We start from the raw sequence: 144,179 nt of genomic DNA on the forward strand, positions 1-144,179 counted from the left end.
AGAATAGAGAACCAGGTAGCCTGGTTTACTATGGAGAGAGGAAAGCTACATAACTATTTTCCAAATCCTTTAATATCCAACAACATGAAGGTCTTTCATGTCCATCCTGTGTGGAAAAGACGATTTGGGGTTCTGTAGGAACTACCAAAAAGTGATTTCCATTCCCAAGTTTGCCATGGTACTGTATTTCCATTCTTCCTAACCTAAAGTGACTATAAATAGTGTAGTTTCTTTGGCTTCAGCCACAAATGTAGGAGTATTGTCTCCCTGTACACTATTAAAACGCACATGTGACTTATGAGGAAAGGAAAGAGTCTGGGGGTCATTTCTAATTTTTTTATTACCAAAGTCACATGAATGCAGTCGAACTCAGAAGTTCCAGCTATCCTGTGAGAGATGGCAATTGGCAGAATTCAATAGCAGATGAGACTAGAGGAAGGCTCATAGCAGCAACTCCTGAGAGGGGCAAACAACAGATTTCAGTGAGGCATGGCTTTGACAGTGGACTACAAGCCTCTCTACTGCCAAGACCCTGACTGACTCACCTTTGTATCCTCAAGCCCCTAAACTTAATAAATATGCACTGAATGTCTGAACAACTGCTAAATAGGCTGTTGTAAGAAGTCACTAATGTGGGGAGATAGACAATGGGATGAAAAACAAGAATACGGAGATGCGGTATAGTGTACATTCAGCTCACCTTAGGACTAAGTATTCAGAAGGAAACCAGGATCCAGGAATAATTGCTGGGACAGTTGTAGTTTTTCTAGGAACCAAAATGACCCCATTACTGGAGCAGCAGAGTATGAGGAAAAGATGGCCAAAAGAAAAAGTGTCCAGAGTTATTTTCTTCTGGACAAGAGAACACTGTCCTTACTTCTGTAAAGTGCTGATTTTATATATTTACTCCCTAATGATGTTATTGTAAGAGGCATAAAAAAACAATTTTTCCAATTAAGTATGAAGCATGTGTCTTCATACTTACGAAAACGCACATGACAAAAACACACATGGGTGATTATGATAGTTATTCTGACGTGTTTATTTGCAGTTTGTTGATTTTGTGTGTGCATATCTACTTGTATACATAAGGGTTATGTGTATCTATTTTGGTCTGTTACACAATGTTATAGAGAGCATTTGGATCATGAATGAAATTAGTTTTTACCTCCTTTTTAGTGTAAGGTGTAGCTGTGTGTGTTTTAGCATTTGATTTCATAGTGTGACTTTGTTTTATATATAGAGGAGAATATTTGTGCAAGTAAATTTCATGTGAATTTTGATTTTTAAGTGTATTTGTAAAACTGCTTTTGGAGCTTGTAGTGTTCCGTAAGCCTCTGAGATAATCTCTTTGTCGTGATACCCTGAGCCTTGAGGGCTTTCTTGAAAGTAAATACGCTGAGCTTGATATCACTTTTCTTTTTTAGCAGTACTTATCACAAGAGTTAGGTGGGATCTTATTTTGGTTGTAGGTAAAGAAAGAGGGAACTGACAGAAAGAGGCAAAATATGTCAAGTTTTCTCTTGGTTAGTCTGAGTTTGTTCTTCGGTAGATGGTGGGTATCCACACCCTTCAAGTGGATGAAGAGTGATTTCTTGCTACATAGTTAGCTCTCTTTTTCCATTTCCTTTTGTTCTAAAATATTCTTGAAAAATATCTGAACCAGAAGACTCCTAACTTAACATTCTCCATTTCTCTAATGTTTTCTAATTGGCAAGTCAAAATGAAGGCCAAAAATATAACCTTCTGCAAAGTCTAAGTTCTGAATCCCAAGTTCTTATTTATAGAGTAGGGGTCAGTTTCCTTGCCCTCCACTAGTGCCTGGAATGCTCCGTTTGTCCTTACAAGTCCATTCCTGAGCATATTTTTAAAAAGTGAAAAAAAAATTATTTTAATGTGAAAATTTCTACCTTACGGAAGTACAAAACAATCCAAAGATAAGAAACTGGAGGTTTAATTCCCTTTTACCTGTGTATTAAACTGGAGGTCCTCGAGTTTTAATTCCCTTTTACCTGTGTATTAAAAAAAGAAAAATCTTTCTGAAAATGAATTCCATGGCAGACAGCCTCACAGATTGGGGCCGCCCAAATTGCAAAGCTTGTGCTGTCTGGAAGAACCTAGCTATAAATTCATACTTTAGAACTCACTCCTTTTGGGGGAAAAGAAAGGAGTCACGAGCATATTCTCACTTAGCGACATGTTACATGCATACTCCTGTACGTGCTGGTGTGTGCCAAAATCAGGTGTGAAAGCTGAGGAACCCAGGTATGAAAATTCTAGCGAGCAGCTGGAGAGAGCCTCCAGCCTAGCAGCTAGCCGCCAAGCTGTGCTGCACTGCCTCGAGTTCTCTGCGTGCAGGCATTAAAGGCCGAGAAGGAGAAGGGCGACAGCTTCCCAACATCCCCTCACATTGCTTTGGAAGCCTTGGCTCCTGACAGCCAAACTTCTCCAAGCCAAACCTCTCCAAGTTGCCTGTGACAACTTGTCTCTTGCAGTAGGTCAGAGCCAAGTCCGGCCGCTGCCACTGGCGCCCCCAAGCGCCGCGCTCTGGTCCGCCTGCCACAGCCCCTCTTGGAGTGTCCTTGGACCTTCGCAGAAGCGAACTGGTCTTGGAGAGCCGCGGAGTCTGGCAGATAAGGCTTCCCATGGAATTCCCAGGGGCTGGGAGGCAGAAAGCCGAGGAAGGCAGGACTCAGTGGCTCCTCAGCCCCCGTTCATGCCTGTCTGGGATTTCCACTTCGCAAAGCGGGCAGTTGCCTGGCATGGTAAAGATGCCGGGTGGACCTGTAAGGTTCAAACCTTCGGAGCATACTCAGGAGCGCCTCATTCCTCCCAGCCCCTCAGAGACAGGGACATTGGCTGCGTGTGTGGTGGGGTGGGGGCTGGAGGGCGGAGAATATCTGAGACTAGAAAGTCCTAAACGCCTCCCAGGAGGGAGAATAGGCGCAGCTTTCCAACTCTTCTCTAGTATTCTTCTCCCCAGTTCCAAAGCCCCTATTCGGATCCGTTGGGTACCCCCAGGCTCAGTAACACAGCGCTAGCCTCACACATCCACTGGGAGGCACAGGCTAAGACTCAACTCGAGCGTACAAAGCCTGCAGTATTAATGCCCAGATGCTGACTTCCCTCGGTCTTCTGTAGGCTTTTCCAGTGCTCCTTTCGGAGTCAGGGACTGGAGATGGGTTGGGAACCGAAGGAAGGGTGCTAGCTGTCCCGAAGCGCAGTGGTGGCTTGCCCCTCTTCACTTCCACATTTGCACCCCGCCTGTTTCCACAGGTCCTTCCACCCTCTGGAGCTGTTGTTAGGAATTAGGAGCCTTTATTTTCCTCTGGGGGTGAATACCATTTTCTCAATTGTTGAGGGCTGGGAGAAGATGGGAGGGAGAGAGAAGGAGAAGCTGGAGGGGAAGTCGCAGCGGGAAGGAGAAGAGGGAGGCGGGAACGTGGTGGGGGGGGGTTGAGAGAAACGTTTTCACTCTTTGTCACTCGTGAATTGGGGGCGGAGGGAAAAAAAAAAAAACACTATGAGAAGCTATAAAAAGCAAAGGGGGCTGCGGAGAGAGCAGACTCAGAGAGGGAGACCTCGCGGAGCGAAGGGACAGCTCCAGGGCATTGCGGCGGCGTTCCTGGCACCAGTTGGCTGACGGGTGTGAATTGGAGAAGAACCCTTCGGGGCGGCTGTGCGTGCGCGCGTGAGGGAACCTCAGCTTGCCTCGGACCTCGAGGGTCTGGTCTGGGTGCGGTTCCTGATTCCCCCTTTCTAGCGTCCGCTAACGTTGAAAAGGAGGACTTGAGTCCTGCAAAGGTTGAGACATAAAGGGTAGGGAAGGAAAAGAGGAGAGGAAAGCAACTGAGGCCGAAGGAGAAGGAACTAGTGTGGACCTCCTGAGCAATTTTAAGAGGGGGATTGGACCGCGAAGATCCGGGCGGGACCACGGAGGTGCGGGGCAAGGAGCAGCGGAAACGGTGCGGGGCTGGGTCTTCTTGCACCTCGGGTCACGCCTCCTTGGCTAGAAGGCGTCTCGCCTCTGATTGCTTCCAGTTACTACAGAACTTCCTGCTCTGGTGGAGAACTGGGTCTTCCTTGGGTCGCGCTCGCTCCTGGTTTGAGGCGTGAGACTAAGTTCACACGGTCCTGGGCCCCCGAAGCCAAGTGGGGTTAGGGGTACAGAGTCTGCGAGCCTCCGCACCCCAAGTGAGGCACCCAGTGTTGGGGTCCTCCCTCCCCTTGCATCAGTACCCCTCCGGGTTTTGCGCCTCCCCGGGGACCCCTCGCCGGGAGATGGCCGCGTTGATGCGGGGCAAGGACTCGTCTCGCTGCCTGCTCCTACTGGCCGCGGTGCTGATGGTGGAGAGCTCACAGCTCGGCAGCTCGCGGGCCAAACTCAACTCCATCAAGTCCTCTCTGGGCGGGGAGACGCCTGCACAGGCCGCCAATCGATCTGCGGGCACATACCAAGGACTGGCTTTCGGCGGCGGTAAGAAGGGCAAAAACCTGGGGCAGGTAGGAAAACACTCCAAATACACTCTTCGTCCAGGAGAGGGAGGGAGCATTGCTCTTGAACGCGTTGCCTTGGCGCCCCTCGACCTTCCAGTGGGTGCCCCCAGGGCTGGCTCTCACGACAATTGGGGAGGGGATCCTCGAGAGGGTCGGGAGGGCGGAGGTGGCTGGGTGGCTGCTGGTGCTGCAAGGCGTGGAGCCCTGGGGTTAGGATTCTGCCTCACCTTTGCTTTGCGTCGTGGGCATGTACCGAGACCTAGTGCGTATCGATGTGGAAAGTGGCCAGAATGGTCCTTTTCCAAATTTAACGCTGCGGTGCAGAGGATGATGTTAATGGCTAACACGTAGCAACTCGCACTGTTCTAAGAGTTTTACATATTCTATTTAGTGTTCACAACCCTGCGAGCTAGACGCTGTTACTGTCCTCATTCTGCAGACGAAGAAGAGGCACAGAGTATTTTCCCAAGGCACACAGCTAGTTTAAATGGCAGAGCGGGATTCCAATCCCAACAGTCTGAGTAGGTGTCCAGGGCTCTCAACCATTACATTTTACAATCTGGAGGCGGCGTACCCCTTTCAGGTTCTCCTTCCCTCCCAACCGCTTTCTCCCTTCCAAGAAGATCACAGACAGAAAACTTCAATGGGCCCGCATTTCTGAGTCCCTTAGAATTGTAAATAAATCAGACGGGGCGAAGCAAAATAATGAAGTGACAATGACAGCATCTTTGGCGCGGTTGGCCAGGGTGCGGGCGACATAGCAAAGAAGTCGCCGGAGGCATTTTTTGCAAGAGGGTATTTTCCACGGGCGTCTCTATCTCCGTCACACAGATTGACAGTCGCATGCAAACAGTAGACATACACAGAGACAGGAGCGCGCACACTCTGCACCAGCGGTGGCTGGCGCGCAGCAGCCAGGAGAGGGGGCTCTGTGGGCACTGGGAACCGAGACAGCTCCCCCTTCCGCTCCTTCTGTAGGAAGCCAAACCCGAAAGCCAGTTTGCCAAACAGCACACGCACTGCGCACAACTGTCAAACCTTGAAGGCAGCTTATTACCATACAGATCCCAGGTTTCCTTGTTTCGTCAAAGAAGCCAACTGCAGCCGCTCTGTGCGCTCTAGGTGTCCTCTGCTGCCCCTGTCCCCATCGCAAGTGGCCGGGTGAAGGTTGACAGCGAGGGCCAGTCCTGGATGGACGGCGAGGGAAGACTTGGCCCGCACTTGGCCCCCCTACTGCCCTCTCACGGGACAGTGTTGCTGGTTTTGCAGTTCCAGAATGCTTCCTGGGCTTTGAAATGTCAAACATTTCAGCTATCCTTTCAAAAGGAATACAAAGTCTGAGATCATAGAGTTTTTTTAAACGTCTCAAGGGAAATGAGAAGCTATACATATGCATATACACTACACTCATACATATCCTTGGCGCATTCTCACACATGTCACATACCTCCACCCTTACATGACCACGATCTTTCCCTGTTTCCTTCCCTCAGAACCACCCTGACATTTTCAATAGGAATGGACTTAACCTTCTCTTAAAAGTCCATCATGAGACCAGGCAAAGGTTGCAAAGCAAGGATGTTCTCAATCCAAATCATTAGACATATCTTTAATGCTACTTACTGACTTCAAATTCCACCTTATCAGTTGTTGAAAAGAGTTTACTGTTTACTTCAGCCAAGGACAGAGGGATAGATCCAATGATCTTTTGAGAGTGCTTTCTATTCTAATCCATGCACATTCTTTGAGTTTCTGTAAAGAACTTTCTTTACAGACGAGTTTCTGTCACCACTGGGCCCCAGCAGCTGATGTTCCATAGTCAAATTATCACTTATGTCAGCACTGTCACTAGTCATGGGGTTACATGGACTAGACTGAGGAATGCGCCCGGGGAATCCAGCTTATCCTTATGTTTTGATATCTGCATATAAATATGTATAAAATCTCTGCTTATTTTGCTATCTCTAAATGTCTGCTCATTAAATAGGTTGCAACTCTATTTGCATGTCTTTAAATTGAAGATGTGTTTATTATTTTAGAAATAAGTCGAATTGTTTTGAGTTGAATTTCTCATATCCTCTCCATAACTTAGTGATTCTATAGAACACATTTTATTATATTTATTTAACTGTAATACCAGACCCTTAAAATTTGACATTTGGGTTTGTGAGAAAATTGGAACACATCAGAAATAATGGTAACATAAAATAAAGCATTGAGTTGAATTGCAAGAAGATAGCTGGAAAATGGGAGGATTCTCTTTTTATAGTGGGGAATCTGAAATGTGTAATGTTATAAAGAAACAAATAGAAAAATGTCTCTTCTTTGAAGCAGGAAGAGGATTATTTGAATATTTATGGGTCTCTTTATCCCACTAGTTATGTGGTTACCAAAATTCTTAGTACTTTTATTTTCAATAATGGAATGAAAATTGGAAAGACTAGAAAGGGAAGATGTCACTTCCTTTTATGGAGAAAAACTCTAGAATTGAAATGTAGCTAAGCTGAATTTTTATCTATCATAATAGAAAAATATGATTGATTGAGAAGATTGGAAATAAAGTGCTAACTGATCAGACTAGCTAATTCTATAGTGTTATCCTGAAGCCTAATAAGTTGAATTATCTTCCCTTTCGCCCATCCTGTACTGGTGATGCTGAAATAAATACATTTCAGAGATTCAGGAACAAGGAACTGTAAGATGCAATTTCAAGTAGGCATATTAGAAACAGTCTTTGGTTTTCTTTTCTGTACTGAAAATTATCTATTTTTTTTGTGTGTGTGATTTACTTTTAGGATAGAGAATTAAAATTAAAAAAATGTATTGCCATTGCAGAAGAAATTATTGAAAAAATTTAATAATTCATTAATCTATAAAAGTGAAAATGAGACTAAATGGAAACCAAGGTTTTCTTGATTCACTTTAGTCTAATTTTGTAACATTCTTTTTTATAGGGATGCTACTTGTGATAGGCAAGGCGGATTATTTGTAAATCACTCCTGGAAAATGAGCCTTTGAATTTTGGGAACAATTTATAGGGCTCTCAGAGAAAATACACTGTTCTCTAGAGGTGTTACAGTTCTTATTCTTAGAGTGCTTCCAAAGACACAGCTGTATGTTATGACGGAAACTGATATAGAGAATCAAATGTGATAGTATTCAGGGGATTTGTACAGAGGTAGCAAAAATGATTTTGCTGAATTATTCACATTAATGTTTTAATTTGACTTTCTGTTTGCATCTATCAGTTTTACAATATATACATACATATATATGTGTATATATATATATATATATATATATATATATATATATATATATGGGATAAATTAGGTTGTAGGATTGTTATTAACCTACATATGTATGTCCACATTTATATACTTCAGTTTCTTAAGAGACTACTGCATATTTTCTAAATTAAAGTTAATTTTAAACAAAATCTTCAGTAGCATATATTTCGATTAAGTACACTGTTGCTCGACATAACCTCTGGAATTTGAGGTATCAACTTTTACAGGCTATTGTATAAACAAATTTTAAAAAGAGCAATTTATAAAATAATTTTAACTTTGTAATTTATAATGATTTTATTTTAATTTTTTGTGAATGAAAAACCTTTTGGATTTGTGTTTGTAATTGTTTATTTTAGTCTTTATCCTTGCTTTGTCTTTTTGAGACAAGTAGACTATTTTGAACACAATATGTAGGATTTTGAAATATTTTTAAAAGTTATGAGTAGGACTGTGAAAATAATTATATTTTAAAAGTAGATAAGCTTCCTGGCATGTGTGTTTAAAAAGACGCTGAAACTGGTTTAACATAAAACCAGATTCCCTGATTTTCTAATATAACTTGAACTTTGAAGGACAGTGGTTTGGATGAAATTATGTTGTGAAAAAAGAATGCTTGAAATACTTTGAAACTGAAGCTTGAGGGAGTTGGTGAGAGAGTACTAATACTTATATATTGCATTTTCTTTAATAAAGTGCTGTATGGATTTATACGCACAAACATTCATGAAATTGCTCATTGAAATAAACTATACACTCTATTTTCCGTAGATGATCTCCTCACTTTCTGAAATTATCCATGACTTTTTTTTTTAACCCCAGCTCAGCTTGCCCCTGCTGGAAAGTAAATATCTGCTATCTCCTCTGGACATCAACTAACACTAAATGTAATCGAGAAAGCAAATAATTTTTAAAATTAAATTTTCCAAAATGAAACGATTTTGAAACAATCTACACTAAGATTCCTTTCCTTTCACTGTGAATAACAGAGAATTGATGATAGTTGATACAAGTGGAAGGTTACCTTGTGAACAGCAAGAAAACTATTTTAATGATAATCTGAGCGTGACCATCCATCATTTTATTTTTGCACTAGAGTAGACAGAGCAAGGGACAAGGTTATTTAAACTCACTCCAGCTGTGACTTTGACCCTACCATAGTCTTCTTTAGTACTCCCCTCCCGTACAAACTCCTTCCCAGGATGTTTCATGTCTTACAGTTTCTAAAGCACAGAAAGCGGTGTAATAGAAGGATAACTGATCTATTCTGTCCCAGGAGTGTATTGCTACTTCCTCTTCTTTTCCCTGCATGGTCATTTTAATTGTACATCATAATAATCTGTTAAATTACAAAGGCATTTTACAATACACAGTATATTTACCATTTTAGACTCGGTCTCCTCTGGCTGTTCATTCTTTGGCATTGATGGAACATCAAAATGGAATACAATCTTATTTCTGTCTGTGACTCCCTGTCGGCCCTTTAAAGTCATCTTACTTTATTATACCTCTAGCCACTATACTCATCTATAAAAAGGAGATAAAGCTGCTCCTACTTATTTATATGACCTTTGAAAAGTTTTAGGAGATTTTGTGTCTGTCTGTGTTTCTTATTGAGTCATTGAAAAAAAAAATCTGAGGCAAAACCCAAAAGGAAAAAAAAAAAAATAGTAATTAATAGACTTTTTCATTGTGTAGGATCACTTTAAGGTTACATAGAAAGATTAAATACGGAAAATTTAGTCTTACTATTTCAGGTAAGCAGAAGTTAATTTTCTCTTCCTCTTCTGTCTACTCCTGCCAGGAACTAGAGAGGAATGCCGTATTTTTCTCTAATGGTTGGATTTTTTTTTTAGGAAAAGTATAAACCAGTCTCCCAAACAAAGAGGTTAACTGATATAAAATATGGGGAATTTTTGATAGGAAAATCTGTCCACAGGAAGAAAAGTCACAATCCAAGTATTTTAAATAGTGGCTTCCCAATGAGTCTCTCGTGCTAACAACTTTGGGTCACTGCCCACCTCTTTGGGTTCAAAACAAAGAGGGAAGTATACAAATAACACCAATATGTAATTGGAAGTCCTTAAGGAGAGCTCGTCCCATCAATCCTGGACTTTGTAATGTTAAATTGAATCAGAGAAAACTTTAAGGCAAAGGGATTTCACTATCAGATCGGAATTGTTCTACTTTAACTCAAGTAATTCATTTATATTGCACTAAAAACAGATTATTCTAACACTTATTTCACAAACACTGAACCTATGTAACGGATTATATTTTTGTGATCTTAGTACTAGTTTAGATTTATCTATGTGCTCCAAATAATAAATGTGAAATAAAATCAGCAAAACACAAAAGTAGTCATTTTTGTAAAAAAATTAAAAGAATTTCTCTTCCATAGTCAAATAAAAGGGACGAATGTGCATCAGATATCCTTTTTAAATGTGTTACAGTGTCTAATTTAATTGGTGGATTCAATTTATGTATTATAATTTGGTACACACAATAGCTTAAATTTAAATATTTCCTAATCATACAACATTTTAACTGTTCCAATCTCCCTGAAGCAACCAAATAAATAAAATGAATGAATGAATAAGTACATTAAATGGCAAAACAAATCAAAGCATCACAATTAGGGGGAGTGACTTCTTCAAGTGGTGGACCTAACCAAATATTTCCTAAAAGATGTTAACTCTCCATATGATGCTTTATCACGTGGGAAAAGAATGTTTTTTTTCTTCTGGGGACTGGAAGAAAAGAGTGAGCTTAAGACATATTATTTCCTTAAACTTGCAAGTAGTTACAGCACACATTACATTTAGTAAGAGGTTCCATTTGTTGATTATTTACTCTGTGCCAGGCACTGCTCCAAATTCTTCATTTGAATTAACTCTTTTGATTTTTTTCAGCAGCCCTTTGAAGCAACTCCTAGTATCATCCTTATTTTTATCAAGGATGAACTACTTTATAAATGATAAAACAATAATTCTCCTGAGGCCCAGAGAAGTTGAACAATTTGTGCATGTCACACAGTAGTGAGTGGAGAAAGCCAAAATACAAACCTATGCAAAATAATGTCTGAGCCTGAATACTTAACTAGCAGGCTATCCTGCTACAATTTGCTAAGGTTATTAAGAGGATTTAAGAGGAACATGGACCTTTATTTTATTCTCTCCTCCTGTATTTTCTAATGATATAGGTATAGCTGTGAGTTCATAAACAGCCACAGCACAACCCAAGCCCTCTGTTGCTGCCAAATGCTACTCCGAGATGCTGAAGTATGTTAGTGCTTCATGGATACAAAGGCAGGCACCAGAGCAGTATACCGTTTTCAGCTCTGCCTTTACTTGTATCCCTGCCAGTAATTCTTCACTGTCATCAAGAAAAATACACACACATGCTTTTCTGTCTTCTACTCTTTCCCAATAAATTATAGTAGAAGGGAATGTTGTCGGATAAATCCTATTTCTTTTCTTTGCTCATGGCAGGCACCCCACACTCCTCATACCCATCTCTCTGCATCTGGGTGCCACCATGTGCCCACTGACAGCAGCAAGCTGGGGGCCTTCTCAATGGCCTCCCCACCATGGCTTTAAGTCAGTTCAGCTGGCAGCCCTCACACTCTGATCAGACAAGGAAAGTTGTCGAGGTGTAGAGCCTACTAATAATCCTTTTGCGTTTTGCTTCCTTTTGCCTCCTCCTAGCTGCCTTTCGGATACTCTAGTAGCACTACAGCACTGCAGTTTCTCAAAAGGCATTACGTTCTGGCTTGTCACTCACTCGCTTAACGTCTTTGGAAAAGTCACTTAATTCTGGTTCTTTTTATTTTTAAATCTGTAAAATAGGATAACAATAACAACAGCACCCATAATAGTAAGAATACTTATCTTACAGGGCAACAAAGAGGAAGATAAAAGTGCGTGCAGTTATTGTGCGGATGTCGTTAGCACTATTACCATTGCAGAAATAAGTAAGGTCACATGCTCATGCACAAACTAGAAAGTGGCTGCTTACTCTTCCCCAACAAGTTGCGCGGGGGTAACTAAATGAATGCACGTCGTGTACATGGACGAAACAAATGAACTAAATTACACTAAGGCCAAGAATTGTAAAACAAAACTGTACAAGACAAGACACACACACACACACACACACAAACACACACTGTCACATTTCTGGTATTGAATGTTAACACTAAGAGGGATGGTAAGTCAGTGTTGTCTTGGAAAAAATAAGCAAAATATTACATAATTGAGTAATTGGTGAAATTACACAGAAGCAAGGGAATACCAGGCATCAAAAATAGAATCATGATAAGTGGAGGTCCTAACAACCACTGCAATATTAATTATTTAAGCACAGGAACTGAAACAATTGGAGAACATGTTAGAGTCTGCTGCCAACAGCATTAATCTGATATTCTCCAAAGTAAGATGGCCTCTGTAAAGGCAAGCTTCTTGACACTTGCTGTACAGTGCCTGGGGTCCAGAGTGTTTGCTGTGAATCTGGAAGGTTTACAACCCTCTTTGTGTCAGCTGTCCTGCTAGCAGGACTCAGAAATTCAGGGTTCATTATTCCCATTTCCTTTTCTCCACTTTCTTTTTGTCTTGTTTGAGGATTTTTTTATTTTATTTTTTTTTCATGATTCAGGTAATTTGGAAATATTTCAACACTGATAAATTCAGAGTGAAAGTCATGTTGTTGAAGTATGTGATAAATTCTGTTAGCATGTTGGAAACAAGCTATTTGCAAATAGGCATTTATATCTAATAATGAGCTAAAAAAATCATCCAAATGTGAGGACAGGGGAAAAAAAAACTGTCATTTAAAACCACTTGAAATGATAGCTATATTCAAATCATAGACTTCACTTGCTCATTCTAGCTACACTTCATCTAACCTTTTGAAATTTGGCTCAGCAGGCATTTTGTTAATTTGTCTCTTGAAATCCAAAGTCTTTTTTCTAGTAACCAACCTCTGTACTTTGTAGCCTATTGTCTATCCTTTCCACCTAATATAGCCCCTTGCTTCTGTCATATTACATATTTCTCTTTTCCTCTCTGGCTCATTCCTCTTTCTTACTTTGGTTCCTCCACAGCCTTTTACTCATGAATGTGAGCATTTCCCACATTCTCTCCTCAGTCCTCTTTTCTTTCTGCTTCCTTTTCTCTTCTTTGATGATATTATTTCCTTCTTTGGAATCATTCCACATATGCAGATATCTACGTTTAGCTTGATTAAACTGCTGAGCTCTTTGCATGCATAACTTTTTTGGAACTTATTCCAGAAATAAAAAATACTCCATATCAAAAATTAAGTCTTTTACGTCTGATTTCAAATTGTGAGGCAACCAAGTCTTTAGTATTTCTCAAAACTTTCAAAAAGACTGCTAAAAAGTGCCCTAGGTTAGACTAAGGCAGGCCTAAAGAATCCAGTCTGATTGCCCGAATCTTCTCATGCTCTGGTCTGTGTCATCACTCAACTGGCAATGAAAGGAAGCTGCGCAGATTATTGTCAAGACAGGTGCTTTTGCTTCTAGATCCCTCCTTACTTGATGTTTGGGATTTTAATGGCCTTCAATTTTTTTCTCTGTGCTAGACTTGTTGTTAAAGCAACTAATGTCTGATTAGAATGTACAAGTATCTATTATTTATGCTCATAAAATGTTACACCTTATAATATGTACATACATATTTTAAGCAATATCTAATGTTTGTTTTTATAGTTTAAATATACTAAAGAGGGTGTTTCTTTTTTTGCTGCTTCCTATTTTATGAATAATTATTTGTTATTTTACTGTGAACAACCTCAACATTTACTTTCAACCTTATAGACTCTTAAAAGTGCTTGAATATTTAATAAACAAATAAGAAGATTCTTCAAATGTGCCTACTCATTGTTCAAGATGGGAACTTTGTAGAAGGGACAAAGAGAATTGTTTGTCATCTATGACTTTCAAGAACTTGTACAACAGGCTAGAGTGGGCATAGTCAGAATTGGAAGATACATTAAAAATCACCTATTTTAACTTGCTCATTTTACACATAAGGGAACCAAATTAGGAGACTTGCCATTATGTGTCCAATGTACTACAGATAGTCAGTGCCTGTGACAAAAGAACTTCTCCTGGAACTTGTATCACCTGACTTCCAACACAAGCCTTTCAAATAATCCAAAGCAGGGCTTTCTTTTAAGTACGTAACAAGAAAGCTCTGTAGAAGGATGAAATGTAGTTGACTAAGAAACTGGTAGAAGATAAATTATACGTAGAGCTCCTTTTCAGCTCTAAATTTGTGTATGTCAAAATATATTATCAAAGAACACAATGTCATGATGACCACCATGTCAGGTGTAAACAAAACTGATGAAAGAAAGTGGCTTTGACTATATTGTCTTTGCTCACTTTTTCAGTCATGACACTTCAATGACGTGATTAGCAAGAAAGCTGGCTGGAGAGAGTGTGCCCTGGAACAGCGGGAGCACACAAAAGAAGGGAAGAAAATAGTGGTGGGCTGCTGGGAACCCTAATTGCTTGACCTTTGTGCAAACATCATCTGGGATAGAGACCAATGGCTTTCAACCTTTATGACAAAGATGCATAGAAAAAATATATTTTACATTATGATCCAGTACATACACAACACTCCTGAAAAAAAGTTTCGAAAAGACTCTTACGATGGGTAATGTAGTGAGATGTGAGCTTTTTTTTTTTTTTAAAGTCCTTTTCTCTGGTTGTGACTCATTGAATTGATTGTTAAAACCCATGGTTTGAAAACCACTGATCCATTAGGTTATTGCCCTCAGCCTGCAAGGACTTTACGGCCCTGTGCGTGGAGATTAGCAGTCCTTCAGGAATCAGCCCCGGTAAGGGGAGGTAGAAAGCAGAGGCAGACAGGTCTTTGTGGAGAGGAGCATCCATCATGGCAGCCCTCTCCCACTTTCCCTTCTGCAACTGCATGTCAGCCCCTGGCTTAGATGTGGTGGGCCTCTTCCCCTGGGGATGTGCTTCACCTCGGCCTCTCTTTCCACTTCCATGAGTAAGTGACTAATAACTATGCTACATTTGGTGCTTGCTTGTATCAGATGTGTTTAATCTGAAGAATCTGTGCTCCCACAGTAGTAATGTTCTTTCTGGGTGTATGCCATGTGTGCCATCGTACTTTATTTCTAAGACTATGCAGTTGAGCGTGGTTACAATTTCCACAGTAGGTAAACCTGGAGGAGCATGGGATATAAATTCAGAAGTCCTGGATACCCCCTTTTTTTTTAATATGCTAGACCTGGAAGAAATCATCTAATACCTTTAAGCCTTAGTTTTCTCATCAGTAAAATGGTAGTCATAATAATAGTGTCTTTTTCCATCTCTGCAAAATATGAAATATTGCTTATTTACATTAACATCATCAGACATTGCTTTACAAAGATAAATAAATAAATAGGTCCTTCCCACTCTGAATTTATTTCTGAAGGAAAAATTAAATTATAATTAACACAAGAATTAGTTAATCTAGTTGGAATTTGTGATTCTGGGATCATAAATTCTGTTTTGATAGATTGCTTTTTTTTTTTTTTTTTTTTTAGTAGGTAGAGAGATTGAAAGTCGAAGGTGTTTTTTGGTTTTGTTTTCTTTCTTTTGCCTGTTTTTATTTTCTTGGATTTCTTTAAAAAATTTCAGTACCAGTAGGAATACTGTACATTTCTGATTAAAATATAGTTTTTTGTTTTTTTTAAATTCTCGCAAGCTACTAATAGCTCTCTTGCCTCCTGTTAGAATATCCTGCCTATGCCTTTTTATTCTACCAGGTCTGAGATGTGCTACTATTTATATATTCTTAAAACCTCTTGGAAAGGCATAAGGGTCTTAATGACAGAGATAAGTGTATTTTTAAAGCTCTGAAACTAAATTGACGGTCATATTTTGGGCATATTATAGGGTCGGGGTGCAGAATGGATAAAGCTCAGGGAAATAACAAATAGTGAAATCAGTTTGTATGGGTGTGACATCATATGGACTGTGACAGAGGAAATAAACTGGGTCAAAAATTCTTCAAAGGGAAAGTGCATATTTTTCAAAGCTGTTGAAAACATATAATGTATTGCTAAGAAGGCTTTTCCTAGTGAAAAATGTAATAACTCTGATCATTGATAGTGCATATGCAGGAATCTCACCCAACTAGTTGTCCAAGTAGAAACAATCTAAGCTTCCTGCTTTCTATCTCTGCTCCTAAGCAATTATTCTCTAATTTACAGGACTCAGCTTCATCAATATTGATCTCTTTTGCTCCTTTCTTGTCATCCAATTGCTATTGCCTTGATTCAGACCATTATTATTTCCCGATGGACTGTTACACTATTGTAGTAGTTTTGTACTTTTCCAAAATATGCTCCACACTACACCAAATGTGAGCTTTCTAAAGTAAAAATCTGATTAGGCTGTTTTCCATTTTATATCCATTTCTAGAGCATGAAGTCTAAGCTTCTCAACATGGCACACAATGTCATCAGTTATCTTGTTTCTCTCTACTTTGTCTCCTGGGCCACACAGCGGTGAGGGGCAGAACTGGGATGTAAAGCCAAGCAGTTTCACTTGAGTTTGTCTGCTCAATCACTGTGCTATGAGGCCACCTCACCTAAACTGGAGGCCAGAGGAACTAGCTAGAAACTTTTTGCTGATATGTTTCTGAATTCAGGTGTGATTAAATTCTTGTTATTTAAATTCTTCAAATAAGTCAGTCAACTTGTTAATTGCTTACTTACTTCTTAGGTATATTAGATGTTATGATCACAAGAAACAAATATTTATGAGACGTATCCTTGGTATAGTTAACCATAAAAACAAATACAGTTTTCTTGTGGAATACAGTTGGAATTTTATGGTTGAAGGAGTCACCTAGAAACTATCCAGTTCATGCCTCTATTTCCAATACAATATTGGAGCTGGCAACTTGATGAGTTTTTCTTTTTATAAAGATCCCTAAGGACACATACTTGTATCTCTTAGTTATCTAGTCATCTTAATTTTAATTATGGTAAAAGTAGGAACATTCTCCTTTCTGCTCTAAGTGAAGCATGAATAAAACAAAGCTGGATATTAATCTCTGTGTAAAAACTCTTCCTTAGTAACATAAAATGTAATCTAGTTATTTCTGTCTTCATGGATGATACCCTCTGTATCCCTTCATGGACAGTCAGACTGACCTGGAAGAGTACGACTATCTCCAAAAACAATCTAGAAAAGGTCTGTTCATGCTGAACATTATGGTGATAATGTGGAGATAGTGTCTGCCTTTTCTTCCCAACTACTTTATAAGAAATTAAATTTTAATTTTTTCCTTTGTAACTGTCTCACTGTTCCCTGAGGAAGTCTGCTCTGAATTTTATCATTTACAGTGCGCTAAAGAAACATTAGTGAAAAGAGGTAGGCTTACAAAGGAATTAGAAGTATGGTGAAAAATAACATTGTTGCACTAGCAGGAGGAGACTAGGAGTCTGGTGATCTCAGAATGGATGGGTAGAGGGTGTGTGTGACGTTAAGTGGACAAGCTCTTATTACAGGTAGAGCAGAGGGACGGAATGTGTGTTGACATGGATCCAAGAAAGAAGTTTGATGAAGATGTAAATTAAAATGATGTCATAATTAAAACAAACACACTCTAACATTGTTTTTCCAAATTAGTCACTGCAGAAAACTCATTCTTTTGAAACTGTCTTTTGTTTTGAAACTATCTTCAGAAGTAGTTTACATGTTTATTTATTTTAGGCCATAACTTTATGACCATAAACAACGTTATACATATTGATTAACATACCACATTCAAAATACTTGTCTCTGAGTGGCTTCATGTTGTTTCCACAAACCAAATACTGCACAGAAGAAGAGAATGTCAAAGAAATGTGGTGTAGTTTCTGGAAACGATTCCAAAAAGTTCCAAAAGACATGTTCAGTCATAAAATCAATATTATGGCTACAATTATAAACACTTCAATAATGATGGCATAGGTAGAAAGCCTCAGTTGGGTTTATGTCTTAAAATAAAAAAATAAAAAAATGTATGTAATATTATCTGGTAATGAGGTCTCCAGTAGAGAAACCTGGTCAAAACTCTTGTAATATGGTTATTATTTCTCAGAGATTTTGATGTTCAGGAAGCAATTAATGAGTGCAAGCCTGCAGTAAGTTCCCCACCCAAAACCCACGCTTCTCCTGAAAGAAGAGGTAGGAAAAAAATTATGCCCAGGGTAATTCCCTAGAGACCAAACTGGTGACATACATTTCTTCAAGTGCCACTTGTTAGCTAAAATGCATACACTGAGGCCAAAAGAGGGGGGGGGAAAGTCTGTCAAAGGTTATTGTTATTTTTTAATGCAAACATATCCAATTAGAATTTCAGAGAAAAAGCTGAACTGCTTAACTCAGTAAAAATGTTTTTGCAATTGTTCAAATTAATACAATGCTTCCAAAACGTTCTTTGGAAATCCTTGTAAATTTCCTTGTTTGCCTACTTGCCCTACTGCTATCTTTCCAACATGCTTCAGAAGGAAATGGCTTTTTAACAAGAAAAATCTTCTTGAAATTACATTTCCAATGGGGTCCTGGCCACACCAGCTGCAACACATTGTAACTGAAATTCAGCCTTTGTTGGTTCTCATTGTGAAAGCACAAGTGACCCACACTCAGGTCTTATGTCGCTGCCATCCCAGTTATTGACTACAAATTAAAGTGTGTGCTGTGACTTCTTGTTAGAAAACAAGCTTTCAACACAAAAGAGCAAATATATTTGATGGCCTGGCACTTAAAAAAATGAGACCAAAAATATAATTCTGGTTCTTAGTAAATATCAATAAGAAAGAGTGTAACACAACCTCACCAGTAATTCTGTTTTGTTTTGTTGTTTGTTTGTTTGTTTTAAAGTCCGCTTCTGGGAGAGTCAGAGACTAACTGGGAAAAATGCTCTGATGGTTGAGACTAAAATGTTTTGAATTTTCAAGGACTATTTAAAATATCTTAGGGAATCAGGCAGAGTGGCCAGAATAAACAAATCCATTCTATCATATTTAAGAATTACAAACTCAAAGAAGGGCCCATAGCAAGCATAATGAAATTTAATATAAAGATTTGAAGGAGTGACAGTCTGCAGCTATGATACATGGACGATAAGGAAGAGAATAACTGATAGCTACTTGTGACTCAAACACAAAATCAAGCAGGATAAATAGGGCAACCTCCAAATCATAGTCATTGTCCATCATCCATAGATAATGCAGTCTGATATTAAACATGGTATCATTGCCAGTATATTCCTAGCAATATCCTACAGCCAGCATTAGTGTGGCTGGATACAGAGCAATACATAGAGTCTTGCTTCTAGAAGATAGGGCAACTGACAGTTTTTGAGAACCTACTTTATGTCAAGAAGTTTGTAATATCTCAATCTTCTTAATACCCTATGAGCTTCTGTTATATGCAGAACACTCAGTTAATGTTTGAGGGAGGCAGTCAGGCAAGAAGGAAGATGCTAGAGAAGTGATCATATATATTATGACAAGCTCAGCATTTGGTATCTGTGGTCCCATGATAGCTCAGCTTCAAACTGTGAGTTGTTTAATTACAGTTTCAATGTGAATAGTTTTATCTTTCTGAGTTAAATGGGGAGACCACTTAAGCTTTTTTCTTTTCTTTTCTTTCCTTCCTTCCTTCCTTCCTTCCTTCCTTCCTTCCTTCCTTCCTTCCTTCCTTCTTTCTTCCTTTTTTTTAATTTGTGAAAGTGAATGAGATTTAGATGGCCAACAGGTACATGAAAATATGTTCAACATTAGTAATCATTAGGGAACTGCAGATCAAAATCACAATGAGACATCACCTTACATTTGTTAGAGTGGCTACTATCAAGAAGACAAGAAATAACAAGTATTAGTGAGGATGTGGAGAAAAGGGAACATTTGTGCACCATTGGTGTAGCCACTGTGGAAAACAGTATGGGGGTTCCTCAAAAAATGAAGAATAGAACTAACATATGATCCATCAATTCCACTTCTGGGCATTTATCCAAATAAAATGGAAACACTAGCTGGAAAAGATATAGACACCCCCATGTTCATTATAGCATTATTTACAATAATCAAGATATGGAAACAATTTCAGTGTCCATTGATGGATGGATTGATAAAGAAGTTCAATCCATAAAAAAGAATGATATCTTGCCATTTGCAGCACCATGTATGGACCTAAAGGGCATTATGCTAAGTGAAATAATTTGGATAGGAGGACAAATACCATATGATCTCTCTTATATGTGCAATCTAAAAACAAACAAAAATACAAACAAACACCTAGATTATAGATACAAAGAACAAATTGGTAGTTGCCGGAAGCAGTGGATGGGCAGGGTGTGGGAAAATAAAAACTTTATTTTAAATGAAAAAACAATAAAGAAAATGGAGAGACATAATCTAATCACTGAGACTAAAGACTGACAAAACTTCAAATGTAATTAGCTTAGTAAGTGCGTCTGATTATTCTTTTATGTACTTCATTCTTGGTATAACATATTTTTAATTAAACAGAGACAGATAAGCACGTTTTAGTGAAGCAGGCCTTACATGAACTGAGAAAGAAAAATGATCAGTGACACTTAATATGAATTGTGAGTTATTTCTCAAGTAGGTCTATATCCCTGGATTAATTATGATTATGAGTTCATGGTTCAAGTGAATTCAGGTGAATATTTTGATCTTCGTCAAATTGGGATCTGTTGAACGTAATTTGTGAAATTTATGTTATAGTTACTGCATTGTCAGAATGATATTGCAACTATAGGTATATTATAAAAATCTAAGTTTTCTTTCCATTTTCTTACCAATCTGGGGGGGAAAAGTGAATCAGATTGTTTCTCCCATATTGGGGTTTTATTCTGTTGTATTATAGTAGTTTAATAACTTTATAGAACTGTGAACTTTAGGAACATTATCAAAGTCCCTGTCTCCTCATGTCTAAAGAAGAAAACAAAATTATCGTGATCTTCAAGGGGAGTAACTATAAATACCCATTAAAGGAAAAATAAGCAGTTTATATATCTGATCATTACTAAAATGTAACATTGCTAAACAAGGACTTAAAGATAGTTTGTGAGACATTCAGCCCCCAAAATTGCAAAGAAATGAGTGTTAGTTTATACTCTTCCAGGTGTCAGTTTTAGTGCAGGGAGAAAAAGACAATTAGTACTAATTGTTCAATAGATTCTGGATTGTCCACTGTGTTTCCTGGGACCAGATTTTCCTTAATGACCAGGAAGTTAAGGTGTGGGCCAAGTGTCTCATTATGTTTCAGAAAGACTAGGGAAGAGAGCTATTCCCTTGTTGGTCTGACTGTTGCAAACCCAGTGACAGGAACAGAGAGCATTTTTGGAATGTGCACATGCTTAACACCTGGAATTTTCTGAGAGTTGCAGTCATACTTCATCAGTCACCAGAATGAAAAGCCAAATGCCGATCTGAAGGAGGACTTCTGAGGCAATTCTTCTGGAGCTAGCAAGATACCCTACTTGTCATCTCTCAAACATAAGCTTTTAATCCCCTCTTCCTAAAATTGTTTATTTTAAAATGTGAGAAAGGCGAAGGATGTCACAGCTGAGTTGTGAGCTTTCTCTTTAAAGTATCCCATTCTTCAAACTCATCTTCGGCAAAGAAACTGGCATTTCATGTGCTAAGCAGATGGTGTCCTGCACACTGGCCAGCCCACAGATGCAGCTGGGCCTATCTGGCACACAGGTGTCCTGATTTGGACCTTCTTGAAATTCTGACACCACACTTTCCCCCACTGGGAAGTGTGACTTGGCTATGCTGTTTTTTCCAGTGACAACGGATATACTGGCCTAACAACCGCTCGGACTAAGGTGATAACATAACCCTCTAACTCATACTTAGCTGGGACCCAGGGCTTTTTAGTTTTGATTTCCTCTTTTATATTGTGTTCGGTCATTCGTATTTCCTCCCTTCACTTTTCTGAGTTTTGGGTACTTCTCAGAAGTGTGGGAAAGTCCCTCAGAGGGGAAAAATGGTGCTGTAATAAACAAACCAACAAAAACTAACAACTAAAGATAAATTGGTTGGCTTTTCTAATCATTGGCAAATATTGGGCAACCACATTCAAATGTTAAGTAATCTTCAAGGGTTTAAAAATGAGGAAAACTAGACAAATTCATCAAGCTTTTCATAGCATTTGACAAAAACTACTGTAAAAGTAAAAGGAGATTTCAACTGTAGGCAGCAAAGAGGAAATTTAGTTGCTGTTTCTTCAGCACAATCTTTTACATAATCATTTCAGTCTTACCAAAAAATATTTCTCAGTGCAGAGCCCAGATGTTTTGAAGTTTTTATTTTTTTAAGAAAGCAATATTTAAGACTTCCCCATTCCTTTCCATCATAGTAATAGCTGTCTCTAACAACTGTTTATAATGAATATGGCTAGGTAGGAAAAACATTAGTGGACATAATGAGGGAAGTAGATTGTATCAAAATTTAGAGCTTAAAATTGTATTCTTGCGCTATTACTGATTCTCTCTCTTTCACAGCATAATTTTGAAAATTGTGTCTCATTTATTAAAAGCTAGTATCTTCACTCAAGTGTGCCCTACAAAATTTATTGGCTCTGCCTTTAGACAAGCAGGCATAATTACTCAGCTCAAGAGGGAACTAAAAATGTGTTACCCAGAACCGATTTTATCCCACTGTGTTAATTCAACCAATACCATTCATCTTAAAGGAATGATATAATATGGAAGAGGTATTCTTATTTCAAAAAGTGAAGAATTTATTCTCTAGAATGATGAGTTTGATATTGATTCTGGACTACATTACAAGAGATTATAAAATTAACTATTTAGGGAAAACGATATACTCAAGAAATAACACAGATTTACTTAGAATAAATAATGACATACTAACTTGTTATTTCTTGAACAATGAAACTGGTATTTAGTCCTTGCCATCTATAGTCATTCCCTTTGTGACTTAATGGTCTTGTGACTTTGAATACCACTATATGCCAATGACTACCATATTTATACCTTAAGGCAAAATCTATCTCTTGAACTTCAGAATAATATAATATAGTATATCCAAGTGCCAACCTAATATTTCCACAAATAGATATTTCTTAGTGATCATATCAAAATCCCATCTTTTCCTGTTTCCAAACATCCTGCACTATGGATTTCCTTATCTCATTTGATGATAAACCCATTTATCTAATTGCTCAACCAAAAGTCTTAGATTCATCTATAACTTCTCTTTCCTCACACTCACAGTCAGGTTATCAGGAAAGCCCCTTAACCTTATCTTCAAAACATATCCATAAACCAAAACAGGCATATCTACAAAGGTATGAGCTAATAATAGCTCACAGAAAAATGACTTAGGCATTTAAATCAGGCTGAACAAGATACAGACAGGGCAGAGCAGACCTTCTTAAGAAAATAACTTCATATAAGGGACGTATTTGTTTTATAGTTTAGGAGGATACCCTATAAAAACAAAAACACTTTGTAAACCTTGTTCTTTGTTAGTGGTAAGGCTGGATTCCTAAGTCACTTTCTTTACTTTAGTACCTAGACAACATTAAAACCCGTATATTAGCTTATTAGCTGTGTTCCCTAGATACCTTCCAAAATGGGTGGGTTTATTTTTCTTTTTTTCCCCTCAATGTTATGGTACATATATAGCTAACAGTGTATGCTAAGCAGATAAGGAAAATGATTTTTTAGCTTGGCATGATGCTTTCTAACAGTTATGGTAGATTAATACTATGGAGAGTTATGGAGTAATGACAATAAAGAAATGAACTATAGCTAGAAGTGAGATTGAATGAAACTTTGAAATATAATGGTTAATGACCAAAAGAGAAAATACATATAAATCATATTGAGGATACTGTTAATTTGGGAGGGGGTCAGAGGGTTGGCATATGGGAGGTATATAAAGTAGAGACAAGTTATTGATATTGTTGTAGTTCTTGGGTTGGATGGTGGGTTCACAGTTGTGTTTGATAACTTACAAATATTTAAACACATTTTGTATGTATCAAACATATTTTATGATTTTTTAAAACTAAAAAAATTGAAAGAAAGATGTGAGAATCTTTGTGTAACTTAGGGATCTTCCATTAAAGTGGGATATCTGCAGATGAGAGTCAAGAGAGACATAAGTATCTCTTAGCACATCCTCTGAAAAGTATTATCACTTTAAAAGTAATTTCTAGAGGTCATATGTTAACAGCAGTATTAAAGAAAGTTGTGTAAGTGTAGGACTCAGACCTTATAAAATATAAAGCTTTTATGAGTTTCTTCCCCAACCAATGATAAACCTCTTTCCCACACACATCCCTACCTCTGGCACGTTTCCCTGACACATGAACCTAGATATTCCTCTGCTTTCTCACCGTCTCTGAGACCATCATGTTTTTGAGTATTTTTTACCTAACCTAACATCTACAGACTTTTTTTTTTTCTTTTAGAACAGCAATCATGATTTTAATAAACAACTCCTTCTGCAAAACATGTCTCTACCTTATTACTGTAACTTACTTACAGCAATGCTGAAATTACTTATAATGAATGATGCAGAATAATGAATTTTAAGGTCTCAACACTGAAACTGGCATAAATACGGGATGAAATTTATTTTAGTCACATTTACAAAAAAAAAAAATGTTGCTGAATTGTTCTAATGGGAATGTAATTAAACCTATTTGTTCTTTGGGTACCTTGCTTGTGAAGTAGGTGATCATTCTTAAGTTGTAGTAAAACAGGTTGAAATCTCTTTAAAATCTGTGTTTAAACTTACCTCAGCAATATTATACATGGGATATGAGATCTTCCAGCAGTTTAGCTTTGCGTGCATTTTTCATTGTGGAAAGAGTATTAAAATGATTTTTTAAAAAACATTTAAATGATAGGTTATCTAGTTAGCAACTTTCTGTTCTAAAGTTGATAGGGGTGGGTGCTGTAACTCTGCTCTTTAAGAGCAAAATAGAAAATTACTTTTCCTAATTTATTGGCAAAGTAAGAAGTTGCCTTATGCCAGTAGTTCTCAAAGTTTGGTCCATCCATGGACTCATTCAGGAAGTCAAAAAGGTCAAAACTCTTTTTGCATTGTTATTTGCCTTTTTCACTGTGTTGGCATTTGTTATCGATGGTGCAAAACAATGGTGAGTAAAATTGCTGGTTCTTTAGCATGAATCAAGGCAGTGGCACCAAACTGTACTAGTCACTATTGTATTCTTCTCCAGCAGTTATAATAACATTACACACACACACACACACACACACACACACACACACACACCACTTGCCCTTAAGAATGTCCTTGATGAAGCAGTAAAAGTTAATTGATTTTATTACATCTTGACCCTTGAGTATCTTTTAAATATTCTGTGTGATGAAATAGGAGGCATGCATTTTATAAAGCACTTTTGCTGCATACAATACTATGACTGCAATACTTGTGTTGGAAGTTGAACTAGCTGCTGCTTTTTCAGGAATTTTTTTTTTTTTTTTTTTTCAACCTGGAAGAATGGCTGTAAAACAAGCTGTGGTTATTCACACTTAGCAAGTCTTTTCTCTGAAATGAACAAAGTAAACCTGTTACTTCAAGGAAAACAATTCATGATATTTATTGCCATGATAAGATTTGAACATTCAAGGTCTATAATTCTATGAACCAACATTTTCTAAATGATCAATGGATGACATTGCAAAATCATAATGCAAAATAGACTACAGGATTTTAATGTAATAGAGTATGAAAGATTCATTGATATGGTTTCAGATTCCATATTGCAACTAACCTTTAAGAAAATACCATTTGTCAAGTTTTGGTGTGATAAAGAAAAATGTTCACAATTACATGAAAAAGTTGTTAAAATATTTCTCCCCTTTCACACTACGTGGCTGTGTGAAACCAGATTTTCTTTATGTATTTCAACCAAAATAACATCACAAGAAATTAAATGCAGAAGTATATAAGACAATCCAGTTGTCTTCTATTAAGTCAGACATTAAAGAGATTTTCAAAATTGTCAAATAACACCATGCTTCTCACTACGTTTTTCTTCTGTTTAGTTGTTTTTTTTATAAACATATAATGGATTTATTACTATTTTTTAAATGAATTAATAAATATTACTATTTTTTTGAGTTTTAACTTCTAATATGGTCATTATGGATAGATACAACAAACATAAACAAAAGCTTTTTGGGACCATCTATAGTTTTTAAGACTCTAATAATTAGAGTCCTTAGAATCAAACCTCTGAGAACAACTTTCTTATGCAAATTGTTGGTCTTTCTCTCTTCCAGTATTTAGGAGTAAAGTAAATAGAAAAGTGTGGGGGAATTTCAGAACTTAACAGAAGTAGGAAGGAAACTTGATCCATTTGATTTAGTTTAATGGTCCAGTTTCTGAGACTTAATGCCTCTTACTAAAGTTGAATGCTATACTTTTCTCTTAATCTATATTTACTGAGAATATTCTATGTGATAAGTATTGTCCTAGAACTGAGAACGCAGAGAAAAGACAAACACCCCTGCCCTCTCTTAGAAAAGATGTTTAAATTAAATATTGGATTTAGCTTAAATTGGTAACAGTGAAAGATTGTGTGAAAGCACTGAAATATATTTGGTAGATTATTTCAATTTAGAAAATGGGTATTAAAGTATTATCTTTCTTTATTGCTCACCCATTCTCATGTTTAGCTCTCTTAATCAAGGGTTCACCTATAATTTTAAAGAAAATCATTGGAAATTTTATAGTTTTAAATTGATGGTCTTTAGCTAAGAATTATCACTATAGAATAACTCAAAGGACACATCTCATCTTTACCACTTTCCTAACTCTGTGGGAAAGCAGTCTGTTTGTAGGTAAACAACATCATTTAAATGGAAGGAAAAACTCAGTTCTTTCTTTTTTGTTGTTGTTGTTGTTGTTTTGTAAAAAGCAGTTCATTTATGTATATAAAGTGACGGTGAACTTCACAGATGGCAAAATGTTTTGGGATCCTTAGAGGAAAATAAAATCTTTTGAAGTACAAATATGAGGAATTGAAGAACCATCACCTGGAGCCAAATTCTTATTCCCTATAATTCCAGAATTCCCACAGAATTACAGAGATTTAGAAACTGGTTAGCAAGTACTCATTTAAAAGAAAATCTCTGTTACTCAAGGAGCCCAAAATTGCTTTTTCTGTAACAAAATGCTTTATTCCACTTTGATACGGATTCAAGACTGTCCCTTCCATTGCTGTGTCAATGTGAGGGCTTGCATATTTTATTAAAGTGACTTCCTTGAAAAATATCGCTGTCCCTTTTCCCTCCCTCAGCTACACGTTCTCCTGTTAAAGCATTATTTCATAAACTTTTTCTGAAATAAAATTTCATTTTTCCTTGCTGTACAACTTCCAGCTGCAAACTCCTACCTGGCTTTGTGCAATAATGAATACATACGTTTAAAAGAAAAACTCATCTTTTCCCCTCTCCCATCCCATCTGCAGATTTCTAGCCCTTCCATGGGGTTTTCAACTTTTTGTCTGTAGTAATAATACTTCATTAATACAGAACATGTTTGGATTCTCTGTACCGCTTTCCCAGCCCACTCCTCTGACTCTCAGTGGTTGTGATTCTTGCCAGTGCAGATTAGTCCAGGACCTTCCTCACTTTCAAACATTACTTTTAAATTCCACTATTTTTATTTTATTTTTGAATTCTGCAGTCCTCAAGACATTACTAAATGAGCATTAGCCAAAGAAGAGCATGTTATAATTTTCTAATTTTGAAATGCAGGAGAATTTTTTTTTCTATGCTTGAAGACGATAGCTGACCTTTTCAATTGATCCTTTAGTAGGTAATCTATAATTCATATTAAAAATGTATGTATATGAAAGCATTTCAGTTGCTGAGAAGACACATCTAGTTCTACTTTGATAACCATTGATGTTCATGTAGTTTTCACTTATTTATCAGATTTGCAAACAGAAATTTTTCTGTTATTTGGCAGTTTATGAAAAGTCATTACAAACCATCAGGTATTACTCCTGATCAGAGAGTAATGAATTGATGTTTCTGTTATACATTCTAGTTTTGATTATATTTATTCTTCACCTTTCTAAATACCCTTGAAAATTTCTGCTTAGTAAAGCATTAAGTCTAGGAAACCCTTCTGAGTTGTTTCATTTGACTTATGATTTTCTTAGACCATTAAATCCTAAAAACTTGAAAATAAGTATAAGCCCAATTAGACACCAGATAAACAATTGGAAGTCTAGAGAAGGTTCAATTTGCATGTGTGTGTGCGCATGGTGTGTTTCTGTGTAAGTGTGTGTAAGGTGTTGTTTTGTGTATGAAACGTTAAAGGAACTTTGGCCCTTTTCCTTTGCTCTTCCACATTGTGACTGTAGTGAGGTTTCAAAATTGCAAATCTGATAGTATCTCTCTCCTTTAAGATGACGTCTAACTGCCTTAATATGGCTTGCAGGAGCTCCTAGCACCTGGTGCTTTTTGTTTTCATGACATATTTTACTTGGATAATTCTTACTCATCCTGCATGCTTACTATACCCTATGTTTGCTCTCATTGTAACTACTGTTCTTCTGAATATTTTCGGTCAATATTACCCTTCACTCCCCATTCCCACCCAAACTGAAAGATTGTATCTTTTTCACCATTGTATACCCAGTGTCTAGAACAATAACAAACACAGAGTAGGTGTGTAGTAAATACTACTTGAATGAACAAATGGATGTTGAATTATAAATCCTTTAAAGTCCCCCTCCAGCCTAAAATATGATTCTATGTTGCTCTTTATGTAGTTTACTTAGGTTTTAATGCTGGTGATTAGAGAATGACTATTTTCTTTTGACCCCATTTTATCAGAGACTGAAACATAAGTAGGGACATAACAATTAGAGAGCGTTGGAATCTAACAAGGTGCAACCAAGGGAAGGAGTAAGGGTCAGGAAATGATATGGGGGTCTGGTTGGGGAAATTTCTCATTCTGAGTGTTGATGTGTCCCAAGGAATCAACAAACCTGTATAATGATATATAATTGCATCCTAAAATTTCTGCTTAGTAAAACATTAAGTCTAGCAAACCCTTCTGTGTTATTTCATTTGACTTATGATTTTCTTAGACCACTAAATCCTAAAAACTTTACCATGAGTCTTAATAATAACAAGTGTATTATTATATGTCTATACTTGCTGTATAGTGTGACTCCATCCATTAATATACCAGCTCCTAAACTTAGCTATACGGTAGAATAACCAGATACCAAGGCTGCACCTCAGATTGATTAAATAAATTCTCCTGCTGTGAAATCCAGACACCATTAGTTGTTGAAACTCTTTGGGCAATTTCAGTGTGCAGCCAACTTCAGATCCACTGTACTGGAAGATGACAACAGACTGTTGATTGGGAATCGCATTAAGCTCCATGACATGATCAGTGAAAAGCATCCTTGAGTTAGAAAATCACCTCCAGTTGTGAGCTATAGCACCACCATTTAAAACTATATTTATTTTAAGAGACTAATGAAGTCTCAAATAGTCACTCTGTTTTCAATAATGTTGAGATAAATGGCTACTTTGGCAAGAAGAGACAAGACATATGAAAAAAACAAATTTTTTTTTTTTTTTACTGCCACCTTCCTTAAGCTCATGCTGAAAAAGAAATTAAATTTTTCATGACCATATAAAGAGAAAATAGAGCCTTTGTTACTATTGAGTCCACTGGCACAGAAGGGCTAGAGTTCTATGCTGGAGCTTCACTTTAAGCACAAACGTAAAAATCAACACAAACCTCTTATTACATGTTTTTTCTGTAATGAATTCAGGATCATTCTACTGGGGGAAAAAATCATTAACCTCAAAAAAGCAAAGTTACTATCATAGCTGCCATTTCAAGATATAGGCACCCATTTATTTTATCCATTATCTCTGAAAATTTGAAGTTCTATTTTAAAGAATGTCTTCTCTTTGCATCTAAAACAGTCCTTTGAAAGTTTTCATAGTCTATCAATGTCTGAGATGCTTGTCATATTAACATTTGTTATTTCCCTTCACTTTCACCTCCAAAATAGATGTATTTTACAACCAAAGAAGGTTAAGATTTTATTTCAATTTGCTCTCAAAATGTACTTGTCAATGAAAATTTGAGAACAAAATTTTTTCCCAAAGGTCATTATTTAACAGTTATATGTTTCCTTAATTTTCATTTGATTTGTTTTGTACAAAAACAGAAAACAAGCCGGATATTGTCACCTGCCCTTTCACTATTTTCATTTAAGTCAAATTGAGAGATATGTAGTATAAGTGTGGGGGAAGGTTGAGCAGAAAGTTAAAAAAATGGAAACCACCTGCACTCAATTCAGCCATCAAATGAATCACATAGAATTTAACACTTGACAAATACTGTGCACTTAACTTGATCCTGGAGTCACTGAAGATTTCAATCAGATTCTAGAAATTCGACCCAGACAAACAAACTTTCTTAGTTACCAAAAGATTGTTTGCTGAAGGTGTTCTTTTTCCCACATCCAGATGCTGCTAAGCATGGGGAGAGGATGTGAGACCAGGTAGGACTCCTCCTTAGGGTTTAGTCAAGATATATAGAAAAATGCACTGCTTTGAAATTATCTTTCATATGTTGAAATTCTTCCCTCTGAATCATGCTGTAACATGTTACCCACATTATGAAAATTATATATTCAAACGATTATCATTAATAACAGAAAAAACTGCTTGTTTTTCTAAAGGTCATTTTAACGTGAACCTTCAAACCATTACCTTTCAGCCCTTTGCTTTTTATTTCTGGCATTTACCATTTAGCTCATTAGCTACATTCTAGCTTTTTGATTACCTTCTTAGTTCTTTAACTTTTATTTTCAACATTTTTTAAAAACGTTGGAATTGGTCTTTGAAGCCATGACTTGTTTCACGCAGAAGGGAAGGGTGCTATTCATTTTCAATCCCCATTGCTATGACAATTCTAGTGTTCACATTGTTATGCTCTTTTAAAACAGGAGATCATAGTCTTCCCAGAGGAGCTTCTCCAGTGATTCTGGTATGCCACCAAATTTGGGAATCCACTATTCCAGAAAAAAAAGATTGTTTAATAAATGGGATTGAAAAACTTCTTGTAACTAGTGTAGCTTTATCAGTGGAATAAGATATTTCATGGAACTCTACCGATAATTGTATAATCATAATATAGTGTGTCTAATGGAGAGTATGAGTCCATTAGAAACTAAAACCAAAATAAAATTTTATCTCCACATTTTATCTCCCCACTTAACAAAATTCAGTGAATATACCCTCTACATCGTTAATTAAAAATTTAGAATAATAATGTTAATGTGTTGCATGGGATATATAGGCAAATTAAGAAAATGGTGTACCTCAAATACCATATAAGGAAAAAATAATAGAATAATGTTAGAGAGTCATCAAAATATCTCCTTATGTTTTGGAGAGAACTGTGTTAAAGCACTGAGAAGAAAGAAATAGCTCTTCTAGATCATTCTGCTATTTCAGATTTTTAAATTTTCCATTTTTTTTTCTTCTTCTTGCTTCCATAACCAATTACCACAGACTTAGTGGCTTAAATAACACAAATTGATAATTTTACAGCTCTCTATGTCAGAAGTTTGACACTGGTCTCATTGGGCTAAAATCAAGGTGTCAATAGAACTGAGTTCTTTACCGGAGCTCTAAGGGAGAATCAGTTTCCTGGCCTTTTCTAGCTTCTAGAGACCACCCATATTCCTTAGCTTACAAGACCTCCTTCCTCCATTTTCAAAGCCAACGACAGAAAGTCCAGTACTTTCACATTGCATCTCTCTGACCCTACTTCCTTAGTAACAGCTCTAAGTCTTATAGGTCTTTGGACTACAGCCTGGAAAGATTTTCCAGTTTTAGTGACCTATCTGATTGGATTGGGTTTGTCTAAATATTCCAGAATAATATCTCCATCCCAACATTTTTAATATCTGCAAAGTCTCTTTTGTCATGTGAGGTAATAGTCACAAATTCTGGGGATTAGGATATGGTGATCATTGGGAGGCCATTATTCTGCCTGCTACAACATGTGTGGCATTTAGGCAATTATTTTGTATATGGCATCTTCTAAAATTTTATTGAATTATAGAATTATATAATGAAGCAAAGTTAAAAAAACTTTATTAGTATTTTTTGGCAATTACAGATGACTTGTGGTTAATGGTAGAATAGCTGTTAATAGATTCTTAGGCACTTTGTTCTAAATCACTCTTGAAATTTCTTAGGAAGATATCATTGTGAATTCTTGCATAGGTTTATCAATACAATCTTACTTTTCTTCATTACTGGAATAGATCACTAGGATTGTGATCTGTCTGAACATCAGATGCTGTAGTTAGAAGAGGAAAAAAATGCATATCTTTAAATACTTTAATCACAGTGAAGTTAAACTCCACAATTTCACAATACAAGAAGCACTTTGGAACTGATTAATTCAATAGTATATTCATGTACCCAACCCCTCGCTCACTGTGATTACATTGTTTGCAATGATGGACTTAATTTAAATTGCTTTTTCTCTTGTACTCTATTTTACAGATTATTGCTCTCTCTCTTTCTCCCAATCCACATAGTAGTATGAATATGTTATGTTGAACCATGTTGCTTTATCAATTCTAATTTTGACTACCCCTCATAAGAAGAGAAATAATTAAAAAAAATAGAAAATATCAATTTCATCTTATGAGTTTTTCTCCAATCTAGTAATTCAATTTGGAATGCAAGACTTATACAACTTCTTAGAACAGTGCTTCTCAAATTATAAAGTGCATCCAAATTCCCTGGGAATCTTATTGGAATGCAGATTCTGATTTGGCAGATCTGGGGAGGAGCCTAATATTCTGCATTTTAACAAGGTCCCAGGTGATACGATGATGATTCAGTCTGAGAAAGATTAGTTGTACTTTACTGATGAGGTACTGTTGTCATAGTAACTCTGTGGTAGGAAAAGAAGCTGCAGTTTCAGGCATGTGGTGCATGTGCTTGGCTGAGGAGACAAAGCAGTGAAACTATCATCTGCACGATTATGACTCAATGCATATAAGTCAGAATCTCACCAAGGCAGAACTTTAGGGCTGTGCCACTGAGTCTTGTGTGGCCCTTGGCTAAATGGCGATGAAGGCGGCTGGGATCATTCATTGAGGTAAGATTGCAAGGCCTCTCCAGTTGGCCAAGGGCACACTGGGCAGTGGTGTGTGTGTGTGTGTGTGTGTGTGTGTGTGTGTGTGTGTAGACTGCACACTCCTGTTAGAACTGGAATGGTACACTATGCCTGGGCATAGTGAAACCAGAGGAAACTGGTGGAGGTTTGTAGGAGTCCCATCCAAATCCCTTGTCTGACCTGAGTATGGGGAAGAAAGATTGAGCCATCTAGTAGCTAGTTCCCTTGGAAGTTTTCCTCAGGATTGCAGGCACACACAGAGAATGCCATGTGAAGAGGAAGGCAAAGATCTACAACCCAAGGATCGCTAAAGATTGCCAACAACCATAAGAAGCTACGGGAGAGGCAAGGGACAATTTCTCCCTCAGAACACTCAGAGTGAACTGACCCTGCCACCACCTTTTAAATAACAGGCTTTTAGTGGATTTCAGCTATGAAAGATCTCATTTTCAATCTATGCATAATCCTGTAGTAGGTGGCATGAATTATATACTATTCATAATTTATGGAATGTGATAACTTACCTGACACTCTACTAAGTATTTTATATATGTTATCTAATCCCTACGACAAGAGATGAGTGTCAAGGGATGAGTATTATCCTTGTTTTGCAGGAAAGGATGCAAAAGCTCAGAAAAGTCAAATGGTTTGTCCAAGATCACACAATTTTTAACTGACATAGCTGAATTCAAATACATCTGTATTATTCTAGGACATGATATTTTAACCACTGTACTTTGGTGATCATTTCAACAGGGAATAGACTGAGAGTCCCAGGTCCAGAAGTTAGAATATTGCAATGAGATTAATTTTCAATGTTTATACCATTTTTAAGGCACACCAAAGTTGTTTTTGACGCAATATTTGTTCAATGACCAGTGGTTTTCCCTTCCTTTTCCTTTTTTTTTCTTATTTTTCTTCTCTTTTTCTTTTTGGCAGTAGAAATCATTGACCCAGCAAAGCAGAAGCATGTGAAGCCCTCCAGCAGATAAACATTTTCCATTCACATTTTGAAGAGAATCAAACAGCCAAATAAAAGAACCCAAATGGCAAACACTGTAAAGTCATTCCTTCATAAAAATAAATTTTTGGTGAAGAGGTCTTTCATTTGGAAATTAGATCCAGCTTCTGCTTATGGAAAAAGCAAGTAAAAGGCAGGGAGAACCAGTAGGTCCGCTAACTATATAGTCACACAGTGATACTTAGAGTTCCAGAATACAAAAATATAGACTTAAAAGATTTGAGCAATTTGTTTGCATATCTATGCATTGTGAAATCAGGCATTTTGAAGAAACAGTGTCTTGTAGCTAGTTCAGCATGATATAATTCAGGACAGATTTTTTTTTTTCCTTCCACACATGGTTTTCAAATTGAGATTTCTTGTCTTTGAAGGAAGATGAAAAAGTCATTATGTACCAAGTGCAAAAAATTAAGTGTGGAGTGAGATTTTCATGGCAGGTAACATTCCACTTCCTGCTTGTCTTTGATTGGGTGCATGTATTTCTTGCCAGAGAAAAACAGTGAATTTTCCAGGGTAGAGGTCTGGAATAGTCTAGGGAAGGTAATGATGTAATGATAAGGCTTTCACATTCCTTGTCCAAAGGACAATGATTTTTTTTTCTGTTGTAAATTCAAACTGTTTATTTCCCTGATTATTCTAGAAATTTTCTTTAATACACTGTTGTATGCCTTTCCTGATGGAAAATGAGTAATCTTTCATTCCTTTAGGCTAAAAAAATAATAGTTCATTCTTTTGTACATACACCATCTTGTCCATTATGAGCAAGATAATGTACCTAATAGTGTGAGAGGTGGCTAGCTATTATCTCTGCCCTCTAGGATCTTAAACCTTTAAATAATCTGGGATAAGAGGAAATAAAAAGAATGTACCATTCTTTACTGAGCATGAGATACCTACCAAGTTTTGGGCTACAAGCTTTAAATATATTATTTAATCCTCACAAAAATCAGTACTAGTTGATTTAAACCCCAGTTCTGCTGCTTCAAAAAGCTACTTCCTTAATTTAGTCCTAAAAGTATATCATTATATAAGAGTTAAATCATTTACTTAGAAAATTCTTAGAAGGGGAAGGGCTTTAGGATTACCAAGATCTCTATTAATTTCCTAGGGCTGCTGTAATAAAGTACCCAAACTGGGTGGCTTAAAACAATAGAGATTTATTCTCTTACAGGTCTGGAGGGGAGAAGCCTGAATCAAGGTATCGGTAGAACCATGCTCCCTCGAAGGCTGTAGGGAAGGGTTTTTTCTTGCCACTTCTAACCTTCTAACAGTTGTTGGAAATCCTTGGCATTTCTTAGCTTTGAATGTTGAACAGGTTTGCGATACTAGACAGTTAGAGCACCTGGTCTCACTGGGGCTTTATGTTTCTAACGTGAGAGTAAGTTTTTTTTGTTGTTGTTGTTGTTTGGTTTTGTTTGTTTTAGCAGAGAGAAGAGCCCTGTCCATATGATATGGAAAAAAGTGAAAAGAGATCAATCCTCAGACTGGTTATACCTGGTTTTTCCCTCTAGGAAGCTTCACATCTATGATCTTAGAACCAGTTGCAGTTAGTACAGTTCAGGTAGTTGTAGAACTGAGAATAACTACTTACTTCCACTCTCTTGGATTTTGAAGTTAGTAACATATAAACTTCCTTAGCTGTAGGTCCCCGAACTAGAGACTTAATTCAAATTTCAATTTCCTTATCTGTGCAACGGCAATACGCATTGAGTAAGGATTTCATGTGAAAATACATTTAAAGGGTCTAGCATCATGTCTGGCACATAACAGACATAGATGTTTGTCCTCTTCTTTTGCCCTTTGGCTTATGAGGCTATGCTATATAACAAAGGGGTCACGATTTAGGAACCCTGGTACAGGCTCCCTTTAGCATATAGAATAGGCAAAATGGAATAAGTAAAATGGAAAAAGATCAGTGATACCAAAAGACAAACATACTGAATAGTTACCAAATAGCAAATTGAGGTTTCCAGGTTTAAATTGCCCTTTTGCTCCTTGAGTAGAAGCCTCTACTCTTAGCAATATTTCAGGTGTTAGAAGGAATGTAGTGTCCAGCATTAAAAAATTGATGGTGCAAGTTGTGCTTACATTGAAAAGCCCGTATATATTTTGTCCAAATGTAAACAGCATTCTTTATTCTAATTTAAATGAGTGCTATACTGATAAATTAAACAGAAACACTGTAATTTTCTCTAGCCATTAACATAATTTCAAAACCATTAAACTGTGGTTTTTCAGTCTATAACACTAGCAAAGAAAAATCCATAGTGAAAACAAGTTTGCCATTACTCAAGGACTAATCTTAAAAGTAAGAATGTATTAGTTCTATAGCAAATCTTAACTCCAATAAATATGTTTTAGTGGGTTTTAATCTTTTATTATTTATAAAACTATGCATTGTTTTAAATATTTTGGTCTGTTAATGTTTATATTTCTATTTTATCACTCCTTTGCACACTTTCCTTTTCTCCAATTATGTATGCTTTTATCACCTCTTTATGTATTTCTCTTCACATTACATATTTTATCACGTTTATTCATTTCCACAGAGATAAGGTTTCAAAACATTCCCCTTCCTTTCACAGGCGCAGTTCTTTCTACCAGAATTGTTTGACGAGTCTTACCAGTTTAAAATACTCCAGTTTATTCTTAAAATTTACATTATACACATGTCTATAGAATAATACTGTTAAGAAGCTAATATACAAAAATTTGACTTAATTTTTTAATTAGCTATTTGATGTTTTTAGTCATACCTGTTCTAACTAAAGAAAGACTGGATTAGAAAAAAAAAGTCCCCTTAAAAAAAGATATATGCATATATATGTATATTCACACACACACACAAACATACACACACACACACATACACACACATATATTTATTTAAACTTTTCTTTATAAATTAGGGTCACAGCTAATGCATTCTTAAAACCCTTCAGTCTACCATGACCCAGGCCTTGTCCTAAGTGATTTGCATACTTCAGTTGTGATTCTCATAGCAACTCTGTAAGGTAGGAATGGGGTTATCATCAGGAAAGTAAATTAGTAACTTGCCTAAGAACACAAACTAAGTTATGAGGTCAGGAAATTTATCCAGGTCTTTCTGATTCCAAAGTCTGCAAGCTTTCCCTGAAATCAGTTCCTGCCTTATTTTCCCTATACAAAATTAAGGTGGATGACTGTAAGGAGTGACTTTACATGCATATTGGCTATGTCAGTGACCCCATTTTTATGCTTCAGTTGTGCCTCTGAAAGCTTTTCACATTGTATTCAAGAATCTACTTTTATCAGTTGCAAAATCACGTACTTATATTATGATCAATTTATGTGACAAAAGCACTTGAGATTTTATTGCCTCAAATGTAAGCTTTTCATATTGTCCTCATTGTGAAGCGCTATTTAATGCTTTCTGTAATTAGCACAATTAAAATGACTTCTCTTTCCAAACAGGGCATAGGGTGACTTTTTTTCTGATTAGCTATAGCTATTTGGATGTGGCTCATCTTAAGAAAATTTGACACCTACAATTTTGGAAAATATTGATACTTTATAGAACTATTCCCTTTACATGAGAATCTATTAAAGATTTTCATTTAAATTTAATTCTAATTTTTAAAATCACTATTTTTTGGACTAGAACTACAGAGTTAAATGAGATTTATGGTAAACCACTTGCTGGCATCCATTTCAGAGATTACTTTTAGAAGGAACATTGGTGGTTGTCCTTACTGGACTAAAAGAAGGGAAGCAAATATATCTTTATGCTCTTGCATAGCCAAAGTGATTACAACAATCTGACAGAAAAATGTGGGTACACTTTATGTACTCTTCTTCCAGAAGACATTTAAGCAAAAATACTTTTTTTTGTGGCCAGGTGGAGGGCTACCACATTGAATTTGAAACAGAATGAACTAGAAAAAACCAGTACTTTCAGAGTAGAGTAGAAAATATGGGATTTTGTGGAAAAACAGGATGTCTTGACAACTGAGAAAAAATGAAAATGTCCCTTGGCTTGGATACTTCGAGCTTTCTATGCCAGTTGTTTAGCATTCTCCTGCCTCACCTACTTAACTGTTCAAGAAGGGTGTTTTATATGCTGAATGAGCTCTGGATCACCCTTGTTCTTGAACAGTTTTGACAGCTTTAAGACTGTAATTCTAGAAACAGGAGCCTGATATTAAGCATTGGCACATGTTCTCCATTATTTCCTCAGAAGAAAACAATAGTTGGGTAAGATTACACTCTAATGGAATCCATTTTCACTAAATAGGTACATTTAGTCAGATGTAATTTGGTAGACCATAAAAGAGAAAAGAAAGAAACTTATTAAAATGAAAGGGGCAAATGTATAATGCTTATTAAAAAGTCTCTGAGCAACTGATTACACATACATGCATTTGCAGACCTGAATATTTATTTCAATACACTGCGTCTTAGAGATCTTTGAAAAGAAAATTCAGTATTTAAGTTACCAGGAACTTTATCATGTATGTTTTTGTTTGTAGACTTAATATGTTCCTGTCCTCTAATAACTTTTTTGAATGAAATTGCAAGAAAGATTTTTAGTTGGCATGGTAAAGGAAGAATTGAACTCTAAGAAAATTAAGAAAGAAATACATCTCTTGGGTGACTGGATAGCTGATTGACACCAAATAATTTGTTGATACTCTTGGTGTGTACCAATATTTCAGGAGGAATTGCATGTATTTGCATACTATACATTACATGTATAGTATGATCTATATATTCCCACCAACACATGCAGCACTTAACTGGTAAAAAAATCTAAAAACTATTTCACAGGATGAACAAATAAAATAACCGAAACTTTTTAACCTGGCAAGAATGTCTAGCAATATTTTAAGTGTCCGTATGGAGTGATTGTTCATTCATTCATTCAACCATTTGTTTAATAAACGTTTGTTGAGAGACTACTATGTGTCAGGCCCTATGCTAGATGCTGAGGACATAGAAAGAGCTCTTATACAGCTAGTAATATGATGAGATTAGCTTTTCTTTGTAAATGGGATAAAGAAATGGTACTAACAGGTTGGCATTGCAGAGATTCAAGCTTCAATTTTCACAAGGTACAATTTTTAAAAATTCAGGTATTTTATAAAAATAAATGTTTTGTTATAGATGTGTTAATGCTATTGCATTATAGAACTCTGTAGGACGGTTCTAAATATAATTGTGTGCCAATTTGTAGGGAATATTTAATATATGATAGTTCTCAACTAAATGATTTATTTTTAAAACAATATGTCATTTATTATTAGTCAAATTAAAATTAGGTTCTCAGAATTAACCTTGGCTTACAGCGAAAGGCTAAACTAGGTGTCAGACAGACACTTTTCAGAGAAGCAGGCAAAAACCTACTGGTTGTATTCCTGTCACAACTGCCTTAGAAAAGAGAGAGCCAATCGTGTACAGCTGTTTTTCCTCATCCTGCCAGCTATTAGACGAGGAAACAGGTCACCAAGGGAACTATGAAAACCTGTCTCCATCCCCTGACCCAGTACTTTTGTCTGTGAGGTTAATCACCAGACCTTGCCTTTTTCTTTGATGTCTTGGAGTATGAGGGTAGTTGTGGCCTCCAAGATCTGTCAACTTCAATATGCACGTGATTTCATAGTTTGCCTTAGTTCTTTCAAAGACCTTATTCAAAAACCTTTCTTGATAGCATACTAAACTTACTGTGTTGCTGTCTATGAGAGGTGTTCAGTTACCTTTCCTAGAAATAGAATGGAATCCTGATCAGAACACTTGAAATAAGAAATCTCAAAGCTTCTACTTTTTTTCCCCAGAGTTGCATATTCTATGTCATCCATAAATCGAATTATATACTATTTTAAAAATCTGATGTACAAATCATTTTAGGTGAGGCCAGCTTTGTATCTGAACACATCCTTTAAGAGATTCTGTGACTCTGAAACTCCAGATTGACATATATACCTTTTTTCTATATATTCTATTTGATATTCATTACAAATGGAATATTTCCAAAGTAGACACTTTTTTGTTTTTAATTCTTCAGGACTATTTTTCCCCCTTTAATATCTCTCTCAATGTCACAGAATTAAGAATTCGGAACAGATATTCACACGGCTGATTAAGTAAAAATATGGCAGTAAAATTTATTTTGGATTTCTCCTGGAGAAAGCATGCTTAGTCCTCTTCCTCAGTGATCTTATTCCTCACGTGAGAAAGATTTGTTTTCCTCCCTACATTATATAGGATTATGAAAATTCATATTGGGAATTTTATGTCTTAAATATTGCTTCAACAAATAGTAAATAAGCAAGAGCAAAATTAATTCTTTCTGTCTATACCATTTCATGAAAATCAATAGAACGGCCACTGAGATTTTTATCTAATATGAAAAAAAAAATGACAACACATGGAGTAGTGGTGAAATTTCTGAAATAACATATAATTTTAACTCATAAACTCTTATATAAAGTACTTTAAGTAGGAAAAAGACTTTCAGAATTCTAATCAACATATTTCCAACAATGTCTACTGCTAAAAACAAAAAAGAAATGAAAGGATTAACAACAATATTATACATTTTAATTCCAGACAATTCTCAGACATTGTCTTAGAAAATGACAATTAAGGCTATTATTAAATTAAATATAACATTTAATATTATTAAGTTCTGAAAACATGAAAAAGGAAAAAATGAATTATAAAAAATTAATATTTTAGGTAATTGTTCTAGTATTATATATAATTAACACTGTTAATAGTATTAATAATATTATTTATAACCAACAAACACTAATTATTATAAAATAATATATCAGTCTTGAGAAAATTTTGGTGGTAGAATAACAGCATATTTTGCTGGAAAAATCAATGAAGCAATGAGTCCAACAGTCTCCTTGAAGATGTTTGAGAAGCGTTAACTGCTTGTGCTCATGTGTTGGTCAAACGAGAGCCCCTGTAGTCCTTGCTCTGGTGAGCAGGTGAGCAGGACAGTCCTCAGAAGGGCACCAGGACTTTAAAAAAAAGCAGCTGGGGGCCAGAGGGGGGCCACGAAAGGGTTAATTTGGTAAGTTCCTTAGCAAAGTCTTCTTATTCTTCCCGGGTTACTTTCCTATTATTTACACAAAGAAAGTCATGGTGCAGAATTATAAAAGAGAAAAAAAAGGATTGGTCTCTAACCCTCAATTTTTTTTTTTTTTCTTTAATAGCTGGTTCACTCAGTATAACTCACCCTTTGAATTATTTAATTCAGAATTACTATGAACTTTAACTGTTAACTTGTAATGAGAGTCATTTGTGTGTGTGCGTGTGTGTGTGTATGTGCGTGAGAGGGAGAGAGAGAGAGTTGTGTAAGTGGAGTCTGAAAAATTATCTTCAGTGAATGTAAGTAAACCTTCAGATGTGTTGTGGCCAGTTCAGTCTTAGGAAATAGACATCCACGCATGGGCTTTGCATTGTAAGCTCTAAAATCTTGAAATCTTGGCTTTTGTCCTTTAGCAGTCTTAGACAGGTTGGTAACAGCCCAGAGATAAGGAAGGAAAGCTAAACAGCCCCACTTGGTGAGAGGAGAGGATGGTATGTGAACTAAATGGTGGAGAGGATGCTAAATACAGCGTCTGCGGGTGGTTTCCATAAACCACAAAATGCTCTTTAAGTTCTTCAAATCAAATTACTTCAAGCACTAGATAAGGTTTCAATGCATGATATTACTATGCTGTAGGCTTTTTTCCCCCTTCCAAGTTAATATTTTTGTTTTGATTTGGCTGGGGAAGTTCCTTTGTTGGTCAGCCACAGCATTTCCATTAACTCACATAAATTCCCCATCTCACGACTCTTGCCAGTTTTCTCCCTGCCCAAACAGGATAGATAACATTAGCAGTGGTGCGTGAAACATCTAAAATTAAAATTATTTTTCCCACAGCTTCCGACCACTAGACTGTGAATAACTTAGGTATTATTCACAGTGTTCCTACTCAGAGCAATGAATTTGGGAATACTTTTTATTTTCACTGGGAACTAAATCATCATGCATTAAATTAGAAGTTGTTTATAGGTCTTAAAAAACTGAAAAAGAATACCAGAGTTGCTTCAGAGATTACGTTTGGATCTTGTAATCTTGTTGGCCTGTTTTGGCTGCCCAGAGCAGCTGTCACCCAGAGCTTGCCTGACTTCCCCCTTTAATTCCCAACAGCAAGGAGTTACCCATCGGTCTCATAGGCCTCACCCAGCAAGCCAATCAGCAGTCAAAGTGGCCAACATATTTACTACAGCAAATTGTGAAGCAGCTTAGTCCTTATGGATGCTGTGGCAATGGCTACATGGGTAAAGTTAGCTAGTATTTCACAATTTAAATAAGCTAGAGAATTGAACATAATCCTGGGATAATTAGGAACCTCCATTTATTGAACCTTTTACCATGTATCAGGCATGGGTTGATATGTACTTCATATATATAATTTCTTGAATTACTGACAACAACCCAGAAAGGTAAATATTATTTTTCAAATTTTGCAGATTTATAACATAGCTCTTTTAAACAATTTGCCCAAGGATATATGGTCACCATACAAGAACCAAGATTTAAACAAGACTCTGAAGCTGTACTCTGAACCATTTATTACTCCATGCTATTTAATTGAATCCTGGTTAGCTAGGCTTTGGGAAGAATGGAAAAGGATAAACTTTTCTGCACATTAACTGGTTTCTGATTAAAAGGAACCCAAAGAGAGCTCCTTAGTGGTTCTTATGGGATCTTCTTAGCTCCTAAAATGATCTCCATTCAATCCATGTGCAGCTGTTTTTTTTCTCAGAGGGCACAGGAACACCTAGTGAGATCTCAATTAGACATCTAGCTGACAACAATGACAGCAATAAGCCCAAAGAGTTTTCATCTTCTGTCAGGCACTGTTCTAAGTGTTTTCCATGCAATAACTCATTTAATCCACACAGCAACCCTATATTCTGGGGGTAGGGTATATTATAGTGGGGGGAGATTTTTCTATTCAAATACATGTGTGAAATGCTACCTACTCTATTCTCTTTTTAATGATTCACACTTCATATTTGCTTAGTAAAGGCTCTGAAAAGTTCTGCAGTAAGAAACTTATCTTTGCTTTAACCAGCGTATCCCAAACTCACTTTAATACACACTCCCATCTTCACTAGCATGTATTACTATCTTACAGAGTACAGACTGACAATTGCTCTTCCAGATAGTCAATAACAGCCTGAGTCTAGAAGCAAACCCAATGGCCAGGAGATGGGGAGGGGGCAGCAAATGGGGAGGGATGTTATCCCGATAATTCTAGAGACTACACTAGAGACACGGCTCAGATGTGCAAAGCTGCATTCTGCATGTCAGACAGTTGTTTGACAGTGCAGAAATAAATATGTAAATAGTGTGGCATTTAACAAAGCTGATCATTTAACATTTCTATTTCCTAATACAAATCGTCCATCGAATAATCATGTGATTCCAGGACTTAGGGAAGACTAGTGCCATATACGTAATTGCTGATGACAGGATAAATCCACTCAAGCATAGATAATCTTGTTGCATGTATTTGTAAAATGTGTTGGTCTTTCATTGCCAGCTGCTTATCTCAGAACTCTGAGGAAAGATTCAGCAAAAGACAGATTCAAAATCTGGTCACCTTTCTGGCTCCATGGGATCACTTCAGAGTTTAGTGTTAGGGTGGAAACAAAAAGGAGTGATGCAAGGTTGGCCATGGAAACAACTGGAGAGAGCATCCAAGTGGCAAGAGGAGTGAGGAAATTAACTGTCACTGGAATTCGGTGTTTGGAGCTGAGGATGTAGGCCACATGGTTAGGAGGGCTTCTAAACGTTTGAGCCTCAATGATTAATCTCGATGGTGGGTGGGATTTGGAAAATACAGATGAGGAAAAGTGGTATTCTGATGTATATACATGTATATGTGGTGTGTGTGTGTGTGTGTGTGTGTGTGTGTGTGTGTGTGTGTGTTAGAGGCCAGGTAAAAAGGAGTCAGTATGAAACAAAAGCACTGTGGCAAATACAGCCTGTGTTCTGGGAATCATAATAACTTGATCGGGCTGCACGGAAGTACTCATACGAGGCTTTAGCAATGTAGAGTAAATTCAAGTTATGGAGTTCTTTGAAAGCCAGGCCAAGAATTTGGATTTGTTTGGGTAGTAAAAAGAGAGCTCTGAAGGTTCTTGAGCAGTGAGATGACAGAAAAACAACATGTGTTACGAAGACTCACAGAGTGGTGCTAGGTGGGATAACGTGAAAAGAAAGAGAAGGCAGAGGACCATACAGCAGTCACAGGAATGGAGTGAAACATGACGAAAACCTGGACTTACATTCCTGTGGAACGGAACTAAAAGGAAGGGTTTGAAAGATTACTGGGTGTAAGGGTGAAGACAGCTGCAGAAGAACGCAGGCGTGCAAACCTGGGTGAGTCCTAAGATGGAAGTTGAAATAATTAACCCTGAACCACACTTAATGCAGCACATCAATTTTGTCAATATAGTGAATAATTATGCTATTAATATAAGCTCATATTTTATACAAAAAAATAACATTTTAATAATTGTCTGAAAAATTCTTTTTGCAATGGAAAAGAATCCATTGCAAAAAGAAATGTGCTCTCTCATAATTTGTGAGGCTGTATTTACTGTTTTTCTCAAGTGGTGTCCGCCATGAATTTATATGGGAAAGGCATTCTTCTTTTGCATAAACTCTGTACTCACATAGAACAAAATTTTTAATCTAAAAAAGAAATAAATGATGCTTGTTCTAGTTAGCATCCTACTTTCAAACTCTATGCTATATATCTCAGTTTCCTAATGGTTACCATTTTCTTCTATATGAGCAGAAGGAAAAGAGAAAAAGGTAGACAGTCCTTCTTTACTTTGAGCATTGAGTATACTTTCCACTTGCCTTTTCTGATCCTTGTCTAACCTGTTCAGTGCCCTAGGAGGCTCACCTGCAAGAAATGCATTAAGGGCACCCTTGCCTCTGCTACCCAGTTGAGTTCGGTCATCAGAAAAGACAGGAGATTGCATGGTAGGAAGAGACTCAGTGGTGTGTGGAAGAGAGCCAATTCTGTACATTTTCCCCAACTCTGCTTTCAGTGATATCATGTTTTTAGCTTGCAATCAGCCATGATGGGAGAATTTACACCATGAAAATGAGCAAATGTTACATATCAGGTTTTCTATTTTTGGAAATTCAGGTTACCAGCATGCCATTAGAGGAGTGTGGTTCCAGGTGTTTGTACCTTTTGTTCCCTCTGCATTGGCCATCTAGGTTGGCTATATACCTCAACCAAAGGTGCACGAAGGGGACTCTATCCACAAAGCAATACTATTCAGATTTCTATAACCACTCTTTCTTCTTCAGACTTAAAAGTGATAATGGTTTCCTGCCCTGCTCACCTCAGATTACTGCAACATTTCTTCTGTTTGTCTAAACCTATACCATCCAATGTTGTAGCCAGTAGCTACATGTGGCTATTGACCACTTGATGGTGTGATTATCATAACAGTTTAACAGATAAAAAAATTGATTTTTTAATTTTATTGGGTTAAAATTAATTAAAATTTAGATTTAAAAACAGAAATAGTATAAAACATAATCCAATTAAACAGAACTTTATTGTTTTGGTAGGACTAGATTTTATTTGAGAATTTATTATTGAACTGGGATGGGCTGTAAATGTAAAATACATGCAACATTTCAAAGACTGAATATGAAAAAAGAAAAACATCTTACTAATAACTTCTTTATACTTATTACATATTAAAATAATATTTTGGATATATTGGGTCAAACAAAATATTATTAAGTTAATTTTACCTGTTTCTTTTCACTTTCTTAATGTGGTTACTAGAAAATTCTAAGTTACTGTAAGGCTGTCACTATTGGACATTCCTGCTCTAAACCTTGTCCACACTACTGTAATTAGGCCCTTTATCCTCTTTTCAAATACACAGTTTAAATATGCCATCAGTTTCTGACTAGCAGGATTCTAATTGATACCACCACCACTGGAAAAAAAAAAAAATCAGTGACAAATTTGTTTTATTACTTATGAGCTAAATTATCACTCTATTTTTTAAAAGAAAAGAAACAGTCTTCTTTTGGGGCACTATTAACTAGGTGATGCTTGGTTTCTAATGATGTCTCTTAAACAATTTTTACAGTGTGCTCTAGTGTAATAATCCTCAAAACTGTTTTCCAAATGAAGGAAGTACTAACATTGTTAAGTAGCCATCACGTGCCACAAAAATTTTGGATAGATTATCTAGTTCAACTCTCCTAATAATCCTGAGGGATAGAAATGTTTTGAGGTACCCTCACTTCACAGACCAGGAAACTGAGGCACGGAGGAGCTACTTGTTCAAGGTCACATAGCTAGTAAGCAAAGAGGCCAAAATGAAGCCCAGATTTGCTTGTTTTTATTGCCCAAGATATTGTGACATAACAAATAATAAGTATTCCTTACTCTAAGGCATTTTAAACAAAATTTAGGGAGGAAATCAAAGTTGTTGATTTTACTAGATATTGATTGTAAAACTTTCCTTGCAATGTAGGTGGTCTTGGTCTTTAGCGCTCATTTTCCTCCCACCCAATCTCTTAGACCACCTAACACTTCTTCCCAAGGATAACAACTTTCTAACAACTTTCTAACAGACCTAAGAAAGACCATAGCTCACAATACTTCTATGAAAAATTGTTTCTAGGGGTAGCTTGTCAGGCCACTTATAGGAAAGGAGAGCCCGAGGTTTGGTGCAATAAATCAGGCCAGTTTGGACAAGCTGTATTCCAGTGAGCCCAGCCCCTACCCTAGCCACAGTCTCACCCCATCTTGCCCCTGATCCACAGAGTGCTCTGTGGACCATTAGATAGTCTTGCTTTCATTTAATGACACTGGGAAAAGAGGAAAACAGAGATTCAGAGATGTGATCTGTACCCAAGTTGCAATAGGGATGAAGGCCCTTGACCTTGGGATTGAAGACATCACAGTGCTGCCTCCCATTCTTACTTTCAATCTATGTATAATTGGATCCTCCTGCATTTGACTCTGATTTACAATGTAATTCTTCACGGGAGTTTTAAAGTGATGTTTACACACATGTTAGCACTTGTTGCATTGGACTTCATGTATCCTCCCTTGCTAAATGGGTGTGAAATAAAAATATTTTCTAGAATGCAGGTTGGGACTGTACACGAACCCATGTTAATTCTGGAATTGTACACAGCTGTGTGACATTAAACACTAAAAAGAGAATGACAGGAAACTCCAGGAACCCTGAAAAATTGGTCATGGTTTTGTATTCCTTATTTAGTGCGAGGAATCCTTTGAGTGCATAAAAAATACTATCTGATAAACTGTAACAAAGAAAGTGATGCACTCTCCTGTATCCATTTTATATTTTTGGTCTGATCTAATGTGATTGTAGGACAATCTAGATATCCTCTCATCTGAAACCGAAAATAGAGGCAATGTTACCTAGGGATTAAAAGCAGAGCTTGGAATCAGGCAGACCTGAGTTCAGCTGTGTTACCTAAATGTTGTGTGACCAGGGTCTAGTTCCTTCACCTCTCTACATGTCAATCTCCTCATCTGCAAGAAGAGGGTTACATCATATCAGTCAGGGATTGTTTTAAGTGTAAGCAACATAAATCAACTCTTAAGTAACACATACAAAATATTTCTTTTTAAAAATAAATTTATTGTAAGGATATGAGGAAGCTGAAAAAAAAATCAAATGAAAGAATGAACCAGGCATCAAAAAGTATGAACCCATGGAGATGCAGGGTTCTAGAAAACAAGATCTTATGGGTGATGTTAGTGCACCTCGACCAGAATAAAAGAGATATAATAAAATTTCATCCTTTGGCCTCTCTACTCAAAATGCAAATTCCCAGGAAGACTCTAAGTGGCCTAGTTGGGTTCTTTGGCCAAGGGAGGCAGGAAAACCTAGGGTGACCCAACTGACAAATCTCAGCAAAGGAGGGAGGCTGAGTTCTTAGATAAAACATTAGGTTACCAAGGAAAGGGACATGGGTTTCAAAAAAGCAAAAGAAATTGTTTTACAGATTCTTGACTTAAAGAGACATTATGCTCAAATGAAATCATTGACATACACTTACAGTATGTATAAGTTGTCAATAAAGATAAAATTTTTAAAATTTATCATTAGGAAAGAGTTAATAACCCAGTTTATTCATCTATACTAAGAATGATCATATTTTCAAGGAGCATATTTTATACATACACACACACACACACACACACACACACACAGAGCATTCCTTTAGCTTTTAGTAATGAGGCATTGTAACAATTTGCTATCTCACTAGATGGTGATACATGGAAAACAAAACAATTAGTAATTATGTCCCAAATAGTTAGTATACAATTATTTAATTCAAAAATCTGCCTTTGCTATTTCAGACATAGGCCAACAATAAATCCCACACCATTGATTTTAGTTATGGTAAATCATAGTTGTATGTGGTCATGATTATGGCTAATTGTGGGATAAAGGATTTAATTTTAGAGTATGAATGAAATATGTTCTTGTTGGCATTTATGCATGACAATCTGGGAACAATAGAGAAAGAGCTAACAGCTATGTGATATAAATTCCCCTACTGAGAGAATAATGAAGAACATTTAAATCAATGATTCTGATTCTTAATGATGGTACTGATGATTCTAGGAGCCTGGGCTTGCCATATTTAGAATGCACCAGCTGCTTCACATTAAAAGGACTGTAGACTCTTCTGACATGGGTTCATTGATGGTGTGTCTGTGTGAGTGTGTGACTGTCTCTCTAGTTATACGAAAGTAGAAAATCTAGAATACTTCCCTGAACTATTAGTTTATAGAGGAATATAGTCTGTGGTAAACTGATATTCCACACAAAGATTGCCATTCTACATCAAAATTTGTAACTTTTTAAAAACATTAAGAGAGAACCTATTTATAGTAGGCTTGAAATTGCTTAGGGACTGCATGACAACACCAAGAACTAGAAAGGAACCAACTCTGTAGTTTTTTTTTTAACTTTTGCTTTCACTTCACAATAGATACCTTCCATTAAAATTAAATAATTAGCACTGTCAAAGCAAGGCCTCCTACAGTTAATATAAGACTGAAAGTTGTTTCCCACACTGGAAATCTTCAGTAAAATGCAAGATAATTATAAAGTAGGAAGAGGAACCCAAGTATGCCCTGTGCTTCCATAACACATCTCCAGCAAGAGAAATTCCTACTGCACTGATCGTGGTTATTTAGTGTCAAGATATAGTGCCTACCAAAACCTTTCAGGGAATTCTGTAAATGAATCTGAGTTGAAAGAAATTTAAAATTATGCAATTTTATAATTGTACTATAAGTACACTGTAGCTATTTAAGTGAATCTTAGTCACCATCCTTTCCATTCTGGAAATACCTTAATATTCACAAAGTGCCTCTGGCCCACCATTAGGGGGCAATGTGGAAGAAGCTTGGCAGGCTGGGATCTCCTGTCCTCATGAGAGACCCCACCCTCTTTCCTTCCTTCTTTTCTTTACTTTCTTTTAAACATTTTGTTTTGAGATAATTGTAGGTTCACAGGCAGTTGTAATAAATAACACAGAGAAATGTGGTGGACCCTTTGCCCAGTTTCCCACAGTGGTAACATCTTGCAAAACTATAGTACAATATCACATCCAGGAGATGGATATTAATATGTCAAGGTACAGAACGTTTCCATTCCACAGAGATCTATTATATTGCCTTTTTATGCTCACATCCACTTCTCTCCCACCTTAATTCTGTCATTTCAAGAGTGTTCCATAAATGGAATCATACAGTATATAATCGTTTGGGATTGACTTTTCTCACTCAGCACACTTCTCTGGAACTTCATACCATCTGTTGTGTATATCGAAAGGTCATTCGTTTTTATTGCTGAGTAGTATTCCATGGTATGAATATACCTGCTTGTTTAACCATTCATCTATTGAAAGATATGTGGGTTTATTTCTAGTTTTTGTCCATTAAGAATAAAGCTGCTAAAGATACTTGCATACCAAAGTTCATGGAAGCATTATTCACAGTAGGCAAAAGGTAGAAACAACCCCAATGTACATCAACAGATAAATAGATAAGCAAAATGTGGTATATACATACCATAGAATATCATTCAACCTTAAAAAGGAATGAAACTCTGACACATGCTACAACATGAATGAACCTTGAAATTATTATGCTAAGTGAAATAAGCCTTACACAAAAGGACACATATTGTATGATTCCACTTCCATGAAGTATCTAGAATAGGCAAATTCATAGAGGTAGAAAGTAGAACAGAGGTTAGCAGGGACTAAAGAGAAGAGGGAAATGGGGAATTATTATTTAATGGGTTTGTAGTGTCTGTTTGGGACAATGAAAAAGTTCTGGAAATGGATAGTGGTGATGGTTGCACAATATTGTGAATGTACTTACTGCCACTGAGTTGTCCACTTAAAAATGGTTAAAATGGTAAAATTTATATTATGTATATTTTACCACAAAAGAAATATATATATATATATATATAACTATTTGTACATAGGGTTTTGTATGCACAGAAGTCTTCATTTCTTTGGTATAAAAGTCCAGAAATGTAATTGCTAGTCATTTGATAGTTGTATTTTCAGTTTTTTAAAAAAGAAAATACCAAATGGTTTTCCAGAGTAATGTGTTATTTTAATTCCCATCTGCAATGTGTGAGTGATCCAGTTTCTCTGTACCCTTAACAACATTTGGTATCACTACATATATTTTTTTCAATTTAAGATGTTCTGATAGATGTGCACTGAAATTTGCATTTCCCTGATTACTAACGATGTTGAACATCTCTTCAGATGCATGTTGCCATTTTTATATCTTCTTAGGTGAAATGTCTCTATGTATTTTGCCTGCATTCTAATTGGATTCTTTGCCTTTTTACTGTTGAGTTTTGAGAGTTCTTTATATATTCTATATAGTAGAGTTTTGTCAGGAATTAGGTTTGCAAACGTTTTTTCCTACTGTCACTTATTAACAGGGTCTTTCATAGAGCAAAAACTTTTAATTTTGATGAAGCCCAATTTATAATTTTTTTTCTTTTTGTGTTTATGTTTTTGGTCTAAGAACATCAAGTCTAAGAACTCTTTGCCTAAAAATTTTATAGTTTATGTTGACATTTAAATTCATAATTCAATTTGAGTTAATTTTTGTATAAGTGTGAGATTTAGATCATGGTCTTTTTTTTTTTTTCACATGGATATCCAATTGCTCTTGTACCATTTAGTGAAGAGACTATTTTTCTTCATTGAATTTTTAAAAATTACCCCAAAATTATGTTGCTTCCTTCCTTCATTCTTCCCTTCCTCCCTCCTTTCCTTTCTCTCTCTCTCTCTCTCTCTCTTTTTTTTTTTTTTTTTGGCTACCTCTTTAAATGACCTACAGAATTTTCACTGTGGCTGATTTTTTCTTTCTGTAAACTAAGGTTTCGGTTATAAGGTATGATGTTTAAACTTGTATATGGAAGGCATGTATTTATACTTCTTATGTATTTACAAAACACCCAAATCAGCATTTTATAGGTCTAGTCATATACTTTCATAATTGTTATGTTAATTAATGAGCAAAAGAGAGATGGAAACAGGTCAAACATTTTCAATCCTTTCGTTGTTATACACTGTACCCATTGTCAGCAGCCCCAATTCATCTGGGTTTATTTATGTTCTGCTCTATTAGGAGCACCAGAAACTAGGGAATGAAGCACAGTTGACTTTCTAGTTACAAAAGTCATGATAAAAGCAGTAACTGATGCAAACAGGTCCTATATATACTTTTTACTCCCCCCCTCTTTTCTTGTATAAATATTTAATAAATACCTGAAAATAAAATGCTGAACAAAGTAGGTCTTTGTTTTCAAGGAGGTTTTATTTTATTAAAGGAGGAATAAAAGTAAATAAATTAATGAAATATTCACAGATTAAAATAAATTCCATTTCATATGGTTTTATCATCGTCATACTTTGAAATACGCCGAATCCTTGAATATTAGTTATTTTGATTATACTATTAGAATTACAAAATATGTCACTAGAATAATATTAGTATTGAACTCAGTGACAATATTTTATTGATTTGCCCAATATTTATTGAGTATACCAACATTGTCTTAGTTGCTGCCATAACCCCAAAGAAAATATACTGCATAAGTTTTGATTTCTAAGAATTTATAACTTAGCTGAAGAGATAAGACTATTCATAAATACATGAATATATTGTACATGTCATATAAAGAGAAGGAATGATAAATAAAGGTTTAAACAAAACCAGTGAAGAGGAAAACTTCCTTCCCTAGGAATGATCATGGAATAGTATCATTGAGCAATATCATCAGGATGGACTTTGCAGCAAACCTTAGAGGAAACACAAGATTTCAAATAGTCAAAAACTATGGAAGAGACAAGAGTGAAGATAATTGCCCTAAGACAGGCTCAGTGTGGAGAGAAAGCATGGTTCCTTTGTTTCAGAAATGATAGAAAGACCAGTTTGATGTTATAGTTTAAAAAGTAGGAGATTCAACTACAAAAGGAACAAATACATGGTAACACATTTTGAATGGTAGTGGAAAGATTCCTATTTGTACCTAGACCCTATACTCACAAGGGCTTCCAAAAGAATTCTAACTAAGATTCACTCTTTAAATAGGATGGAATAATGTTTTCATTTGTGTGACCTTTTTTATTTTTAAGATATTAGGCTGAATAATGAATAAAATGTAATGTTTTATAAGAAAAAAAATTATTTTCCCAACTGAAGGTTAGAAATATTTGTTTGCATAATGTGCCTACGTGAAATCACAATAATTTTATTGTTAATTCAACTCCCTGTTTTAAAAAAAATTCAGATCACTCCTTCATGAATCCACAAGGCACAATTTTCCTTTACTCTTATTCATCCATTTTACCATATACGCTGACCTTTTGATAACAGTAGTCAATCAACACTTTAAATAATTTTTAAATTATTATATGCTGCATTGGCAAAGTTATGAACAGATCATTATCACTCTGCTGTGTTGTTTTTTTAATTGGACCTTGTATTCAAGAGTTGGAGTCCTGACCTGCATTGAATCCTTGCTGATGTCACTTGCTCTCTTTGAGTGGGAAGATAATAATGTTTAGTTCATATTATTGACTCAAGAATAAAATGAGACAATATAAGTGAGTTTTTATAAAATTGATAGAGCACTAGTCTAATATTATCAGATAATAAACTTTGTATTGGCTTAGACTACCCCTCATATATCTTTGTATACTCCATTGCCTCCTGCAGTACCGGGTACATAGTGCCTAGTTACTACTGATAGCGTTATTGAAAATACAACAATACCACAGTATATTTATTTGACGTTGCACATAGAATCCATTTAACAAGTTTGTGGATGAATAAATGAATGTTCTAGGAACTTGTTTACAAAGAATTTAGCATTTCATTATCTTATTTAATCATAGTAAATCATTCAGAATAGAAAAGTCCTATTACTTGTGTCCAAAGAATAAAAAACCCCAAATTCACACAATCACTTCTTGTCATACTTCTGGGATGGTATTCCTAGTATAATGCTGAATAAAATGCGGAGTCAAATTATATATCTTCCATTGGCTTCCCTTTGTGTGTAAGTAGATACAATATATGAGATAGTCATTATATAACATGCAGAAAAGAAGTTTAACTAAGTTTAAAAGGTTTGAACCTAAACATTTAAACTTAATTTTTTATAACATATAGATATATGCATTGATATATAACATATAGATAGATATATAACATATAGATAGATATATTTGTGTGTACATATATGTACACACAGATATATCTAGGTATGTATCCATATATGTAAATATATACATATATAGATATTATAGATACACGGCCATATAGTCCATGTTGAAATTAATGTTTCTGAGTTCCAAATCACACTGTTAGTGAAACAAAATAAACATACATAGCTATCCAGCAATAGTCTCGTTAAAATTAAAATTTATTTCAGCAGCCTTATAGCATCCTATGAGGGAAAAGCTTTCTGTAATTTAATTGTTGTAGCAGAAACTATAATACATACACCAAAATTAAATTCTATGTGTAGTTTTGTGGATGAATAATTTAAGACTTATGGTATTAAATGGAAGTGACTAGTTTTATGAATTGTCCCCTATGAATCTATTTGACCATTATAAAAGTCTTATGTGGTTAAATGTCAAAGTCTGACAAACAAACAAACACCTGGATACTGTGATGTGTGAGAAAAGACAGAAACTGCATCTGTGCATGAGTCCAGTGAGTTTGAGTAAGTCGGTAGTAAGGCTGGGAATAGCGCAGCATCTGCCAAGTGTGCTACACACTTAGGAGAGCAGATCCTGCACACGTGCAAGGCCTCATGGTTTTGGTCAGCAACACTGTCCAACAGTGATGTGGGGCTCCTTCTAGGATCAGTCAGGAGTATGTAATTTACCATGGAGTGGCCTATTTATGGTACACAAGAGGATACCTTGCTGGTTGTTTTTTCCACAGTTATTAAATCTTAGCGGCAGTTAAAATCCAAGATACTATATGACTTTGCACAAGATGACAGGATGCTTCCTATACTCTTCCTGTCTTTGAAAAAAAATGATATTAGGTAGTCTGATTAGGGCTCAAGGAACGGGAAAAATGTGAGTTTTTGAGCCAGAGGAACTTGCATGCAAATCCTGGCTCTTTAACATTTGTTGCCTCATGTTTTAGTTTTTATTGCACAATAGACAAAACAATGTGTACCTTGCATGGTAATTTTGAGTATTAAATAAGATAATGGGATCAAATATACAATATAATGCCCAACATCTGTTAAATAGTCACACTTCCTCATCCTCCAACACCACATCTCCTCTTCATTGCCTGCCATTCATAGGGAAATTAATAAAATAATTTTAGATTTTTATAATTCTAAAATTAAAAACTTTGTTATCTTATTGAAAATTGATGCTAATTCATATGAGAAAAATTTAATAGCTTTTCATATGTTTGTACCTATAAAGAATAGCCAGAACTGTTCTAAGAACTTTATATTATTTAATTATGTTATGATTTTATTTATTTAATTCATTATTTAATATATGTTATGATTTTAATCCTACATTAATAAATAGCTCAGCTGGTAGGTATTATCATAAGCATTTTGCAAATACTAGTCATAATAATCATGAGGGAAAATATACCAACCTACTTATATTGGCTTTATAACCAGAATGTAAGCTCAACCAGAAGAAATGTTCACCTTCCCTGTATTTTAGCAGTACTTTACTTTGCACTTAATAGCTAGCCAAGAAATATTAGTTGATTTTTTCTTGAAAACTCTCATTGTTCAACCTAGAAAGATGACATTATAGAGACTGCTTCTCTGATCCAAGTACTAATCAAGAAGCTTAGGTAGTGAAGATCTATCTAGGTTGTAAGAGAAAAAGCAAGTTTTGCTCTGTAATTTGTGAATAACCATGATAAATTTTGCTTCTGTGGACTGATTTATTCATTTACATAAAGATGAGGGTCTAGAGGAGAGGGGCTAAGGAAAGAGAGGGGAGCGCGGGGAAAAAGAGAGAAGGATGGAGGAAGGGAGATGACACGATTCTTTAAGTTCTCAGGTGTGAGAAATTGCTAGCGAATTATCCTTGATGTGATCAGATTGTGTTTCAAGAGGTTGCACTGAAAAAGGTATACTGTACTAGCAAAAAAATTTATTATAGCATTACCAGTCTGAGATCCTTACTTCTTTGGACCTATTAACTAGCATCACAAATAAATGGATGCTCCATCACAACAGATTTTGGGTACCAAAGGAAGTAGTGTCAGGTTGCTACATCTGGATTATTTTCAGGGGTGGAAATTAAAATAATGAGGATACCAACTGGGCCACCCACTGCAAAATGTGGGTGACCAAATGAACCAACAGAACCTCTAATGAGTATTTACTCCAAAGGACTCTGCATATAAACTACTTCCAGACTGATGTGGTGCCAAGCTTAGAGGATTAAGTCTCTCAATGGCTTTTGTTGATCAGCAGCCAAGGCATCTAGGAACAAAGAAGGGGTCTCCTTATTAAACATATCAAGAATATTACTTTCAGACAAGAAGAATGCAAAGAATGGATCAAAGAACACTAAAAAATAGAAGACAGTAGAAATAAATAAGTGATAACAACATCATTCATGTTCTGGATTTAGGGTGATTTTGTTTAGTTAAGGCATTATTTTTCAGAAGACTTTAAAGCATCGTTTAACATTTATGTGGTCTGGCCTATTTTATAGGTAGTTGTATACATGTCTTTGGTGTTGATGATCATGAGGGCAGGAATTTCTCTGCTCTGTCTCATCAGTGTGCCATTAATCTTCTAGGTCTTTTCTCCTCCAGAACTAAGCTGAGTGTAGATATAAGTTGTTTAATAATTATTTTTGAAATACATTGAATTGAATTATGCAGCTACTATTGCTAGAAAAATATAGAAAGCATGGGGAAGAACATAACATGGTTTTCTTTTAGGAGAGATAAATCTGCAATGCAAAGAAATTGCATGTCAAGAGGGAATAGTTCAATATCACTTAGAAAGTTAGTGGCTAGGTTTAGCCTGAGTCAAGGAACTTGTATATTTCAGACTAATCAAATCCCCCAAAGCAATGCAAATGACAGAGTACATATGGAAAATCACATTCTCTATATGTTTACCCAGAGAAAACACAAGGCAAGAACATGTTTGTACACTGTGACAAAAGTCAGTGCTAGAACAGATTCGAAGATGGCCACCCAAACAAATGTTTACTTCTGTAAGCAAAGCAAAGCAAAGCAAAGCAAAACAAAACCTAATTTAGTATTTTGAAAGTTCGAAGCACAGCAACAGCCATTATTTGATTCCTTTTTTCTGTTTCCAAATAGTTAACATTTTGGAAACTTTACCTTTCTGGTCCTTCTGAAAGAAGTGGTCAATTGCATTTAATAACAAGTCTTCCTAAGAAACACTGTCAAATATAAATGCTGGCCACCAATTTCCCCCTCTTTAGGTACAAGGTAGCCACATGGATATTAGGAGTTGACCTACAATTTTGGAACTGCACTGTCTGGATTAAAGATTTATCCAATGATCAGCAATGCCAGTTTTGCCACAGTCCCAACATTCCGTGGGTTCAATAGCTCTGGTGCAGTTCACAGGCTAGACCAGGGCAGTGAAAATAAGATTGAATTTTGACCAAAAGTGGTGAGTACTTGTTGGGTCAATCATTTGAGTGTTTCCATAGTAGCAGCTGGCACTGCCAATTGAGATACTTTTGATGGAGGAGACATGGGAAAAAGAAGGTGGTCATGTGATACCAATACGTCATGATGATGGTAATGATGATGATGATAGTAATAATGATAATAGCTACTTTTGAGTACTTGCTATATGCCAAATATTTTGCTGAGAATTTCATATACATCATGTCACTGAATCTTTAGAGTGAAACTAGCAAAAATAGATAATCATTACTCTTTTCTAAATGGACTACAATTGCATAATTGCAGTTATACACGTATGCAGAAAGCTTCCAAAATGCTTGTTTATTGATATTCTTAACAATCCCATATAATGCTGGAAAATGTTATGTCTCTACATTAATTAATTCATTTAATCCTCACCATAGCCCTATGAAGTAGTAGATAGCAATATTGTCCCTATCTTATAAATGTGAAAACTGCGGTTAAATAGTCGAAAGTCATGCAGCTCTAAAGTGGTAGAATCAGGATTCAAACCCAAGCCACTTGGCTTGAGCACTCTAAAGATTGACCCAAACTCAAAAATGTATGTTCTGAGGGGGGGGGAAAAAGACAGTGGTCAGGTTTTTATAAAGTTCTATCCAACTCATAATATCACTGAAACTGTATGTTAAGCGTACAGTTATTCCATATCCCTTTATTCCACATCCAGTTCTGCAGTAGAAACAGGAAGTTCTCCGCTTCTTATGTCCCTGGGGTCAGGGTCCCGCATTGTGAAGCCAAGAGGCAGGTTGGAATTATGCATGTGTGCAGAATTAAATCTCTGACCGATTTAAACTCCTGAGGATATTTGTGCTCTTGAGGATTCCATGTCTTCCTTTTGTCAGCTCCATCCTTTGCTGTCACTAGTCAATTCCAAGTTGTTTTTTTCTCCCTGCATTTTTTAGTTCAGAAAGCACTCTATATTTTTCACACTGGAAGGAAGTACTCAAAGTAAGTATCAAAAGTTCTTTCAAAGGTTTTATTGCTAGACCAGAGAGAAAGAGAGGGTGAAAGTGTATTAGAAGAGAAAACATACCCTGTTTAAAAAAAAAAAAACAGGAAAAAAAAGGAAACAATAAAAAACTATCCTTCTCTCCCCACCCCCCATTTAAAATATTACCCTCTGATCAAGTTATATAATTGATTTTCAGAGTAAAACATTTTTGTGTAATTCTGGAGTCAGCAAGTTCTGAGGGGAGGGTTGGGAAGTGTGCAAAGATGTAGATAAGGAAAAGGAGGGCATTATTAGCACTCCTGAGAGCTTAAGTCCTGAGGGTGAGGGAGCCCAGGAAAAGAGGCCAGGAGAAGAGAAGCAGAGCACCTGGGGTGACCAGGGATATGTAAGAGAAGAGAGGGGAGAGCGGTCCCAAACTGGAGCGTCAAAGTTTGAGCAAAGGCAGAGTAAGGAAAGCCAGGCTTCAATTCTAAGCAAAGATCATGAAACTGCTTCTTGGGGTAATTGATTCCTAAATTAAGAAGAAGAAAAAAAAAAGAGCATAAATCATCCTCATCCCCCAGGAACCTAGCATTCAACTGGGATTTGTTTTGGGTTAAATGCTAAAATGTCTTCTTGAGTACAGTTGTTTTACTCTGGGAGTATCTCTAAGTTGACCAGTTATGCTTCCGTGAAATCCAAATTGTCCACATGGGAAAGGAACGAAGAATATGAATGTATATCTTGAAGGAGTGTCTTTTTCTCTTCTCTTCAGTTGGGGGAGTCAATAATATTAACTCCTTTCCTCTTAACCTGAGGAACTACAACCAGAGCCAGCTCTTGAATTTTCTGTAAACCCCATGTGTGACAACAGGTCAGGAATCTTGCCAACACATTCAAAGCCAAACTGCCCAGAAAGCCATATGGAAATAAAGACTCAATGACTTCATTATGCCGTTCATTTTATGCATTATATATTTCTGCTATCTGTTGGGCACACTGTATTTTATAGCAACTTTAATTAAAAGTAAATGTAATATTTGGATTAATTTTAAGAATGTGAAGCATGGTCCCATTATTTAGACTTACTTTAAATCTTATTCACAATCAAGACCTTCTTAGTGGAAAGAGAGAAAAAATGATATGAGTGTGCACTCACACACAGGTGCACGAACACACACACACAGAGAATACTAATACGCTAGTGAGAGGTCTGATATGAGAACAAGTTACATCACCTTAAGCAAGTTACTTAACTGTGCTAGCTTTACTATGCTCATCTATAAAAATGACGATGACAACCAAAATGCGACAAACTTTGGAAATAATTGAGAAGACACAGCAGTGAATGGTGGCTCCATTTAACTGAAATATCTGCAAATTTTTTTCCCATCATAATTGACATACGATATCATATTAGTTTCAGGTGTACAACATAGTGATTAGGCATTTATATAACTTATGAAATGATCGCTCCAATGTCTAGTACCTTACTGACACCACATGTAATTATTTCAATATTATTGACTGTATTCCCTATGTTGTACTTTCCATCCCTGTGACTATTTTTATAACCGGCAATTTGTGCTTCTTAATTCCTTTCACTTTTTCCACCCTTTCCTCCAACCTCCCTCCAACCTGGCAACCATCAATTTGTTCTCTGGATATATGAGTTTGTTCTGTTTTGTTTGTTTATTATTTATTTATTTATTTATTTATTTATTTATTTATTTATTATAATCCATATATAACTGAAATCATATGTTATTTGTCTTTGACTTATTTCACTTAGCACAACACCCTCTAGGTCACAAATGGCAAGATTTCACTTTTTTGTGGTTGAATAATATTCCATTCTATATTTATACCACATCTTCTTTATCTATTAATTTATCCATGGGCACTTTTGTTGCCTCTGTATCTTGATTATTGTAAATAATGATGCAATGAACATAGGGGTGCATGTATCTTTTTGAGTTAGTGTTTTGAACTTCTTTGGATAAATATCCAGCAGTGGAATTGCTAAGTCAAATGGTAGTTCTATTTTTAATTTTTTCAGGTACCTCCATAATGTTTTTCATAGTGGCTGCACCAATTTATAATCCAACAGTACATGAGGATTCCCTTTTCTCCATATCCTTGCCAACACTTGTTTTTGTCATTATTTTTTACTTCTTTTATGTGTGTGTGTTTGTGTGTATCCCTTAATTTATTGTTGTAATTACACATGATGTTCCTACTTTTGTCTTTTAACCTTTGTACCAGCTTTACAATTGGTTTATCCACTGCTTTTACTAAGTGTTTACTTTTGTCAGTGAAAAATTTTTCCCTATACACTCTTATTCACATTTTTTATCTTTTCTATTTAAATAAGTCTCTTTACATTTCTAGTAATACTGGTTTAGTGGTGATATACTCCTTTAGCTTTTTCCTGTCTGGAAAATGTTTATCTCTCCTTTGATTCTAAATGATGGCCTTGATGGGTAGAATAATATCTGTTGTATGTTTTTGCCTTGTATCACTTTGAATATTTCATGTCATTCCCTTCTGGCCTACAACGTTTCTGTTGAAAAATCAGCTGATAGTCTTATGGATTCTCCCTTGTATGTAACTAACTACTTTTCTCTTTCTACTTTTAAGATTCTCTCTGTCTTTAAATTTTGGCATTTTAATTATTATGTATCTTGGTGTGTGCTTTTTTGGGTTCATGTTGTTTGGGATTCTCTGCTTCCTGGACTTGTACATCCATTTATTTTGCCACGTTAGGGAAGTTTTCAGTCATAATCTCTTCAAATAGGTTTTCAATCCATGTTCCATCTCTTCTCCTGTTTAGATCCTTATGATGCAAATGTTGGTATGCTTGAAGTTGTCCCAGAGGTCTCTTAAACTAGCTGTATTTATAAAATTATTATTTTTCCTTTCTGTTGTAATTGGGTGTTTTGTGGTATCTTGTCTTCTAGATTGCTGATTCCGTTGTTTGCTTCATCAAATATTCTGTTCATTCTGTCTAATGTATCCTTCATTTCAGTTATTGTATTCTTCAATTCTGATTTACTCTTTGTCTACATTTTTTATCCCCTTTTTATGTTTTCTATCTCTGTTGAAGTTCTCACTGAGTTCATTTATTCTTCTTCCAAGTTCATTGAGCATCCTTATAACCAGTGTTTTGAACTCTGTATCTGATAGTGATTGCTTGGGCCCATTTCATTTAGTTCTTTTTCTGGAGTTTTGTTCTGTTCTGTCATTTGGGATGTTTTTCTTTGTCTCTTCATTTGGCTGATTCCCTATGTTTGTTTCTATGTATTAGGTAGATTTGCTATGTCTCCTAGCTTTGACAGAGTGGCCTTATGTAGAAAATGTCCTGTGGGTCTCAGTGACACAGTCTCCCTGGTCACCTGATCCAGTGTTCCAGAGCTATCCACTGTGCAAGTTGTGTATGCTCTCCTATTATAGTTAAGCCTTGATTGCTGTTGGCACATCAGTAGGTGGGATTGTACCTCAAGCTGAGTAGTGGTGAAGGCTGGTCACAACAATAGCAGACAAGCTCACGGATAATGAGTCACTTTAGAGGGGCTCTAGTGCCAGCGAAGGCCATACTTTAGGTATGTTGGTTGTGAAGCAGGTTGGGTATGGCTCTGGTGTAGGCCAAGGTTGGCCACCAAGTGTGTTGAGCCCGTTGAGAGGAGCTCCAGTGCAGGCCGATATCAGGTGCCACTAGTTCAGAGCTTCAGGCCGCTTAGTAGGAACTACAAAGTGACTGTGGTCAGTTGCCACTTGTGCTGGCCTTCAAGGTACTTGGGAAAGGCTATACTACAAATCAAGGCCAGCTACTACCTGTGTCGAGTTTGGGACCCTTTGGTGGGCACGGCAATGTAAGCTGAGGCCGTCCACCACCAGTTCTGGGCTTGTGGATACTTAGTTGAAGTTACGTTAGAGGCCCAAACTGACTGTCAATTATGCTAGGCTTGGGGCCACCTGATGAGTGTTATAATGCAAGGTGAGACCATTTGCTGTTTGCACAGGTCTTCGGGCCACTTGGCAGAAAGTACAATGCACACCAAGGCTGGCTGCTCCTCGTGTAGAGTCTGTGTACCTTAGAGAGAGTCTGCAATGCAAGCCTAAGGCAGCCAGCATTTGTATGGGGTTTGTGATTCTTTGAGTGAGTACGAAGCATGAGCCTAGGCAGGCTGCTCCCAAGGAAGAGCCACTGGAAGAGGCTTGGGCCTGGCAAGGGAGTTGGGCGGGGTGGTTCTCAGGGAATCACCAAGGTGGAGTGAATGGTGTTAGCAAGGTTAATTGAAATACAGCTTTGGCATTTGCCAGCCCCAGGTCAGCTGAGTGGGAGGAGAGCTCAACAAAGGAACAGTGGCACCTGCCAGTGCTTCTGTCTCTAGAGAGAGTTGTCCCTATCCCTGCCCCTCCATAACCTCATCACAAAATTAGTCAATTCAGTTCCTCTCCATATGTTCCTGGCACATTTTGCACTGATGCTCCTACAGTGGAACCCAGAGAAAGTGAGTTTGTGAGTGTGTGGGTAAGAACAGCCCCTCAGTCTCTAGCAGCCCTTTTTCTTTCTCAGATGTAATCCCCACTATTTTCCACAGCTAGATGTTATGGGGACTTCTCTTCCAGGCACTGGTGCCCTGGACTGAGGAGTCTGGTGTGGGGCTAAGACCCTTCATTTCTAAGGTGGGGCCTCTACAGCTGAGATATCCATCTCATTTCTTAATTACCACACCATAGGCATTGGATCTGCGCTGGTTCAAGTCTTGGTGTGACTTCTTTACATCCTTAGTTATAGGAATTCTGTTTGCTGGTCTTTAGGTGGTTCTCAGTGATGGTTGTTCTATAATTTAATTTAAATTGGATGTGGTCGTAGGAGGAGGTGAGCAGAGTTTACCTGCTCTGCCATCTTCAATATCTGCGAATCTTTTATCTTTGTTATATGTCTCATTCTCTGAGGTTTCCTTCCCTCCCCACTTCCCTTTCTTCCTTTTAACAAGTATTTATCAACTCTATTTAGCAAAAAGCATTTTGTTCTAGGTATTTAACAAAGCATTCAGTGAGAAAGATAGATCTGTGCCCTAGAATCATGTTATCATTCTTAAAATCTTTCTGTGATCTATTTCTTTTACAATAAAAAACAGTATCTATGTTATGGCTGAGCCAGCCTCATCTCACTCCATTGCCACCTTGCTCTCATCCCTCTAGACTTCTTTTTCACCATGCTTTCTGCTGCCACAGGGGCTTAACACAAACCATTTCCAGTTCCTGGAACTTTTCCTTAGTGTGGCTTTCCCTTCAATTAGTTAACTCCTAGGCATCCTTCAGATCTCATCTCAAATATCACTTCCTTGGAAAAATTACTCTGACCCTTCTCTTTTGCTATGTGCTTTCACAGCACTGTGCCATTTATTCACAGTATTATCTAAGCTTATTATATTTATTTATTAATTCCTACTCCATCAAACCACAAGCTCCATGAGAACACACACTGTATTTGTCTTCTTTCCCCATTGTAAAGCCACAGCCTCCACAGTGCCTGACTTTTGATGAGTGCTGTATATTTATTAATTGAATGAATCAGTGAATGAATGAATGAATGAATGGGTGGATTCACCAAGGAACTTCACTGTCACTAATTCTTGTCCCTAGCACTGATTATAAATCTTTTAAAAAGCTTTTCCTCCTTTAAAATTAAAAATATAGAATAAAAATAAAATGTATGCATTCCTGTAATAAACAAATGGACTACAATAATGAAGATAATTCTTTGAAGACAGTTCCTTATTGTGAGCTTTCTTCTACTTGTAATCTATTATTAACCAGAAACCTATGGCTGAAAAGCCTGGTAGTTCTGAGATAATCTCCAGAGAATTATGAGTTCCAGGCTCTTCATTACGATGCACATTGTTGAAAGAAAGAAAGAACCAGAGGCTTACCATATGCTCTTTCAAACATGAATATTTGAGAACAATGGTCAAGACATTTAGTTTACTTCCTAACAGATGAGATTTAAATAAAAAACACACATGCATTCTTAGAAAATTAGAATGGTTGAAAGTTTAGAATGGATGGAGAGTTAGCTACTAATGAGAAAACCCCCAGGAAACTGATTAGGTTGGTATTCAGTTACAGGTTTTGTGCCTGGAGTTGAGAGTAATGCTACATAAATTTTGGCCTATAATGCATATTCCTACATAAATTTCATTGTGTGGAAGGTGCATGAAAATATTGAATGAATTCATGCTTTTCTTTAAACTCAGTCTGATTCCAAAATTTGGAAATGTTTGTTATTATTCTTTAGTGAGGGAATAGGATGTCACAAAAGCCAACTTTTTTACTCGCGTCAGTAAATCAGCTACTGTTTTGGGGTATTGTGTTAAATTACTACTTGGTCGTTATCTCATAATTTCAACCATCTTACAAATATAAATTGATTATCCATGACTTATTGCAAACATCCAAACCTAAGTTCATTTGAAACTTGTACTTAACATCCTTTACATTTTCCCAAATTATTTTTAAATCTTAAGTTATTATGAAAAAGTTGCCAAAAAACGAATACATGTTTTGAGAAAGAAACACACTGTATTAAAATTATAATACTCAATATACACTGATAACAAAAGATGAATACAAGTCATGTGTATACATTTTTTTGGCACCCCTGTATGTGTCACTGGACTTCAAATACAACTGAGAACTCATTGGTATTAATATTCTCTGGGGAAAAAATGGAAAGAATTATGTAAAATATTAAAAGCAAGAGAAGTAGGTTACACATATTAAATCTTATTTTTGGGAGAATGATTCAAACAGTTTTTATTGCTTTTTATTGGGAGGACCTGTATAACTCTTGGCTTTGACATTCTTGGGAAACCTACCACTTCTACACTTTAAAAAATAACTCATTAGGTTCTTTAGGTTCATAAAAAGATATATTGTCACAGTTTTAACACAAAGGCTGATATTAGCTATCCCAATAAATAAGAAATATTAATTATCTGGATATTAACAAAACAAGGTAATTGTATATTTCTATTGTGTGTCTTCAAAAGTGCTTCTTGGGTGTTATTTAAATGTCAAGAAACAAATTTACTTTTTATTTAAATTGAAGTTTATTGGGATGTAGGAGTACAAGAAAAATGTGGTAGGAGAAATATTTCTTCTTTTACCTTTATTCTAACTGAAATCAAGTAAATTGAGTGGTAATGAACACTGTCTCAGTCAGGGTTTTCCAAAGGAACAGAACTAATGAGAGAGAGAGAGAGAGAGAGAGAGAGAGGGTCAGAGAGTCAGAGAGACAGAGAGTCAGAGAGTCAGAGAGACAGAGAGACAGAGAGACAGAGAGACAGAGAGACAGAGAGACAGAGACAGAGATGGCGAGGGGGGAGGGGGGAGGGGGAGAAAGGAGAGAAAGAATAGATATATATATATCTATAGTCTATATCTAATTTTATCTTTCTACTTATCTATATTTTAAAAGAAATTGGCTCACATAATTGTGAAATTGGCAAGTTTGGAATCCATAGGTTGAAAACCTGGAAAGAGTTGCCACTGCAGTCTCAGGCAGAATTTTTTCTGCTCTGGAAAATCCCAGGTTTTTCTCTTAAGGCCTTTCAACTGATTAAAGGAGGCCCACCTACATTATCAAGGCTAATCTCTTTACTTAAAGTCAATTGACTGTAGATGTTAACCACATCTACAAAATACCTGCATGCAACATCTAGATAGATCAGTGTTTGATTAAATGACTGTGTATATTGGCCAACCAAAGTAGACACATACACCAAACCATCACAAACACCAACTTTCTTGTTAGTCTCAAATTTTCTTATCTGCTCCTTCCTGGCAATTCCACTCACATTCTTAATTTAAATTTCAAGTAAAGCATTTTTTAAAACTCTGGTACTTGTTATAATTATCTTTTCTTCCTTTAGCTGCTCACCATTTAGTCATTTTGTTGTATATTGGTATTAGGTTGGTGCACAGGTAATTGTGGTTTTTGCAATTACTGTATTTTTAAACGTTTCAGACCACAATTAACTTTTGCACCGACTTAATACATTCATTGAGAATCAGAAAAGAGAAAAGAGAGTAAAATCTCACTCTATCCATCCATGCACTTGATCAGTAGGTCAAGTATACAAGACCCCTTTGGCAGTCTGGTAAAACTTAAAACCCCTTCTCAAAATAATGTTTAAAATAATGTTACAAAAACATATATATTTTTTTAAGTTTATTGGGGTGACAATTGTTAGTAAAGTTACATAGGTTTCAGGTATACAATTCTGTAATACATCATCTATATATCATGTTGTGTGTTCACCACCCAGAGTCGGTTCTACTTCCGTCACCATATATTGGATCCCTTTTACCCTCATCTATAAACCCCTTACCCTCTGGTAACCACTAAACTATTGTCTGTATCTATGAATTTTTGTTTTTCATTTGTTTGTCTTGTTCCTTTGTTATTTTCAGTTTTATATCCCACATATCAGTGAAATCATATGGATCTTGACTTTTTCTGTCTGACTAATTTCGCTTAGCATAATAATCTCAAAATCCATCCAAGTTGCCGCAAATGGCATTACTTCATCTTTTCTTATGGCAGAATAGTATTCTATTGTGTATATATACCACATCTTCTTTATCCATTCATTCATCTATCGAAGGACCCTTTGGTTGTTTCCATGTCTTGGTCACTGTAAATAAAGCTGCAATGAACATTGGAGCACACATGTCTTTATGGATAAATGTTTTCAGATTTTTGGGGTAGATACCCAGGAGAGGGGTTGCTGAGTCATATAGTAATTCTATTCTTAAGTTTTTGAGGAACCTCCACACTGCCTTCCATAGCGGCTGCACCAGTCTGCATTCCCACCAACAGTGTATGAGGGTTCCTTTTTCTCCACAGCCTCTCCAACACTTGTTATTATTTGTCTTGTTGATGACAGCTATTCTAACTGGTGTTAAGTGATATCTCATTGTGGTTTTTATTTGCATTTCTTTGATAATGATGTTGAGCAGTTTTTCATATGTCTATTTGACATATATCTATTTTTTCATATTTCTATTTGTATGTCCTCTTTGGATAAATGTCTATTCAGGTCCTTTGCCCACTGTTGAATAGCATGAATTCTTTACATATTTTGAATATTAGCACCATATCAGAGGCGTTGAAAAAAATTATTCCCTCGTAATTTTTTTTCAATTAAAGTTTACTGGGATGAAAATTGTTAGTAAAGTTACATAGGCTTCAAGTATACAATTATGTAATACATCATCTATATATCATGTGTGTTCACAAAAACATAATTTATATTGAAATGTAAGTAACTAAGTTTGTGATACGAGGTCAGACAATTAAGTTCACAAACTCATCCTAGAAAAAGTGCTACATACCTCATTGCTGAATATCACCATGGTCACCTTCGAAGTACTCCCTTTGGGAAGCTATGCACCAATGCCAGCATCTACTAGTCCACCCTTCAAAGCAATTCTGGAGTTCTTTTTCTGGAATGGCCCTCAGAGCTGTCATCGTATTACCCTTGATGTCCTGAATGTCATCAAAATGTCTTCCTTTCAATATTTCCTTTACCTTCAGGTAAAGAAAGAAGTCATTGGGAGCCACATCAGGTGAGTATGGAGTGTGTTCCTACACAGTTTGTTTACAGGCTAACAACTCCCTCTCAGACAGTACCATGTGAGCTGGTGCATTGTTGTGATGCAAAAACCATGAATTGTTGGCGAAAACTTCAGGTCGTTTTCGTCTAACTTTTTCATGCAGCCTTTTCAGCACTTCCAAATAGTAAACTTGGTTAACTGTCCAGTTGGTACAAATTCATAATGAATAATCCATCTGATATCAAAAAAGGTTAGCAACATCATTGCAACAAATTTGCGGACTTGTCATTCCTTGTATAGCAACATTTGTGCTTATTTATGTATTAAGTAATAAGGTCTAGCTGTAGGCTTTAATAGCTACCATAATTTTACAATGGTAATGAATGGAAACACTATTTTGAGATTCATAAATATCTCTATTTCTGTATATCAGTGATTTTTATTGTTGATGAAGTCACAGATACTGCTAATACCACTGTGATCTGTAGTGTATTTTCACCCCTGAAGGACATGTAGTTAGAGGTTAGTGAAATAAACAATGACATTATGTTTCCCAATCAAGTTCAGAGACTTCTGGTCAAACACCAATCCACTCATGAGAAAAAACAATGATTTGACAAACTGTGACTTGGAGATTATCTATGGAATTAATTTCTCAAGATTTGCCATGCTGACAAGAATAGCACTAACACCTACAGCAATCATTAAGTGCTAGACATTCTTCTAAGTGTTTTATATATGTCATATGACATCATTCTTAGAAAAACTCCATGAGGTCGGATTTTATAGATGCCCAGAGAGGTGAAACGACTTGCCTATAGTCATACAGTTTTGTAAGTGATGGAACCAGGTCCATCATGGTCTTTGAATTATTGTGCTGTATAATTGCAGTTGGTTTCATGGTAAATGATGGAAAGGCAGAATTATATGAGAACTTTTTTTTAGTAGAAAGTTATGAAATGCTTTTTGAATATCTATATATTTGCATAAAGGGTTTATTATTGTCTATCTAACTTACAAATTGTTGTAACTAAATTGTTAATGTCAGAAGCACAAGAAAGAAAACTCATGCTTACAAAGAAAGTCTGAGACTTAACTATTACCAGATTTTTTTCCTTTTTTTTCCTTTTAGTACAAGTTGTTAGTGGTTGCAAATGTAAGAGTTTGAAATTTCTTTATAAGGTTAAAACATTTTAAAATTTAGTTATATGGTTGTTTGACTCTGTTGGAATTCTAGAACCACTTTGTTGCAAAAATGTCAAGGTCTTAGAAGTTTTAAAGATTGAAAATTTAGGAAACAACATCGTGGTAAAACATGGCTACAAAATATAAATATTTAATATTTTTAACTCTAAAAATTTTTCAGAAGAGACACAACATGTACCAACTTTTCAAAGGGTTAAAATACCTTCTTTTTTTTTTCTGAACAATTTAATCAGTTTAAGATCACTATTTTAGAACACACAGAAATTTAACCAACTCTTGATTTGCCAATGAAAGGGGATGTGAGATGGAATGAGAATTCATATACAGTGTCAAGCCAAATTAGTATTTAATACATTCTTCTTTATCAAAACATTAGTTAAGCTTCCAACGAATAAATTATTTAAATGGGATTTACCTCTTCGTATATTAATTTGCCAAAAAAGAAAAATTCAGATGAAAAGAGAAAAAAAATCAAATGCTTGGATCCCCCAAATATCATAATTATAATGGGTAAGAAATATATAGTGACTATATTAGTAAATCATTTCCTATGGCAATAGAACGAACAAATTAGTAGGAAAGAAGAAAATAGGAAAAATATAAACCTGTCCAGTTCATTGTTCTTTTACAGTTAAATTTATCATTATTGTTGACTCAGTAGGAAAAGAGAATTTAATTAATTAGTTATAAGCATTGTTTTTCTAATTATGTGATAACTAATGCAAAGTTTACACATTTTATACCAATATGAACGTCAATATGAAATCCTGAAACTTTAGCCAGTGTGTCTTAAGGATAGTTGACTATTTACTTTTAATGAGACATAGATCACTGTTTATAAAATTAATTTATAATAGATATCTAGACATTCAAGTTTCTCTTTCTACATATACCTATGTAGAAACTTTTTGTTTAAGTTTTCACCCCTTCAATTCAGTTTTAATGCCAATGAGCAAGTTGTTTCATACATTGATGACATGTTGAGCAAACTCAGAAATAATTTTTAAAATTATGTAAGCTTCATTGTGTCTGAGCTTAATTGACTATCTATACACTATCTGGTAGGAAGGGCAAATTGGTTTCACAAGAGGCAAGTAATACTTGTTGAATGAGTGAAAGAATAAATCAGTAAGAGAAAGAGGAGTGAACTTCTGCCAACCATAACTTTTCAATATACTTCATTTTTGTAAAATACTATTATAGATTTGCTCATATTTTAGATTTTCACTTTTTTCTTTATTAATCACAGCCCATGTCAAAGATTTTTGAAATTCCCATTAAAATCTCATCATTCTGTTCTAACAATGAAATTTCTAATGGGAATTGTACAAATTGTATGTCTAGGTCCCTTTTAATCTCTGTATCCTCTTAAGAAACATCTGAAAATAAAATAGGCATAGAGAATCAAGTAGACTTTCCAGATAAATGGAGAGATTTACACGAAAGTGAAAGGGGTAATTTCCTTGCAGTGAGTACTGCAAGCTAACTGTTTCTTAATGGCTTGGAAGAGCAAACTTCTAGAGTCCCTGAGAAAGAAGAATGAAATCAGTCAAGAACATAAACTTGTGCGAGGCAATCAGGCACTCATAAAAACAACTTAATGTAATGAATTTTTGTGATGTGGAGACTTGGGATACTTTATTTCTAATCCACTAGGAAAACCCTTTTATATGTTTGGGATATTTTCCTCCACAGGCAAATAAAATCTTTTTTTAGACATCTTGTGATTTTAGAAAGTCAAATACAGTAATTGGGCATGTATTTTGGCTTTCCAAAATATTGTCTGCTTGATATTAACTATTAAGAAATGTAAACATATGTCTATATTTAATGTCACTTCTTTTTCATCCCTTAAATTCTTCATAACCTTTCTGGTCACTTTGTTTTATTTAAGGAATGGAGAGAACATGAGGAAAACTGAACCAAGAGGTAGGAGGGCAGTTGGTTGAACTGGTTACCAAAAAATTAGAAACAGCTGTGCTCAAGTGCATAATTTTTGCCCTCCATGGTTAATTAAAATTTTTACCAAACTAAATGATGCTAGGCATGCATCCATGAACTAGAGTTCCTTCACAGTGCCTACATATATTAAGTACCATAAGATTTTTTCTCTTTTTAGTTCATATGTATGATTTTGGAGATGGCATAACATAAATGGGAGATTAATAGTGATGATATCGCCCTGGTTTCTTGAATACAGGTGCAAATCTTGTAAATTACAGGTAATTTTTAATCCAGGCATATTCTCATAAATCAGGTTTTCACCTGTTTTTTCAATGATCCTTAAAAATAAAATTGAGAATAGTGTTTCTACTTGAGCTTGAGATAATTTGCATTTTAATCAAATTCTCAACAAAGAGTAAAACAATCCATTCCAAGAACCCTACAATATAATTTCTATATAATTTATGTATTGAACATAATTTTGAATATACATTATCATGCTATCAATCATTTCTATCCTAAGTCATAAAAAATGCAAAAAAATGTTTTGTGATATAGAAAATTTTGAGTAATTCTCAGTTTTTTTTAATGCAGTAGAATTGATCAGTTAATTTTTTTTGAGTTCTTACTGTCTTTTAAAATGCTGGTAGGGTATCATTTTAACAAATGTAGACTGCTGCTACACCTTAAGTTAAATTATTTTTAAAGTTCACAATTCCTGGTAATTGTACAATGATTCTTTTCTATGCACCAGAAACTATATCATAAACTTGCATGCAGAGATGAGCTAAACACCTTGGCCTTAGGAAAACTTGTAAACAACTATAGTAGATAGTTATAAATGCTGCAATGAAGGAAAATGAGTTCACTTGGGAGCAGGGGTTGGAGTTCTGTGGCTGGGTTTTGGTTACAGGAGGTAGGCATGGACATGAAGTCTCCACAGAAGTGTAATAGTCACCTAACTCTTAAACTCTTTTTTGGGCTATGTCATGCAGGGACTGGTCCCAGTCCCCGCACAAGAATGCAGGAGATGGTGAGGCAAAAAGGAACACCAACGGCGCCATAGATAGGGGAGTCATACCACTATATTCCCGCTGGTGGCTGGATTGGAGACACAGGAAGCAGCAGCAACAATCTGCCACCCGCTTCTCTGCCAACCAACCAACCCCCTAGCATAGCCACAGCAGTGGCTAATGGCTAAACTGCTAGTGGTCACCCAGCCACAGCGGATGGCCATCTGCTTACACGTGGCCATCTAAAACCGAGCCAGCACCTTTCCACGTGAGGCTGAGAGTTTGGAAACTGCTCTCTGGGGCTCTGTCCCCACGGGCTACATCATAACTGAAATGTAGGATTTCTCTTACCATTTGTATTCTGTAGTTGACAGCAATAGCTTACAGCTAAGAAATGTTTTTCATTCACTCTCTTTGTATTTCTGACAATGGCAAATAAAACCATTTGGTGTATCATGGCTTAGCTGCACTTTCACCAAGATTTCCATGGCACATAAGATATTTGTCGACCTTTGTTGGGAAAAAAATAATTTGCTTCTTGCTTTGTATTGTCACGTGTGAGAAGATGACTTGTGGTGAATTCATGGGTGATGTGTGGGATGTGATTCCATAAGAGAGAAAACAATGGTCAGATAGACACACTGTGGTGTGGCGCTTCCTTTACCAGCCCTACAAAATCTCCCCAAATGTCATGCTTTAGTCTAATAAGTGGAACAAGCAATAGGTGTATTTTAAAAACGTGTTCACTTTACTTTTTTTTTTCAGAGAGTTTTAGCTATAGAGGTACTTTACCTTTCTGACTTTAGAAGAATAAGTAGGAAAATACGTGTAAGGAAGAGGGGGAAAAAGCCACTCAGCCTTTAGTTTTAGGGAGGGTATAACGTTAAAAGAGAAAACAAAACCAATTACATCTAGCAAGTTGTTATTTTAAAATATAATTAACATTAAAATCTAGCACACTATGTCTTGTGCTAGATTTATGAATGAAAAATTTCCATTGAGATGACATGCAAAATTGCCTCACTGTGCAATTTCCCAGTGCTGTCCAACAGAAGCAAAGCAGTGTTATTAACTATGAACTTGTGAGGTCAGATTCTACGATCGGGAAAGTCCTCCATATTGTCCAGAAATATTTCTATTCCAGTTTCTACAGGCACAGCCTTCCATTTAACACTGACAGTGGTTTCTGTATACCGTGAACTGCCAAAGACCTACTTTTCTGTCATGTAAAAATAGGCATTTCTTAGACACTAACAAGTGGAAAGATATATGTGTTCATGGATTGGAATAATTAATACAAATTGCTAAAATATCAATACTACCAAAAGCTATCTGTAGATTCAATGCAATCTTTATCAAGAGTCCAGTGGTAAATAGAATCAGTGGAATTATAACAACTATATACGATATCAGAGGTTAGTAGATTGGGGGAGGGTGGTTATCACTTTGTGAGGGGTGTAAATGTCTAACTATTACATGGTTTTGTACACCCGAAACTAATTAAAAAAAACCCCCAATAAACATTCCTGTGGCATTTTTTTACAGAAGTAGAAAAAGCACTCCTAAAATTATATGGAACCACAAAAAGCCCAACTAGCCAAAGAAATCCTGAGAAAGAAGAATAAAGAAGGAGGTATACACTTCCTGATTTCAAGCTATTAACTATAAAGCCATACTCATCAAAACACTGTGATACTAGCATAAAAACAGACAAGTAGACTAATGGAACAGAATCAAGAGCCCAGAAATCAACCCAAACATATAAAATCAACTGATATTTGACAAGGGAGCCAAGAATACACAATGGAGGAAAGATAGTTTCTTAAATAAATGGTGCTAGGATGATTGGATACTCATATGTAAAAGAATGAAACTGAATCATACATTACACCACTCAAAAAATCAACTCAAAATGGATTAAAGGATTAAATTTAAGACCTGAAATCATAAAATTCTTAGAAGAAAACATAGGAACAAACTCCTTGACATGGGTCTTGGTAATGAACTTTTGGGTATGACATCTAAAGCACAAGCAACAAAATAAAAAATAAACAAATAGAAACTAAAAAGGTTCTGCACAGCAAAAGAAACAAAGTGAAAAGTAAAAGGAAAACCTAAGGGATGGGAAAAAAATATTTGCAAACCACATATCTGATAAGGGGTTAATATCTAAAGTATAGAAAAACTCACACAACTCAATAGCAAAAAAACACAAATAACCCAATTAAAAAACGGGCAAATGACCTAAATAGACATTTCTCCAAAGAAGATATATGAAAGGCCAACAGGTACATAAAAATATGCTTGACATCACTAGTCATTAGAGAAATGCAAATTAAAACCACAGTGAGAGATTACCTCATGCCTGTTAGAAAACATACATCATGAAAAGGATAAGAGAGTACAAATGCTGACGTGCATGTGGAGAAAAGGGAACCCTCATACATTGCTGGTGGGAATGTAAATTGTTACAGCCACTTTGGAAAACAGTATGGAGGTTCCTCAATAAATTAAAATTAGAGCTACCACATGACCCAGCAATTCCATTTCTGGGTATATATCCAAAGAAAACAAAAACACTAACTCTAAATGGTATCTGCACCCCCATCTTCATACCAGCATTATTTACATTAGCTAACTCATGGAAACAACCCGTGTCCATTAATGGATGAATGGATAAAGAAGTTGTGGTACATGTATACAATGGACTACTATTCAACCATAAAAGTTGAGCAAATTCTACCATTTGTGACAACATGGATGGACCTTCAAGGCATTATGCTAAGTGAAATTACTCAGAGAGACAAATGCTGTATGATCTTATTTAAATGTGGAACCTAAAAACAAAAACTAAAACTGAAACAAAAAATCCAAACTCATAGAAAGAGACCAGACTTGTGGTTACCAGAGGTGGAGGGTTGGGGAGGCGGTCAAAAAATGTACAAATTTCCAGTTATAAGATAAAGAAGTACTAAGAGTTCTCATTACAATAAGAAATTTATTTTCCTATCTTTTCTTTTTTCTTTCGTTTTTATTGTATCTATATGAGAAGATGATTGTTAACTGAATCGAATGTGGTAAACCTTTCACACTATATGTAAATCAAATCATCCTGCTGTATGCCTTAAACTTACAGTGATGTATGCCAATTGTGTTTCAATAAAACTGGAAAACATGAGTATTTCTCAAATCTGATTTAGGCTGTCATTTGAAATAGTGGAGTAGTATATTAAAGAATGTATTATGTCTTGATTCAAATGTAATTAATATAGTCATTTTTCTTCCTCTTTTATTATACTATGATAAAAATAAACTTTTAGGTAGGCCAATTGCAAAAGATAAATAATTGATGATAATATTACATCAGGCAACATGAATCAGCAAACAAAATAACAACTCAAAACTTCAAAATTCATGTGCATAGTCCTAGGACTTTTAGATAATAGCTTATATTTTAAATCTTTTGTCTGAAATTTTAGCTGGCATAGTGGTGACTGGCTACCTATGGGAGAGGAGACAACTTTCCATCGCACAGGTTATTTTCTATTTTGAGGTTTTCATGTACACCAATGAGAATAATAACACTTTCACTACATTTACAATGTACTTTAAATAACATGTTATATCATTTGATCACTCAATGGTGTGGTTAATAGAATAATAGTTATTATCCTACTCATTATGTATTTGTGAAAACTGACACTGGGCTGATAATTTGCCAGAGATGGTTCTCATAGTCTATCCATGACTTGGATTTTCTCCACCATACTGCACAGCAGGACTTTGGCATCATGATAAAACGAGATGTCAAGGGCTTAAGATAAATTGACTAGAATCGTAAAGTAAATGAGTACAGATTCAAAGTCTAAAATATTTGATTTTTTTTTTTTTTTTTTTTTTACTGGAAAGTGATAGGGTTGTGCTACATTATCATAAGTTCTGTGTCCCGTGAATCTGATTCTGGAATGTCAGAAGGAAGCTAACGTATTCCCCTTTTCTGAAGCCAACACCCCTATATCTCTCACTTAACTCTTCACTGGGCTGTGTTATAACTTAAATGTAGGGTTTCTCTTTTTATGTGAGGGACTGCCTCATATGGGCTCCAGGGGAAAAATATCTCATTAGGCTCTGAGCTTCTGAGGAAAGGGAAAGAAGGAAACTTTTCCTTTTCATACATTGAACAAGGCAACTCATCTAAAACCTTGAAAATCCTCCAAGTGGTAAAGGTTAGAGCCTTTTTGTGGCACATTGTTCTTTATGAAACATTTGTTACTTTTTTATTTTTTATGTAGGGCAGAACCATTGGGAAGGTATGAACAGAGTTTACACCCAGAAGGGTGTTCTAGCCACCTCTTTAAATTTGTGCTACAAATGTGCTTTGTCTGTTTTATTTGCATAGAGAAAGGTGAAGCTCAATCCCCCTTCAGAGTAGCAGCGAACACAGTGATGGGGACAGCCAGCATTCAAAGCTGGTTGCCCTGGTAACAGCATCTCAAATCTTACACTAACATCTGGTGTTCTTAAGCTTAACAGCTGGTTGTCTACAGAAAAAAAAAAAATTTTGAACTAGAAGTTGAAACACAAATGGGAATACCACAAAATAAAAGTGGTTACCTAGGAGGAATACCAAGAAATAACTAAAGCAGGAAATTAGATGCAACTTGCAAAAGACAGAACTATATCAGGGATTTTCAAAAATGGTAAAAGATAATGCCCGTAAAAACTAAAATGAAGATTGTGAGTTTAAGTTTTATATTATTTTTATAAACAAATTGACTGACATGTTGGGAAGATGAAATATCAAGATTAAATTTTGGAGAATTTGGACTAACAGAAACAGACATTTTTTGGAGTCTCTACAAATCCTAACAGAAGTGGCAGCCATGTTTATCAGTTCAGGTAAAGCGCTTGAGAATTCATGGTAAGATGTTTGAAGATTAGAAAATACCCAGGTCACCCCTTAGGAGTGGTTGACCAATAACATAACTTCTTATTTCTATTCATTTAATTAAACATATTATTGTATTTGAAATACTTGAGGCTATTTTTATTTTTGAGGTTGTTTTCTCTTTATGGACTCACTAGATACATATTGACATTGAAATAGTGCTCATTTTAAATCATAACCTTAATACAAATAAAGAATTTTGGCATCAATATTACTCTTCATTTTGAAGAGCACAGGATCTGATTATTTACAAAAAGTTAACAAAGAGTTGTAGTGATCGTTTTTTTCCTTCATCTATTAAATTGGAAAGTTTCTTAAATTCCCAACTCCTGTAGTTAAAAATATTCCTGCTATGTCTATTTTAAACTAGGTTATGTCAGAATATCCAAATGGAAATAGGTCCTTTCTATAAGGCAATTGACTAAAGCTAAACAGAGGTTTTTTTGTGGTTTAAGGTATAATCACAGAAAGTTAAATAAAACCACTGGCCTAATAAGAGTGTAAGATTTATTCTGAATAGATTTAATAGGCAGAACCAGAAAACCCGGATAAGAGAATTAGACTTTTACTTGATATAGGGAAGAACAGCTTAGGAATTTGTTTCCAAAATGGAATGAACAGCCCCTGGGGGTCATAATTTTCTCACTGGAGCCAAGGTTGGATGGCCACTTGTCAAAGATGCTGAAAAGAAGATTCATGTTGAGCTAAATAACTGCTAAGCTCACATCCAAATCTAAGATTTAGTTTTCTTGTTGTTTAGGCAGTGCTGCACCAAACTTGCAGTTATTCCTGACCATGCATTTTTGTGTAATGGCATTTAGAAAAAATAAGCAAATAATTGACTGTGTTGTTTTCCATTTAATGCAAATGTTTTCTCAAAAGAACATCAATTATTCTTTTTTTAAGAGACATATTTTTGGAGGAAATTATAAAACAGTAAAAACTTAGAAAGATAATTGAGTCCCTCATTTCCACTACTAAGAATTGTGTTTTTAATGTTTTTCCATATTTGATTAAAAAATAAAATGTTAGAGTTTAACATGTTTAACTTTATTATTAAGAATGCTCTGAACACTGCTTCCATTCCTTCCCTCAACAATCCCACCCTCTACTCCCATCACAAGATTTTGTTGGTCTCTTTTTAAACCTTTTGAACCACTTCAATTTTCATCTTTTTTGGAGGATGTTTAAAAAGAAACAAGGAAGTTATGAGGAAGAGATTATTTTAATTAACTTTTAGTGAGTACAGATGTAAATATGCAACCTTTACGATGCCAGAAGAGATCCAGAAGATGTTAGGCAGTGAATAGGAAATGTCTGGAGTTTCAAGGAGCATATTTTAGTCATTATTGTTTAGAATGCCATCTTCACAAGATAGTCAAAACCACAGACATGGATAACATTCTGGAGTGAAAGATTCTACAAAAATGGAAATGAAGATTCTACAAAAATAAAAATTGAGGCCAGAGCAGTTTAGAATTACCATGTTTTGAAGAAAGGTGAGAGAATGAAGAGGACCCATTTAAGACAAGGTGAAGAACCAGGATGAGGTGTGCTAGAAGCTGAAGGGAAAACAACTGTATTTTATGGAGATTCATTTCCTACCGAAAGAGTAGAGAATGATATGGTCAAGAATAACCGTTTGAACTGAGCTCTTAGAAGGTTAAGTATGACCAGGAGGGATGATGAGTTTCTGTACACTGGTAGCATCAGATTTGAGATTAAATAGTGAATTAAGGCCAGCTTTTACAGGAGAAAGAAAAAAAATGGAGGAGGAAGAGTCTGTGAAGAGAGGTAAGGAAGAAAAGCACCTCTTTAAGGCTATATGTACAAATCTATATTCATTCATTCATTCAGCATCTACTATAAGTCAGACACAGTTCTAGATGTTCGAGGTACAGTCATAAACAAAATAAAAAAATACCTTTACTCATGGTGCTTATACTTCAGTGAGGGGACAGATGATAAACAAATAATTAAAATATATAGCTTGTCAGATGATGAGAAATGGTATAAGTAGAGAAAAATAAAGTGGTAAAGGAGGCAAGGCAGCAGGAGAGTGTGTGTGGTGTCAGGGAGGCCTCAGTAAGCAGCTGATATTTCAGCAAAGCCCTGGAAGGAAGGAGGGGAGTGGGCTCTGTGGCTCTGTGGGGAAGAGCCTTCCAGGTAGAGAACTAGTTCTGGGCCCTCAGTGAGGATGCCTGGTATGTAGGAATAACAGGAAATCAGCATAGCTGGAGTGGGGTGAGTCAAGTGGCGGGGCATAAGAAAGAAGCACAGGATCAGCTCATATCAAACAGAAGGGCCTCAGGCTTTTGTGCTGAGTGAGATGCAAAGCCAGTGGACAGTTTTTAGTGAGTAACTGACAGGATCAGATTTCCATTTCAACAGGCTCACTAGGACTGTGTTGAGAAGAAAATTGGGTTAGGAGAATGCACTGATGGAGGGGCAAAGATGGAAGGCGTGGAGTGGAGTGGAACGATGGAGATGGTGAGAGGAGATTGGATTCTAAAAACACTTTGAAGATAGAGCTGACTGGATTTGGTGATGGATTTGAAGTTAGGAGTGAAAGAGGAATCCAGGTTGGCTGCAAGGATTTTGGCCTGACAACTGCCATCACAGACTGAACATTAACTGAGATGGGGAAAGCTGCTATGAAAAAGAAATAGAATAGCATTTGTAATATTTTTTGAAGACCTCCAAAGGATCATTACTACCTATATGGATTTTCACAAAACATATGTATCTACTGGGATCTTTTTGACGTACCAATTTGGAACTGAATTATTAAAGTTTTGCAGTTCAAGACTTGTTTTTCATCATGCAGGAGTCTCACACACAAGTCATTGCTTATGAAGCACTTAACAGAGCAGGGCACATGTAAACACTCAGGAAATATTAGCTATTATTAGAAGTTTTTGTAATGCCAAGGTGTGTTAACAATGTTGATGCTATTTCATATTTATTAAATGTTCTACCTAGATATTTAGTTTGTTCAACTAGATGGAAACAAATAATGAAAGAAGGTAATATCATATTATTTCTGTAATGCAAAAAAAAAAAAAAAAAAAAAAAAAAAAAGCAGGCTAATGACAAATAGCCCCTGGGAAATAGGTAAATATATTGTATTAGTTACAACAGATAACTTATTAAAAACAAGAACAAAACCAAAAATTTTTTTAGGTGATTTCCTTTCTTCTATAGTTAAAAGCCTGAAGTCCCTAGATGTTAAGTAATATTTGCAGAGCGTACACACTAACTGATGGTGGAGTCAAGACTCGAATCCAGAATTCAGTCTTCCACTTCTCAGTTACTTGGACCACAATATATCTTTTTTGTTTGAATCCAAAAACCATTTGTACAGAGATTCTATGTGGTTTTAAGCAACTGCTTTTATATTTATCAGAGCTATAAAGGTTTTTGTTTTTGTTTTTTTTTAATCCCCTGATTGTGTCTTTATTTGATGTATGGGCAGAAAATAAATAGAAGTCATAGCAGTGTGACCAGAGCTGTCATCTTTCACCCAAAGTTAAAAAAAAGAGTCAAAATAGTCTCCCACCCACAGAGCAGAGATCTAGAAATGTGTGAGTAATTCAAGTCACCTGGTACCATGGGCTCTGCAGGTGTTTGTAACACACACCCTTTACTGGTAAATGGTTTCCTGGTGTTTCATTTAGTCCCAGTGTCACTGCATAAAAAAGGAAATCTCAGACATCAAAGGAAGAAAGATTAAAGGATCCCAGCACTTTAGAAACAAGACATTGTCAGCTCTACCATTTACTCTCTTGCAATGCTCCACCTTATCCAACCTCAACCAAGTGACCAGGAGAATGTACACAAATCTGGTAGGCAGATGTTGAACGATATGTTGGCTATATTACAAGTTGTCATCTATACACATGTACACATGTGGTTGGAGGCAAAGAAAGTGGTTTGAGTTGATGCTGAAACACTGACAACAACACATGCAGAGATCCAAGACAGGAGGGGATGCCCTACTCAGTGCTTTTAAGACCTTTTAGTGCAGTTGGACCAGGACACTGGCATGAAGTCTGCCTTGGGTAAGGATTAACCTATGTTTATAGCTCTGTCCATAATGTCAATCATATAGGTTCTTCACAGCCATATTTAAAAGTGCCTCAAGCAATGCTAAAATAAACCCTCTTACATTTGATTGTTAAGTAAACTAATTAATACAACATTTAATGACTACTTTATGCCAGGCACTGAGTGTCCGACACAGGATAGGAAATACCTGTAGTTCTGGTGTTTTGGAAGTACAAACTTACAGTTTCCTCAGCGTCATGTGAGGTCTCTGGTCCCGCTCCCCACATAAGAACGCAGGGTATGGTTAGGCCAAAAAGGAACATCAATGGAGCCATAGATAGGGAACCATACCACTATATTCTCGGTGGCAGCTGGGTTGGAGACACAGGAAGCAGGAGCCAAACGATCCACAATCTGCTGTCTGCTTCTCTGCCAACCAACCAACCACCAGTGTAGCCACGGCACTTATATTAGTGGCTAATGGCTAACTGGTAACAGCTAATGGCCAACTACTCACTGCTGATGGCCATCTCCTACCTGAGCCAGCACCTTTCCACGTGAGGCCGAGAGCCTGGAAACTGCTCACCAGGAACTCTGTCCCTACACTCAGACATGCTGGAAGAGATAAGCTTAGCTAGTAAAGTAAAAGTTCTGATCTTCAGCAATGAATAAGATTCTCATTTAAGCTGACAAAGTGCTTTCATCTTCATGTTTTCATTTTCATGTGGATCCCGCCAATAAACCTTGAGGTAGAGAAAGCAAACACCTCCTATAAACCCTGTTTAAATACGTAACATCCCTGATTAAATTAGCAAAACCTGGAATTAGAATATAGGAGAATAAGCAACTTATTATAGCTCAATGGTTCTCCAAGAGGGATCTCTTGGACCAGCAACAGCAACCTCACTTGGGAACGTATTAGAAACACAGACTTTCAGGCCCCACCCCAGACTCCACTGAATCAGAAGTGTTGAGGCTAGGGCCCTATCATCTGTGTTTTAACAGGTCCTCTAGGTGATTCTGATGCAGGCTAACGTTTTGGAACCACTGGTCTGGCAAACAATTCAGAGAGAGAAAACCTGGGTTCTGTTTCTGGCTCCAGCAATGACTGACCACAGGTCACTGAGTCGGCTTCCTCACCTGTGAAGCTGAACTTAACAACACCCACCCAAAGTGCTCAGCAGGTAGGGGGCAGGGGGTATTGTAGTGATAGGAATGTTTTGGAACTGAGATACAGATAGTGGTTGCACAACATTGGAAAGGCACTAAATGCCACTTTACAATTGTTGGTTTTATGTTACGTGAATTTCACATTAATACATTTTTGTTTTTAAATGCCTGCCTAACTCACCTCTCTAATCCGATGAGAGAATGTGTGTGAAAGCTCTTTGCCAAGCAGAAGGTGCTACACAGATGCGAGTTTATGAGAAGGCTGTACAGAGTTAAGTATCCTTAGCTACTTTTATTTTTCCTGAAAAACAAAGAGCTCTGTCATTTCAATTAGAAAGACATTTAGCGAGTACTGCCGAACAATGTGGTATTCTAAAGAAAACATTTTATCTTTACAGTATCTTTCAAGGAGCTGTCATGGGGTGAATTTGGGGTGGGGTGAGGGGAACACCAGCTGTAGCTGATGTGGTTAGTATCAAGAGATACGTCCTACACTTCCAGGTCATACTTGCACCCCAGTTATTCCACGCCCCTCCCCGGAAAAAATTAAGAGACTCCTTATACTTAGATAATTTTCACTCAGTTTGTTATCAATTTTCTTTCCTCTTGTTTGCCCATTCCAAGGTAACGGAATTCCTGTGTGCTCCCTGAAAGTATGGGTTGCAAGTAAATGTCATAACCCTGGGGTTGTAACTACTCACAAAAGCAACGGCTTGTTTCTGCTCTACATAAGTCTCTTGAAGGCGAGTCCTTGTCTTATTTATCTTGACTGCCCCTGGGACGCCTATGTCACTATCCCTTTAGTAAATAGTCAATGGATGACAGTGGCTCAGAATGGGTATTTCCCTGTGGGCTTCTGGGATAATTTTCACTCTAGAGATGAGAGAATCAGAGGCTGGAGCACCAACTTATAAATCCAATGAACTCATGGCTACCTCCCTGTAGTAGATTGTGAATAATCCAGTTTGCAGAAGCTCAGACGTTTACTCACACTCTCAGAGGTCTTGTCAGCCTGATGCAGGCTTATCAGAGGCTGCCTTTTCAGCCTCTCCAAGGTGAGGATGGAATCAGAAGGAGAGAATTTTGATTCCATGTTGTCAGGATACTGCCTGTTGGCTGCTACATGAAGATTAGTTTTCGAGTTCTGCCTATGTTGCAGGAATTCTTTAGTTTTATTTTAATGGAAATTTCAAACACACACAAAGGAAGAGAGACTAGTGTGGGATAACCCCATGTGCTTATCCCATAGCTGCAATTTTTAATTCAAGGCCAATCTTGCTTCATTCACATTCCACAACTCATCTCTGCTTTCTGCAGAGCGTTTTAAATACATTGTACACAGCGTTATTTCATCCACAAGTATTTCAGTTGTTTCCTGAAGAGACATGAACTTTTAAAAAATAATTGCAATACTATTATCATAAGAGTTAACAATAATTCCTTAATATCATTAAATATCCAGTAAGTAGAATTCTTGAATGCTTACAATTTTGGAAATTATCAAGGAAAAGTGATTAGAATTAAAATTTGTAATTTGCAATAAATACCAGTGGTGGGTCTCTATTGCTCTGTAAAGTGACACATCGATAAAGTGCCGAGGAAAATTGTGAAATCATTTTGTAAAACACGCATCTGCAAAATATCTGTCGTTTCCAGGAGCCTGTTATTTTCCAGATCTCATGAAAATATGTACAGTTTGTAGAGAAGGTCTAGTAACTGTGGTATCTGTTAGCAGGAGGAGTCCTGTTGGTGGGTGAGATGGTGGATTTAAGGACCCATGGCTGAGCTGAGGTTATGTGGAGAGTTACTGAACTTTAGTGAGAAATATGAAAAGCTCATTCTCACCACACCCAGTTTATGCACCCAAATTCCCAGACAATTTTTTGTATTATTTCCGGCAGTCTGTCCTCAATGAAAACCATACCGCTCTATCACTGAAAACACATTTTTGCCTGTGATTGGGTATTGGTTGACGACTCAGAAGTGAACCAGCCAGACAGTGGAACCTGAGTGTATATTATAACCTCATCTCTGTACATCCAAACATGCTTAATCCAAACATTCTTAATCCAGATATTAGATAAACAATGGGAAAATCCCCTTTCAGACATACTTTAGCCTCTAGACTGTGCAGACCAGGACAGAACACTGGGCGTTAAAGAAAGTTCTCCGTAGAGCTCTCCAAACATGTGGGCAGTTGTGACAGAGTTAATTTGTTAATGCTTAAGAAATTCACTACTTTGAAGACAAATAGCTCTATGCACAGTTGCTGTTCAATATTAATATTACTATTATATAATCCTAACTGGCTGATTACTCTTTTAACTAATTCATTCTATGAAACTACGTTTTAAAGATCTGTGATTTCTTTTTGGAAGGCGGACTGGACTTTCTGGCAAATTTATTGTTATTTATTGATATTTCTATATAAGAAAGTCATTCTAATGTTTCTTGGAATCATCATTTGTAAGTTGTAAACAGTCTTCAATATACCATTTACACAAGTTCAGCTCCAATTCTTGTTATTATGGAATGAGCAGTCTTATTTCAAAAACTCATTCTTAGCCTTTCCAAACCATCCTGCTTACAATCCCAAGCAGAATTTGATCAGCGTGTGTTAGGTGTGTGCTCAATGATGAGAGATGAAAAGCAGCACATGAACAGATCCGCATGCTTTTGACCTGCCTTCAGAAAAGAGCCTGAGTTATGCTGAGTTTTGTAATAAAAATCACTTCGTCTAACATTAATGTGGAAACAACTTGACTTGTTTGTGTGCATGAAGTTCTGGTGATCGCTTTTAAATCCAGAAAATGTTATAGTCAGACCAAAATCCACCCTGTCTGGTACCTGCTGTGCTGAAGTAGGCCGTGTCTTTCCTTTTCCTACGGAACTAGGAAATCCAATCGCTCTAGCCTCAAGACTGTAAGCTAAATTGTGCAGGAGTCTTATAGAGACTTAACCTTCTCACATACAAAAAGACATGTCTGCCTGGACTCAGAACATGCACCAAATAGTAAATGAAGAAATTTGACCTAGAAGACAGCGTTCCTATTTCTTGCTTCTTTGCCCAGGCAATAGGTTCATAGCATCTTTCCACAAATACCAAATACAAACCTAGTTTGGGCTGAATAAAGTCCTTTGCAAATTTCTCTAAGTTCTTAAACTTGGGAGCAGGGCCAGAAAAATGCATGGGTGTCTCTAAAATTTGCAGTTTGTGGGCATAATGAGGAGAGTTGGATGGCTATGTACAAGCATCATAGACACAATGATTTAAAAGGAGTTTGCTTCTAAACCTTGAAGCACTGTCCACATTTTTTTTGGTGAAAATTGACATGTCAATGAGATTTAACTAATTTAACTTGGCTGATGAGAACCTTGCTTAAACTCAATTTGTTTAGGATCATAAACAAGTTAAACATCAAATAGATATGTTGGTGGTGGCATTCCATGGGGTAAGCACATGGCAAAAGTACTTTAGTTGTTGTTTTCTGGTTGTTACATTGCTGTGACTAGGTGTATCAAGAATTTGAATCCCTTTACTGTTCTATCCATGTGTCTCCAAGATGTTATAGAAAACCATCATGAGTTTCTCACCTTCTTGCTTCTTTGCAAAAAATACATCATGGTTGGTCAACCAGGAAGTCAACTAGGATCACCATCAGATATGATCCACCAATGAGAAAGTATTAAGAGACAAAGGCAAAGGAGAGTTAGAAAGGAATATTTTGGATGGCGTGTTACCAGCTTGATCTGATCCTCACAGGTACCCAATGTGATAGCTCCCATTGACCAAATAGCTTAAACAATCTCCTGGGAACAATTAGGAAAGCGGTGAAGTAGAGTCACTGCTGTGAATGGATACTAGGACAGCATCACTGCTGTGGCAGAGACCACAAATATCACTTAGAAATCAGAGCCTACTTTTCACTTTAGATAATTTATACATGAAAAACATCCTCAGCTGCAGGAATGTAATGTAAAACAACTGACGACAGCACTTGAAAATGTGAATCTGAGCCCAACATGAAATACCTGTAGCCAAGTTTCTGGCTGGAAAATTACTCATCAGCCAATCCCCCTTCTTTTTATACACATATGATGCCTTTAACTATACTGTGGTAGATTGTAAATAATTTATGTAGGTCTTAGCTAATTTTTAAAAATCTATTTCAAAATATCTACAAAATTACCTCTTCATTTTCAAGCTCTTTCTTTTTACCATCTCCTGGTGGGTACTTACGTGCGTATTTTTGTCAATTCAATGGTACAAATTTCCAACCACTGTTGCAAAAAGATCTTATTCATTAATTCATTGCTGGACAAAATGTGGAATGCTAAATTATTACAGGCATTATGTAACAACTGGGGATAAAGGGATGAAAGATGATTTCCATAATTAAAGAGAGTGAAAAAGACAGATGAAGAACTCAACAGTGTGAGTATCATGGTACATATAAACATGAGGTATTAGTAGGGTGCAGGTTAAATGGAACCTCCAAATAAATGGGAGTGTGGAGCCAGCCTAGAAGGTTTCCCCAAAGTGAAGTTACTTGATATAATCTCTAAATGATGAGTTGGAATTATTCTTATGATGAAGTGAATGGAGAAAAGGTGTTTTTGGCAGAGGAATAATGTTTGCAAATGCACAGTCATGAGAGAGTGTGGCTGACTCTCTCCTGTGCAAGCAGCCCTCAATAGTTGGGGTGTATAATTCCAGTGCTGGGGAAGTATGTAGAGATCATATGCCATGCTAAGAACAAAAATGTTTTTGGTCATCTTTATTGCAACATAGCTGCCTTCTTTGGTAAAAACAAATATGACAGATTTCAGATAGCATTCCAAACAGTTCTAGGAACACTTTACTATTACTATTCAAAAAATTCAACTATTCCACCTGGATGCTTTAATCTTATCATTGTGTTAGAGATTCTGAGACTGGTTTAAACTCTCTGAAACAGTTTTTCCTGATCATTGGAACCCAGAAATGACAAGTGTATACACATTACAGGTTGGCCCTAGCAAAGCTGTATAAAAACTCTATTAACCATTTGCTAATAAATTTTGTTCCATTTGTTTGCCTAGAGTTCCTGTTAACCAAAACAGCATTTGAGTTGTGTGAGCCAGGACATATCTACCTCAGTCCCTGGGGGAGAATCCTTGCTGTCTTAGCTGTACTCCACTACTCTTTCCCACTCTCCCTCCCCCATCTCACATTTTAAAGCCCCATATTCACTGCAAAGTCTGCTGGAATGTGGGGCCAGACACAGAGGTGTTAAAAAGACTCCAATGCCAGTACATCTGGGGATCTTTAGTCATGAACAAAAGCCAACAAAAGAAGCAACAGGCAGAGGAGCATACTCTTTGCACAGGCTGAAAGGACCAATGGGATGCAAGGGAAGTGACTTAAGCCCGGAGACATGATTTCATTTTTTTCATCTACTAACAAATCACCTGGCCTCTCTTGCACTATTAAGAATGTGCTGGTCACCACTCAAAGCAGATGTACTGAGATGTGGGTGGTGTGGGGACCAATTTCTTCAATGTGTTTTCTTCGCAGTTACTAACACATTGAGTATGTCATTACAAGATGTACCAAATTTCTGAGGCTGAGATTTGAACACTGGGGTCACACAAACCAAAGGATCGGTCATCTGGCTCACAATGGCCTTCCTTTCCAGTTCTTTAGCAAAGCATTTAGAAAGAATTTTTTGACAGAAGTAGATTATAAGACAACGAGTGATATCTTTCTCTGTGTTATATTGTTTGCTAGACATGAATTTCCTTTGTCCTTGTGTGCTGACCTTCCCTTCCTTCTTCCACACAATAAGAATTTAAACTGGTTCGTGGGGGTAGGAGGCTGAGAAGTAAGACCACGTGTGTATTGAGATATTGATTAGTTTTTTGGAAAGGTATTTTATTTTAATAAATAACATGTGGTCATATAATTGCTATTATTAGACACTACAAATAAAAATACGTTACAAGCTGGGGCTTTTCAACTCAATCGCCTTGTGAATGTCTGAAATAAATAAGTAGCCTTGGCTATTGTAATTTCCTCTGTCAGGAAGTCAGGCAACTATTCCACCTGGATACTTTAACCTTATCATTATGTTAGAGACTCTGAGACTGGTTCAAACTCTCTGAAATATAGTTTGTCCTGGTCATTGGAACCCAGAAATGACAATATAAGTGTACTTACAGTGCTCCTTGCATGAACTTTTATGTGAGATCTGCCTTATCAACTGAAAATTCCAAATACATAAAAATGAAATATGGGCACAAAGTACAGATCCTTACCTATTTTACAGGTTATATAAATATTGATTTGAGATACCCAGAGAAGGAATCAAGTTAGGAAATGAAAAAAAAAAAAAAAAGAAAGAAAGAAATAAGGATGGTAAAATAACTATATATGAGAACTATATATGAGATCACGTGCATTTCTTTCTCTTAGTAGCAGACCAGCTGGCTTACCCAAAGCTCAAGAGTTAAAATTCTTCATCCTGTTGCTCATATGACTTGCATCTTAGTCCCTGCATATCTCAGTTGTATATAATATCACAATGATTCTAGTCCAAGACTCTCCACAGACTTACTGTTTATTTTCCTCCAAATGGCAGAAGCAGAAATAGATGAGGTACTTAGGCAGAGTTCTGTGTTAAAAATGTGAACCATCTCTTTATGCTACTTGTTTAATCAAAAGGTTTCTTAGTTGATTCAATATTTGTGGCTATCACTGTTGAGTAAATCCCTTGCTCCCACCATCATTTTGGGCTATGCTTCTTCTCAAATAATTGATTCCCTTCACCTGGAGAGAGAAAATGCTGACTGCCTTCTTGTTTACGACTCTAAATTTGAATGGCAACAACTTTATATTTTCAAGCAATAGTTATACAGGGTTTAAGGTAGATCCTAAGCAGAAATTAAGAAATATTTTTACTGCAAAGGAATATTGAGGACTAGCTGTTGCTGTGATTTTTAAAAAATCTTCCCAACCACAAAAGAAAGAGCAATCTTTTCAATTTTATCAGCTTCCATCAACTGTTTCCCTAAAATCAGAATAAAATGTGGTGAATGGCCATTAATTCCTAGAGGAAATGAAAGAGAATTAAGTGAGAATAGAGAAGTGTAAAATTTGCGTGTTCCACACTAAATGAAATCAGCCAAGACAATAAACACTAGCTTAAATAAGCAATTATTAAAACAATGAATTGTTTATATACAAGTATTTATTGTATATAAATACTTATATATATAATAATAAGTATATACTTATTATATATAAGTATTGTTTATATTTAATGTTTCATTGATAGTCTGATTCTATAAATAAAGTGATATTTATGAAACAAAGAGAACATTTTTAATCAAGAAACTTTAGTCTGAATTCTTGATACTCTTTCCAGAAGCCCTGGCTCTAGGAAACCCAAGTTCTTCCAAGACTTCCTAATATGAAAACCATAAGGCATAAATTAGCAAGCAATAAGAAATTTCACTTTGAATCTCCTAATGTTAGTTCTTTTGTTTTGTACACCTGAAACTAATAATACTAATACTACTATTACTGCTACTAATAATAAATAGTTTTAATAGATAATACACCTAGTAGAAACTAGTGGAAATTATCAAATGTTTGAAAAGGTAGGGTTTTCCTCTTTTCTCTATTCTCAATAACCCTGTCCACTTCCCCATGAGTAAATTCTGTTACACATCTATTGAGTATACTTCCTGAGATAAATCACACATGCACAAAACACACATACACACACACACTCACACTCACACACACACACACACACACACCTTCACAGAGTTCTCATATCCTTATTTCTAAACCCATGATATCATAAATGAAAAATGACTCAAACTGAAATATTTACCAGCATTGGCCTAGTCTATAATAACAAAGAAGGTCTTTTTTGAACAGCAATTTGAAATTATGTTAAGTTTTCATATCTCCCTGGACTTTGATATTTGAATTTTAAATGTGATTTTCATTGGAAAGGGAAATTTGATGCTATACAAAAAATAGAACATAATAGAAACACACATCATCTATTTATCATACTTGATATGGGGAGGAAGAGTACTTATTTTGTGAAGACCCACAGGATACAAAATGCAAAACAGTAAAGCCCCAAATCTGCAAAGCTACAAATTGCCAACAAGACGCAGGTGTACACCACATGAGAATATGAAACAATCCAGTCATAATGGGTGTGTTGACAGCTCTGAGTCTACACTGTGTTTCTCCAAAAGTGCACTAGAATGTTTGTTATCTGTTACTTTACTTTTTCATATAGTTTTAGAAATTCCCAAGCCCACCCCTAAGCATGGTGGCTGAGTACTAGGAGTGAAGAAGATGAACCTGCCTGGAAACAGTCATTGTCCGTGAGTCTCTTAGACTCATGTTAATGTCAGGGGACCAATTCCTCATTTAGACCCACATCTGTCTGGGAGATAAAATTGAATCCATATCTCATATAGACCAGACATTGTCTGTATGATAATCATCTATAAATCTATATCTACATCTACATCTCTATCTCTATCTCTATCTCTATCTCTATCTCTATCTCTATCTCTATCTCTATCTCTATCTCTATCTCTATCTCTATCTCTATCTCTATCTCTATCTCTGTCTCTATCTAAATCTAAATCTATATCTATCTATATAAGACACAGCCTTAATCTTTGCAACAGTTCTATAAAGCAGTGTTTCCCTGTCTTACCCTGGACAGTATTTATTAAAAATACAGGTACCCAGACCATATCCACTCCTACAAGAATTAGGATCTCTATGAGAAGAAGTCTGTGAACAAATAGTTTTTAAAGAAACCCAGTGAGATTTTTAAGATTAGGTAAGTAGGAATGTGTTGCTGAAGGTAAGAATTATATCCATCTTATCAAGGAGGAAACTGAGACTCAGTTAAGTAACTTGTAACAACAAATTGATTGTGGAGGCATAATTCAAATTGCAGTATAACTCCAAAATTCTACCTATCATGTCACCTTTCTGAAGGTCACGAGGTCAGGCTAATTTCTAAGGCTACAATGAAAATTTTATATTGTAGATGTTCAATCCTGGATTTGGAAGAAAATTAGAAATTGTATAGTTTCTTCCAATCAATCACACAATTAGAAGGGGCTTTATAATTATATATGGAGTATATATATATATGGAGTATAAAGGGCTCCAATCACTGCGGCAAAAGTACTCATGAGATGCTACTGTTTGAGCATGGGATAGAGTATTTTGTCCTATACCCAATGAGGAGGAATTGGGTCAAAACCAGGAAAAAAAAAAAAAAAAGCCAGGTAAACTACATAGCTTAGATTTCTCTAGGTACTGAGACCATGTGGGAAGTGTTAGCTCTCCCCATTTACCCACAATCAATAGCCGTAATGGAGAATGTAGTGTGTGTTCAAAGTAGAGGATTCCATGAAATCTTCTTTTTGCTTAATGATGCACAGAGAACAGAGTAGAACAACTGAAGTTAAAGAGGACCTGAACTTTATTTCATAGAATGATTGTTTCTTAGGCTTTAAGTGAGGTTTTCTGAGTACATTGGGGAAGTTAGTGGACCACTGGCAGAAACCCACCATTCCTAATTTATAATCCAGGCAGCATTTGTAGAAATTCTCTCAGTTCTGAGCTTTCATATCAGAAAACAAATGTCTAACAACCTTAGCCTTAAACTTAAAGTGAATATGTGTAAAAGGTACTCTATGGCGTACACAGCCATGAATTGTTGTAAGGGAATCAATGTCTAGATCCTCACCTCCCATGGTTCTTTTTCTTAAAATTGTCTGGGAATATGCTTGTTGTTTACAATAAGTGTTTTTGCCATTTTATGGGGGAAAAAAGCCAAAACCATTACGCATTCCAAATCTTGATATATGTTAGCTGGAGGCACCAAAACCTTTTTTGGATGAGAAACTAAAGTAAAATTTGGAATATTTGTTTACCAAAGATATTCTTAATGGTTAATCAGGGCATCCTACATGAACAATGGCATTTTATTTCCTTGTCTTATTATTAATTCTTTAGAAGTGAAGTTTGGCCCTCACTTTTAAAGTACTGGATAGAGAACATTCAAAATGGTTATGGTAACTTGTATATTTTAAAATTTAACTGAATGTTTTCTACAACAATTAAAAAAATAATTAAAAGAAATCTATCAATAAATATGCTGTAACTTATTTTAGGATTAGTATGCATTGATCAATAAGATAGGTCAAAGATATTTTATGGAATCATATAAATTTACCATGAACTTCATCTTATAAAATGTTTAATGTTACACATATTAAATGTAAACTTATGCTGAACGTTTTACACATCAAATGTGTGAAAGGATATTTGTTTTCCAAAATTATTTTGGGGTCATACAGGTAAAATATGTGTAGATCACTGAACTAGTTGTGTCTGGCTCATAGTTGGTGTTCAATAAATTAAATGCTGAATAAATAATGATTAAATATTGAATGAATACCTGAGCAGCTGCCTTAATGAACCTATGGCATACATCCAGAACATCATGAAATACCTGAACTTTTCCCCTCGAACTTAATAAAGCTCAATCCTCCTGGCCTTATGCTCAGAAATCCTCAAAGATGCATGGAGTCCACCCTTATCCCCTAGAGGTAATTGTGGACAATGGAAAAGATCAGATTGCACAGTCTTTGGCTTGCAGTATACCACTAAATGCACATTAGCCAGATTGAGTTCTATGCCCCTGCACCTCCTGCAGTTGCATTTACAGGGCCGGATCTTGAAATGACCACCTTCAAGGGTAGCATGCATACCTTGCATGTTCATTGAAATACAGATCTATTGGGAGAGGGAAATTAACCTTTTCTCTAAGGACCTAGGGAAAGCCAGTCTGATGTGCTTTTCCAAATGTAATTGCCAACCTTCTGCTGTGCTTTATTTGAGACCCCAGATGCTCCAGTTCCCAGCCCGTCGCTGCTACCTTCACTCACCCCAAAGTCCCAAATGTTTTTCCTTCTCACAGCTGGGTCCCTACCCTCCCACCATCCGACCGGCCCCCACCCCCCCACCCTTAGGCTTTCTTCTGCCTGCCCAGCTGATGATGTTTTCCTGGCTCCAGAAAACTTCTGAGGTTTTTACAAACAGTGCTTGGGGGGACAAAGGATTGTCCCAATTAAAACAACAACAAAACTAGGACGGTCTTGCAAGAATCCGGATGGGTGGCCATCCCACAAGAACACTTTATGATGCTTCTGTCTTCCTTCCCCTACCCCTGTGATTAAACAGGAACAGTGTCGTTATTTTGAAAAATCAGGAATTATCAGGAATTAAACTAAGGTTTAGTTGTGGTCAACGGTTGATTCATCAGCCAGTGCTGCTGAGATACCTGAAACACTTTTTCTCATTTCATTATTCTTAGGGATCTGATTACTTCACTGTTGTATTTGCATATTCTAAGGAATGGGCAGTAATTGCAAAATAAGAATAAATTCAATCCTCAATCCAATTCTCAAATTAATAGGCCTTTTCTTCCTGCAGTTTTGAGAATAATTGGGGGGGGGGGGGAGTCTCAATTCGTTCAAATAAGATGCGACAACATTTCATTTTCTTTTGTTCATTAGAATTTGATATAATTATCATAATTTGCATGGCGGGCTTTTGCTTATACTATGATTACATTGAGCTTAAGTGGATATAAACTGTTGTCAAGAAATGGAATGATAAAATGTTGTTTACAGTCTTGTCAGTGTTTTCCGCCAGTGCTGTCTTTCCAACAGCTGCAGCAGGACATGCTGTTGGTATTTGGAGCCTTCTAGAAAGAGAAGTGGCCAAGTTTACTTTTCTCATCTCTAAATTCAGCACATAGATCACCTCTCAAACACCTTCTCCATATGTGCATTAAACCATGCCTCAAATGCTCTGAGTCAGGTCATCTCCCAGTGAGGCCTGACAGCCAGGGCACGGCTCTGCAACCCCAAGTTCACTGCCCCCGAGCACGTATGGCTGACTTGCAGAAGTTACTTAACCTCTCTTCACTTCATTGCTAACATTTTAAATAATGGTTCCAAATCAGCGCAGAATAAATGGACTTTTTAAAAAAAATCCTTTCTTCTAAAAAGAAATGCTCATTTCTGATAAACTTCATTTTCAAGCTGTTTCATTTTGTATTCATTTTTTTTAGTTCATGTCTTGGTTGTAATGATAACTAGCACTGCTATTTATGGGAAGCACTCTATTTTTTGCCTGGAAGGGGGTTGGACAAAACTTTTGTGTTTTGGCTTGATTATATACAGCTCTCAGACAGTCTTAATTTATGTCCCATCATCTACCACGATTAGGTGTCTCAAATGAATTCATCTGTTAATTGTGACTGAGGCTAAGTCATGAATGACTCTGCATGAAGGTGAGTATTCTTGGATACTAATGCAGGTGGAATCCTGATGGAGTTTTGGAGTATTTTAGTATAGGACAAGCGTACCCACGTCTCTCCCTAATTCTTTCATTTGATTTCCAGTCTTCCACATGGACTATCACTGTTCTTCAGACTGTTCACCTAAAGTCAAGTAAATGAAGGGTCATAAACATTCACTATTAATAACTTCCATAGCAGGTAAAATAAATCAGTTTTTCAATTCATTTACAAAATAAGTACCAGGGAAGCATATTATCATTCTTGTTAAATGGAAATTTAGACTAAGATACTCAGACTCACTTTTTGTTGGTTACAGACACATCATCAAGTGAGACCAGGAACAGATTTTTGGAGGCCAAAGTAAATGAAAAAGAAAAAAGACTTATTCATGGGAAAGTTTCTGAACAGTTCTTTCATTGACGTATATTAATTCTCTTCAGTGGTCTGTTAATCGCCACAGTCATCACTTCTTCAGCGTCCCATAACTACTTCCACCAAGTTCTCCTGTCTCTCTGCCTCCCTCTCTCCATCTTGACCCCTCTTGCCTACTAGGAGACCATTTTCAGACATATTAAAGGGGTTAATGTAGGAAAAAGAAAACAATAGCAAGCTTCATAGCCCTCATACTTGAGTTGAAAATGTCTTGTTTAAATAACGCTTTACTGAAAAATAATGTATTAGACTGAAAACAACAGCATTGCTATTAATAGCTCAGATACATATTTTCTCATGTTCTGTATTTTCTTGCTAATGGCTATGGCAAGAGAAACTTTACAACTGAGTAGATATGTGCTGGGGGACATTGATTTCAGAAGGTCAGGCCAGCCCGTGAATATCACTTGCTTTCCCTAAAACCTGTTTCAATTAATCTGTCTCATCCTTTCTTGATTTTATTCATATATACAAGCTATTTACTGGAACCAGGAGTTTTATAAGCATACTAGAAGCTGTGTAACATAGCCTTGCATTTGAATTGTTAAAAAAAAAATTAATTGTCAAAGAATTCCTCTCAGTAGTATGTTCTGGGATTCCATTCCAAGTACAAGTTCACATCAACAACTTTCTATTAAAAAAAAAAAAAAAAAAAAAAAAGCCTGCATACATTTTCTGCCTCTCTTATTTCTGTTTCTAATCAATAAAGATATAGTGGAACATAAAAAAACACTACCAAGGCCGGCCGGTGGCTCAGGCGGTTAGAGCTCCGTGCTCCTCACTCCGAAGGTTGCCTGTTCGATTCCCACATGGGCCCAGTGGGCTCTCAACCACAAGGTTACCAGTTCAATTCCTCGACTTCTGCAAGGGATGGTGGGCTCCGCCCCCTGCAACTAAAATTGAACAGGGCACCTTGAGCTGAGCTGCAGCTGAGCTCCTGGATGGCTCAGTTGGTAGGAGTGCATCCTCTCAACCACAAGATTGCCAGTTCGATTCCTCGACTCCTGCAATGGATGGTGGGCTGTGCCCCCTGCAACTAGAAACGGCAACTGGACCTGGAGCTGAGCTGCGCCCTCCACAACTAAGATTGAAAGGACAACAACTTGACTTGGAAAAAAGGCCTGGAAGTACACATTGTTCCCCAATAAAGTCTTGTTCCCCTTCCCCAATAAAATCTTAAAAAACAAAAACAAAAAAAACTACCAATATATTTTCTCTCTTACATAAAGTGAACTTTCCTCTGAAAATATTGTGAGACTATTACTGTGATTCCATTCAAATAAAGGACTACTATGCATATTACTTTTCATAATGCCATCGGTGTTAAATATTTTTAATTTCAAATATTTTCTATTTCTATATGTTCCATTTCCCATCAACTGAGAATGGGAAGATGATAATGTGCCTTCCACAATTTTCTTCATAAATGAACTGCCACTTTTAGCAAACAACTTGCTTTCTACCATGTACACTATTTTTTTTTTAAGAATGGAAACAAGTATTATTTTAGATTCAGATTCCCTTCAAGTTTTGTTGTTTGAGTTGTAAATTGCACATGATGTTTTCAGTGGCACGTGTTTCTTTCCATTGAAAGAACATGCCCTATTTTTGAAGAAGGGAAAAAAACTTGTAAGACATCAAATGTTTCTTGCAAAACAACTTGATGAAATAAATGTAAATGAATCATAATCATGTGAATTGTATTTCAATTAAAATTAATGCATTTAAATGTGAAGGGAGTAAAGTGCTTGGGGGAAAGAATGTGGCAAGTCAGGAAGTGACATTTGTTTTGTTTTCATTGATTTTAGATTATTCTTAAAAAATGGCTTAATACTCTGAATTCAGTTTCATTCAGTTTCTCCTTTAAGCCTAATAATGGAGTTCCAGAATGGGACAATAATATGCAAATTCATTTTATAGCTTTATCTGGTTCCAATTATAATATAGGCATCACATATTGCCACTGTGCAATTCTTCAAAAGAACCCTCAATTTAAAGTCAGTGGTTTTCTAGTTTCTTGTGAGGGTAAACAGTAAATTGTAATGATGCTAAAAGTGTATTTTTTTCACAGAACAACATGTACAGTTTTCAGACACAATTTCGTATTTATTTCCTCCTTCTAACTGAAGATGATCCTATCTAAATGAAAAACACTTGGGGGTTAAATGTATACATGCAGTGTATTCATACAGATGCAGGAGAAGAGTGGAGAAGAAAAGGCGATGGAAGAAACCCAATGAAAGAGAGTGAAAGAAAGAGAGTGAGGGGGGAAAGGAATAAGTAATGCATGCGGATTAGGCCATCAAACCTCATTTCATAAGTGAAGCACTGACGTCACATTAAATATTTGAGTCAGAAAAACTGTATCCCATAGTTTTATAGTCATATCATTTATGCTTGCTTAAAAACAACTACATAGCTTCTCTTTTTTGGTAGTTTTTCAATTAAAAAAATAAACATGCATCACTCTGAAAATCAGGGGAAAAAATGACGACAAAAAAAAAAAGACATGAATAAGTCTCCTTGTCAACATGCCTCAAAATATGAGTAAATTTGGTATGTGGGTATGACATTTCAGTTTATCAACTCTCAGTCTCTGAAAACGGGCATTTTAAGTGTTACAAAAATATCCAGGAGGCAAGGAGTACATACCTGTAGAATATGTTTTTATTTTTGAGATAATTTGGCATTGCTTAAGTAGCCTTCTGAACACATAACTTGGTAGAGAAATGTACAAAAACAGAAGTCGTTTCTGTGTCAATTAAAGGTGCAGTAGTCCAAAGGGCTATTCTTGTGTGTAAGGAGCCTACCTTTTTTTGTTTCCTGAGGACATGATGATGTAATTAGAGCTCAGCATCTCTCTGACCACTCAAAGCGCTTATCACCCAGTTGGAAGTGGTTCTCCTCCTTGATCCTCACAAACAGGAATTGTGAGGACGCACGCTTAAAATATTGGCTCCATAATTGGGCAGATGTATTTTTTAGGTTCTAGCCCAGCCCTTTGTTGTTTTATTTAACTTTTCCCTCACCTTAGTTTAGCAGCTGAAAATGGAGTAGCTAGGCCGACTTTTTCCTTCATGCCTTAAATCAGTGGCAAATAACAATTACAACTGTTTCCGAGCCCCCAAAATCACTCTTAAGGGCTCTACAATCAACACAAATTTTAACTCCAAGGTTGTGTCAATGACAGTGTACAGATAGTGTCAACTTTTTTTTCATCATCAACAATCAATAGTTATAAGGCCCTCAAGTAAGTGTCACTATACAGACTCCATGCTCAGAACATTATTACAATGGTGCACTTCCTTTAAGTTAAGGAGTCAGATATTGTGACTTCTTTTCCATCATAATTTGTGACAATAATTTTCTACAAGTGTTAAAAGATCTAATGACTTTGCTTTCGGGGTTGTTGTTCCACTTCATGACAGGCCTACCCTTGTAGCAGTGATAAGGAATGTGAAGTTGGGAGATATTGCCACAGTCCCCACCAGGGGTCGTCAGCCTGCATGGTGTGTCGAAGGAAAAAGAAACGCTGCCATCGAGACGGCATGTGCTGTCCTGGGACCCGCTGCAATAACGGTAAAGATCTCGCTCAGTGTTGATGGGCCTCTTTCTTTACATGCAGGAGGCCTGGCTAGTAAGTTAGGCTACCTTCTCCTTAGCCTCCAGAAATGTAAGGAGCCTTTCATAAGTGACAGAAATTGGATCGTGGTTTAGATATGTGTAAGATTACCTGGATTACCTCCCAAATTTTAATTTTCCTAGGCTCTGATCACCTTTGTTATTTAATGATCTATGCTGACGTAGGATTTGCCATGTTGAAGAGCTGCATATAAATAGCTAGATGTTCTATTCCACTAAACACATAAGCAAACACATGCAAAAGAACCAAAGAAAGGAACCTGCTGTGATTTAGCAATATAGTTGTGAGTCCAGCTTCCAATTTCATACCAGTGTCACAGTGTCATACCTTGATTCTTATGTTCAAGGTGTCCTCTTTTGAAGGCTGCATCCTGTGGCAAATGCAAATGGTAATGGAGCGATTGGTTCCTACAAAAGGAGACAGAGGGATCTATTCCCCAGCCATTTCACCAGCATAGCTTCACCCAATCTCAATGAATTTATAGGCATAAATTCAGCATTAATAACGAAATGAAGAACCACAGACAAAACATGGTAAAACCATTAAATAATTGCAGAAAGTGATCAGAAACATACACTTACTCATACAAACAACATAAACAGGCTCGTATTCCCATACTTGTTCCTGACCTCTGAGCGTAGTCCTAATGGGAATACCTTGCACAGGAGATGAAGGGAAGCAGACATCATACCATTAGAGATGTTTACAGTGTAGACTAAGATTGTATTGTTGACTGAACACAGGGACCTGAATCCCTAAGGTGGATGTCTGGTCACATAATTTTAAAGTACTAATAGCTACTATTAATTTCATACTTTACTATGTCACTATTTTCATCACTTTACATGTATTCACAATAACTTAGTGAAATAAATTGTTTTTATTCTATTTTTACCCAAGGTCACTTGGTCTTGAGGGAGACAAGATTCAAATCAAGGAAGCCTGGCTCGGGACCACTATTCAGTACTCAGTCTCAATAAGTACACAAATAAGTGAAATGGGTAGATGACAGATAGATAGATAGATAGATAGATAGATAGATAGATAGATAGATAGATAGATAGATAGATAGATAGATGAATGGCTTCATACCTCACATCAGGATAATATTTGGATAAGAACCACACTGTACAGAATTAAATAAGACTAACTGCTTACCTGTCCATCTCCAGGCATCTGTATCCCTGTCACTGAGAGCATCTTAACTCCTCACATCCCAGCTCTGGATGGCACTCGGCACAGAGATCGAAACCACGGGCATTACTCAAACCATGACCTGGGATGGCAAAACTTAGGAAGACCACACACTAAGATGTCACATATAAAAGGTAGGGATATCTATAGTTCTATGTTATTCTATTTTTTCTTGTTTTATAAAGAACAATAATATAGATAACAAACTCCACTGATTTTAGAAAAAAATACAAGGAAGATATTTTAAATGAAAGATTTTAACTGAACTTATTCTTAATTTTGAGGATGCTGAGTGGTTTCTTAGAGATCTAAAATTGTTAGAAAATATGTAAGAATTGCATACCCTGCTCAACCATGCCATTTTCTCCACAGTCCTGTCTTTTTACATGGAATTTAAAAGAAATTTCTTATATAAGCATGTCTGTCACACATATCAAAGGATAAAGCATTCTGAAAAACAAGTGGGAAAACATTTGTTGCCATATTATTAAATCACTAAGTTTTTGAGTTTTTTTCTCACCTTTGCAGATTCAGAAATTTTCAGAAATTTCATTTCACTAAACAACCAGATAATATAATATTCAAAAACCAATTTAACAAAAATAATTGGTTTTTAGATGGATTATGTATGGCCATAAAATCCCTTTTCTTGTACCAAAATATTTGAGAAGGCTAAACACTAATAATAAAACTTGGAAGTATAAAATTATTGAACCTAATTACTAATAGTAAAAGTTTGAAGGCATGAAACACATCCATTTTTAAAGGAAGCTTTTTGCAAGTGTATTCTGCAGAGCACTACTAGTCAAGGCATTCTGTGAATAAAAGTGTCTTGTGACAAGAGTTATGCAATAATGTATCTCTCTGTTTTTGAAACTTAATAATAAACATTTGTATATTGAAGGCTCTAAGAAGTCCAGCAATGAGGAAAACTGGTTAACTTTTTAAAATGCTGTTATTTCCCTGGCTTGCTTGACTACAAAACCATTTCCCCACAGTCCCATGTTCTGCAGAGATAGTATTGTATATCTGACTTGTTGGTCTGACCTCCTGGAATACTAATGGTCACATGGATAGTGGTAGGGATTGATAATTCCTCTTCAGTTATCCTTTGTCCATGCTCCCTAAAGGCCTTTTATCCATATCTCCTGTTTCTATACTCTCAAATTCATATCCATTTGTTAGTACATGAGTATGCCTCTTTATTTCATCAGATGTTTATGTTTCAGTACACTTTCAAATTTACTAATTATGTTTATATAATTCTGTGTGTAATTGTATGATGGCAAGTAGGAAGAAATCGAATGCCAGTGGCTAATGAGTTGTGTCCACATCACACAGGGGGATTGATGACAGAATCCCCATTAGACCGAGGTTGGCACTCTATGGCTTGTGAGCCAAATCTGTCCTGCTGCTTGTTTTTGTAAATAATCTTTTATTGTAACACAGATTTGCCCCCCCCTTTTTTTTTTGCATCATCCATGGCTGTTTTTGAGACAAAACAGCAGAATTGAGGAGTTGTGACACATACGACCTAAAAAGCCAAAAATATTTTCAATCTGGGATGTTACAGAGAAGTTTGCTGACCCCTTCTTTATAGAAGTTACACATCAAATCAGTTGTGATGTGTGGGTGCTCTTTGCTGTCTTACTCCTTTTTTTCTGAATTAAATACCCAGAATTGTGCTTCCACTTTATTTATTTTTTAAAGATGGGTTCTTAGGTGACGCTGGGGCTGTCTGCCTTTTTTTATTATTATTAGTTTCCGGTGCACAAAACAATGTAATAGTTAGACATTTATCATTTATATTCCTCATAGTGTGTCAACCCCACCCATCCACTATCCCTCTGACATCGCACACAGCCATTACATTTCCACTGTCTCTATTCCTAATGCTGTACTCTGCTTCTTGTAACTATATATATAATTGTAGTCGACATTCATTATTGTTCAGCTTCAGCTTCAGGTATACAGTGCAGTGATCAGGCATCTACATCTTCCCTGAGGTGGTCTCCCTAATGAGACAAGTGTCCATCAGATACCCTACAGGATCTTTACAACATTATTGATTACATTCCCCAAATTGACTTTCGTAACCCTGTGGCAATCTTGTGGTTACTGACTGCTGTCTGCCCTTTTTTGTATCACAGTTCTTTATAAACTGCGTGTCTTAGGCTCCCTGTCAGGTGGTTTCCGGCCACATGGGTTTGGCTGTGGTGAGAGACTGAGAGGCAGACGAAGGAAAAAGCCAACATGATCTCCCTGCTTCTGATGGTGTTTCTGGCAGAGCTCTATCTGCTTGGGGCTTCAGTCCAGCCTGTTGGGCCTGTTTTGTGCTTGTCCCAGCAAGTGATTCCAGCCCCCAATTCTGCCAGCACCTGCTTTTTGAGTCCTCCAGCCTGAACGGGGTAGTGGCTTCCTGCTGTGTTGTTTTGCCATCGTCTGGGATTTCTTAGCCCTGCCACTACCTGTGACAAGTTCTTTGCATTAAATATCTTCTGTTTTGGACAGTCATTTTCTGTTTTCCTGGCTAGATTCTGACACAGGATCTTAAGAATTCCTGGGAATTTCAGCCTTCCCCTTGAATCAGAGTTTCTGTACACCCCCAAGAAGGTATCAAATCAATTAATTTGAAAGGAATTGTTTTTATTTACTTATGTTTCATTCACTTAGGAAATTAAAAATGATCAAGGAAATATCTAGAAGCAGACCATGATAGAGTAAAAAGACAATGAAGTACAGTGTACTATTTATTAAATTTTATATTCAGACAGCAAATATAGAAATAAACCATAATGGATTTATGTGACTAGAGGGAGAACAAATTAATATGAATCCAGACACAATGGAAGAAAGCATAGAGCATTTTATGTGCTTTGGATTGCAAAGGAGAATTTTTCTAAAGTGTCATGGTAATATCTTTTGGTCATCATCTGTATAGGGCATGAAGGAGACCCCTGCCTACGATCATCAGATTGCATTGAAGGGTTTTGCTGTGCTCGTCACTTCTGGACCAAAATCTGCAAACCAGTGCTCCATCAGGGGGAAGTCTGTACCAAACAGCGCAAGAAGGGCTCTCATGGGCTGGAAATTTTCCAGCGGTGTGACTGTGCAAAGGGCCTGTCTTGTAAAGTATGGAAAGATGCCACCTACTCCTCCAAAGCCAGACTTCATGTGTGTCAGAAAATATGATCATCTCGAAGGAAAAACATCAGAAGCAGACTGTGAATCTGTGTATTTAATGCATCATAGCATGGTGGAAAATAGAATTTGGATCGCAGAAGAATGGCTACAATAAGGAATATGTTAAGAATATAGATCACAGAGCGAGAAAAAGAAAAAGAGAACTGAGCTGATTGGAATGGGTGAAAAATGTAGTACAACCAGTGTTTTCCATTATGTAACTTGTTTATGTAAATAATGTACACATTTGTGAAAATTCAATTACTAAAAAAGAAAAAAGCACAGTGAAAATTACTGACAAATACCATATGACTTTCCAAGAGTTTAGGTTGTGCTGGAGGATAGGTTTCCTTCAGATTGGTGATTGTCTATAAAATAAACTAAAAGCCATATTTCTATTCAAAGTTATAGTTTAATAAAATACTCCCAGTATATCTTGGTATACAATAGGCTCTAAAACATAAAACAAGTTGTTAAATAGGGAATGAAAGCATGGCACATAGTAAATTTGCAACATAGAGTCACCTTGGAACTTAGAACACTACTTCTACTGCTCAATTAAAAGCCTTGACAAGACAAGAAAAAAGCAGTCAAATAATTTCAAAATAATTGCAGGTCTTTCATCAAAGCCTTTAGAAAAAAAATCTGTTTTTCCTTAAACTGCTTATTTATATTTTTCAAAGTTTAATTTCACTTATACTTAGTAAGGACCGGTATAATAAGACAAAAATAGTCCATTCAGATTCTAAAGGAATAATGTTGCATCTTTCTTGATTGTATGTGATTCCTACTTTGAATATATTTTATTTTCCAACCCATCCCCATTAGTCATTAATAGCAAAGAGCAGAATTTTCACAGATGGCAAATCTTTTTAAAATGTCTAAAGTATATAGGAAACAAAACTAACAGAGAGGTCATTATTGACATTCCCTGTGTTTTGATAGAATTAGGTTGGTAAATACATTTATTCTTTACATACTCTGCAGTATAGTAGGGTAAAGCTGATAACAGAGACTGGGGCTATATCTGTCCTGCACTGAAGTACAGAAAGGAATTGAGGAAAACTTTGTCACGTATTGAGGTTTTGGCAACACATAGATCATATGTCTGAAGCACAAAATTACTTCATATTTGAAGCCCAGGTCTGTACAACCTCAATGGAAGTTTTCCATGGGATTTGCTATCTCAATATTTACCACACAGATGAGTTCAGTGTATGGTCACTAGTTGACCTCAAAACATATAGTTTATATTTTTGAGATCCTAAAATAATAAACAGTTCTCATGAAATGGACTCCTAAGGCAGGTAGTACATAGTAAGGTTCCATTGCCCTCTATAAGCTTCTAGCTATCTGGTGGCATCATCTAACTTTTCTGCACCAACCTTTCTCTACAACAGCTGTTTTTTTGCCAAAGATATAATTTCTGTTTTTACAGCCATTGAGATAAAAAAATATATATATAAATGGAATAACTTGTGAAATCTACATATTGCCAATCCATAAAAAACACAGTTTCTTAACTCTTTAAAACCATTTTATTACTCTTTTTACTCACTTCTAAATGTTATGTCTAGAGCATAATGAAAACAGTTATAGTTGTTACTTTTGACTTTTTCTTTTATAGACTGAAAGTCACTTCCTGCAGCCTCAAATTCAAGTTCTTCCTATAGAAACTGAACATAAGCCTGCATGTCTATTAAAAATTGCAGCTTCCCACACACATTTACTAGGTTGATTAAGATTTATGTTTTCCCCACATGTCTGCTAAAACAAAAGTTATAAACTAATCTATCCAAGAACCAAAGTCTGTACAAACAGGTTCCTATGAGCTTGGCAACATGAAAATGGAACATTACAGTCAAACATTTCCAATATAGCATTTACATTTTCGATCTGGTTTCTGCATTATTTCCCTTATGTACATCCCTTCAAAAATTATTATTTGAAGTAATTTATTTACAGGAAATGTTAATGAGATGTATTTTCTTATAGAGATATTTCTTACAGAAAGCTTTGTAGCAGAATATATTTGCAGCAATTGACTTTGTAATTTAGGGGAAATGTATAATAAGATAAAATATATTAAATTTTTCTCCTCCAAGAAATTGAATTCAAATTTTCTTGTTTTGCTTATGGGAAAAACTGTCATAGAATCATAGATTCTCAGAGTTCAACTGGACTTGGTCTGATTTTGCAGTTGGAGTAGGAATCCTTTGGACGGCATCACCATGAGAGGATCCAAGGCACTTTACTATTGCCGAAGGCAGCTTTTTTCATGGAATTACAGCTGTAATTGTTAGAAAGTTATTTTTTCATTAAACTACAATATTCCAGCTTATGTTTTCCACCCATTTATTCTTACTTTGTCTTCTGAAACATCTTGGAACAAGGACTCTATACAAACTTTTTCAAACCACCTGAAGCCACCTAGCACATTACTTATAATCTTCTTTCCAGGTTAAAATTTTCCAAAATAGAAATGCCAACATGCTTACAGTATTTGTTCATTCCTCTACGGCAGAAAGAAGTACAAAGTGTCTTTATCTCTGTATGGATACAGACTGAGTTACCTGGCCCTGAGTGAACTCAAACCTACTTCCTGGGAAGTATTTCCTCTGCTTCCTAAACACAGAGATGTTAAGAGTGTTTGAAAAACAGTACTCACCGATTATGAGACCAGGGGTGGTTGTAAGAGCCCATGTTATACTGGAGATGTTAATGGCCTGGAAATGTGGAAAAATAAACATTCTGTGACATAGTGGAATGGATTAATATAGCTATGGCAGTGTAATGAAGCTGAGATAGTCTCATAGCTAGAGGTCAGAGTTGAAGATAGATACCTCAAGCACTGGAATAATTCCCACATTTCTAATTAGCCACTTAAGTGTGTTCATACACAGTTATCCATTTCCTCAAATTGAAAACATTCATATTTCCTAGCTATAGTGTATTTTTATACTATAACAATCATATGGGTGATATTTTTCTTTTCCACTGAGCTCAGTGAGATGGTCTGAGAAGTGACAAATTGTCCTGACTTCCTTTTTAGCTAAGAAACAAAATATACTGTTGTAGCCTTAGGATTTGAGGAAACAATCAATTACACTTTTCTTCTCCCCCAAATTCAGCCCATTTGAGAAAAAAATTAAGAAAGAAAGGCAGATGATGACAGATTACCCTATGACTGATACAATTAATATTGGAGAATGTGGGGTGCATCTGTGGGCAAGAAGACACCAGAAAGAGACAGACTCTGTGCCCATTCTCAAGTAAGACCAGACAACATATGTTCTACCTGTGGGAGCTGCCCCTATAAAATTTATAACATGGATGGGTAGAACAAAATGACACACTCTCTTCTGTCAGTTAATACCAAAGAAGAAGGGTGGGGAAGGGACAGAACTATTTATTTCTCATTCAAGAATTTCATTTGAAATTCTCCCAAAGTGAATAATTCATACCACATGAAAGGAGTGCGTGAAGGGTGGAGTGAGACAAAGATAATTATACATTCCACATTAAATTAATATTAAGAATTAGCAACGAAGAATCCCCCATCCATGTCATTCCCCACATTTTTATATTTTTAACCCATTCATTGTACAATTTTGAAGATTTGGGTTTTAACCAAAATCTGATCGGCTATCTACTAGAACAGTTTCTGAAGAGGTCATTATCTCAATGCTAATCACTCCTTCTACATGGATTGTCTCAGGACCAATGGTGGGCATTTTAGTTTTTACCCCCAAAAGATTGCTAACTGGATGAAAATAGTTTATTAACTCAATTGAGTCCAAGACCACTTTATATTCAGGACTGAAAAATACTCATCTTTCTTTTAAACATCCCAAATTAAGTCTGTCATATTACCCAACACAGTCTATCAGAGGTTCTGCAGTGAGATTAAATGAGAGTGGATATCTGATAATAAAATGTATAAAAGTACTTCAGTCATAAAATTCCAACAATACAGAGATGCCCACTTTTGAATATAACTTCTCTTCCATTAAAACCCCCCCCAAGAGAAATTAAAGTATGAAATTTAAATCTTCTTGCATGTTGAGGTCAAAGTAAGTTGAAATCTGAAGAAATTAAAGTCTATATTTGTTATCTTCCTCTTTAGAATAAGGAGTCCAAAGAAATTGAAATCCCAAATCCTCAAATTAATGGCTAAAGTTTTCCACCCTTATTCCATATTCTACTCTGTGTCCTCTAGTGGGGTTCTTGAATCATGGGACTCTTTTGGCAGCAATGGTCTGGACAATGTCTCAATGGAACGATAGACTTCATTTTTAATAAAATTCAGCGAATTTTTAGAATATACAAGATTAAGCCAAAGATGTCACCACATTTAGAAAACAAGCCAATCTCTAACTCTTAGAGCAGATATTTCAAGGGATGTGCTAGGACATGGCGTTGTCAGAAATCATAGCAGAGATGCTTGGAATTTGAATAAACGAAGATAGATGGAGAAAATCTTTGGTTTTGTGTTGCTAAAAATTCAACCAATTCAAATCAGCTGTGTGGAACCCATGACCTACATACTTAAACTTACCTGAGAACAATGTTCCACCAAGACATTAGTTATGGCCCTGTATTTACCATGTGGTAGGGTGGGAGGAGAATCCACCTGTGTTTTCCACCTACTTTTATATTGTAGAATGTGCGGTAATTGAGGCATTGCTGCCTTCACGTAAAACTGGTCAAGTTTAGAAATTCACCATGTTGCTAGCCTCATTTTTATGTAACTAGCATATTCAAAGCATCACCAGTGCTTAACTGAGGTTTGGGCTGGTGATGTGACCTCCACAGTATCTTGCAAAGTGACTTTTTTTTAGGGGTGTGCCACAGTGGCTGCTTCTACTACTTCATGCTGTGAAATTAGTTAGTCCCCCATCCCTGAATTTGTTCTACTTGCAGAAATACATCAGCAGAATCCTGAAATAAAATTGCTATTGATACTTATGAAAATCATTATAGCAAGGATGCCCAGGGACACAGAAGACATTTCCAATTTACTTTTCTTCACTCGACAGGTACTCACTAAGAGCACCATCTATTGCTAGGCAGCTGTGTAGACACAGTAGGTAGAAGCAGAGAACCAAACCAATAAACTTCATCCTCTCATTGTTGTTACAGTCCAGTTATTTTTTAGGGCAATAGCTAGGGGGCATAAAATAACTAAATAACAAATTGATAAATACCAAAGGAGACAGAGGAGTACTATAAAGAAAACTGAAGCAGAGTAAAGGAATAGAGGGACACTAGTCATGCTATTTTCGAATCTGTGGTCAATGAAGATCTCTTGGGGGGGGATAGATATATATACAGAGACCTGATTGAAGTGAGGGGCTGGCAATAGAAAGGTCTGGAAAAACAGTGGCATAGGAAGGAGAAAATCACGGCAAGCATTTCACAATGGGAAGAAGTTGAGGGGGAGACTGGGATGGAATGGGGAAGGGGGACAGGAAGAAGATGAAGTCAGAGAAGGAATTGGGTCAGGTTGTATAGAACACCATTGACCATCACAAGCACTTTATTGTGAAACAGATTTAGAGCTGGCAAGAGCTTGTGAGCATGGGAGTAGCATGAGCTAGCATGTTTACAAATGATGACCCAGGCTGCTGTGTGGAGAAGCGACTCTAGCACATTCCCAAAAAAAAACTGCTGGTGGCTTAGATTAGCCAGGTAAGGTGGAAGTCATGAGAAATTATTGGATTTCGGGTCTTTTGGAGTGAGGGCCCATTGAAATTTGCTGTTGGACTGGGTGAGGGTTTTTAGAAAACCCTCTAGCCTAGTATGAGGATTAGGAACAAAGAAAGAGAAATTGTTGACAACAAAAGTTGAAAAAAATATATCTTTCCTGTTTATTGGCTTTGTATTTCATATACAAAAAATTGCCCTCAGTAGAATCCCGGCAATTCTTCAGAAAATTGCTCTTTGTATGTTTCTCACCAGCCATCTTGAGAACTTAAGAAAAAATTACATGAAGAGAGATTGCATTAGCAAAAAAAGAGAACTTGTTGGATGCATTAAGGGAAGCAGTTAGAGACAAATGGAAGAATGAGGGCTGTGGCAGGAATAGAAAAGGGAATATACAGAGGTCAGGGCACAAAGTTTAAGCAAAGGTTCAAGTAAGCATGTAAGAAAGAGAAGCATCAAGTGAAATGCTGGAAATCTTAAAAGGTGCTAATAAAAACCTTCAATTTGATACAGATGTCACAGGGTGTCAAGAAAAACTCACGGGAAGAGAACAGTTGACTCACAGCAGTAGGTTTAGAAAATTATTTTAGCAAAGGGTGTAGCGCAGGCAACACTCCCACTGACATTGGGCCAATGAACTGCATTAAAGGGCAATTTGTCAAAGCAAGTCAGTTCTCTTTGAGTCTTAAGTAATTGTATCGTGTAGGACCTGGGGATTCTAAAGAAATAACAATATGCAAGTAATTGAAGTACTTTCATGAGAAATACACTTGCCATCATACCTCTCACACATACGTCATGAATACCACAGTGCACAACTTTTTAAAATTTCCTGGGGGGGGTCAACATTTCTTATAATGCCATGGACTTGTTTTATTTGCTCCACACCTTCCCACTTCACTGCACCTGCTACACTAGTCATCATTCTGTGTTTAATGGCCAGTCTGTCTCCAGGGCCTACTAACAGATGGAGAACATCAGATCAGCCAGTGCATGTAAAATATTCTAAGTCCCACTTAAGCTTTTCAAGCAGACTTTGAAACTGAGACCATTTAATCTTCCATTTTTCCCCCTACCTTGCCTATTGCGCCTTACAGCTGTGTCCTTGTCTGTTCCAATAGCCATTCGTTCTGTACCCAACTGCAGGACATACTTAAAACTTATTTAAATAGCATTAAGACTGAGCACTGTCTGTGGAAATTTCACAGTAACATTCATCCATGTCTTATAACTTTAACACACATTCATGTCTTATAACTTTCCAAGATCCAAATATAGTGATGTTGCCTTTTACAATGTCTGAGAGGAACACATAACAAAAATCTTTTTCACAGGTTTCAAGGGAACTTGAATTCTCTATAGGGAGTGAACTCCCCAGTACATTCTGGGCTTCAGTTTGGGGCTTTAAAAATCTGCATTAGCTGTGGAGAAATGTGGGGATGCTATGCAAAATGTTCTTTATAGGAAAAGCAGTAAAGAAAACTTGGTAGCAGTTACGATGTTTTTTCTTTAATGAATATAAAATTGCTCAAAAATTGTTTTAAGGTTACCGAAGAGAAATCTTTTATTTAACAGGGGAAAAACAACAACAACAAAATACCTCAGGAAAAACCTGCTCAGTGTTAAGAGAGGAATAGACTGAAGAGACTAAGCATCTGGAAGAAAGGGACAGGCAGAAGCAATTCAAAAAAAATGTTCAGGGAGCAGGGGATAGGTGAACTTCATTTGGAAAAACTTTTGTTTTGGTAGCCTTGAAATAAGCCAAAAGGAGCACTTAATGGGAAGGATTGATTGGGTGAAAACTGGCTGTTAGGAGCGCAGGCTTCACAGATAAAACAATGATTAGGGACTGTCCAAACAGAGCACTGTGCTAGTCCAACATTTTCTGATTCCTCAGGTCATCTTAGTGAGAATTCAGATCTTATCTCATCATCAATTGGCAAAGAAGATTGTTCGTAAGGATTCTCCCATAGGATGCAGACAAGAGTAATGATAATAGATTTTAACATTTATACACTTTTAACTTTGCCTTAGAATTCCAAGCATGTTACTACACTTTCTTATAATATGCTTCTAACTCTTGTCTCTTTGAATGTTTACTATGGACCAGGTGCTGGCGTAGTGGTGTCTCTATGCCGTCTCATGTCATTCTTCATGCAACCTCTCTACAGCCTAGGGGAATGGAGCCAAGATTTAACACTCTGACTCTCTGAGGCCAGAGTTTGCACTCTTATCCATTGGATTATATGGCCTGCATTGGAAAGAACCACCCCTCATAGGATTATGGGGAATTCTGGGATTTGCCTACTGTCACAGAGCTCATTAGTATCAGAGCCGAGGCTAAAGTTTTTTTATAACCATACGTTCACATATTCACTCCAATATTTATTGAGGTAGTATCTCATTGTGGTTTTGATTTTCATTTCTCCAGTAGCTAGTGAAGTTGAACATTTTTTTCATATATCTGTTGGCTGTTTGTACGTATTCTTGGGAGAAGTGCCTGTTCAGGTCCTCTGTCCGTTTTTTAATTGGATTGTTTGCTTTTTTGTTGTTGAGTTGTATGAGCTCTTTATATATTTTGGATACCAGTCCCTTATCTGAGGTACTGTTTGTGAATATCTTCTCCCATTTGGTTGGTTGCCTCTTTGTTTTGTTGATGGTTTCTTTTGCTGTGCAGAAGATTTTAGTTTAGTATAGTCCCATTCATTTATTTTTACTTTTACTTCCCTTGCCTTTGAGGTCAAATTCATCAAATCATCTCTGAACCCACAGTCCATAAGTTTAGTACCTATGTTTTCTTCTATGCAATTTATTGTTTTGGGTACTATATTTAGATCTTTGATCCATTTTTGAGTTAATTTTGTTGTATGGTGACAGATAGCAGTCTAGTCACTCTTTTACATGTGGCTTTCCAATTTTTTCCAGCACCATTTATTGAAGAGGTTTTCTTTTCTCCATTTTATGTTTTTGTCTCCTTTGTCAAAAATTATTTGCATATATATGTGTATGTGTGTGTGTATATATATATATATATATATATATATATATATATATATATATATATATTCATTTCTGGGTTCTCAATCCTGTCCCATTGGTCTGTGTGTCTGTTATTCTGCCATTATCATGCTGTTTTGATTATTGTTGCTTTGTAGTATAATTTGAAGTTAGAGAGTGTGATACCTCTGACCTTGTTCTTTTTTCTCAGGATTACTTTGATTGTTTGGGGTCTTTTGCAATTCCATATAAATCTAATGTTTTTTTGGTCTCACACCTGTTAGAATGGCTATTATCAACAAGATAAATAATAGCATGTGTTGGAGAGGTTGCAGAGAAAAGTGAACCCTCATACACTGCTGGTGTAAAAGTAAATTGGTACAGTCACTAAGAAAACCAGTATGGGGGTTCCTCAAAATATTAAGAATACAATTACCATACAATTCAGCAATCCTTCTTCTGGGTATCTACCCCCAAAAATCTGAAAACATTTATCCATAAGGATATGTACCCTGATGGTCATTGCAGAATTACTCACAGAGGTCAATACATGGAAATAACCAAAGCGTCTTTTGATAGATAATTGGATAAAGGAGAGGTGGTATGTATATACAATGGAATATTACTCAGCCATAAGAAAAGATGAAATATTGCCATTTGTGACAAGATGGACAGATCTTGAGATTATAACGCTAGTGAAATAAGTCAGACAGAAAAAGTCAAGAACCTTATGGGATATAAAACTGAAAGTAACAAATGAACAAGATGAACAAAGAAGCAAAAACTCATAGACCCAAAAAAGCAGTTTAGTGGTTACCAGAGGGTAAGGCAGAAGGGGGGGATGTGGAAGAGGGCAAAGGGGCTCAAATATATGGTGACAGAGGAGAACTGACTCTGAGTGGTGAGCACACAATGCAATATATAGATGATGTATTATAGAATTGCACACCTGAAAACTATATAATTTTATTAACCAATGTCACCTCAATAAATTTAATTAAAAAATGTATACTGAGTACTTCCTAAAGCAGTTTCCTTATTTTTCCCCAAATCATAGCAGTTAGTTTTGGAATTAGGGCTAACAATATATCATTTTCTCCCCTATCACATATTCCTCCCCAATTTCTTCTGAGGGACAAACTTGACCACTTCATATTTTGGAGAATGTTAACAGTTTATGGATATATAGCATCCTACAGTTTATAAAGCTTACAAATAAACACTGTATCATTTGATATGTAGACAATTGAAATGTAATTGAAAAGTTCAAAATTTTAAAAGAATGAAAAGCAGACATGAAGTTTTCAAAGCAGGATTTAGGAAGTATATGGATGGAATTTTTTTTGGTATGACTAACACACTAAAACAGTAATTGAATTTCCATCCCACCCCACTTCACGTTCTGCTGTAATAATATAGCTCAGACCAGAAAATTAATCACCATTTCTTTAAAAATACTGGTATTTTTTTAAAGTCTGTTTAATATCCCACTGAATATGTACTCTGTTCTATGCCCCTTACCAAAATATTAATGTCTGTTTAGATAATACATAGAATTACTAAACACTTGAAAAATGTGTGAATTATTCTTTGACTACATACATTTAAAAATGTCCAATCATTCTGTCAGGTAAGTGGAAATATACACTGAACAAAATGACTTGCCAATGTCACTAGGTTGGGGGCCAGAGGAAGTAGAGGTAGAGATTGGCCCAAACTATGACAAATATGCTTTGATTTTACACCTGTGCTTTACCTGTGGGCCAAGTTGTTTCACATGTTCTTCAAAAATATTACTACATTTCTTGTTTATTTGCCTTCTGTGGCCTAGAGAATTTATCAGCTTCTAGCGGAATGGTAATTTCTTATATTATAAACAGTGCTTCACTGATGGCATCCATCTACTTGTCCGTTCATCCATCCACTCCCCCATCCATCCATCCCAACATCCATTATGTTTGGGTCCTTACAGAAAAACGTTGTCTAACTGTGAGTTCGGATTTTGGTTTCTTAAAATCCATGGGTTTGATGAGTAATTTTCACCAGAATATGAAAGGCATTCTTGAGGAGTATTTCTTTTCTTGAAAAGTTACCACTTAAAGAATCAGAATCAGGTAAGAAAAGACTTTGTGAAATCATATGGTGCTTATCCTTTTCCATCTGACTTATTTTGCTTAGCATGATACTCTCAAGATCCATCCATGTTGTTGCAAATGGCAATATTTCATCTTTTTATGACTGAGTAGTATTCCATTGTATATATGAACCAAATAGTCTTTATCCAATCATCATCAGAGGACATTTGGGTTATTTCCACGTCTTGGCTATTGTGAATAATGAGGGGAGGATGAGAGGGCCACGGGGGTCAAATACATGGTGATGGAAGAAGTCTAGACTTTGGGTGGTGAGCACAGAAAGGAACATACAGATGTTATATTATAAAATTGTGCACCTGAAACTTATATAATGTTATTAACCAATGTTACCCCAATAAATTTAATTTAAAAATTTTGTTGAATGAGAAAAACTGCCGTGGAATAAAAGAAAAACAAAACAAAACAGACTTTGTATAATGACAATTTGCTGGCAAAAAAATAAAATAAAATAAGTAAAGCCACAAGATTTAGTTTATAACTGGTTTTCACAAAAATATCCTGTTGGAAAGATCTTTGTTGCTTATTGGATTGACACATTATAATTATTAAGTTGCAATATAATTGAAATCACTTTTAAAACACTGCCCTTGACTGTGCTGAATGGTCTTCCTTTGCTCTCCTGTATCCCAGGAGATTGACTGATACCAACTGCTTCAGTGGGAAGTTCTCCTAACTTTCTAGCTTTGTGCTGGGTTTAGCCAAAGATGGATACCTGAGGAAGATCTGACAATGAGACTAAAGAGCTTAGAGCGTATGTCTTCTTGGCTCTTTCCCTGGTGTGGCATAGTCTAGTAGTGGTTGTATTTCTCCATCAAAGGCCCCGGATGGGAATATGCGTCTTTCTTTTAACTACTCTCCAGGTTTCAGAAAAGACTCTTTCAGGCCTAGCCATGTTAACACCTGTTGATCCTAGCCTAGAGTGCATCAATATCCCTTGTTGATTTTTCCTAACACTGCCTTCACCATTGTAAATAGTCCCTTCAGCATGTAGCCAAGTTTTTAAAATCAATGGACTTTAACATTTCTATTTTTAAGATCATTGGAATATTCCAAGGAAGTGGATTTATATTATGTAATTGAGGTTATTAGTTTTAGGATCTAAGGAAGAAAAGCCAAGTCTGCAAAACCTCCTATACACCTATACACCAATATGACCAGAAACGATATTCCTTTCTGGTGTAGAATGAGTTACAGTATAACTATATTTTCTCTTAATTTATGCTGTGTGGAGAAACAGAGACAACGAGAGAGAGAAAGAGAAGTAAAAAGAACCACGATTCACTGAGTTCTCTTTATCTTATTACCCAAATTTACCTTAAAACTTATTTTAAAACAATTTAAAGAAGTCAGTTATAAGAAGCAAGATCCCTGTGTTTCTCTCTGTGTCCTTGTGCAGGAGTTCTTAGAACCCTATGGTGTCAACAAAGAGACTTCAGGGTGTTCGAAAACATTATGAGATTCTTTGTACAATTTTGTGTGTCTGTTGTTATGTTTGGTTGGGAGGGTTCATAGCTTGTTTCAGTTCCTCAAAGGAGCTCCGACCAAAAGCTTCAAAAAAGGAGAACAATATGATCTACTGCTCTCTTAATGACTATAATACAACATAAATAAACTGAAAGTTGTTCATTTGCCCATAATCAAATAGAATACCTAATATTAAACTTCTGTGAAAGAAAATGTTCAAGTTTTAATATAACGAAAGAAAAAATAAAATTGTTCCTGTTTTAGAGCAGCCATTCTCAGGACCCTTTTATATTCTTAAAAATGATTGAGGGCTCCCCAAAATGCTATTATTAATGTGGGATATACCTATTAATAGTTACCATATTGAGAATTGAAACAGAAATTGTAAAGTGCAAGCATACACAAGAACACTTTCCATTCGCTTTCGGAATGATGGCACGATCGCAAAATGATGGTCCTGTAGCATCTAGGAAAACTCCGTCGTACGATCATGAGAGGATGAGATTGAAAAGGCAAATAATGTTTTCGTCTTGTTATGAAAATAGTTTCACTTTGCAGTCCCCTGAAGGGTCTAGGGAACTCTCAGGTATACTCAGATGACATTTTAAAACATTCCATGTTTAATTCCATGAGAAAATTGAAGTGAAACATTGCTTAACTACTGCTTTAGAGAAACTAAAATCTTATAATCGGTACTGTTTTGCCAATTCATTTTGGCTTTTGAAAACATGAGATCCAAATGTGAGACTCATCTCTGAGAAATAGAGCAAACCTTATGAAAGTATCATTGCTATCCTTGCTCTAATTTCATCCCTTATTTTCTCTTTTTTCTTTGCCTTACTTTCATCATATTTTATTTTGTCTTACTACACAGTGTACATATTCAGAAATCCCCTTAAGTTCTTTTTGGATGTCATGGTTTATGTATTTAAAGAAACAAACACACAAAAGAAGCACTCAATCACTATAAAATGCCGATATGGGAAAAATAGGGTTTTTTTTAAAAGTAATTTATTCTGAAATTACTAAGTGCAATGTCATGATACAATTAGTGTAATGGAATAATTTTAAACTTAAAAGGGATGTTGATGTTTTAGTCATATCTCACCTTTTTACAGAGGAGAAAAATGAAGTAATGGTTTGGCTTCGGGTTTTTTCAAGTATTAAACATGGATTAAAAAAAAATTTTGAATATAGAAATGACCGTGATAGAAATACAAGATTTTCTATCATATTTTAATTAATTGTGAGGCACATTTGACAGTTCTCTTACACAAATGAACTCTTTATGCACACTCACTATGTAATGGCTAACGTTAAATAGGGCAGAGAAATTGAAGTCCTGAGTGGGAGCTTGTATGATAGAAGCAGTGAGTATCTGAGTCTGCGTAGTGCTCATCATTGACAAAAAACAAAAAATGTGTGATGTTCATCATCCTTCACATGCAACTGGTGACTTTCTCTCCCTGCCAGTAGCCCATTGCATAAGATAAATGTTTGAAAACAGGAGCCTTCTCCCCTGAAACCATAAATCTGTGTTTGTGGTATTGTCTAATCTCTGTTGTGGGAATGGATCTGACATCACCATCTGAAAATTATGACTTCTCTCAACCCCAAACCAGGATGCAGATAAGGAAATTTTTCCTCTTTATATTCAGGCAAATGTCACAATTGTGTATAATTTCACTACCCACTTTGAGAGAGTTTATTATCTTTTAATTAGAGTTATCTTCTAAGAGATGTCATGGCTTATGTGCTCACTAAAGCAATGGAACTGAGCTCTTACTTCCTCTATAGCTAATCCTGGGCTGGAAAATGCAAATGTCATCACTATAATATTACAAGTCATGGAAACAACCCAGAAAAGAGGATTTCATCCAAGGGTTCAAATCAAGTCCATATTTCCAGGTCCCCAATCACTTCCCCATGTTCTTTCATCAAACATCTCCAGTGTACATCACACCTTGCAAGAAATATCCTTTAAATTCCACTTGTCAGAGTGACATGATGCAAAAGTTGTGCTTTAGGGTAAGAGAACAACCTACCATCTACTTATGTATGCACCATTCCTTCAATCCCTCCAAGAAAATAGTGTTTCTTTAGTTATCCTCCCTTCTTATTTATTTTTTTATTTTTTTATTTTTTTATCTGAGCATATGTTGGAGTAATGACATCATGTGTTAACCTTCCTCCCTCAAAGAGCATGCAACACCTTTCAGGCACGATGCTCAGAGCAAATATTAAACATGCATTCTACCTCTTCCTCACACATAGGTAACCATCTCCACATGATCAGAGAGAAGGTCTCTCCATGATCTGATGGCGCACCTGGGAATAGAAGCCAGAAGTCCTGGCTCCATGAAATATTGCAACTAGAAAACTCTCGGCCTGTTTCTTCGGGGGAAGGAAGCACACCCTAAGAGCAGGCTGAAGATCTGGTGAAAAGGAGGACAGCTCAAGCCTTCCTCAGCCCTGAGGGCACTCTCTGTTAGGTGCTTTCACAGTGGCTCACACAGAGGTAGGTGTGACTTTGCTGAGTAACTACTTCTAACAACGCAAAGGTGATTCAGCTCCATGTTTGATAGCATTATGGAGACAATTTTCTTATTTCAAAAAAGGGAATCAAAGACTGGAAAAGAAGTGCCACTCTGTCTGGAAAATCTCACACACATGTCTTGACCTATAAAACAAATCAAAACAAGGAAGCAAACACATGAAAAAAACCTCATTGTGAACCTCTATAAACATCGGTCAAAAATAGATTCATTTGTCTTTTTAGGAATTAATAAATTTTTTGTCGCTGTGAATTGAATTGGGTATTTTGGGCAGTTACTTTATGTGGTACAGTTAAAAATGGAGTATTTTGAACTTATTCAGACCTTAGACTCTGAAAGCTTCAATACACGCCCAGCCATCATTGTGTTGTCTCTGTGCACTTCAAGCAGGGTCTAGTTCAGCATCACGAGGGGGAAAATATGCTGTGAAGAGAAAAATATAATTTGTTTTCCATCTGTATTTCCAGCTCAAAACACGTTCTCAATAAGTATTTGTTGACTATAACGATGAAAATTATTGTCAAAACCCATGCCTGTGAATGATGACCATTTCCCTCCCATGCTCATTTTATGGGAGGAAAATGCATTTCTAAGGAGAAGGGAATAATTATGGGAAACTGAAAAATAATTTGATAACATCTGCTGCAAAAATAATTTTGAGATATGTCATTAGTCATGTAGGTGTGGGTGCCATATACTGAACTGAAATTGATTTTACTTTCCCATTTTATAATCATTTTCCATTGGTATTACTCTAATTAGACAAAGCACGGAAGCCACTATGTCCATATAAGTTTTAATTTTTCAGAAAGGCAAGACCCAAAGGAAGAGTCAGAGATTTTCCTTTTATACATGCGGCACAAGAGTCAGATTTTAAAGTTACTTTTTGTTCTTATTTATAAACTTTTCTTATAAACTACGGTAAATCCTCTTAAATAAGGTTTAAAGTTTTTCAACTTCAATAATTATAACCATGTAGAGATAAGCAGGCATTTGTTAACCAGTAGCCTGGAATCCAGTACACAGTGACATATAAACTTGTCTAAAGAAGTGATAAACACAGGTTAATTACTAAGAAAATAGGAAGCGGTCGGAGGGAGAGAAAAGAAATCAAAATAATTTTTAAGTTACTAACCTTTCACCTGACTCACATTGGTTGGAATCCAATATTGACCAGAGGGACTGGAATTCATTCTGATGATGTGATGGTAAAAAGTTGTGAGTTCAATGAGTCTGGTGGTCTTGGCACTATTCCCAGAGAACTCAAGTTCCCAGCACATAACTAAAGGACCTCAATTTTGGTCCAACTGGCAGTTTTTGTTCTGTCAAAAAAGGCTCAGGGTGGAAATAGGCCACAGGGACACATTTTTTCCTTCTTACTGACAGCCTTCATCTCTGAATGAGTGGAAAGAACTCTGGTGGTCACCTTTGGAGAACTAGTGGCCAAGACCCTTTCCTCAGTCTGACCTGTGAATGCAGTGGACTTGGATTTTGAAGGAGTCCTTCTAAGAACTTGATGCTATCTTTGGGAAACGTAAAGGAACATAAAATTTATCACTTGGAAAGATAGAATGATTTCATGTGCCGCCTTCATATCAGAGTCCTGAAGGAGAAGTGATGAATAAGCTGAGAAATTTTATTCAGCAGAACTATTCCCTTCGGGATGGAGAAGTGTGAGCCGAGGTCATCTTTATTAGAAATTATACACCTGAAGGCTCCCAGACAGTGAGAAAACATGCACAATCCCACTGCAAAATACTTTTTAAAAATCTTTAGAATGCATTAGTGCATTAATACACAGGGGTAACTCCCACTGCCTGATATAGAAATCCCAGCTGCTAATCTTTAAAAGCTAACACTTTCCATAATAAAGTGTTTATTTTTGTGCTGGTTTTGTTCTTTCTTTTAATTCATGGTATTCATCTCATTTTAACTCATGGTATTCATCTAATAGAGTCCTTCCGTGGTCCCTATGGTTTCTAAAATTACTAAAGGAAGAAACTCTTCCCAAAGCAAGTGGCTGGAGTGAATGATTCTTCTTTACGAAAAAAGCTCCAAAACTACATGAAAAAAAAATGAAAGCTAGGTCATGGTGAAGTGATTCTAGTCTTTCCTATTGTACCATTCCACTGATGTTCCACCCTAAATGGGTTACCTACAATAAAATGGTTCGAAGCTTAGAAGTTCCTTGGAGGGGTTCAATTCCAGTGTGAAAAAAATGTAGGCAATCAGAAAACAAATTACACAATTAATTCTATAATATAGAGGACAAGGAGCCCCTGTACAATAGTCACAAAGAAAACACAAAATCACACACTAAGCAAGAAGGTGCAAGATAAAAATTTAGTAAGCCCCTCCAAATTGTATTTTATTTCGCCTCTTGATAAAAAAAAAAAATCACATTGGTTTTCATGCCTTCTGTCTAGAAACACCTTCTTCTCTGGACTCCCATAATACTGGTCTCCTATCCGAGCTCCTACTCTGTTATTTTTCTGTCTGGAAAACTAGATGTTTTTTAGGGATTTAGATCCTATTTCCTTCATATTCTTTGGACTCTCCCAGGGACATCCTATCTTATCTTTGGCTTTAGATTTCATCCACTGGACAACTCCTAATTTGGTCAAGACTTGTGCAGAAGCCACTGGCAAAATTCAAATTAAACCAAATCAATTTCAAAGTACTTATTGGCTCATGCAGCTGAACAATCTAAGCATAGTTATCATAAAGGTGCTCAATGTATTCATTCATTTCACAATTTCTTTATTGAAGATCACTGTAAACCAAATGCTTTTGAAGGACTGGGGATAGAGGAGTGAACTAAACAGACAACAATCTCTGATGTCATGTAGTTTACAATAAATAAATAATTTAAAAGCACAAAAATAAAATACATTGTATGTTGGATGCTGGTAAGTGATAAGGAGAAAAACAGGGCGTGGGAGGTAGGCAGGCAGGCTGGGGTAGAATGGGGTTGCTATTTAAAATAGTAAGTTAGGGAAAGGAACATTTGAGTCAAGATCTGAAGACGTGGAAGGAGTAAGCCATCTGGATAGCTAGAGTAAGAGCATTCTGGCCAGAGGAGAGAGCAAGTGCAAATACCCGAGGGTAGGGTAAGCCAAGAGAGTGTGTGAACTGAAAGGAGTCCAGGGTAACTGCAGAAAAGTGAGTTAAGGAGAGTCATAGATGGAAACAGAGAGGTAGCCAGTGGGCAGACCATGCAGGGCCTTTTGTGCTTTGTGAGAGGACCTTAACTCTTTACTCTGATTGAAATCCAAACCATTGCTGTGTTTTAAAGAGAAGAAGGTCATGATCTAATTTATGCTTTGACGAGATTTATTCTGGTAGATCAAATAAGGGAAACTAAATTGGAAATAAGAAGACCAGTGATAGATATAGCACCCCAAAACTCAGGTGTTGAAAAATGTAAGCATTAGTTATGCATCTTTAGGTAGTCTGGGGGTTTTCTTTGTCTAGTCTCCCCTGAGCCTACCCATGCATCTGTGGTTGGCTGCAAGGTAGGTAGCTCTGTGGATGTTGGCCCTCCCACATTTTGGAAGATTGGCTGACTGTAGGCTGGCCTCAGATAGTTTCAGCTGGGATGTCTGGCATTTGCTCTTCATGTTGTCTCATTCTCCAGCAGGCTGGCCTGGATTTGCTCATGTGGTAGTGGCAGGGTGTCAAGAGACAGAGAAGAAGCACGCAAAGCCTTGTAACCTGACCACAGAACTGGCATAGTCACCTCGCCAAATTCTGTTGGCCAAAGCAAGTTACAAGGTCAGTCACGATCCAAGGGGTAGGGAAGTAATTCTATCAGTTTATAGGAAAAGCAGCAAAATCATGATGCAAAGTGTATGCTGGAAGGCTAATGATCCACAAGAGAGTATTTTTTTAAATAGGTGATTGAATTCTCTATATTTTGAAGGCAAAGCCAAGAGAATTGACTGAAGAACTGAAGGTAGCATATGAGAGAAAGAGGAGTTGAAACTGACATAACTGTTTCTGTCTTGAGCAATCAGAGTGATGGAGTCACCGCTGTTAACCAGGAAGGAGAAGGTAGCAGGAAGGGGATAATTTGTCTTCTCCATCAGAATTCTGTCTTTAAGCTCTGATTTCCTCTATAGGTAGGCTCTCCCCATATCTAGAAAAAATTGCCACAAGGAGCTTCAGTGTATATCTCTTTCTGGATTAGCAATTAAGTAGAAAATGAAAGTCTCTTTTCCCAGAGTTTTATTAAGTTCTGGACTGACTTTCATTAGATCAGTTAAATGCTGTGCCCATTCGAGAACCAGTCTTATGACTAAAATTACTCAGGTGTGGGCCACATGTTCACCCTCTGAGCCTGTCAGTTGATTTGAATAACATGGATTGAGAGTGGAGTCGTGGCCTTTTCTCAAGGAGACATGGAGATTCCATTGCCAAGGAGAGTGGATGCCAGGTAGGCCTAAGCAATGCGAGTTCATCACAGCTCCATACTCTGTGTCCACCACCAAGATCTCTTTTGACACCCTGTGTCTTGAAGATAATGTCACTTGGATATTCCATGGGCACCTCAAGCCTGACATATAAAAACAAACAAACAAACAACAACAACAACAAAAAACTGTACACGTTACCTTTCTACCTCCCTTGCAAACACTAGATGACCTCTTATGTTTTTTATCATAGTGGATGAACCACCATCCCTCTATTTGCCCAAGGAAGGAAACTGGGAGTCATCATTCATTTCTCCTTTCCCCTACATTCAATGAATCATGCAGCTCCTTCAGTCTTCTATTCTGCACACATGTCAGTTTGGGGCCACTATCCACAGGATTATCCCTGCAGCTCCCTGACTGCTTTGTCTTTATTCTCATCCTAGTCATTTCATCCTTTCTTCTAATTTATTTGTCATGTTGCAGACAGTGATATTTCCCACAAGTACAATTGTATGATTTCTTTGACTAACTTCCTATAATCAGTTTCTATTACTCTTAGAATAATACAGCTTCAAAAGTCCCTTCTTACATCTCCTGTTTTCTGTTTTGTTACTTTTTGCCACTCAAACTCTGTTCTCAGCATACTAAACACTTTCACTTCCTCTAAGGAACTCACTATCTCCCTCTCATCTTGGGTTATTGAATATTCTGTTTCTTTTCCCTGGAATATATGTATTTCAAACTAGGTTGCATTTCTTCTAGGAAATATTTTTGACCCTTCTTTCCACTGGTCTGGGATGATCTTCCTCTATATCTTCCCTATCATAACACTTTTTACACTGCGCTTTATTAACTATTTATTTTCCAGAGATTAATCACTAAGTTTTGCATTCAGATGCTGACCCCAATGTGCTGGCCTTCCAAAGCAATTTCAAGCAAGATAGCAAAGAAGCTCACCAAATCAACAACAAAAAGATGACATCAAATATAACTTCTACTGTCCCTTCTTAAAGCTGTACAAAGCCAATTTCTGGCAATTCTAGCATAGTCATTATGTCCCGGCAGTCAGTCAGTAAAGCTTCAGATATATTGAGGTAAGTGGTAAACTTGAACTGTTATTCCTATAATGGAATTCAACACGGATTTTCCCAAATCACCTCCCTTTTTCTACATAGAACTTCATATACACTATCTTAGAGAAATATCTGCAAACTAGATTTAAAGTCCACCTTTGTTACTTGTTTTCAGAGCCAGTGCCAGGAGTTTAATGTTTCATCCAATTTATTCCTACCTACAACTTTATCCCGCACGTCTCACCCCAGGACAGGCCCTTTCTTTGTCCATACTGTATTCTTTCAATTAAATGTTCTCAAATACTGCCATTTAATTCCATTTCAGGGCCACTCTTGACATTTCTTCATTTGTCTTAGTTGTTAAGATTTTCTTCCTGGCCACGTAACAGTGTAAGAGTCAGAGAAGAAGGTTCTATAGGGGACAAACCTTCCCTGCTACAGATAATTACTCGTCTTCTGACTCATCAACAAGGCTGGACATTTAGAACTGTCTATTTTAATTACAAGTAACTTTTAATGGAACTAAAACAACTACTTTGAGAAATGTCATTGGCCAGTGACATTTCAGTTGTGTGGGGGAGGGGTGCTTGCCTTTAATACAATGCAAACACTAGAAACATTCATGATACACAATTGTTAAAGATATAACAAAATAAATTAACAAGCTAACAAGCAACTTTAAGGAAAAATTTATACTTGAGGCAACCATTTTTACAGAATTAAATTCTAAAAGTTATTTTCAGGATTTCAATTTTTTTGAATATTAGTCAAGAACAAATTAAGAATGTTCATTTTCAAAAATAAGAAAATTTAAACTTGATGAGACTCATAACTTTATATTTTTTAAATCATAATTCTTTCTTTCAAATAGCTTATTAACTGTTATTTGATATCAATGTGAGTATATTAAGAGAGAATTTGGCTGCCATACCTGACACAAAGCAAAAAAAATTAAGATCGAAGTAGCTGCAGAGAGTAATGAAGATATTATTCCCTGGAATTCACTTTTACCCAGGAAAACAATTGCCATCTTGGGAAAAGTCTCAATGTCAGAAACTGTCTTCAGAAGAGGATAAAATCAGAGGGTAATAATCTAATAAATTAATGCATATGAAATGGGAAGCATGAATTCCAATTTCAAAGTTGAAATGAAAGCAGATATTATTTTTGAAAGTGAAATCTCAGACATTTCTACTAAATTAAAGAAAAAAATCAACATAACAAGCAGTCATCAAAGTGAAACTCACTATGTATATGCATAGACAACTGAAACAGAAACTAGACTACTCTATGAACATATTCCATTGAAATACTCACCTAAACATTTTTTGAACTAAAATACAGGGGGAAAAAATGTCACTATGTACTGCAGCACCCAAATTCTTTATAAAGTAATACCAATACTATTTTATGAGTTAAGCATAACATGTGAAGTTTAAAGTTCAGGAAAATGAGACTCTACTCTCACTTAGTAGGACACTAAATGTCCATCCAGCAGGGTGCAACCGTGCATGCTTACAGTTCAGCTCTGAGCAGGGGAAGGGAAGAAATCAGTGGCCAGGAACTTGTAGGGTAGTAAACACACAAAGCACAGTACATTCAGAACTGATTATAAACAGCTTCAGGGTTTGTTACTAGTGGAAAATAAGGCATTTCAGATCTTTAAGGTTTATTGAGATGTTAGTAGAAAGAGCCAAGAAAAGGGGAAAATCAGTTCTGAAATGCTGTGTCTCAAATTACAGAATCCGCCAATTTAACAGTTGTGGGAATTTGGGCATTGCACATCTCTCTCTCTCTCTCAAACCTTTTAAACTCAGTTTCTTACTTGTTTGACTTAACACTTTTAAAAATCACCATGTCATATTGTTGTATGCAACAATAAAAATAGTTGTAACTAATATTTATTGGGCATTTATAATTTTGTCAGGTACCCTCTTAGTCTTTACATGTACCCTATGTTGTAGACCGAATGTTTATTTTCCTCCAAAATTCTTATGTTAAAGCCCTATCCCCCAATGCAATGGGATAAAGAGGTAGGGCCTTTGAGAGTTGATTACATGAGGTCAGGAGGGTGGAGCCCCCATGAATGGAATTAGAGCCCTTCTAAGAGTCACCAAAGAGCTTGTTTCCTCTCTGCTCTCCCTCCATGAGAATAGTAGGAGGAGATGTGGCAGTTTGAAACCTGAAAGAAGGCCCTCACCAGAACCCAACTGTGCTAGCAACCTGATCTCAGACTTCCAGCCTCCTAAACTGTGAGAAAGAAATTTCTGTTGTGTAGAAGCCACTCAGTCTGTGGTACTTCATCATAGCAACCCAAACAGACTAAGATACTCCTATATTAACTCATTTATCTTCTCAGTAACACTATTGCACACGTACTCTTATTATTTCCTTTTTAAAGGTGAAAAAACTTAAGTAACTTTTGAACATTTAGCTCCTCACTAGTGAGTTTGTATTTTGGAGTATTTCCTCCACTACGTTCTACTTCTATATTATTGTACTGCAGAAACATAGATTGCCTCCAACTCCCCGTTATGGCAAACTCTACTGCAGTGAACCCAAATAGTCATGCTGTCCAGACTGTGAAATATATACATGTACTCATATGTGTGATTGATTACTTGGTCTAAAAGTATATCAATACTTAATTCCACTGAGAACTGCCTACTTATTTTCCAGAATGGCTACACCTCGTTACAGAGAGAATTCCCACATTCTCGATAATTAACATTTTAATATGTGCATTTTAAATGTGTTTATTATTTGCATTTTGTTCATTGTTAATGAATTATGTCATTTCTCTAAAAAAAAAAAAAGGGGTTAGCCATTTGGATTTCCCATGTACCGAAATAATTAATTGTATGTGGTTAACTTTAGTTTTCACCTTAAGTTTTCTGTCTTGAGGTCTCAGTTTAAGAAGACTTTTCTAACCTTCAATCACAAAAACATAATTTTATATTTTATTCTATTAGCCTATGGTTTTACCTTTCACATTTAGCTTATAAACTGCATGAAACCCAATTCTACAGATAGTATAACATAGGAAGGATTGAGGTGTATTTTTGTCCATATGATAGACAGTTTTCCCAATTGTTTTGCAGTGAAAATTCATCAACTAAATTCTCATATACATGTACATTATTTTCTAAACTCTCAGTGGTGTTCTACTGATTTAGTTTCTTATTTACATGCTATTTTCATTACTATGCCTTTGTCGTAATTTTTTCAGGTATATTAGGGTATCATTTACAAACAGTGAAACTCATCCTCTAGGCAGAGTTCTGTGATTTTTCGCACAGAAGTCAATATAGTTACCACCATAACCAAGATATAGAAAAGAATTCCATCACCTCCCCTGCAAAATACCCTTATATGCCTTTGTAGTTAACATATACCTCCAATCCAATTCTGGCAACCACTGTCTGTTTTATTGTTTCTCTAGATTGTCTTTTCCAGAATGTCACACAAAAGGAATCATGCAGCATGTAGCTTTTGAGAAGTCTTCTTACACTTAGCATAATTCATTTGAGATAATCCATGTTTCGTGTATCAGTAGCTTGTTTTATTTTTTTCGTTTTTTTTGTTTGTTTGTTTTTGGTTTTGTTTTTTTTTTTTTTTTATAGTCAAGTAGTAAGCCATCCTTTGGATATACCACAATTTATTTATACATTCATCAGTTAAAGAATGTTTGAGCTATATTCCATTTTTGGTCCTTATGGCTAAAGCTGCCATAAAAACTCACATGAACAAGATTGCTGGTTATATGTCTAAGCTTATAAGAAATTGTCAAACTGTTTTCCGAAGTGGCAATAACATTGCACATTCTCTCAACAATACAAGAGATTTCCAAGTGCTCTATACTCTCTACAACAACCGATACTGTTCTTTGTTTCTCTCTCTCCCTCTCTTCTCCTTCCTTTCCTCCCCCTTCCTTCTTTTCCTCCATTTTCTCTCTTTCTCTCTCTCTCTCTCTCTCTCTCCCTCCCTCCTTCCCTCCCTCCCTTCCTTTCACATATCACACACACACACACACACACACACACACACACAAAGTTCTGACAATTAAGTTTGTAAACTTGTTGCAATGATGTTGCTAAGCTTTTTTGATATCAGAGGGATTATTCATTATGAATTTGTACCAACTAAACAAACAATTAACCAAATTTACTATTTGGAAGTGCTGAAAAGTCTGTGTGAAATAGTTAAATGAAAACGAGCTGAACTTTTCGCCAACAATTCATGGCTCTTGCATCACGACAGTGCACCAGCTCACACAGCACTGTCTGTGAGGGAGGTTTTAACCAGTAAACAATTAACTATTGGAACACCCTCCCTACTCACTGGATCCGCCCCCCGATGACTTCTTTCTTTACCTGAAGATAAAGGAAATATTAAAAGGAAGACATTATGATGACATTCAAGATATCAAGGGTAATATGACGACAGTTCTGATGGCCATTCCAGAAAAAAAGTTCCAAACTTGCTTTGAAGGGTGGCCTAGACGCTGCCATCGGTGCATAGCTTCCCAAGAGGAGTACTTTGAAGGTGACCGTAGTGATATTCAGCAATGAGATATATAACACTTTTTCCTAGGATGAGTTTGCGAACTTAATTGCCCAGCCTTGGGGTGTGTGTGTGTGTGTGTGTGTGTGTGTGTGTGTGTATCAATACTTTATATTTTATGGATAAATAATATTCATGGTATGGATACACTATATTTTATTTATCCACTCATATATTGATGGACATTTGTTTCCATCTTTTAGCTATTGTGCATATTGTTGCTATGAATATTTGTTTATAAGTACTTGAGTATCTGCTTTCAATTCTTTAATTTTCTACCTCAGAGAATTGCTGAGTCATATGGTAATTTTACATTTAACTCTTTAAAGTATCACCAAATTGCTTTATAGGTGACTACACCATTTTACATTTCCACCAGCAATGTATGAGAGTTCCAATTTTTCCACATCCTCTACAAACTTGTTATTTTCTATTTTCTTTATTAGAGCCATCCTAATGTATGCAAAGGGGTATCTCATTGTGGTTCTGATTTGCATTTTCCTAAATGACTAATGATGTTGAGCATATTTTCTTTTTTCTCCCTTAAATAGCTTTTTAATGTTATTCTCTGAGATTTGTTAAGTACTTTACAATTTTATTATTTTATGAAAAAGTTATATATTTATAATTTATTTCTCATGAATGGAATCACATTTTTTTTACTTATATTTGGGCTGTTTATTGCTGATAATGACATCACTGATTTCCTAAGTTTAACTTTTATCTGGGTGAGCGCTCTTATTATTATTTTAAAAATTGTTTATTTTTGAGTTGTCTATATAGGTTTTTTTTTCATCTTCTCTTATAATCCATATACACTTTCTGTCTGTTTCTTAAATGATTGTTGTCTTAGGTCCTTTGAGCTGCGATAACTAAATACTACAGAGAGAGTATCTTATAAACAGCATAAATTTATTGCTTATAGTTCTGGAGCCTGGAAGTCTGAAATCAGGGTGAGGTAAGGGCCCTCTTCTGGGTTGCTGACTTCTGTTTGTATCTTCTCCTGGAAGAAGGTGGCAAGGGAACTCTCTGGGTTCTCTTTTATAAAGGAATTAATGGTGTCCATGGAGAGCTCTGTGTTCATGACATAATTATCTCTCAAAGGCCCTAGCTACTAATATCATCGCACTGGACATTCAGATTTCAACAAGGAATTTTGGAGGGGATGGAAACTTTCAGACCATAGCAGTTGGTACAAATCTTCAATATTACGCTTAAAAGCAATTGTGATGATGGACATCAATATTATATTCTTGATCTTATGCATTTCAATTCATCTAAATTTCCTCCATTAAGAAGAAGGCTTTCTGTAGGTTTAAGGTATACAGATTTTTATTCCTAAGAAAGTTTGTTCTACTTTTCTTGTTTTCTGAGCTATTTTAAAAATCATATACAGTTGACCCTTGAGCAACATGTGTTTGAACTGCACGAGTACACTTGTATACGGATTTTCTTCTATTAATACTGGAGGTGCCAAGAAAATGTATACAAGTGGACACTTCAGTCAACATTGCTCAAGCAGTAGTTCACCATAATCAGAAGTGTCTGGACACTGATGGTAACCATTTTGAGCACCTCTTGTAATTGCAGAAGTCAAACGTGACTTGTATTCATCTTTTGTTATCGGTATATATTATCACAATTTTAATACAGTTTTATTTTCTTAAAAAGTGTATACATTTTTTTGGGACCCTCTGCGTGTACCAACATTTTTTGAAGATTAGCGACAATTTGAAAAACTCACAGAGCAACCTCATAGCTTAGAAATACTGAAAAAAATAAAATAAAACAGAAAAAGTTAGGTATGTCATGCATGCATAAAATATATGTAGATACTAGTCTAAAATTTACTACCATAAATATATAGAAATCTATTATAAAAAGTTACAATTTATCAAACTTATACACACAAACACAGACTGTACATGGCAACGGACGTTCTCAGTAGAGAGAAATGTAAACAAATGTAAAGATTCAAGATTAAATCATAAATGCATAAATTAACTGTAGTACACACTGTACTACTGTAATAATTTTGCAGCCACCTCCTGTCATGAATGCAGTGAGCTCGTGTTGTATATGCTTAAACTGCAATGTGACACTAATCATCCCCACGTGAGCAGTTTGTCTCTCCAGTAAATTGTGTATCACAGTAAAAAGTGATCTCTCACAGTTTTCACGTATTTTTCATCATGTTTTAGTGCAATACTGTAAACCTTGAATAACACCATGAGACCCATATGAAGTGCCACTAGTGATGCTGGAAGTGCTCCCAAGAAGCAGAGAAAAGTCATGACGTTTCAAGAAAAAGCTGAGTTGCTTGATATGCACTGTAGATTGAGGTCTGCAGCTGTGGTTGCCCACAATTTCAAGATAAATGAATCCAGCATTGTAAAAAACAACAACAACAACAACAACAACAAAGGAAATTTATGAAGCCATTGCTGCAGTTATGCCAGTAAGCATGAAAATCTTGCATTATTTTTGTAGAATACCTTTTTCTCTTGTATTGAAAATGCAGCTTTTATGTGGGTTCAGGATTTCTCTAAGAAAGGCATCTATAGATCTTTTAATATGATACGAGAAACAGCAAAGCCCTAATATCACACTTAAAGCAAAAGAAGGGTGAAGGATATAAAATTGGAGAATTTAACGCCAGCAAAGGGATTGTTTGATAATTTTAGAAAGACGTTTGGCTTAAAAAAGAAAAAAAAAGAGTCAAAATAACAGGAGAAGCAGCTTCTACCCACCCAAAGGCAGCAGATGTGTTCCCAGATGTCATTAAGAAAATCATTGAGGAGAAAGGTTATCCGCCTTAACAGGTGTTTAAAGCAAATGAAAGTGCCCTATTCTGGGGGGGAGTAAAAGCCACAAAGGACATTTATTAGTAAGGAAGAGAAGCAAGCACCAGGATTTAAGGCGGGAAGGGATAAGCTAATTCTACTGCTTTGTGCAAATGCAATCTACTGTCCTTATCCATAACGCTGCTAACCCCGTGAACCTCGAAGGGAAAACATAAACACCAGCTGTCAGTCTTTTGATTGTACAGCACATAGGCCTGGACAATGAGAACATTTTTTTCTGGATTGGTTCCATCGATACTTTGTCCCTGAAGTCAGGAAGTATCTTGCCAGTAAGAAACTGCCTTTTAAAGTTCTTTTGATATTAGACAATGGCCCTCGCCACCCAGAATCTCATGAGTTCAACAATGAAGGCATCAATGTGGTCTACTGGACCCCAAACATAACGTCTCTAATTCAGGCTCTAGATCAGGTGGTCATAAGAATCTTTAAGGTTCATTACACACTGTACTCTATGGCAAGGGTTGTCAACATTATGGAAGGGAACTCTGATACAGAGAACATCACGAAAGTCTAGAAGGATTACACCACTGAAGATGCCATTGTTGTCATAGCAAAAGCCATGAATGCCATCAAGCCCTAAGCAATAAATTCCTGCTGGAGAAAACTATTGTTTTCTGTTGTCCAGATATCATGCATGCATTCATAGGATTTATGACAGAGCTAATCCAGGAAATCATGAAAGAGATCGTGGATATGGCAAAAAAAAAGGGGGGGACGATAAAAGATTTCAAGATATGGATCTTGGAGAAATTCAAGAACTAATAGACACCACACCAGAAGAATTAAAAAAAATAAATAACTTGATGGAGATGAGTGCTTCTGAACCAGTGCCACAGGAGGAAGAAGATATAGAAGAAGCAATGCCAGAAAACAAATTGATATTAGATAATCTGGCAGAAGCGTTCCAATTATTCAAGACTAGTTTTGTCTTCTTTTACAATATGGACCCGTCTGTGATATGGGCACTGAAACTAAAGCAAATAGTGGAAGAAGAATGAGTACCTTATAGAAACATTTTTAGAGACATAAAAAAGCAAAAATGTCAAACATAAGTTACACCCAGTGTGCCTGTGTCTCCTCCCTCCCCTTCTACCTCCTCTATTTCTTCTGCTTCTGCCACCCCTGAGACAGCAAGGCCGACCCTTCATTTTCCTCCTCTTCCTCCTCCTCAGACTAGTCAGAGTGAGGACGACAAGGATGAAGACCTTTATGATGATCCACTTCCACTCAATGAACAGTAAGTCACCACCATATCATACAGTTAATAAAGTTATCTATTGTGCATGTGTATGTCTTTGTGTGAGAATTTAATAACTGTATGGCAAGAAATGGATAAGATGTTTTTATATCATCATCATCATTATCATCGCCTAAGTATTTATCATGTAGCACATTGTGTTCAAGACTTGTGTGGAAGTGGATAACCCATTATTAGATAGGCATAAGTTTAGTTATTTTTAATATAAAATTAAGGTGTTACTTGCTTACTCTTTTATAACTTTGTCATCTAAAAATTACATTACCCTACGGTATTCCTCTCTCTCTCTCCCTCTTCCCCCCCGCCCTTTAGAGAAACTGTATCAGCCTATCTTCACAGGTAAGTGGTTTTTTAAAAAATATAACAATGTTTCCAGTACTGTATTATGAATAAGACTGTAATAGTGTATGTTATAACATTTTTATAACAATTCATTCATTAATGTGTAGGCTGGGCTACTGTGAAGCAATCATATCAATTACACTATGCTTCCATAAAGCAATCATATTGTTGCTTCTACTGTATTTCCCAGAAAATAAGACCGGGTCTTATATTAATTTTTGCTCCAAAAGATGCATTAGGGCTTATTTTCAGGAGATGTCTTATTTTTCATGTACAAAAATCTACATTTATTCATTTATTCATGTACAAAAATCTACATTTATTTAAATACAGTCATGTCATCTTCTTCTGGAACACCGCCACGCCTCTTCAAACCCCGATTTCTGGCTTGAATTTCTTGCGACTCCATTTCCTGTAGAACCATTGGCCCCAGTCTCTCATGTCCAGCAGTAGAGCTCTCCTTAAACGAGCACTTCTTGTCCATGTAGCCCGCCCGTAGTGCACTGGCAACACAGCTGTCAGTGACTTTATCCCATGAATTATTCACCTAAGTCACGACCTCTTGCAGGCTAGGGTTCACAAAATTTCTACGCTGATTTCTCTCCATTCTATTTCCAATGTAGTCATTGATTTCCATACACAAATGGTCCTTGAATAGCTTGATTGCAATATCGAGTTTGGAGATAGGCAGTCATTCCTGCAGGAATCATTATTTCATTTACTCTTCTCTCTGCAAGGAAGTTCTTCTTGTCTTTAGTGTGGTGAGTGCTGGCTGAATCCCAGACTAGCAGACCTCTTTGGCCACCTCTCAAAACAAGTGGCAGCATTAAATCGACCCACTTCCTTATACCTGCTTGTGTACAACAGGCTTTTTCGGTTTCAAGAACATAAATGCCTGAAACACGTTCAACCTTATATTTCTTGCCCTTAGTGATGATTAGAGGTGGAGCTTTCTTTCCATGCAGATGAATTGCCAAAATACAGGTATCACGTGCACTTTTGTAACCGGTGGAGGGAATGTAGATTGACGAGGCACCCCTCTGAGCAATTGTCGTTTGAGATCCTTGGCCCATAAACACTGCAGTTTCATCCATAGCAATCATGTTGGAGAGTTGGTATTTAGAAAAGTCGATGTCATCAACAAAGGACTTGAATGAATGCAAGTGCATGTTTAATAACTTTATTATCTTCCATCTTGAACAGTGTTGTCGATCTTAGAGACAATTCATATCGCTGAAGGAAGCCATCCAGCCAGTGTTGTGATGCTTTGAATTCTTCTGGGATATTTCTAACTGTGGTGTCATTGCAAGGGCAAATGCTTGAATATCAGCCCTGTGCACAACCAAAGACTTTGCTCTCCTGTCAGCAATCGATTCACAGATGATGTCTTCTAGCTCAGGAAATAAGGGTTGGCCACTCGATCCACACTTGAGCTTCTTAGCATTTCCCTTGTCCACCTGTTGACTGAGGTTATCATACTCTGCTTGCCATATTTGGACCATTTGGAGATCCAACTTCGTCTCTTTGCAGAAAGCCGGAAGATTCTTGTCCCGGGAGTCCTCCATGATTCCTTTCTTGTACTCGACAGAATAGCTCTTTCTTTTTGCACTCATCTTGTCTGGGGGTCAAAATATTTTCCCTTTAAATCTACCATTAAATCAAGTGTTAATTGAAGACTTACGAGACAGTAGTGGCAACAAAATTGATGACAGTTAAGAATGATGGTCCACACAGAAGCAACGAAAAATTGCAGGCACCAAAATTCAGAAAACGTTTCTTTATTTCACACGAGTGCATTAAGTACGTCCAACATACAACATATTGAATTATAAAGATTCATATTAGACACAACCATGTCCGTTCGTGGTCAAGTGCGCATGTTATTCGTGCGATGTGTCTGTACTCTGATTGGTCATTCAGCAATAAGTCTCGAGTTCATCTGTTTACGTAGGTGTTTACCTCTCGTCCAAAGGCGCCCACTTGGATATTTACAAATACTTAATTATAATTTATATTACTAGTTATTTTAAGTATTAATGTCAATATTATTTATTTATATTTAATTATATATTAATATTATTATTTTATAATTCAATGTGTCCGTTGTGTGTTGCATCAGATGTACTAAATGCATTCGTCTGGCTGATGATCTTAACGGGGGCTTATTTTTGAGGTAGGGTTACACATCCTGAAAAATCACACTAGGGCTTATTTTCCGGTTAGGTCTTATTTTGGGGGAAATACGTTATGCTATCAGTGTATGAATCCTTATACCTGTAAATAAATATACCATTCTTTTTTCACATTATCTTTTCATTTTTGATGTCTAGTGTTAGTAATATGTATAACATCTATAGTGTTGAGTATCATATAAGACAATATTGATGTAGGTTCTGACAGACATATTCATCTCATAAGCAGACACGTAAACTTACTGTAGCGATAAATCCAATACAGTAGTGTAAACATATTTTCCTTCCTAACGATTTTCTTAATGTTTCTTTAACTTAACTTACTGTAAGAATACAGTATATAATATATGTAATACATAAAATATGTGTTAATCGAGTGTTTTTGTTCTCAGTAAGGTCAACAGTAGGCTAGTAGTAGTTAATTTTTGAGGAAGTCAAAAGTTATACGTGGATTTGTGACTGTGCCGGGGGTCAGTGCCCCTAACCCCTGCATTATTCAAGGGTCAGCTGTATAGGTAATTAATTTTATGAATTGTTTATATGCATTGTAGTATTCAAATACTATGATGTAAAAAAGTAGGTGGTTTAAAAATAAAAGTTTATAATTTTGAACCATTCTTAGTTTTCTAGTATACTTTGGACTCCGTTAGATAAAATTTACTTCAGATATTTACTTCTAGATTTAAAAGAAAAATGGCTTATTACATATTTTTCTTATACTATTCTTAGCTGATGCTTAGCTAAATTTTGTATTAGCCTCATAAAATTTATTAGTGAACTTCCCATCCTTTCCTATTTTTTGAATAAAAATACATAAGATACATATTTCTGTTTATTGAAAAAATAACGAAATTCATCTGTAAAGCAATACAGACCTGGTCTCCCTTTGAGTGGGGCACCCTTTTAGCAGGGGTATGAAAGGAGAAACATGATGTATCTTTAATTCATCATTTCAATTTCTTTCAATAATTCAAGTTTTTCATCCTGGACTGTGGTAACTAAACATACGTAGCAATTGCATCCCAGCTGTTATGAGAATCATAAGTAGTGTCACAGATTTCCAAACGCCAGTTAGGAATTGATATCACCTCTGGTTATAAAAAATGGTTATAAATTATCAACTTTATTAACATATGTTATTCAAAGTATTCTTATATTATTCTTTTTAAATAGCTGAATATCTGAGATTACACTTTCTTTCCATGGTATATTTTTGTATTACATCTTCCTTTTTTGTCTTAGTAAATCTTGACAAAGCTTTTACTTTTTACCTATCTTCACTTTGGTGTTATTCTTCTTTCATTATTTCTTTATTTAAATGACTTTGTTGTTGTGTTGATTGTATTCTTCTTGTTTCATTGACTTTGTTCTGTGACTTTTTCAAAATGAAATTAGCATTATTTCATTTTCTTTTGCTTTATGATTAATGTACATAAATCTATAACTTTCTTTCCAAATTCTGCTGTAGCTGTATACAATAAATTTTAACGACAGTGTTTTCATTTTTTGTTCAGTTCTTACCATATTATAATTTCCCCAAAGATTAGCTCTTTAACTCAAGGTTGTTTTTCATAGTACACTATTTAGCTTTATTCCAGTCATTGGGGACTTTTAAAATTTTTCTTTTAATTATTAGTTTTTAATTTTATTGCTTTGTGATCAAAGAACACCTTCAATATAATATTAATTGTTTAGAATATATTGTGAAGCTTCCGTATGGTCTTGATGAAATTTAATTTTTGACTGCTTCATGATTAGTCATGCAACAAATATATAATAAATACTCTGTGTCTGGCACTCTTTTAAGCACTTGGGAAAAGTTAGTAAATAAAACAGACAAAATCCCCTTTCTCATGGAGCTTATATTCTACCAAAAACAAAAATATAATTAACCATAGATAATAGATAAATGGAAAGTTAGATAGGGACAAATGCTACGGGAAAGAAAAATGTAGAGTTGGGTACAGTGGATTGGAAATGCCAGGTGGGATAGGATTTCAATTTTAAATAGAATGATTATAGTCAGTTTTATTGTAAAGGTGTCATTTGAATAGAAAAAATAAAAAGAGGTGAGGGAATTAATCACTGGGATATCTGGAATAATATCATTTCAGGGAGAAGACCCAGTCCGTGCAATGTCCTGTGGTAGCAAATGTACCCAAACTCTTCATGGAATGTGCGGCAATGGAGGCCAAACCATGGAGTCTTGTAGACTGTTGTAAAGATTTTGGCTTTTATCCTGACAGAGGTAAGAGCCATCCAAAGTTTTTGATATGATTCTCACTTATATTTTAAATACTGGCTATTGAGTGAGAGATCGGTAGGGTCTAAGACAGAAAGAAGGAGAAGAGTTAGGAGACTACAGAAAGTCAGGATAAGCAGTGATGATAAACCACATGATGGTTATTGCAGAGCAGTGGAGATGGTAAAATACAGCTGGATTACGAATATATTTTTAAGATGGTGCAAATATGATTTCCTAATACATCAGATGTGGAGAGTGAAAGATGAAAGGAGTGTGGATGCTTCCAGGTTGTAGGTAAAATAGGTTTGGGGGAATAATAAGTTTCAACAAAATAAGTTTGAGATGTTGATTAATAAGCTAAGTGCCCAGGTCAGAAGAAACATGTGGGTTGGAGATATAAATATGGGAAATTTTTTTAAGATTGATTTGTTGAAAATAAAGTTCTCTATGTATTTATTCATTTGACTTCATTAATTATTATTTAAATCTTCTATGTTTTTGCTTACATATGTGTTCACGATTAGCATATTTAGAAGACAATAGCATGGAACCTGAAACTATAGTGCCAGAATTTTAATTCTGGCTTTAACATTTTCTCGCTGTGAGCAAGTTACCTAATTACTCCATTCCTCACTCGTCTCATCTATTAAATATGGATAATAATAGCACCTGTATCTTTTAGTTGTTATGAGGATTAAATGTGTTATAATATGTGAAGTGCTTAGAACAGCATCTGACATGTAATTATCACTTTATATGTGTTCATTAGTATCAGTATTACTAGCATTATCATTTTACCGTTATAAACAACGTTTTCCTCAGTAAGTTTTCATTTCAAATTCCATTTGTCTGATGGTTTAAGTGCTATCATATGTTTCTTTGTGCTCAGTATATATTTTTCCTTTTCTGTAGTTTATATTTTCCTTTGATTTAAAAATGTCCTCCTGTTGACATATTGCTTGATTCTATTTTCCTTGATTCTATTAGAGAACCTCTGTTTTTTATTTTGATTGGTGAGTATGTTTCACTTAGAATCTTGTAATATGTTATATAAGATTTATCTGTAGCATGATACTTTCATTTACCACTTTTTCTCTCTCTTTTTTTCCTGTTTCCATTGCACTGATTGCATTTTCTTCTTCCTGCTGGTTTAAACATTATGTTTTTTTGTTTTTGTTTCTGTTTTTTGCTATGTTACTTCTTAGTAAGGCCCGTTGTTGTTTTTCCTTATCAAATGTTTAAACTTCTCAAGATTTATATCTTCCACCTAAACAAATCAGCTCCTTTCTTTTTTTTTTGTTAACTCCTTTCCACCAGCCATATAATTATTATCTGTTGTTTTCAAATATCCTGTGGTTTATGGATTATCTATTTTCCTCCTTTCTTTTTATTTCTGTTTTAGATTGTGTGTGTGTATGTGTGTATGTGTGTGTGTGTGTGTGTGTGTGTGTGTGAGTAATTAATGCTCATCGATACCTCTCATACATGTCATAGTGACTTCCTGGGTTTATCTCCCTTCTGAATGGAGAGTGCCCCCACCAAGGGTTTTCAAGTAGGTCTTTGCACGGTAACATTTTGGGGAATATTTTTATATTGATGTCTTACGTAAAGGATACAAGCTAATTATAAAATTCTAGTTGTGATATTCCTTTCGTTTAATACTTTGAACATTTTGTTTAGTTAGTTTTTCATTTAATTTTTTGTATATTCCTAATCACTGTTGACAAGGAAACTTAATTCTTGTTTTCTTTTGAGTAACCTGCTTTTAGTCTTTGAAAGTTTTTAGAATGGTCTCTTTTTCTTAAATTGAATCATGTATGTAAATGTGCCCCTACCACTAGGACATAGCCCATAGTCCCATAGCATGATGCTAACGCCTAAGTTTGGCCCTTGCTTCTAGGGTACAGCATTTCTGATGTCTCAGTTGAAATGCAATGTATATGAAAGTTCATAACACTCTTACACGAGGATGTAGCTTGAACTACAATCTTTTTTTACTAATACCACACAGGTGAACTCTTTCATCCTCCCAGTTGTTAATTTTATTTAACATTTTGGAGTTTTGCCTTAGACATGTGAATCTTAGAAAATGTCAAAGAACGTGGAGAATGTCTATGAAGATTTTTATTCTCCTTCTCTGCTCTTTCTTCTCCTTCTCAGTGTTGTTCCTCAAGTTGCAGCCATTCTGGTTGCACCAAATTTACCCTTTCTCTTTTCAGCTAGTGAGATGAGCTCCTTCTGCCTGGGATCTTTCCTTTGCCCCACAAGTGTGGAAATTGCCTTCAGAGAATAAGTGAGGTTAATGTGGAGCTTGCCTGTGTGCTTGTCTTTTCTCAAGAATTGTCATTCCTCAAGTCCTCCTGAGCTGGCTGCTTTTCAATGCCTTCAAACCGTTGCTTTATGTACTTTGTCTGGTATTAATCGTGATCGCCTGCAGGAGGCTCAGTTCAACACAAAAGAAGCCATTGCATTATTAGAACTGATCTGCATGTTTTTGTGGGGTTTTTTTTCTTTTTTCTTTTTTTTTCGTCCTTTTTTACTTTACATGACCACATTGTGGCCTGGAAGCCTGACCCAAGCTGGACCTATTATAGTCTCATCCACTCCCCCTCATATTATGAGCCACCCTTAGTAACGTATTTATCAAAGGGTGAAAATGGACTCTTATTTCTGAATGTAGGGGTTTTCACAATGTCATCACAACACTGCTGCTCTTCATCTCCTGGTCATCTTTTACTCTATGTTGACTCTATTTTTAAGTAGGTGTTTTCCTAACGGCAGCAACGATGAATCCCAGTATTCACAAGCTTATACTATTCTTTCAACTCATATTCCCAGTTGGAAATAGCATAAACTTCTCTCACCCATCACCCATATCAACCCTTCCTCACATGATTCTGATTTGTGCTGGTTGGGTTATGTAATAATAGGAATAATCACTATTTCTAGAGGAATGTAGCACACTGACAGGTCAGCCTAGGTTGCATACCTATTCTTGTGGTGAGGAAGTATTGCCACAAATTCTTATCCCTATCAGAATTCTAGAGTTAGAAAAGAGCAGTTCTCAAATAAAACTAGTGTGTCTGATTACAATAATTAGCTAGGTAGGTAAATCAATAGATGTGTCACGTAGAGCTCTTCCTTGGGACTACCGAAATGAAATTGAAAAGGAGATTTAATCCTGCAGGTGTGAGACTTGGAAACAACCTTCTATGGAATATGAACCTTGGGAGCTGCTAGACGCCATGTTACCAGCCTTGTAGAGAGAGTTACTGAGCCATGTGAGAGAATGAAGCAAAACAAACAAACAAACAAACAAAAAAACACACAAAAATTCCTGATGTAAAGATTTTGTATGGTGTCAGATGGGTACATGACTTATTAGGGAGACCACTTTATGGGCGGTGTAGACGCTTGACCACTGCACTGTACACCTGAAGCTAAAGCTTTATAATATTGTATGTCAACAATAATTTAATATGTATATAGTCACAGATAAGGAGTATAGTGTAGGGAATAAAGTCAATGGAATTATAATAGATATATATGATGTCAGAGGGATGAAATGTCTAACTATTGCATTGTTTTGTACACCTGAAACTAATAAAAAAAATACTGAGTGTAATACTAATATATTAATGTGACTTAAATGCTAACACTTAATGTGACTCAAATATATGGAAAAGTATCCATTAGTGTGCATGAACTGTCTTGTTGGGTAAAGATGAGTTAAACTGATATTTATCACTGTATGCTTTTCATTCTGTATCTTAATTCATTCTTTAAAAATAAAAACAGAATTTGCACTAGAGAAAATATTAAGGAACACTTTTGAGAGGATGTAAATTAAGGTTGGGAATACACTCATTTTTGCTACGTGCATAGTAACCTAAATATAACTGTTTAATGCTTATATCTATATGTACATATTTTATTTTATTTTTTAAAGAGCAAAAACGTTGGGGATTTATGACAGACTCATGACGTGACTACCATGCTATAGTAGAAATGATAATTATCCAGATTTGTGGTAATTATTTTATGGGGATCTATTTGTCTATCTATCTATCTATCTATCTATCTATCTATCTATCATCTATCTATCATCTTCTCTCTATATATAATATGTAGAGAATATAATAAATATGTATGTATTTTTGTTTCAAAAAAAAATCCTGGAATCCATCAAGTTCCATGTTCTATTGTGTCGAGTTCTCAGCTTCATCTTTGTTTCTTTGTTTCTTGGACTTTTCCTGGTTTTACTGAGCCAATAAACTCCTATTTTATATAAATTATATCTTGCAAGCCAGAATCCAAGCTAAAACTGTCTACACTTATACTTTCCAGTATGGTAGCCACTACGACATGTGGCCATTGAGTACTTAAAAGTGGCTAGTCCAAATTGAAATGTTTTGTAACTACCAAATACTACTATACACTGGTTTTTGAAGAATTAGTATGTAAACCAGAACATAAACTATTTTAGTAATCTTTTAATGAGTACATATTGAAATGATATTTCTATATATTAGGTTAAACAAAACTTATTACTAAAATAATTCCATCTTTTAAAATTATTAATTGCTACTGGAATATTTTAAATTACAGATGTAACTATATTTTTATTGACAGTGCTGATGATTCCATAAGATGGATTTCTAAATATGTACTTTGTAAAAGTCCTTATTTCTAATTTGCAATGCATTTAAGAAATTAAGTAGAAATGGGGATAGGTAATGTTGGGGAGGGAGAAATATGCTATTGGGCCAATAATATAATTATAATTTATAATTTCAAGAGTGACATTTACTTCAAAACATGTGCCAGAAAATTAGTAGTTAGTGTTATGTGCAATGATTTCACTAACACTGGGAAAAAGGAACTTAATTAATATAATGGTAAAGTGCAAGGCAGAAGTCAGGCATTACTTCTCATTGAAAGAATGTTTTCTGCAGTTTTGGAAAAATGGAGGAAAAACTGAGGGTTGCTAGATGGGCAGGGGGGTGGGGATAAGGGGAAGGTGAGAGGTTTTGGGAACGTACAGAGGGATAGTGGATGGGGGGAGGGGGGTTCACACAGTGTGAGGGATATAAATGATAAATGTCTAAGTTTTGCTTAAAAAAAAAAAAAAATAAATAAATAAATAAATAAATAAATAAATAAATAAAAGAATGTTTTCTGAAACTTCAAACTGGAAATGGTGCACTATGGAAGCTAGCATGGAAGAGAAATGGAAGTAGGTCTATTAAAAGCTTTTTGCTTCTAGATGTTCTCCAGCTTTGCATTAACCAACACAATCATGGTCTAATCCAGCTAAAATCCCTTGCCAGGCAGTGACTAGGCCTCACTTGCATTGCTGGACTCACAAGTAGCTTAAAAAACAAAATTTTAAGAATTTTATTTAATTACAATATGATATAATAGCTGATCATGGGCCTTAGAAACAGATAAATTTGAATTTCAATTGTGGCTTTCCACTTTCTAACTTTACAACCATGATTTTGTTACCTCTCTAAAACTCATCTTCCTCTTTGGCAAAAAATAGAGGATAACAATGGTACCCACTTGAAAAGTTGTTGAAAAGAATAAAGAAAATAATTCAAGTTACTGGAAGTTCCTAAATAAATGATAAATTTTATTATTTACAGTATAATCAAGGAGACAAAATAATAAAGTACTATTATTATCCCCAAATATAAGTCTTTTTACAAAAGTTAAATATAACATTCATAAAAAAGAATTTAAACATCAGCCTAAATCTTACCATTCAAAATTCATACTTTAATTAAAAATTTAGAGATGTAATATGCTGCCTGGAAATTAAAAAAAAACTGATTTTCAAAATGAAATATTTCCAGGAAGCATTTATCCTTACTGAAAAGTTCCAGAAACTACATTTTAGCAAATTTCATCATAAATTTTACCAAGAATTACACTATATTATTTGTGTTGCAAAGATCTAAGAAAAAGAAAAGATAAAAGAGTGGTAAGAAAATAATTATCTCATAATATATATAGTTTTATCATTGATTGCATTATCCCTCTGTGGCTTGACCACCCAGATGTAATTACAGTCAGTACCACTTATTCCCGTAAAAACTTCATTATGCTCCAGCCCTTGCACAATTTGTTTATTTCCTCCTTTGTTGTTTATTCATTACTTTATTCTTGCCATACTTTTACTTCTAGGAAACAGATTTTATTGCACACAATCAGCTCTGAGTATACAAATTTGAATTAATTTGAAACACTTTATTGAAAAGGTGGAGAGTCCATATATCACATTTCAATAGACACATCCCACTTTGTGGACTAAGAATGGAATATTTTAATTGGTCTTGAAGTTAGTTAAGCAAACTGTTCTAAGGACTTTTCTAATTCTATTAGGAGGAATAAATCAAGCTTATATTTTAATATATTAGGTTGGTGCAAAGGTTATTGTGGTTTTTCCAATTATTTTTAATCTTTTAAACCGCAATTACTTTTGTACCTACCTAATACATTACTATAACATGATACATGCTATATGTGCTATAAAATGTTCTTACAACTGTTGCTTTATTAATACAAATCACTGATAGGCTCTCTCTGATCTTTTTTTTTAATTTTAAAAATTCAATTGCTTTCAATTTTTTTTTCATCTCCTCAATAAATGACTAACCTGTAATGTCATTGGTTTTAGTCTGCAAGCCTTGTTTATTCTGTCAATTGTGTCTGAATCATTTTATTGAAAGGATGAAAATCCACTTATTAAGTGTCCACACTCTTTCCCCTATGAGTTGACAATCACAAGGATTAGTCTTCCAAGTGTGATTAAGAAGAGACTAGAACTCTATTTTTGTATCCCTGGATATTCTTTTTTACCCCAAAGTTTTGCTGTTTAATGCTGATATCACTTGATACTTGGACATTCTTTTCAGGTCCAGAAGTTACAGGCAAACATTTGAAGAGAATTTGTGTTCACACTTTCTTGAATCTAAGAACTGATATATTTCATCAGTTATTGTGTGTGTTTAATATTTGTGAATAATTACCCAATAAATGGATAACAATGATTTTCTCTAGTGAGCTAGGGGCCAGGAGTAAAAGGCAGATTTATTTTCCATACATGCACTTTAAAACTGAAATTTGTATTGGCTTTAGAATGAGTGATATTTGAAAATGGAGTGGGAAAATTCAAGAAGATTA

General features: G+C 36.1%; 1 protein-coding gene across 1 annotated transcript; it reads left to right on the plus strand.

Annotated features, from left to right (window-relative positions):
- Positions 1-3,537: 3,537 nt before the first annotated feature.
- Positions 3,538-105,502, plus strand: DKK2 (dickkopf WNT signaling pathway inhibitor 2). The gene is made up of 4 exons (XM_019741887.2): positions 3,538-4,503; positions 98,570-98,720; positions 99,957-100,112; positions 102,920-105,502. The coding sequence occupies exons 1-4, from the start codon at positions 4,282-4,284 to the stop codon at positions 103,168-103,170; spliced, it is 780 nt and encodes a 259-aa protein (XP_019597446.2). The 5' UTR covers positions 3,538-4,281; the 3' UTR covers positions 103,171-105,502.
- Positions 105,503-144,179: the final 38,677 nt, after the last annotated feature.

This window comes from Rhinolophus sinicus, linkage group LG02, assembly GCF_036562045.2.
Source record: "Rhinolophus sinicus isolate RSC01 linkage group LG02, ASM3656204v1, whole genome shotgun sequence".
Lineage (NCBI taxonomy): Eukaryota > Metazoa > Chordata > Mammalia > Chiroptera > Rhinolophidae > Rhinolophus > Rhinolophus sinicus.

Coding starts and splice junctions, on each gene's coding strand:
- DKK2 (XM_019741887.2), top strand. CDS start 4,282: ATGGCCGCGTTGATGCGGGGCAAGGACTCGTCTCGCTGCCTGCTCCTA. Junction 4,504..98,569: donor AGGGCAAAAACCTGGGGCAG/GTAGGAAAACAC, acceptor ACTTCATGACAG/GCCTACCCTTGTAGCAGTGA. Junction 100,113..102,919: donor TAAGATGTCACATATAAAAG/GTAGGGATATCT, acceptor TCATCTGTATAG/GGCATGAAGGAGACCCCTGC.